The following is a 144179-nucleotide window of genomic DNA, read 5'->3' as shown; positions in this document are numbered from 1 at the left end:
TTTCACAACAAATACCCAATACACACAAATCTAAGTAAGGAATGGAATTTAAGAATATATACATATATGGACAAGCAATGACAGAGCTGCATGGACTAAGATACAGTAGAATATTATAGAATACAGGATATACATATGAGATGAGTAATGCAAGATATGGAAACATTATTAAAGTGACAAGTGTTCCATTTCTTAGTGGCCAGTGATTTCAAATAGGCAGCAGCAGCCTCTAATGTGCTAGTGATGGCTATTTAATAGTCTGATGGCCTTGAGATAGAAGCTGTTTTTCATTCTCTCGGACCCAGCTTTGATTCACCTGTACTGACCTCGCCTTCTGGATGATAGCGGGGTGAACAGGCAGTGGTTCGGGTGGATGATGTCCTTGATGATCTTTTTGGCCTTCCTGTGACATCGGGTGCTGTAGGTGTCCTGGAGGGCAGGCAGTGTGCCCCCGGTAATGCGTTCGACAGACCGCACCACCCTCCGGAGAGCCCTGCGGTTGCAGGCGGTGCAGTTGCCGTACCAGGCGGTGATACAGCCCGACTGGATGCTCTCAATTGTGCATCTGTAAAAGTTTGTGAGATTTTAGGTGCCAAGCCAAATTTCTTCAGCCTCCTGAGGTTGAAGAGGCTCTGTTGCGCCTTCTTCACCACACTGTCTGCGTGGGTGGACCATTTTAAAGTTTGTCAGTGATGTGTATGCCAAGGAACTTGAAGCTTTCCACCTTCTCCACTGCGGGTCCCGTCAATGTGGATAGGGGAGTGCACCCTCTGCTGTTTCCTGAAGTCCACGATCATCTCCTTTGTTTTGTTGACGTTGAGTGAGAGGTTATTTTCCAACAGTAGGGTTGAGTGTTGGTTCCAGACATAACAAGTACAGGAACTCAGCTCTGTGCTCCAAACCCTGGACTGTGAAAGATGAGGAAGAGGGATGTAGCTCAGTTGGTAGAGCATGGCGTTTGCAACACCAGGGTTGTGGGTTCGATTCCCACGGGGGGCCAGTATGAAAAAAAATTAAAAAAATAATAATGTATGCACTCACTAACTGTAAGTCGCTCTGGATAAGAGCGTCTGCTAAATGACTCAAAAAGAAAGAAAAAGAAGCTCCCTGGGAAGTAAATACAGCTTTATTGGTATTTTACAGTACAACTGCTAGCTCCCCACACCCACGTAGCAGCAGAACTACTGCAATCACGGCACTTTACATTCAGCAGGGCGATAAAGTGTGAATCGAGAGTTGAGTGCAGTGCTGAGGTGTTTATTGCATAGAGCGAGGCAGCAGTGTGTTTGATCTCTGTATGTCTGTCTGTCTGTCTGTAGAGGGGAGTGATACTTCTGAATGATTCATATTCAGGCCTGGTGTAGACTCATCTTATGCATACTGATGTCCTACTTCTCATGTAAGTGTGAAGCACTAACACATCTGGAAACAAGAGGTTTACATCCAGACAGACACAAAGGCTGTCACAGCTATATCTACTGTGTAGCTAAGAGTTACCACCATTATTGTTTGGCAAAGACATTAACATTTTGTGTTTGTCATCAACTATGCCACCTCGCCACATTTTGTATTCGCCCACTCATAGACTATCGACTTGTAGAATTCAATGAGAGCATAATTATTATTGAGACTTGACACAAGTGAGCATGCAGATTTGAACCTTCATTGATTTCAGCAGTTGGGACACGACACAGGAAGATTATTGTTAATAACACAAAGACCACCGTGTGTGAAAGAGGAGAGCTGTATTCTGTGAGGCGGTGAGTGATATGGGAAATTTATATAAGAAGCAGCACACTGTCCGCAATCACACTTCCCTGCTTTCTACTGTACATTTGAGCACTTTCTGTAGTGTAGTGGTTATCAAGGTCCCCAGTTTGGAACCGGGTGGAAACAGTGATTTCCCAGGTAGCCTAGCGGTTAGAGCGAAAGGTCGCTGGTTTTAAATCCACGCACCAACAAGGTGAGAAATCTGTCGATGTGCCCTTGAGCAAGGCTTTTAACCCTAATTGCTCCAGGATTGCTGTTGATAATGGCTCTCTCTCTCTCTGAGGGTGTCTCAGGGAGAGTTGGGAAATGCAAAAAAAGTACATTTCTAATTCATGGGTGAAAAAAGGATAAATATAAGTTCCCACCAAAATTATTTATTTTATTATTACCTGCAGAGGCGGTTAATGCGGAGGACAGGTGGAACCAGTTTGTGTCTCATTACCCTGGCTGCCTCCCAACTCTTAGCAGACATGTCACGGATGTTTGCCATATTTCCTCTCACTCTCCCCCCTTGCTTCACGGTCCGAATTATAAGCTTCACCTGCTCGGAAAGGTTTTCTTGTGATGCTTGAAGGCTGGAATTGGGTCATATCTGTAGGACCAGATGGGAGTCTGAAGGGATGGGATTTTATTTAAGCCTACACAGTACAGAAATAATTTAGGGTGGAGGTGCTTAGTTGAACTGAGTGCAAAGCAAGCCAAACGCTGCAAACAAAACTTGAAAGCTAAAGTTGGTATTGATTTAAATATGCAGATAATGTGCTGGAGAAAATGTGTTGTCATGGGAGAGATTTGAGAGAAAGCCAGAGAGAAAAACTAGACTTTCAGTGCCCTGAGATGGACTACAAAGTAGCTAACAGAAAAGAACATACACTTATTGATGTGTAATGATGCCTCTGCTATGTTTTTTCCGGATGAACAAATTTGCATTTTCAAATTTTAATCCTTAGCATCACGATGCAGCCGCTTCCTCTGTGAGACATCCTTAATTTCACAGACATTCAGATGCACACGAGTGAGGAGAGGAGCTGGACAGCTGTCTAGTCTGTGCTGAAAGTACTGGGGTGTAATTTCTCACTATATATATCCATCTTAGGGGGGAGAACATGTATGTGCTGTATGTCTGTGACATCTAGACAAGTTGTGATTGGGGCTCAGGGGAGAGGGTGGATACAGCCTCTAGCCTGAGCCAACTGTTTCTCACACTCCCCCCCCAAATAAAAAAAAGAACGCATGACAATGGGAAAAATTCTAGAACTGTCCACAAGATTCCGGAAATACCAGAGGACAACCTTGACTAGATTCCACAAGCATTCTTCTTCTTTTCTATTACAACACAGCAAACAGAAAATAGCACAAGAGTCTTCTCAACTTTACAACATTTAACTGGAATGAATGGTAAGCATTTATGAGTGATCACATGACAATGATGCTGGTGCCATCAGTTTCCTGTGTGTGTGTGTGTGTGTGTGTGTGTGTGTGTGTGTGTGTGTGAATGTGTGTACTCTGAATACAGTCCCCTATGAAATACTGTAAACAATGATAGGTCAAACTGTTTGATTCTAGGAAATACTTTATAATTTAGATTTTGTTTGTCTCAATGCTGACATCTACAGGTCATGATTTAAACATGAAACCAAAGACAGTACAGTACGAAGAAAGCAGAAACTGCTTCTATAATATAAATCCTTGATCACCATTTGTAGGCGATGTCATGGCGACGTTAGCTAGCTAAGCTTATGCATAGAAGCACATCATCGGGTCTAATGGTCGTCTCGCGCCGAACTGCGCATGTGCAGGCCGTCAAATCAAAGGCACTCCTTCGATATAAAGTTGTTTTTGAGTAAAATGAAACGTGTCAGTTTGTCACTTTAACAAGGTTGGAGTAATAACATGGTCAACGACTTAAGACATTGGCTCAAGACCGATTCAAAACCGAGACTGGGAGGAGGATTAGGGGTCCGAGACCGATTCAAAACCGAGACCGGGAGGAGGATGAGGGGTCTGAGACCGAGTCAAGACCGAGACCGGGAGGAGGATGAGGGGTTCGAGACCGAGTCAAGACTGAGACCGGGAGGAGGATGAGGGGTTCGAGACCGAGTCAAGACTGAGACCGGGAGGAGGATGAGGGGTCCGAGACCGAGTCAAGACCGAGACCGGGAGGAGGATGAGGGGTTCGAGACCGAGTCAAGACTGAGACCGGGAGGAGGATGAGGGGTCAGAGACCGAGTCAAGACCGAGACCGGGAGGAGGATGAGGGGTTCGAGACCGAGTCAAGACCGAGACCGGGAGGAGGATGAGGGGTTCGAGACCGAGTCAAGACTGAGAAAGGGAGGGGGATGAGGGGTTCGAGACCGAGTCAAGACTGAGACGGGTAAAACGCGAGTCCAATTGAAGACCATGATTGTAAGAGTTCAAAATGTCCAGTATTTCTGCGTTCATATTTCTGAAGAACATATGGGTTCTTTAGACATTCAGAAGTGAAAAGAATGCATGCTGAGGGCAAATAGAGCCACTCTACACATTATTACTAACCCAAAGACAATGGGCCTTCTACGCCTTCAGAGAAAGTCTAAAGATATATAAAATAATACAAATTATATAATAATTATATTATTATTTTAAATTATGTTCTGATTTAAGCTCTTCCGTTTTTGTTAGAAAGGAAAGGGTTAACGCTGAAGAGAAAAAAATATCCAATCAGGATTTTTCTTTGGTGGCCTCTAGCTAAATCAGCCATTGACTAGGCCAGTGGTTCCCAAACGTTTTTTTTTTTTTGGGGGGGGGGTTTCAGTCTGGCTTTAAACTTACTCTTGTAAGTTGTAATAGTAGAATGCAGGAGGTGCCATTTTGAAATTGTGTAGTGCCTCATCAGTATTCCTCTTATCATGCTAGTCATTGCATACCTTAAAGAGCTATTTATAACTTGTCAGAATTGTTCAGAACAACTAGCAACAGATGGCAACAAGTTTCCCACGGGGGGCCAGTATGAAAAAATTAATAAAAAATGTATGCACTAACTGTAAGTCGCTCTGGATAAGAGCGTCTGCTAAATGACTAAAATGTAAAAATGTAAAATGTCAGCTAACGTTTTTTAGCCCATAGATTTGGTTGTAGATACTAACTAGTCTCAAGAAGGCCAGTTTTATTGCTTCTTTAATCAGCACAACAGTTTTCAGCTGTGCTAACATAATTGCAAAAGGGTTTTCTAATGATCAATTAGCCTTTTAAAATGATAAACTTGGATTAGCAAACACAACGTGCCATTGGAACACAGGGCTAATGGTTGCTGATAATGGGCCTCTGTACGCCTACGTAGCTATTTACAACATTAACAATATCTACACTGTATTTCTGATCAATTTGATGTTATTTTATTGGACAAAATAATTGCTTTTCTTTAGAAAACAACTAGTTACTGTTAAATAACCTGGACATGTACATCAACGACCCATGATCTGTGGTCTGGGGAATCTGTGCCATTTTAAGAGGTCTGATTATAGCTATGACAATAATTTTGGATTCAGCACATAATGTTTGTGTGTGTGTGTGTGTGTGTGGCTGTTGTTAAAGATCTGTGGCATCCTGTTGTTGTATAACTGACAGATTCATTGTCACAATACACTGTAGTCCCAGACACAAAGAAAATAGATTTGACTGACTTTTAACATTTTCAACATGGCAAAAGATTAAACTACAGTAAAATTCACCCATAAAAAGATTATTGTGAACGAATGAATTAAATTAAAATGGTCAACAAAGCTTAATATGAGGGGCAGCATCCAGCCAGGGTAGTGTGCGTGTGCGTGCGTGCGTGCGTGCATGTGTGTGTGTGACATTTGTGTAAGAGAGGAAGAGAAGTAGAGGGAAAAGCACATTTTAGAACAATGAGATGTTTCACCGGATGCATAAATCAGAAACATGTTTTCTACCCTCTCGTGGCTTTGAGTCTCGTGACTCTTGACTCTGCCCAGTGGCCGGCAGTGGGAGAAGATGGAGCGAGGTAGATTTTGACTGAGTGGACTAAGTTCTGTAGACTTTACCCTTTGCCAAAAGTTTCAAAAAAATTGCATTGTTTAGAAGGAGTGCAAGGCAGTGGCAGTTGGTGCCATTTAAGATGAGGGAGGACGATATTTGTTTTTCCTGAGCGTGGCCTTATTTCTATTACAGCATATTGGATGACTGTCATTCATATTCCATTCACCCAGCTCAATGTAACATCGATAGGTTTAGGCTACTACATGATACTAGAATTTTCCCTATACCCATCATGAGGTTGCTACAACCTAGCCTATGAATGAACATTTACAACGTAGGTGCACTCAGGTCGAGAGAAAAATTTGAGGTGACAGACAGTGACACATGTACAGACAGTAGCTGATATAGGGTGTAATCATTAGGTATGTTTATCCCCGTTTTGTTCCGTTTAAGAAACGTTTTTCAACAGAATCGGCGGAATGAATACACCCCCCTGATCACGCATAAACACAGTTCACTTTCATAGCAGCCACGTTGTATTCCTTCTCGCATCTTTGCGCTCTCCTCCTTTCACCGCTTCCCTTCACTTGTGGACTTCAATGAACAACACATCAGCTGTATGTGACCAGGCAAAAGAAAAAAACAACTTTCCAAGCCAAACCATATAACCTGCTACACAAAGCCTACATCATTGTCCCCATATTAGCGTCATATTCAACGTCATAGTCTACATGGCTACTAGAACTAACGCGTTAGTAAACCCGCTACAATCATGCAATAACGTTACAGTGTACAGTCAGTAAGCAGCTTAGCAGTTACAACGGCAGGCCCAGGTGGCAATAAATTAGTAAAACCAAAAGCTTACCTTGACTTGGAAGAGTTCCAGTGTTGTGTTGGATAGTCATAGCCAGCTACTGTAGCTAACATAGCATCCCTCTGTTTTGAGCAGGGTGTTTGAGTAGGCTAAACTAGCTAGCTGCAATTGCTAGCTACAGTAAGTGAAACTGAAAAAAGACACTCTCTCTCTCTCTCTCTCTTGCTTCTCCTTCATTTTTGAAAGTTTTGTATTGAAAATATACCCAGAGGAGGATGGAAGCTAGCTGTCCTCCGGCTACACCATGTTGCTACCCTACAGAGTGCTGTTGAGGCTACTGTAGACCTTCATTGCAAAACAGTGTGTTTTAATTCAATTATTTGGTGACGTGAATATATTTAGTATAGTTTTATCTAAAACGTATAACATTTTAAATGTTTTAATATTTTTATTTATATAAAAATCACTGAGTAGTACGGTCCTCCCCTTCCTCCTCTGAGGAGCCTCCATTGGGGCAAGGGCGAATTGAGTTATTGCACACTCGCACTTCACAGAGGAGGCGTTCCCTAACAGAAATAAGCAAAAACATTCTAGAACGTGCCAACAGGATCTCGCTAGCTAGTGCTTGCTTGTTCTTCCCACTATGATTAATAGTGGTCTATCTTGGGTTAGTTATAATAATATTGACGGCTAGTGTCCTGCTGTCACTCATCATTCAGTCCACTGGCACTCATAAAATAAGCAACAAGTGTCTTTTGGAACCACCAAGACTCTTCCTAGAGCTGGCCGCCCAGCCAAACTGAGCAATCGGGGGGAGAAGAGCCTTGGTCAGGGAGGTGACCAAGAACCCGATGGTCACTCTGACAGAGCTGCAGAGGTTCCTCTGTGGAGATGGGAGAACCTTCCAGAACGACAACCATCTGTGCAGTGCAGCACCAATCAGGCCTTTCTGGTAGAGTGGCCAGACAGAAGCCACTCCTCATTAAATGGCACATCAGCCCGCTTGGAGTTTGCCAAAAGGCACCTAAAGGACTCTCAGACCATGAGAAACAAGATTCTCTGATGAAACCAAGATTGAATGACAATTATCATATGACAACTTAACCCCTTACAGCTGTTGCTACACCACCAACAGTACTACGCCTATGGAAAGCTGATATACAGTCACTGTTGATAGAGACAGTAGCCAGAGAGAGAGAGAGAGAGAGAGAGAGAGAGAGAGAGAGAGAGAGAGAGAGAGAGAGAGAGAGCGCATTGGCATGAGAAGTCTATTAGCATTTGAAATGGAGGCAGACAGTCAGAATCCTCTAGATAGGAGAAGAGAGGGAGGTGAAGCTATTCAGACCAGAGAGGGAGGTGAAGCTAGACTGACCAGAGAGGGAGGTGAAGCTAGTCAGACCAGAGAGGGAGGTGAAGCTAGTCAGACCAGAGAGGGAGGTGAAGCTAGTCAGACCAGAGAGGGAGGTGAAGCTATTCAGCCCAGAGAGGGAGGTGAAGCTATTCAGCCCAGAGAGGGAGGTGAAGCTATTCAGCCCAGAGAGGGAGGTGAAGCTAGTCAGACCAGAGAGGGAGGTGAAGCTAGACTGACCAGAGAGGGAGGTGAAGCTAGTCAGCCCAGAGAGGGAGGTGAAGCTATTCAGCCCAGAGAGGGAGGTGAAGCTATTCAGCCCAGAGAGGGAGGTGAAGCTAGTCAGACCAGAGAGGGAGGTGAAGCTATTCAGCCCAGAGAGGGAGGTGAAGCTAGTCAGACCAGAGAGGGAGGTGAAGCTAGTCAGACCAGAGAGGAAGAAACTGCAGTGAAAGAAATATGTCTGTTCTCCCAATCTGCCTGCCTGATGTATTATGACAATAATGACGCCCCTGGGAACAGCCTTGTGATGAAGAGATAGCAGAATAATACCCCTGGGAACAGCCATGTAATGAGGAGATAGCAGAATAATACCCCTGAGAACAGCCATGTAATGAGGAGATAGCAGAATGAAGCCCCTGGGAACAGCCATGTGATGAGGAGATAGCAGAATGATGCCCCTGGGAACAGCCATGTGATGAGGAGATAGCAGAATAATACCCCTGGGAACAGCCATGTAATGAGGAGATAGCAGAATAATACCCCTGGGAACAGCCATGTAATGAGGAGATAGCAGAATAAAGCCCCTGGGAACAGTCATGTGATGAGGAGATAGCAGAATGATGCCACTGGGAACAGCCATGTAATGAGGAGATAGCAGAATAATACCCCTGGGAACAGCCATGTAATGAGGAGATAGCAGAATGAAGCCCCTGGGAACAGCCATGTGATGAGGAGATAGCAGAATGAAGCCCCTGGGAACAGCCATGTAATGAGGAGATAGCAGAATAATACCCCTGAGAACAGCCATGTAATGAGGAGATAGCAGAATAATACCCCTGAGAACAGCCATGTAATGAGGAGATAGCAGAATGAAGCCCCTGGGAACAGCCATGTGATGAGGAGATAGCAGAATGATGCCCCTGGGAACAGCCATGTGATGAGGAGATAGCAGAATAATACCCCTGGGAACAGCCATGTAATGAGGAGATAGCAGAATAATACCCCTGGGAACAGCCATGTAATGAGGAGATAGCAGAATAAAGCCCCTGGGAACAGTCATGTGATGAGGAGATAGCAGAATGATGCCACTGGGAACAGCCATGTAATGAGGAGATAGCAGAATAATACCCCTGGGAACAGCCATGTGATGAGGAGATAGCAGAATGAAGCCCCTGGGAACAGCCATGTGATGAGGAGATAGCAGAATGATGCCCCTGGGAACAGCCATGTGATGAGGAGATAGCAGAATAATACCCCTGGGAACAGCCATGTAATGAGGAGATAGCAGAACAATACCCCTGGGAACAGCCATGTAATGAGGAGATAGCAGAATGAAGCCCCTGGGAACAGCCATGTGATGAGGAGATAGCAGAATGATGCTCCTGGGAACAGCCATGTGATGAGGAGATAGCAGAATAATACCCCTGGAAACAGCCATGTAATGAGGAGATAGCAGAATAATACCCCTGGGAACAGCCATGTGATGAGGAGATAGCAGAATGAAGCCCCTGGGAACAGCCATCTGATGAGGAGATAGCAGAATAATACCCCTGGGAACAGCCATGTGATGAGGAGATAGCAGAATAATACCCCTGGGAACAGCCATGTGATGAGGAGATAGCAGAATAATACCCCTGGGAACAGCCATGTGATGAGGAGATAGCAGAATGAAGCCCCTGGGAACAGCCATGTGATGAGGAGATAGCAGAATAATAACCCTGGGAACAGCCATGTGATGAGGAGATAGCAGAATTATGCCCCTGGGAACAGCCATGTATTGAGGAGATAGCAGAATTATGCCCCTGGGAACAGCCATGTATTGAGGAGATAGCAGAATTATGCCCCTGGGAACAGCCATGTGATGAGGAGATAGCAGAATTATGCCCCTGGGAACAGCCATGTATTGAGGAGATAGCAGAATTATGCCCATGGGAACAGCCATGTATTGAGGAGATAGCAGAATTATGCCCCTGGGAACAGCCATGTAATGAGGAGATAGCAGAATAATACCCCTGGGAACAGCCATGTGATGAGGAGATAGCAGAATAATACCCCTGGGAACAGCCATGTGATGAGGAGATAGCAGAATAATACCCCTGGGAACAGCCATGTATTGAGGAGATAGCAGAATTATGCCCCTGGGAACAGCCATGTGATGAGGAGATAGCAGAATTATGCCCCTGGGAACAGCCATGTATTGAGGAGATAGCAGAATTATGCCCCTGGGAACAGCCATGTATTGAGGAGATAGCAGAATAATACCCCTGGGAACAGCCATGTATTGAGGAGATAGCAGAATTATGCCCCTGGGAACAGCCATGTGATGAGGAGATAGCAGAATTATGCCCCTGGGAACAGCCATGTATTGAGGAGATAGCAGAATGATGCCCCTGGGAACAGCCATGTGATGAGGAGATAGCAGAATTATGCCCCTGGGAACAGCCATGTATTGAGGAGATAGCAGAATGATGCCCCTGGGAACAGCCATGTATTGAGGAGATAGCAGAATTATGCCCCTGGGAACAGCCATGTATTGAGGAGATAGCAGAATTATGCCCCTGGGAACAGCCATGTAATGAGGAGATAGCAGAATAATACCCCTGGGAACAGCCATGTGATGAGGAGATAGCAGAATAATACCCCTGGGAACAGCCATGTGATGAGGAGATAGCAGAATTATGCCCCTGGGAACAGCCATGTATTGAGGAGATAGCAGAATTATGCCCATGGGAACAGCCATGTATTGAGGAGATAGCAGAATTATGCCCCTGGGAACAGCCATGTAATGAGGAGATAGCAGAATAATACCCCTGGGAACAGCCATGTGATGAGGAGATAGCAGAATAATACCCCTGGGAACAGCCATGTGATGAGGAGATAGCAGAATAATACCCCTGGGAACAGCCATGTATTGAGGAGATAGCAGAATTATGCCCCTGGGAACAGCCATGTGACGAGGAGATAGCAGAATTATGCCCCTGGGAACAGCCATGTATTGAGGAGATAGCAGAATGATGCCCCTGGGAACAGCCATGTGATGAGGAGATAGCAGAATTATGCCCCTGGGAACAGCCATGTATTGAGGAGATAGCAGAATGATGCCCCTGGGAACAGCCATGTATTGAGGAGATAGCAGAATTATGCCCCTGGGAACAGCCATGTATTGAGGAGATAGCAGAATTATGCCCCTGGGAACAGCCATGTAATGAGGAGATAGCAGAATAATACCCCTGGGAACAGCCATGTGATGAGGAGATAGCAGAATAATACCCCTGGGAACAGCCATGTGATGAGGAGATAGCAGAATTATGCCCCTGGGAACAGCCATGTATTGAGGAGATAGCAGAATTCTAAGTAGGATTAATTATATATTTTTGTATTACCTTATTATGACTATATTCCTTCTTCTTGGGCACACAGTGCCACGGCAATAAAACACCAGCTGTCTGCCTCCCAGTGATATTCTAACACTAGGAAGAAAGGAAATATGAAACAATCTCTCCTCATTCAATTCAAGAGTTTAAATAATGAAGCAATAAAAACTAAAACAGACAACACATTTGAGTAAAACTTTTTTTAAATGATAAATCAGCAGACATAATATAGCACTGACAAGTAGACTCATCATCTCATGATGAGGGCGGCAGGTAGCTTTGTGGTTAAGAGCGCTGTGCCAGTAACCGAAAGGTCGCTGGTTCTAATCCCCGAGCCGACTAGGTGAAAAATCTGTCGATGTGCCCTTGAGCAAGGCACTTAACCCTAATTGCTCCTGTAAGTCGCTCTGGATAAGAGCGTCTGCTAAATGACTAAAATGTAAAAATGTAAATGCTGTGTCAAAGAGACTGCTGACTATGAGACCCCCATGTTGTCTGTCTGTCAGTAGGGTAGGTCTATGTGAGTGGCCCTCTGGCTGTCAGTCACCGGCCCGGGTTTCTCCTGACGTCACCACTCTACATTATAGATGAGAAGGTCCTGTTGCCGCAGCAACATGCTGTTTGAGTGACACAGCCATAGTCACAACACGTCAGAATAATAAAAATGGTGTCTTACTTTCGATAACAAAATCAGGATATTTTTTTGCAGCACACAATGTTGTCATTCACTGATAAGTGAATCGTTTTTTTTCCAAGACTGTTTGGATTTTAAAAAACAATTGCTTGTGCGTTGACGCTTAACAAATTAACACACAGAATGCCACCATAAACCAATTAACCCTGAATTCCATGAGCATTTCTTGAAACAACGTTAAGTTACAAAATATATAAGCTGAAATATCTATGATAAGAATAGGTTATGATGTAAACAATGATAATTGGCTTATCATCATTCTAGACCCCTCACACAGTTCTCACCTTTTTCTCTCTCAACGTCTCCCTCTTTCTCTCTTTGCAAATCACTCCTGGAAGTTGTGTTAGTTTGTTGGCTGTTGCTAGGAGACAGCCAAGCTGACTCCAGTTTCCGAGGGCCAAGTCTCAGAGTCGGCTCTGACACCTGTTCTGTCATTTTTTTTTTTTAATATGTTTGTTTCCTTCACTGGATATGGCTTGATGAGGAAGGTGTAATGGTTCAGATAATGTCGATGAGGAGGACACTTCATCAGGCAATATAACGAGCATGAAACTTTATCATATGACATGCAGGCAAACACATCAAACCTTATTCCCTATATTTAGCCTGGGGACTTGGACTCTGTCTGCCTTGAACTACCGTACAGCTCCATTGCTGCCTTCCAGGTTGGCAAGTTCCCAAGCAACCCTTTATCTAGATTGTAAGAAAGTAATGTTCCGAGTGGAATGTGGAATGCAGAGAGGAATGTTCAGAGTGGAATGTGGAATGCAGAGAGGAATGTTCAGAATGGAATCAGAAGGGGTCAATCTCTCTATGACATCATCAATGTGCTGTGACACCCCCATGGTTCCATCTAATACAGTACCCATTTAGAATCCCCAGGTTCCTAACGGGTAGATCGATCTACCAGAGCTGGTACCAACAGAGCTCCTACTTACCCACATATCCTACTATGGCCCGGAACAACAGCCAACCCAGTATGGCCTGCTCCAGCATAGGTCGTCCATACATATCATTCCTTGATATGGACAAGGCTGATGACATCTGGCAGTGTGTCAAGAACAAGGTGAGAGAGAGAGGCTATACGCTACAGCTATTCACATACGATACGATAAGTTAGCATATCATAGTCATAACATAGCCATAACATAAGACATGCTAAGAATAAGCTAAATTGAAAAGCAGATCCACAGAGCTAGTTTCCATGATATTGACACCAGCTGGCTAATCAATTCATTCCTATGCTGAGTGGAAAACACATATTTTCACATCGGGTAAGGCAACTGGGCAGAATAAATACATGTTGATGAAACTGAACACATTCATGTTGCTCGGCTGTCAGCCAGCCCTGTCTGCTGAGGATAAACCTAAGAGGCGAACTCCAGCACACTTTGACACTTTTAGGTCATTCAGGAAGTGGCCCACTGACCTATATTATTCTAGTCAAATAATTTAAAAAAAATAGCATACAAATGTAATACAATAAATCTATTATTAGTCTCGTGAGATGTGACCACTGATCCCAGATCGGCTGTTGAGCTCAGGTCAGCTACTGATCTCAGGTCAGCTGTTGATCTCGGGTCAGCTACTGATCTCGGGTCAGCTGTTGATCTCAGGTCAGCTGTTGATCTCGGGTCAGCTGTTGATCTCGGGTCAGCTGTTGATCTCAGGTCAGCTGTTGATCTCAGGTCAAAGTGAAGTTTGTGCCCTGCTTGTTTCTGACTGTGAGATACAAGGACATCTCTCTCTTCTCCCAGTTTCTGCACCTCACCACATTCCCCCATTTGTGATGAAACTGTAATTCTACTCAGCAAATCATGACTCTTCCTCTCTTCCCTTTCTTGTCTCTCTCTTCCCTTTCTTGTCTCTCTCTTCCCTTTCTTGTCTCTCTCTTCCCTTTCTTGTCTCTCTCTTCCCTTTCTTGTCTCTCTCTCTCTCCTCTTCTTCGTCAGGTGGCCTCCAGTCTGTGTGGCCCCCATGTGACGGCCATGCCCCACCTGCGTGATGCCCAGATGTTCCGTCCTCTCTGCGTTATCGGGAAGCGTGTGGAGCGTTCGCTGCGTGTGCGTAAGGTCCGCTCCTTGTTCCCCCTGGGGCCCCTGAAGGACCTGTTAGATGACCCGGCCGGCTCCCCAGAGGCCTCCCTGAAGACTGAGGGGCTCGTGCGCTGCGATTTCCTGCACGACGAGTTCCTGGACGGCGTGGGGAGGGTCCGTGTGCAGGTCAGCAACCTGAGGAAAGAGGCAGCGGTTTGTCCCTTGGCCCCACACAGACAGCTGTCCCTCAGGGACAACCTGCCCTGGCTGGACTCTGTTCACCGCCTCTACCTGGTGAGACACAGGAGTTAGATAAACATCAGAATAATGAATAATGATGGTGTGCTGCATTATGTATCGCGTTTCTCAATCTCTGCTATTTTTTTAATGCACTATATCGGGTACCTCGGACCCATTGCCATGTCTGACACAAACAGGGAGTGGGGGAATGGAACTCACATGTGGCTCCCATTGCATATGTGCACCGTAGATGTCTTCTTCCCAAGGAACAATCTTGATATTTATGACATCATCCCTGGGCAAAAACTGGTTGAATCAGAGTTGTTTCCACGTAATTTCAACCAAAATATTCAATGTGATGACGTTGAATCAACGTGAAAAACTTTTTTTTTTTTTTTTAAAGGCATCACGTAAGGGATTTTTTAAAACCTTTTAACCTAAATCCAATGTCATGGTGAATTTAGTTGATTTCATGTTAAATTCACGTGTAACACTCTGGCTCTATGGACGTTTATATTGAGCCAGGGTTGTTCATTTTCTTGTGTTTGGGTGTATTTCATTTGGTGGTGTTGGGGATGGGTGAGTTTCATTTTGTTTGTGTCATGTGGTGATTGGTCGATGACTCCAATCGGAGGTAACGAGTGTCAGCTGTCGGCTCGTTATCTCTGATTGGGAGCCATATATATTCTGTGTGTTTTTCTCCTTTGTTTTGTGGGTTATTGTTTCTGTGTTGCTGTTAGTGTGTTTCAGTATTTGAACTTCACGTTTAGTCATTTGTTGTTTTCTTCGTGGTTGCTTTAATTTAATAAAGTCATCATGTTCACTCTTGCAACGCTGCGCATTGGTCTCCTCCTTCAGACGATCGTGACAGAATAACCCACCACAAGAGGACCAAGCGGCGTAACAAGCGGCAACAGGACCTACCTACGCAGGATTTATGGACGCCTCCCTAAGGATTTTTGGACATGGGAGGAGATTCGGGCTGGAAAGGGTCCTTGGGCACAACCGGAGGAATATCACTGCCCTCGTGAAGAGCTGGGAGGCAGCTGCAGCCGAGAGGAGGTGGTATGAGGAGGAATATCACCGCCCTCGTGAAAGAGCTGGAGGCAGCTGCAGCCGAGAGGAGGTGGTATGAAGAGGATAGTGGAGTCGAGGCTGGAAGCCCGTGGGTTACTCCCCAAAAATTTTTTGGGGGGCACATGGCTTGGGCGCCTGGGCAGCAGGAGGCTGCCACAGGTAGAGCTGGAGAGAAGGCTATCGGATTACGGGAGCCATTGGCGAGTAGAGGGAGGAAGTTGTTGTGGCACGGCATGAGAGACTGAAGTGTGTTCCCAGTCTGGTCCGGTCCGTTCTTGATCCCCAGTTAAGGCCAGTGGTGGGTGTTCCCGGTGACGGACCGGTCTGTTCCTACTCACGCACCAGGTCCACGATGTGCGTCGCCAGCCGGCCAGAGTCTGCCCGTCTGCCCTAGGCGTCTGAACTGCCCGTCTGCCAAGCGCTGCATAAGCCGCCCGTCTGTACTGAGCCTGCAAAGCCGTCCGTCTGCCATGAGCCTTCAGAGCCGTCCGCCAGACAGAATCCTACACCTGCTATGGAATCAGCAGGAGCCGACGCAGCCCATACTAGACTGGAAGCTCGGGTTCGGGACCAGAAAGAGCAGATCCTGCAGATGGGAGCCGCCCTGCTGGAGGTGATGACTGCAATCCGAGGCTGGGGTCCGCTCCACCACCAGCCTCCCAGCCAGCACCATCAGCTAGCCATGAGCAGCCAGATCCGTCAGCCAGCCATGAGCAGCCAGATCCGTCAGCCAGCCATGGGCAGCCAGATCCGTCAGCTAGCCAGAGCAGCCAGATCCGTCAGCCAGCCATGAGCAGCCAGATCCGTCAGCCAGCCATGAGCAGCCAGATCCGTCAGCTAGCCATGAGCAGCCAGATCCGTCAGCCAGCCGCGAGCAGCCAGATCCGTCAGCCAGCCATGCCGCAGCAGATCCGTCAGCCAGCCATGAGCAGCCAGATCCGTCAGCCAGCCATGAGCAGCCAGATCCGTCAGCCAGCCGCGAGCAGCCAGATCCGCCAGCCAGCCATGAGCAGCCGGATCCGTCAGCCCAGCCATGAGCAGCCAGATCCGTCAGCCAGCCCGAGCAGCCAGATCCGTCAGCCAGCCGCGAGCAGCCAGATCCGTCAGCCAGCCATGAGCAGCCAGATCCGTCCAGCCAGCCATGAGCAGCCAGATCCGTCAGCCAGCCACGAGCAGCCAGATCCGTCAGCCAGCCAGAGCAGCCAGATCCGTCATCCAGCCGGGATTCCGCCAGAGCCGTCACAGCCGGGATCCGCCAGAGCCGTCCAGCCGGGATCCGCCAGAGCCTTCCGCCAGACGGGATCAGCCAGAGCCTTCCGCCAGCCGGGATCGGCCAGAGCCTTCCGCCAGACGGGATCCGCCAGAGCCTTCCGCCAGACGGGATCCGCCAGAGCCTTCCCAGCCGGGATCCGCCAGAGCCGTCCAGCCGGGATCCGCCAGAGCCGTCCAGCCGGGATCCGCCAGAGCCGCCCAGCCGGGATCCGCCAGAGCCGTCCAGCCGGGATCCGCCAGAGCCGTCCAGCCGAGGATCCGCCAGAGCCGCCAGCCGGGATCCGCCAGAGCCGTCCAGCCGGGATCCGCCAGTGCGCCCAGCCGGGATCCGCCAGAGCCGCCAGCCGGGATCCGCCAGAGCCGCCAGCCGGGATCCGCCAGAGCCGCCCAGCCGGGATCCGCCAGAGCCGTCCAGCGGGATCCGCCAGAGCCGCCCAGCCGAGATCCGCCAGAGCCGCCCAGCCGGGATCCGCCAGAGCCGTCCAGCCGAGATCCGCCAGAGCCGTCCAGCCGGGATCCCCGCCAGAGCCGTCCAGCCGAGATCCGCCAGAGCCGCCCAGCCGAGATCCGCCGAGCCGTCCAGCCGGATCCGCCAGAGCCCGCCCTGGAGACGCCAGGATCCGCCAGAGGCCCCGCCAGGATCCGCCAGAGCCGCCCCGCCAGGATCCGGCCGGAGCCAGCCAGCCAGGATCCGCCATCTAGTCAGGTGCTGCCCCTTAGCCCGGTGCTGCCCCTTAGTCGGTGCTGCCCGCTAGCCCGGTGCTGCCCCTTAGTCGGTGCTGCCCCTTAGTCCGGTGCTGCCCCTGAGTCCGGTGCCGCCCCTTAGCCCGGTGCTGCCCCGTAGTCCGGTACTGCCCCTTAGCCCGGTGCTGCCCCTTAGTCCTGTACTGCCCTTTAGTCCGGTACTGCCCCGTAGTCCGGTGCTGCCCCCTTAGTCCGGTGCTGTCCCTTAGCCCGGTGCTGCCTCCCTATCCCGGTGCTGCCCCTTATCCCGGTGCTGCCCCTTAGGCCGATGCTGCCCCTTAGTCCGGGGTTGCCCCTTAGTCCAGGTGGGGTTAGGTGGAGGGTGGTCATTGGGAGGAGGCTACCGAAGCAGGTTGTGACTGTGGTGGGGGTGGGGATCACGACGGGGCCAGAGCCGCCACCATGGACAGACGCCCACCCAGACCCTCCCCTAGTCCTGATGTTGGTGCGCCCGGAGTTCGCACCTTTAGGGGGGTACTGTAACACTCTGGCTCTATGGACGTTTATATTGAGCCAGGGTTGTTCATTTTCTTGTGTTTGGGTGTATTTCATTTGGTGGTGTTGGGGATGGGTGAGTTTCATTTTGTTTGTGTCAGTGTGGTGATTGGTCGATGACTCCCAATCGGAGGTAACGAGTGTCAGCTGTCGGCTCGTTATCTCTGATTGGGAGCCATATATATTCTGTGTGTTTTCTCCTTTGTTTTGTGGGTTATTGTTTCTGTGTTGCTGTTAGTGTGTTTCAGTATTTGAACTTCACGTTTCGTCATTTGTTGTTTTCTTCGTGGTTGCTTTAATTTAATAAAGTCATCATGTTCACTCGCAACGCTGCGCATTGGTCTCCTCCTTCAGACGATCGTGACATCACGTTAGTTGACAACTCAACCAAATGTTAATCAAAACTAGACATTGCACTGACGTCTGTACCCAGTGGGCACTGTCTAATCCAGGGCTTTCCAACCCTGTTCCTGGAGAGCTACCCTCCTGTAGGTTTTAGCTCCAACCCGTTGTAATTAACCCGATTCAGCTCATCAACCAGCTAATTATTAGAATCAGGTGCGCTACATTAGTGTCCAAAAACCTACAGGACACTAGCTCTCCAGGAACAGGGTTGGAGAGTAAACCTACAGGACACTAGCTCTCCAGGAACAGGGTTGGAGTGTAAACCTACAGGACACTAGCTCTCCAGGAACAGGGTTGGAGAGTAAACCTACAGGACGGTAGCTCTCCAGGAACAGGGTTGGAGTGTAAACCTACAGGACGGTAGCTCTCCAGGAACAGGGGTTGGAGTGTAAACCTACAGGACGGTAGCTCTCCAGGAACAGGGTTGGAGAGTAAACCTACAGGACAGTAGCTCTCCAGGAACAGGGTTGGAGAGTAAACCTACAGGACGGTAGCTCTCCAGGAACAGGGTTGGAGTGTAAACCTACAGGACGGTAGCTCTCCAGGAACAGGGTTGGAGTGTAAACCTACAGGACGCTAGCTCTCCAGGAACAGGGTTGGAGAGTAAACCTACAGGACACTAGCTCTCCAGGAACAGGGTTGGAGTGTAAACCTACAGGACACTAGCTCTCCAGGAACAGGGTTGGAGAGTAAACCTACAGGACGGTAGCTCTCCAGGAACAGGGTTGGAGTGTAAACCTACAGGACGGTAGCTCTCCAGGAACAGGGTTGGAGTGTAAACCTACAGGACGGTAGCTCTCCAGGAACAGGGTTGGAGTGTAAACCTACAGGACGGTAGCTCTCCAGGAACAGGGTTGGAGTGTAAACCTACAGGACACTAGCTCTCCAGGAACAGGGTTGGAGTGTAAACCTAGAGGACACTAGCTCTCCAGGAACAGGGTTGGAGTGTAAACCTACACAACGGTAGCTCTCCAGGAACAGGGTTGGAGAGCCCTGGTCTAATCCCTTTCCATCTCTTGGTTCCAGGTGAGCGAGGTGTACTGCAGCTCTGACGCCAAGCTGCGTGTGCTGGGGATGGAGAGGAGGACAGAGCTGAGGCTGGGGCCCGACACCCCACTGGCCTTCTCCTGCCTCAGGCTCTCTGTCTCTCCCTCGGGCCTGTTGGAGGTGTGTGACGGCTGGGAGGGCAGCTACCTACACCCCAAGGCCAGGTGGGCCAAGTTCGACTCCCCGGACTATGCCTCTCTGGTAGCAGGGAGACCGGTGTCTGAGCCCAAGATGATGAGCCTGCTCTCCCAGTTTGGTGAGCTAACCTCCACTCTGTTGTCCAATGAAGTGATAATATGAAAGCAATGTGCCTTCTTTACCTCCTGATAATAAACCTCCTCTCCCTTCCTGATCTTCCACCTCCAACGTTCAACTTCTCCCATCCCATTTCATGGCACAAACGCAATGCACACTTACCTTACTTTCTAACTCAGATTCAGATCAATTTATAACCACCTTCCTCCCGTTCCCACTCCAGCGTTCAACATCTCCCACCCCTCCATAATCTCCCTGCCCAACTCGGCCCTCCACCTGCCGGGCCCGTCCCCCAGCAAGGAGCAACACCAGGAGGCGCAGGAGATCTCCAGCGAGGCCCTGCTGCCCCTGGATGAGGAGGAGGAGGAGGGAAGCTGATGAAGAGGGAGGAGGACAGGAAGGCAGAAGGGGGGCTGATAGGGAGAGGTAGAGGGGGTGGAGGAGAGGAGCGTGAGGAGAGGACATTGGTCTCTCGGGGGTAAAAGCCAATTAAATGAAATTGACAGCTGAGCAACGCTGTATTCCATCCACAGTTTATTATTGTACACCACGGACACGGATATTAGTAATCTACGCCAACCCTTCAAGTTATCTAGTCAAACAGAGAAAAAGTTCCTGTTCTGTGATTCCAAGGACAATTCCTTTGAGAGTGAGTCAATGTATTGTTGAACTAGGCAGTTTTATTAATTACAGCGTGTGTGTAAAGTCCTCGATCTTGGGGAGTTACATGTACAGCAGTCCTCGATCTTGGGGAGTTACATGTACAGCAGTCCTCGATCTTGGGGAGTTACATGTACAGCAGTCCTCGATCTTGGGGAGTTACATGTACAGCAGTCCTCGATCTTGGGGAGTTACATGTACAGCAGTCCTCGATCTTGGGGAGTTACATGTACAGCAGCTGGTCCTCATGTCATCTCTTTCTCTGAAAGATTCATCCAACACCCATAGAGAAGGTGGAGGGAGGGAGGAGGAGGGAGTGATAGATGGATAGAGAGAGGGACAGAGATAAAGAGGGACAGAGATAAAGAGGGACAGAGATAAAGCGAGGAATAAAAGAGAAGTATGGGACGATAACAGAGATAACCCACATCACACCAGATAACCCACATCACACCAGATAACCCACATCACACCAGATAACCCACATAACACCAGATAACCCACACCACACCAGATAACCCACACCACACCAGATAACCCACACCACACCAGATAACCCACATCACACCAGATAACCCACATCACACCAGATAACCCACACCACACCAGATAACCCACATCACACCAGATAACCCACATCACACCAGATAACCCACATCACACCAGATAACCCACATCACACCAGATAACCCACATCACACCAGATAACCCACACCACACCAGATAACCCACATCACACCAGATTACCCACATCACACCAGATAACCCACATCACACCATATAACCCACATCACACCATATAACCCACATCACACCAGATAAACCACATCACACCAGATAACCCACATCACACCAGATAACCCACACCAGATAACCCACACCACACCAGATAACCCACATCACACCAGATAACCCACATCACACCAGATAACCCACATCACATCAGATAACCCACATCACACCAGATTACCCACATCACACCAGATAACCCACATCACACCAGATAACCCACATCACACCAGCAGAAACAGGTTTGATGCACATCTCGGTGTACGTCTCAAATGGGACCATATTCTCTACATAGTGCACTACTTTTGACCAGAGCCCATAGTGACCCATAGTGAGCCTATAGTGAGCCCCATAGTGAGCCCCATAGTGACCCATAGTGAGCCCATAGTGAGCCCATAGTGACCCATAGTGAGCCCGATAGTGAACCTATAGTGAGCCCATAGTGAACCTATAGTGAGCCCCATAGTGAGCCCATAGTGAGCCCATGGTGAGCACATGGTGAGCACATGGTGAGCCCATAGTTAGCCCCATAGTGAGCCCATAGGAAGCCCATAGTGAGCCCATAGTGAGCCCAATAGTGAACCCATAGTGAGCCCCATAGGAAGCCCATAGTGAGACCATAGGGAGCCCCATAGGAAGCCCATAGTGAGCCCCATAGTGAGCCCATAGGGAGTCCATAGGGAGCCCCATAGTGAGCCCCATAGTGAGCCCCATAGTGAGCCCCATAGGGAGCCCCATAGTGACCCATAGTGAGCCCCATAGTGAGCCCCATAGTGAGCCCATAGTGAGCCCCATAGTGAACCTATAGTGAGCCCCATAGTGAGCCCATAGTGAGCCCATGGTGAGCACATAGTGACCCATAGTGAGCCCATAGTGACCCATAGTGAGCCCCATAGTGAGCCCATAGTGAGCCCCATAGTGAGCCCATAGTGAGCCCCATAGTGAGCCCCATAGTGAACCCCATAGTGAGCCCCATAGTGAGCCCATAGTGAGCCCCATAGTGAGCCCCATAGTGAGCCCCATAGGGAACCCATAGTGAGCCCCATAGGTAGCCCATAGTGAGCCTATAGTGAGCATATAGTGAGCCCATAGTGAGCCCATAGTGAGCCCCATAGTGAGCCCCATAGTGAGCCCCATAGTGAGCCCCATAGTGAGCCCATAGTGAGCCCCATAGTGAGCCCCATAGGGAACCCATAGTGAGCCCCATAGGTAGCCCATAGTGAGCCTATAGTGAGCCTATAGTGAGCCCCATAATGAGCCCATAGTGAGCCCCATAGTGAGCCCATAGTGAGCCCCATAGGTAGCCCATAGGTAGCCCATAGTGAGCCTATAGTGAGCATATAGTGAGCCTATAGTGAGCCCCATAATGAGCCCATAGTGAGCCCCATAGTGAGCCCATGGTGAGCCCCATAGTGAGCCCCATAGTGAACCTATAGTGAGCCCCATAGTGAGCCCATAGTGAGCCCATGGTGAGCACATAGTGACCCATAGTGAGCCCCATAGTGACCCATAGTGAGCCCCATAGTGAGCCCATAGTGAGCCCCATAGTGAGCCCATAGTGAGCCCCATAGTGAGCCCCATAGTGAGCCCCATAGTGAGCCCCATAGTGAACCCATAGTGAGCCCCATAGGTAGCCCATAGTGAGCCTATAGTGAGCATATAGTGAGCCTATAGTGAGCCCCATAATGAGCCCATAGTGAGCCCCATAGTGAGCCCATAGTGAGCCCATAGTGAGCCCCATAGTGAGCCCCATAGTGAGCCCCATAGTGAGCCCCATAGTGAGCCCCATAGTGAGCCCCATAGTGAGCCCCATAGTGAGCCCCATAGTGAGCCCATAGTGAGCCCCATAGTGAGCCCCATAGGGAACCCATAGTGAGCCCCATAGGTAGCCCATAGTGAGCCTATAGTGAGCATATAGTGAGCCTATAGTGAGCCCCATAATGAGCCCATAGTGAGCCCCATAGGTAGCCCATAGTGAGCCTATAGTGAGCATATAGTGAGCCTATAGTGAGCCCCATAATGAGCCCATAGTGAGCCCCATAGTGAGCCCATGGTGAGCCCCATAGTGAGCCCCATAGTGAACCTATAGTGAGCCCCATAGTGAGCCCATGGTGAGCACATAGTGACCCATAGTGAGCCCCATAGTGAGCCCATAGTGACCCATAGTGAGCCCCATAGTGAGCCCATAGTGAGCCCCATAGTGAGCCCATAGTGAGCCCCATAGTGAGCCCCATAGTGAGCCCCATAGTGAGCCCCATAGGGAACCCATAGTGAGCCCCATAGGTAGCCCATAGTGAGCCTATAGTGAGCATATAGTGAGCCTATAGTGAGCCCCATAATGAGCCCATAGTGAGCCCCATAGTGAGCCCATGGTGAGCCCCATAGGTAGCCCATAGGTAGCCCATAGGTAGCCCATAGTGAGCCTATAGTGAGCATATAGTGAGCCTATAGTGAGCCCCATAATGAGCCCATAGTGAGCCCCATAGTGAGCCCATGGTGAGCCCCATAGGGAGCCCATAGGGAGCCCCATAGTGAGCCCATAGGTAGCCCATAGTGAGCCCATAGGGAGCACATAGTGAGCCCCATTGTGAACCTATAGGGAGCCCATAGTGAGAGCCCATAGTGAGCCCATAGTGAGCCCATGGTGAGCCCCATAGGGAGCGAGCCCATAGTGAGCCCAATATTGAGCCCATAGTGAGCCCCATAGTGAGCCCATAGTGTGCCCGATATTGAGCCCATAGTGAGCCCGATAGTGAGCCCCATAGTGAACCCATAGTGAGCCCCATAGTGAGCCCCATAGTGAGCCCGATAGTGAGCCCATAGTGAGCCCATAGTGAGCCCGATAGTGAGCCCATAGTGAGCCCGATATTGAGCCCATAGTGAGCCCGATATTGAGCCCATAGTGAGCCCATGGTGAGCATATAGTGAGCCCATAGTGAGCCCGATATTGAGCCCATAGTGAGCCCATGGTGAGCATATAGTGAGCCCATAGTGAGCCCGATATTGAGCCCATAGTGAGCCCATGGTGAGCATATAGTGAGCCCATAGTGAGCCTGATATTGAGCCCATAGTGAGCCCCATAGTGACCCATAGGGAGCACTGGTCATAGTATATAGGGAATAGGGTGCCAGCATCTGTTTCAGTTTAATTGGCTTAACAGAAAATGCCAGTCCAGTCCTGTCAGTAGCCTCGGCCGATCACACCCCTTGCTGTCGGTCTCTGCACCCCACTATGAGACGTAGCATCTAGCCTAGAAGACCACCATCCTTGGAAGCAGTCTCCACTTGGCATTCAATGAGTGTGTGGGTGGCTGAGTGGGCAATGAATGTATTGTGCACGATTTTCACATACGTCACTCTTCTGTCCCTGCCTAGTCTATGTCTTAATATAACAATTATAATATATGCCATTTAGCAGACGCTTTTATCCTTAGTGCATTCTCCTAATGTAGTCTCATCACCTTTGGCCTCTGAGATGAATTCTAAAGTGTAATCAACATGGTAGACATTTATATGGATTTAATTAATTAATTAATAAATTAGCAAAACATTCTAAAAAACAGTTTTTGCTTTGTCATTATGGGGTATTGTGTGTAGATTGATGAGGGAATTGATGACAATTGTATCCATTTTAGAATAAGGATGTAACGTAACAAAATGTGGAAAAAGTCAAGGGGTCTGAACACTTTCCGAATCCACTGTGGCACAATAGTCTGCATAAGTGCTCTGAGCTAGGCTAATAAGCAAGAGTTTGAGAGTCAGTTAAGTATATGTAGAACGTTCTGCTGTGGCATGCTGTGAGACAGAGAACAGACGCATCGATTGACGAATTGATTAGTAAAAAGAAGAACAGAGTGAAAAACAGGAAACGCAAAATGTCTGAGTGGCTGAGCTGCTACAAATCTACTTTAGACTGAGGATCTACAGCACCTAGTTGGCGGCAGTTTGCCATAAAATACTGTGTCCTCATCTGTACATAAACTGTTCTGTGTGGTGTGTCAGAATCTCAGAACAACAGAAACTGGAGAGAAAAGCCACAACAACACACAAAAAAATACCACGACACAATCCATATCGATAGGTCAAACATTTATACATTAATAGAAACATTCCGTTTTTTGTTGTGTTTCTTACAATTTTTTATTTTCTTTAACTTTTAATTATAGAAAAATATTTCTTACAACATTCATATCATTTTGCGTGTGATTCATTCAGTCCTGTTGTTAATTAATACGGGCCTGTATTTGTAAAGACCCATTGGTTGGTTTTATACATTATTTTCGAGATTAACTCAGTCCATCTCCCGTTTCAACCTAAGCGTTAGGACACAAGCATGTTTGCATAGATTCCAGGAGAGAGAATATCTCTGGGCAAGTCGATGCTTAGTTTCACAACGTAGAAACAAAACGTCAGAAAGAAGAGAAGACATACATAAAACTAAACTTAAAGCGATAGTAAGAGATTTTGTCAATTCATTTCCTCTACTTCCTCAGAGTCAGATGACTTCATCGATACCATTTTATTATAATAATAATAATAATAATAATAATAATAATATGCCATTTAGCAGACGCTTTTATCCAAAGCCACTTACAGTCATGTGTGCATACAGTTTTACGTATGGGTGGTCCCGGGAATCGAACCCACCACCCTGGCGTTGCAAGCGCCGCGCTCTACCAGCTGAGCTACAGAGGACCAGGTTCATGTCTCTGCGTTCAGTATGAAGGAAGTTAAAAGGTTGTTCCATAAAAACGGCATCCATTTGCTTCTGACTCTGGCTAAGTAGATAAAGGGCTCAATTGCCAAAATCTCGCACTGTCCCTTTAAATCAAAAAAGTATTAAAACGACAACCATAACTCCTTACACATCATAAGATTATTGATTAGATGATCAGTTCATGATGTCATAGTGTGTTGTTCAGCTCTCTCATCAGTTGGAACTGTTGCCACACAGTATGAACACAATGAGTTCAAAATAACAGGAACTCATGACGTTAATATTGAAGATCTTATTAAAATTCTGGGCGGTGTGTAGACAACGTCCTTTATATGGAGTGTCTGGCTGGCAGTTCCAGAGAGATGGCTGTAAAGGGGGGGAGAGAGGTGCACGGCTGAGGAAGACTACTGCTGCCACATACACAAGGTCAATACTAAAGACAGACCTGTGAAGAGCTGAACACACTCACAAAAACATTAAAACAGTCAATACAATTGAAACGGTTGCTTGAATGTCTTAGCGTTTTTCATTTTTCATTTGTAAAAAGTTTACCATGGTATAAACCCACCACATCCAGCCACTGGGCAGTAAGCATCAGCTCTGAGTCAATCAATCAATCAATCAATCAACTAAAGATAGTTTAGTGTTTGTATATGTATCAGTATACATACTTTGCATTACATAACGTATGTTTGCTTATTGTAGATTTGCATTGCTTGTGGATTAGATTTTTTTGTTTCAAGAGAATGGTAATGGTCTGATAAAGCTAAGACCAGTGGGTCGAACTGATACAACTTTTGATAATTTTTTTTCCACCTAAAATTATTCATACGAGTAAGTGTCCTTGTAAAAATGTGTCATTTTCTGCATGCACAAACAATCAATCAGACTAAGATTAATTGACTGATTACAATTAAATTAATAATTTCCACCTTCATTGTGAGAGCACTATTCAGAACATGTTCTATGAAAATCCAACGGCATCTGTAGATGGGACCTGCTTTAAAACTGCATTTGTGACAAATCAAGAAAATAAAAACATGTTAACTTGCACAATGAGATTTTTTTTTTTTTTTAAGGTCCAAATTAAAGGGGATCCTGGGAAAATATCTGACCCATGTATGTCTTCTAAGAGAAAAGTTATTTGATCACATTGGAGGTGGATGCAGCTGTGAGGGGGACTTCAGGAATATATGATATTAATTTGGCATATCCATTTCAGTTCTGACGTAGATTTTCTAACACAATGGCAAAAAACAGTTGTTTCACTGATCGACCAGGGAGAATGTGGAAAAGTATGTGCAAAGCCACTGACAATAGAGAGGCTGGGTTAGAGATGGACTTTCACGTGCACTCATGCAAACACACACACTGACACACAAGCTTAAAAACAACTGCAACATTTTTTAAAAATAAAAACAGAAACTAAAGTGATTAAAGTGTCTTGGCAAAACGTAAAAACACTGTGTGTGGGTACAGCTAGCAGCTTCCCTCAACGCTCAACATGACACATACTAATAAATACAATGAGGGAAAAAAAGTATTTGATCCCCTGCTGATTTTGTATGTTTGCCCACTGATAAAGACATGATCAGTCTATAATTTTAATGGTAGGTTTATTTGAACAGTGAGAGACAGAATAACAACAAAAAAATCCAGAAAAACGCATGTCAAAAATGTTATAAGTTGATTTGCATTTTAATGAGGGAAATAAGTATTTGACCCCTCTGCAAAACATGACTTAGTACTTGGTGGCAAAACCCTTGTTGGCAATCACAGAGGTCAGACGTTTCTTGTCGTTGGCCACCAGGTTTGCGCACATCTCAGGAGGGATTTTGTCCCACTCCTCTTTGCAGATCTTCTCCAAGTCATTAAGGTTTCGAGGCTGACGTTTGGCAACTCAAACCTTCAGCTCCCTCCACAGATGTTCTATGGGATTAAGGTCTGGAGACTGGCTAGGCCACTCCAGGACCTTAATATGCTTCTTCTTGAGCCACTCCTTTGTTGCCTTGGCCGTGTGTTTTGGGTCATTGTCATGCTGGAATACCCATCCACGACCCATTTTCAATGCCCTGGCTGAGGGAAGGAGGTTCTCACCCAAGATTTGACAGTACATGGCCCCGTTCATCGTCCCTTTGATGTGGTGAAGTTGTCCTGTCCCCTTAGCAGAAAAACACCCCCAAAGCATAATGTTTCCACCTCCATGTTTGATTGTGGGGATGGTGTTCTTGGGGTCATAGGCAGCATTCCTCCTCCTCCAAACACGGCGAGTTGAGTTAATGGCAAAGAGCTCAATTTTGGTCTCATCTGACCACAACACTTTCACCCAGTTCTCCTCTGAATCATTCAGATGTTCATTGGCAAACTTCAGACAGGCCTGTATATGTGCTTTCTTGAGCAGGGGGACCTTGCGGGCGCTGCAGGATTTCAGTCCTTCACGGCGTAGTGTGTTACCAATTGTTTTCTTGGTGACTATGGTCCCAGCTGCCTTGAGATCATTGACAAGATCCTCCTGTGTAGTTCTGGGCTGATTCCTCACCGTTCTCATGATCATTGCAACTCCACGAGGTGAGATCTTGCATGGAGCCCCAGGCCGACGGAGATTGACAGTTCTTTTGTGTTTCTTCCATTTGCGAATAATCGCACCAACTGTTGTTACCTTCTCACCAAGCTGCTTGGCGATGGTCTTGTAGCCCATTCCAGCCTTGTGTAGGTCTACAATCTTGTCCCTGACATCCTTGGAGAGCTCTTTGGTCTTGGCCATGGTGGAGAGTTTGGAATCTGATTGATTGATTGCTTCTGTGGACAGGTGTCTTTATATAGGTAAAAGCTGAGATTAGGAGCACTCCCTTTAAGAGTGTGCTCCTAATCTCAGCTCGTTACCTGTATAAAAGACACCTGGGAGCCAGAAATCTTTCTGATTGAGAGCGGGTCAAATACGTATTTCCCTCATTAAAATGCAAATCAATTTCTAACAATTTTTTACATGCGTTTTTCTGGATTTTTTTGTTGTTATTCTGTCTCTCACTGTTCAAATAAACCTACCATTAAAATTATAGACTGATCATTTCTTTGTCAGTGGGCAAACGTACAAAATCAGCTGGGGATCAAATACTTTTTCCCCCTCACTGTATGAGATCTAATGCAACACTGGTAAATACGTCAGGGATCATCAACTAGACTCAGCCGATGTCTCGAGCAGATGGTCGGGGTGCCGGAACAAATTATTCTAAATAATTTGTGGACTGCAGATTGACCACAAGAACCCCAAACAGACATGTTTGACTAAAACATAATTATTTCAAACCTTGCTTATATTTATACACGATCACGTGTCTCCCTATTATGGGAATACTTGGGAACATATTTCTGAAATTAAAATCACTTGGAGCTGATTTACTGGTGTTTTTACAGGCTTTTATGTCCAAAATTGAACATGGTAAAATATTGTGTGTATATAAATACACTGCTCAAAAAAATTAAGGGAACACTTAGACAACACAATGTAACTCCAAGTCAATCACACTTCTGTGAAATCAAACTGTCCACTTAGGATGCAACACTGATTGACAATAAATTTCACATGCTGTTGTGCAAATGGAATAGACAACAGGTGGAAATTATAGGCAATTAGCAAGACACCCCCAAAAAAGGACTGGTTTTGCAGGTGGTGACCACAGACCACTTCTCAGTTCCTATGCTTCCTGGCTGATGTTTTGGTCACTTTTGAATGCTGGCGGTGCTTTCACTCTAGTGGTAGCATGAGACGGAGTCTACAACCCACACAAGTGGCTCAGGTAGTGCAGCTCATCCAGGATGGCACATCAATGCGAGCTGTGGCAAGAAGTTTGCTGTGTCTGTCAGCGTAGTGTCCAGAGCATGGAGGGGCTACCAGGAAACAGGCCAGTACATCAGGAGACGTGGAGGAGGCCGTAGGAGGGCAACAACCCAGCAGCAGGACTGCTACCTCCGCCTTTGTGCAAGGAGGAGCAGGAGGAGCACTGCCAGAGCCCTGCAAAATGACCTCCAGCAGGCCACAAATGTGCATGTGTCTGCTCAAACGGTCAGAAACAGACTCCATGAGGGTGGTATGAGGGCCCGACACCCACAGATGGGGGTTGTGCTTACAGCCCAACACCGTGCAGGACGTTTGGCATTTGCCAGAGAACACCAAGATTGGCAAATTCGCCACTGGCGCCCTGTGCTCTTCACAGATGAAAGCAGGTTCACACTGAGCTCATGTGACAGACGTGACAGAGTCTGGAGACGCCGTGGAGAACGTTCTGCTGCCTGCAACATCCTCCAGCATGACCGGTTTGGCGGTGGGTCAGTCATGGTGTGGGGTGGCATTTCTTTGGGGGCCGCACAGCCCTCCATGTGTTCGGCCAGAGGTAGCCTGACTGCCATTAGGTACCGAGATGAGATCCTCAGACCCCTTGTGAGACCATATGCTGGTGCGGTTGGCCCTGGGTTCCTCCTAATGCAAGACAATGCTAGACCTCATGTGGCTGGAGTGTGTCAGCAGTTCCTGCAAGAGGAAGGCATTGATGCTATGGACTGGCCCGCCCGTTCCCCAGACCTGAATCCAATTGAGCACATCTGGGACATCATGTCTCGCTCCATCCACCAACAGACTGTCTAGGAGTTGGCGGATGCTTTAGTCCAGGTCTGGGAGGAGATCCCTCAGGAGACCATCCGCCACCTCATCAGGAGCATGCCCAGGCGTTGTAGGGAGGTCATACAGGCACGTGGAGGCCACAGACACTACTGAGCCTCATTTTGACTTGTTTTAAGGACATTACATCAAAGTTGGATCAGCCTGTAGTGTGGTTTTTCACTTTAATTTTGAGGGTGACTCCAAATCCAGACCTCCATGGGTTGATAAATTTGATTTCCATTGATAATTTTTGTGTGATTTTGTTGTCAGCACATTCAACTATGTAAAGAAAAAAGTATTTAATAAGATTATTTCATTCATTCAGATCTAGGATGTGTTATTTAAGTGTTCCCTTTATTTTTTTGAGCAGTGTATATACACACAGTACCAGTCAGAAGTTTGGACACACCTACTCATTCAAGGGTTTTTCTTTATTTGTACTATTTTCTACATTGTAGAATAATAGTGAAGACATCAAAACTATGAAATAACACATATTGAATCATGTAGTAACCAAAAAAAGTGTTAAACAAATCAAAATATATTTCATATTTGAGATTCTTCAAAGTAGCCACCCTTTGCCTTGATGACAGCTTTAAACACTATTATTATTATTATTGTATTTTTTTCAGAAAACTTGGGGGGCCAAATAGAACCACCCGCGGGCCAAATAGAACCACCCACGGGCCAAATAGAACCACCCGCGGGCCAAATAGAACCACCCGCGGGCCGCCAGTTGGGGAACCCTGAAATATGTGATCCCACTGCAACAGACACGGTCAAAAGTTTCTACACACTAGGTTTTCCCCTCTTTCTTTACTTAGTACCTCAGAGAGAAAAAAAAAGAACGAGAGTTTTTATCTCTGTATATGAACTAATATGTAAAGTTTAGTATTAGTGTTTAAGCCAGGCTAGTTCCAAGGTCATCAGGGGGTGGGGGGGTCTAGAGATCGATGTTTCAGGGTTGGGGGGGGTTGGGGGAGGGGGGGAGACTATTCCTCCCAGGGTTTTAAGAGACAAAACTGCTTGGTTATTTTAGACTGAGTGTGTCTCACGCACACAACAACAGATTTGATGGACGGAACTTCGGATGAGTTAATGCAAACAAGAACTGACTGTGATAAACGTAAACGTCACATTAAACCAATTACTCCTGTCCTGAGGGAACCATCTAGCCCAACAGAGTTCAGAGAGAAGGGAGGTTTCCTCCCAGTCTCTCTCAGACTACTGTGGGGTGTACTATAAAGCAGGATCATCGAGTTAGCCAGCTAAATCGCCTACATTTTCTGAAATAACGTATTATTTTTTTAGAACGAAAAGCTTGAAATGGGCATGGACTCAACAACCAAAAACACGTAACTCGAATTGCTAGGGGGCTGGCCCACATGGGGGACAATGGCGCAGCACAGCTTCCTATGGCAACACCAGAACAGAAACACACCATTCCTATGGCAACACCACAACAGAAACACACCTTTTCCTATGGCAACACCAGAACAGAAACACACCATTCCTATGGCAACACCACAACAGAAACACACCTTTTCCTATGGCAACACCAGAACAGAAACACACCTTTTCCTATGGCAACACCAGAACAGAAACACACCTTTTCCTATGGCAACACCAGAACAGAAACACACCATTCCTATGGCAACACCAGGTGCAGGCCTGACAACTGACTGGATATTGTTCCTCTGAGAAGGGAGACTCTCTCTCTCACACACACACACGTTGAGATTTTGCCGCTCCCACATGGCATTGATATGTCTTAAAAAGGTTTCATTTATAAAATAAATAATACAATTAAAATAGAATATAGAATAATGATAAAACATGAACGCGTTTGCCCAACATGTTTTCTAGTACAGCTAGAGGGGGTGAGGATCTCTCTCTCCTCGTCTCCTTCCTTTTCCAGACGCCCTCCCCCCTCCCCCCCCTCCCTTTTTGTTACATCTCCAACGCTGAGGTGATGCGTTTAAAAACAAAAAGGTGTGTCTGCTTGAGATGCGCCGAGCCCATTGGCCAGTTTCCTTCCTGTTGCGTCCACTACAGTTGATATGTCCAATAAAGAGTTGAGTTTCAGGAGATTAACTCATCAGTTTCAACGCTCTGCAAACTCTGTACAGAACAGGGGAAATGAAAGTCGTGGGGTTTTTTTTTTGGCCCTGATTTCCTAAAAGACGGAAGCTTTAACCTCGTTCTCCTTTGGGCTGGAACATTCCTGATGAGCATCATTCACTAGAGATTGGAGAGTGGAAAGAGGTGAGTCAGCACCATTTGGGGGCTGCTCCACGCTGCCACCCTGCTATGGCATGGTACGTACACTACAGACCCCTCTCCAAAATCTAGAGATCTACTGAGAGTTAGTGTTTATAGTATATATCCACATAAATATTATATACACGATATGCACAGTATCAGAACATTGAACAGAATTCTGTAGTCTCTCCCCTAATACACTTTTATATATAGCTACTGCAATTCCATTCTTGATTTCTCATTGTCCGAATGAACCATGTTCCCCCTCCCTCTTGTCCCTTCACTGCAGCGCTCAGCCCCGTCAGTGCTCCACTCTGCCCCCTGCAGGCGGGAAGGGGTAAATGGTAGCATGGACCGAGGCAAGAACCCACATCCACAAAGTGTGTCAGAGTAAGAGTGCCGCTCTAGGACCTGTCCATGTGATCGAAAAGTTAAAAACTGATGCTACTCTGAGACGCGTTGTGGATATGGGCCCAGACATTGCCCAGATCACATTCCATCATAGATCACATTCCATCACCAATCCAAGGCTTTTCAATCGATGACGGGGAGTCTGCAAGACCACACATTGGGAGGATGGTGTAGAATTGGGATGCAGATCGAGCACCACTCCTCCGGAAGAGCATGGAGACAGACCCCATCACTCCTCAGTGTCTTGGCTCTGGAGGAAGAGCATGGAGACAGACCCCATCACTCCTCAGTGTCTTGGCTCTGGAGGAAGAGCATGGAGACAGACCCCATCACTCCTCAGTGTCTTGGCTCTGGAGGAAGAGCATGGAGACAGACCACATCACTCCTCAGTGTCTTGGCTCTGGAGGAAGAGCATGGAGCCAGACCACATCACTCCTCAGTGTCTTGGCTCTGGAGGAAGAGCATGGAGACAGACCACATCACTCCTCAGTGTCTTGGCTCTGGAGGAAGAGCATGGAGACAGACCACATCACTCCTCAGTGTCTTGGCTCTGGAGGAAGAGCATGGAGACAGCGTGCTCCTGGGCCAGAGCGGCCAGCTCCTTGAGGAACTCGGAGAAGATGACGGCGCAGTAGACGGCGTTCTTCACCCTCAGAGCCTCCGCCTGCTTCTCCAGTCCCGACACCCCTCCACCAGTCCCACCCCGGAACAGGGCGCTGTGCAGCGATTGGCTGCCATCTCGTACGTGGGCCAGGGCGAGCTGGGCAGCGTGGCGTGCCCGCGTGGGGCTGTTGGTGTGGCGCAGAATCAGGTCGCCTAGCGAAGGTTTCCGGCTCTTCACTGAAAAGGAGACAGCGAAAAACAGCACAGTAAGTGGTTAGCATAGGACAGGTAGACTGACAACAGACAGGACAGGTAGACTGACACAACAGACAGACAGGACAGGTAGACTGGCACAACAGACATACAGGACAGGTAGACTGACAACAGACAGACAGGACAGGTAGACTGACAACAGACATACAGGACAGGTAGACTGACAACAGACAGACAGGACAGGTATACTGACAACAGACAGACAGGACAGGTACACTGACAACAGACATACAGGACAGGTAGACTGACAACAGACAAACAGACAGGACAGGTAGACTGACACAAGACATACAGGACAGGTAGACTGACAACAGACATACAGGACAGGTAGACTGACAACAGACATACAGGACAGGTAGACTGACAACAGACAGACAGGACAGGTAGACTGACAACAGACAGACAGGACAGGTAGACTGACAACAGACAGACAGGACAGGTAGACTGACAACAGACAGACAGGACAGGTAGACTGACAACAGACAGACAGGACAGGTAGACTGACAACAGACAAACAGACAGGACAGGTAGACTGACAACAGACAAACAGACAGGACAGGTAGACTGACAACAGACATACAGGACAGGTAGACTGACAACAGACAGACAGGACAGGTAGACTGACAACAGACATACAGGACAGGTAGATTGACAACAGACATACAGGACAGGTAGACTGACAACAGACAGACAGGACAGGTATACTGACAACAGACAGACAGGACAGGTATACTGACAACAGACATACAGGACAGGTAGACTGACAACAGACAAACAGACAGGACAGGTAGACTGACAACAGACATACAGGACAGGTAGACTGACAACAGACATACAGGACAGGTAGACTGACAACAGACAGACAGGACAGGTAGACTGACAACAGACAGACAGGACAGGTAGACTGACAACAGACATACAGGACAGGTAGACTGACAACAGACAGACAGGACAGGTATACTGACAACAGAGACAGGACAGGTATACTGACAACAGACATACAGGACAGGTAGACTGACAACAGACAAACAGACAGGACAGGTAGACTGACAACAGACAGACAGGACAGGTAGACTGACACAACAGACAGACAGACAGGAAAGGTATGCTGACAACAGACAGACAGACAGGACAGGTAGACTGACAACAGACAGACATACAGGACAGGTAGACTGACAACAGACAGACAGGACAGGTAGACTGACACAACAGACATACAGGACATGTAGACTGACAACAGACATACAGGAGAGGTAGACTGACAACAGACAGACAGGACAGGTAGACTGACACAACAGACATACAGGACATGTAGACTGACAACAGACAGACAGGACAGGTAGACTGACACAACAGACATACAGGACAGGTAGACTGACAACAGACATAAAGGACAGGTAGACTGACAACAGACAGACAGACAGACAGGACAGGTAGACAGACACAACAGACAGACAGGAAAGGTATACTGACAACAGACAGACAGGACAGGTAGACTGACAACAGACTGACAGACAGACAGGACAGGTAGACTGACAACAGACAAACAGACAGGACAGGTAGACTGACAACAGACAGACAGGACAGGTAGACTGACACAACAGACAGACAGACAGGAAAGGTATGCTGACAACAGACAGACAGACAGGACAGGTAGACTGACAACAGACAGACATACAGGACAGGTAGACTGACAACAGACAGACAGGACAGGTATACTGACAACAGACAGACAGGACAGGTATACTGACAACAGACATACAGGACAGGTAGACTGACAACAGACAAACAGACAGGACAGGTAGACTGACAACAGACAGACAGGACAGGTAGACTGACACAACAGACAGACAGACAGGAAAGGTATGCTGACAACAGACAGACAGACAGGACAGGTAGACTGACAACAGACAGACATACAGGACAGGTAGACTGACAACAGACAGACAGGACAGGTAGACTGACACAACAGACATACAGGACATGTAGACTGACAACAGACATACAGGAGAGGTAGACTGACAAAAGACAGACAGGACAGGTAGACTGACACAACAGACATACAGGACATGTAGACTGACAACAGACAGACAGGACAGGTAGACTGACACAACAGACATACAGGACAGGTAGACTGACAACAGACATAAAGGACAGGTAGACTGACACAACAGACATACAGGACATGTAGACTGACAACAGACAGACAGGACAGGTAGACTGACACAACAGACATACAGGACAGGTAGACTGACAACAGACATAAAGGACAGGTAGACTGACAACAGACAGACAGACAGACAGGACAGGTAGACAGACACAACAGACAGACAGGACAGGTAGACTGACAACAGACTGACAGACAGACAGGACAGGTAGACTGACAACAGACAAACAGACAGGACAGGTAGACTGACAACAGACAGACAGGACAGGTAGACTGACACAACAGACAGACAGACAGGAGAGGTATGCTGACAACAGACAGACAGACAGGACAGGTAGACTGACAACAGACAGACATACAGGACAGGTAGACTGACAACAGACAGACAGGACAGGTATACTGACAACAGACAGACAGGACAGGTATACTGACAACAGACATACAGGACAGGTAGACTGACAACAGACAAACAGACAGGACAGGTAGACTGACAACAGACAGAGAGGACAGGTAGACTGACACAACAGACAGACAGACAGGAAAGGTATGCTGACAACAGACAGACAGACAGGACAGGTAGACTGACAACAGACAGACATACAGGACAGGTAGACTGACAACAGACAGACAGGACAGGTAGACTGACACAACAGACATACAGGACATGTAGACTGACAACAGACATACAGGAGAGGTAGACTGACAACAGACAGACAGGACAGGTAGACTGACACAACAGACATACAGGACATGTAGACTGACAACAGACAGACAGGACAGGTAGACTGACACAACAGACATACAGGACAGGTAGACTGACAACAGACATACAGGACAGGTAGACTGACAACAGACAGAAAGACAGACAGGACAGGTAGACGGACAACAGACAGACAGGACAGGTAGACTGACACAACAGACTTATGTCAGTTTAAAACTGGTCCATTATGTCAGTTTAAAACAGGTCCATTATGTCAGTTTAAAACTGGTCCATTATGTCAGTTTAAAACTGGTCCATTATGTCAGTTTAAAACCTGGTCCATTATGCTCAGTTTAAAACTGGTCCATTATGTCAGTTTAAAACGGGTCCATTATGTCAGTTTAAAACTGGTCCATTATGTCAGTTTAAAACTGGTCCATTATGTCAGTTTAAAACTGGTCCATTATGTCAGTTTAAAACTGGTCCATTATGTCAGTTTAAAACTGGTCCATTATGTCAGTTTAAAACGGGTCCATTATGTCAGTTTAAAACTGGTCCATTATGTCAGTTTAAAACTGGCCATTATGTCAGCTTTAAAACTGGTCCATTATGTCAGTTTAAAACTGGTCCATTATGTCAGTTTAAAACTGGTCCATTGTGTCAGTTTAAAACTGGTCCATTATGTCAGTTTAAAACTGGTCCATTATGTCAGTTTAAAACTGGTCCATTATGTCAGTTTAAAACTGGTCCATTATGTCAGTTTAAAACTGGTCCATTATGTCAGTTTAAAACTGGTCCATTATGTCAGTTTAAAACTGGTCCATTATGTCAGTTTAAAACAGGTCCATTATGTCAGTTTAAAACTGGTCCATTATGTCAGTTTAAAACTGGTCCATTATGTCAGTTTAAAACTGGTCCATTATGTCAGTTTAAAACGGGTCCATTATGTCAGTTTAAACCTCTAAAACGTGCCAATATAGACCTGGTTCCTCATCAGCTGCCTTGTCAACGGTGTGTGTGTTTGTTTGTGTGGCCAGAACACAGTTTCAGCCTGGTTCACTCCAGAGACAGTGATGATGTTATAATGCCAGTCAGATGACCAGCCACACCAAACCAGAACTATCCAGACAGTAGCAGCCAAACCAGAACTATCCAGACAGTAGCAGCCAAACCAGAACTATCCAGACAGTAGCAGCCAAACCAGAACAATCCAGACAGTAGCAGCCAAACCAGAACAATCCAGACAGTAGCAGCCAAACCAGAACAATCCAGACAGTAGCAGCCAAACCAGAACTATCCAGACAGTAGCAGCCAAACCAGAACAATCCAGACAGTAGCAGCCAAACCAGAACTATCCAGACAGTAGCAGCCAAACCAGAACTATCCAGACAGTAGCAGCCAAACCAGAACAATCCAGACAGTAGCAGCCAAACCAGAACTATCCAGACAGTAGCAGCCAAACCAGAACTATCCAGACAGTAGCAGCCAAACCAGAACTATCCAGACAGTAGCAGCCAAACCAGAACTATTCGGACAGTAGCAGCCAAACCAGAACTATCCAGACAGTAGCAGCCAAACCAGAACTATCCAGACAGTAGCAGCCAAACCAGAACTATCCAGACAGTAGCAGCCAAACCAGAACTATCCAGACAGTAGCAGCCAAACCAGAACTATCCAGACAGTAGCAGCCAAACCAGAACAATCCAGACAGTAGCAGCCAAACCAGAACAATCCAGACAGTAGCAGCCAAACCAGAACTATCCAGACAGTAGCAGCCAAACCAGAACCATCCAGACAGTAGCAGCCAAACCAGAACTATCCAGACAGTAGCAGCCAAACCAGAACAATCCAGACAGTAGCAGCCAAACCAGAACAATCCAGACAGTAGCAGCCAAACCAGAACTATCCAGACAGTAGCAGCCAAACCAGAACAATCCAGACAGTAGCAGCCAAACCAGAACAATCCAGACAGTAGCAGCCAAACCAGAACAATCCAGACAGTAGCAGCCAAACCAGAACTATCCAGACAGTAGCAGCCAAACCAGAACTATCCAGACAGTAGCAGCCAAACCAGGACAATCCAGACAGTAGCAGCCAAACCAGAACAATCCAGACAGTAGCAGCCAAACCAGAACAATACAGACAGTAGCAGCCAAACCAGAACTATCCAGACAGTAGCAGCCAAACCAGAACTATCCAGACAGTAGCAGCCAAACCAGAACTATCCAGACAGTAGCAGCCAAACCAGAACAATCCAGACAGTAGCAGCCAAACCAGAACTATCCACACAGTAGCAGCCAAACCAGAACTATCCAGACAGTAGCAGCCAAACCAGAACTATCCAGACAGTAGCAGCCAAACCAGAACTATCCAGACAGTAGCAGCCAAACCAGGACAATCCAGACAGTAGCAGCCAAACCAGAACAATCCAGACAGTAGCAGCCAAACCAGAACAATACAGACAGTAGCAGCCAAACCAGAACTATCCCAACTATACCCAATCCCATTCAACCCAGTAACCCTGTGAATAGATTGGCCAATTCCCCCAAATCAACTACAACACAGCCTCTCTGCATTATTAATTCTCTCTAGCATTCCAATGGCCTACTACAGGCTGTGTGTCCCTCTCACCCAGGGAATCAGAGCGTCGCAGGGTGGGTACCCCCATGGGTGAGGAGTTGGCCCAGTCCACCTTGCCCCTGGCAGCCAGGTAGCGCTGGGCTTTCCTCAGCATGGCAGGGAAGTCCTCATGAGACGCTGCAAACACCTCAATGCGGTTCTTCACTGAGCCCAGAACCTGAGGCAGGGGAGAGAGAGGGAGAGGGGGGCGCGAGAGGGGGGAGGTAGGGGAGAGAGAGGAGGTAGGGGAGAGAGAGGAGGTAGGGGAGAGAGAGGAGGTAGGGGATAGAGAGGAGGAAGGGGAGAGAGAGAAGAGAGAGGAGAGAGAGGAGAGAGACGAGGTAGGGGAGAGAGAAGAGAGAGGAGGGAGGGGAGAGAGAGGAGAGAGGAGGGAGGAGGTAGGGGAGAGAGAGAAGAAAGAGGAGGGAGGAGGTAGGGGAGAGAGAGGAGGTAGGGGAGAGAGAAGAGAGGAGGGGGGAGGTAGGGGAGCGAGAGGAGGTAGGGAAGAGAGAGAAGAGAGAGGAGGGAGGAGGTAGGGGAGAGAGAGGAGGTAGGGGAGAGAGAAGAGGTAGGGGAGAGAGAAGAGGTAGGGGAGAGAGAAGAGGTAGGGGAGAGAGAGAAGGTAGGGGAGAGAAAAGAGAGAGGAGGGAGGGGAGAGAGAGAAGAGAGAGGAGGGAGGAGGTAGGGGAGAGAGAGGAGGTAGGGGAGAGAGAAGAGAGAGGAGGGAGGGGAGAGAGAGGAGGTAGGGGAGAGAGAGGAGAGAGAGGAGGTAGGGGAGAGAGAGAAGAAAGAGGAGGGAGGAGGTAGGGGAGAGAGGGAGGTAGGGGAGAGAGAGAAGAAAGAGGAGGGAGGGGAGAGAGAGGAGAGAGGAGGTAGGGGAGAGAGAAGAGAGGAGGGGGGGAGGTAGGGGAGAGAGAGGAGATAGGGGAGAGAGAGAAGAAAGAGGAGGGAGGGGAGAGAGAGGAGAGAGGAGGTAGGGGAGAGAGAAGAGAGGAGGGGGGAGGTAGGGGGGAGAGAGAAGAGAGGAGGGGGGAGGTAGGGGAGAGAGATGAGGTAGGGAAGAAAGAGAAGAGAGAGGAGGGAGGAGGTAGGGGAGAGAGAGGAGGTAGGGGAGAGAGAAGAGGTAGGGGAGAGAGAAGAGGTAGGGGAGAGAGAAGAGGTAGGGGAGAGAGAGAAGGTAGGGGAGAGAGAGAAGGTAGGGGTGAGAGAGAAGGTAGGAGAGAGAGGAGGTAGGGGAGAGAGAGGAGGTAGGGGAGAGAGAAGAGAGGAGGGGAGAGAGAAGAGGAGGGAGAGAGAAGAGGTAGGGGAGAGAGAAGAGGTAGGGGAGAGAGAAGAGGTAGGGGAGAGAGAGAAGGTAGGGGAGAGAGAAGAGGTAGGGGAGAGAGAGAAGGTAGGGGGAGAGAGAGAAGGTAGGGGAGAGAGAGAAGGTAGGAGAGAGAGGAGGTAGGGGAGAGAGAGGAGGTAGGGGAGAGAGAAGAGAGGAGGGGGAGGTAGGGGAGAGGGAGGAGGTAGGGGAGAGAGAGGAGGTAGGGGAGAGAGAAGAGAGGAGGGGGAGGTAGGGGAGAGAGAGGAGGTAGGGGAGAGAGAGAAGAAAGAGGAGGGAGGAGGTAGGGGAGAGAGAGGAGGTAGGGGAGAGAGAGGAGGTAGGGGAGAGAGAAGAGGTAGGGGAGAGAGAGAAGAGAGGAGGGAGGAGGTAGGGGAGAGAGAGAAGGTAGGGGAGAGAGAGGAGGCAGGGGAGAGAGAGGAGGTAGGGGAGAGAGAGGAGGTAGGGGAGAGAGAGAAGAAAGAGGAGGGAGGAGGTAGGGGAGAGAGAGGAGGTAGGGGAGAGAGATGAGGTAGGGAAGAGAGAGAAGAGAGAGGAGGGAGGAGTTAGGGGAGAGAGAGGAGGTAGAGGAGAGAGAGGAGGTAGGGGAGAGAGAAGAGGTAGGGGAGAGAGAGAAGAGAGGAGGGAGGAGGTAGGGGAGAGAGGAGGTAGGGGAGAGAGAGGAGGTAGGGGAGAGAGAGAAGAGAGAGGAGGGAGGAGGTAGGGGAGAGAGATGAGGTAGGGGAGAGAGAAGAGAGAGGAGGGAGGAGGTAGGGGAGATAGAAGAGAGAGGAGGGAGGAGGTAGGGGAGAGAGAAGAGAGAGGAGGGAGGAGGTAGGAGAGAGAGGAGAGAGGAGGGGGGAGGTAGGGGAGAGAGGAGGGGGAGGTAGGGGAGAGAGAGGAGGGAGGTAGGGGAGAGAGAAGAGAGGAGGGGGGAGGTAGGGGAGAGAGAGGAAGTAGGGGAGAGAGAGAAGAGAGAAGAGGAGGAGGTAGGGGAGAGAGAAGAGAGGAGGGGGAGGAGATAGGGGAGAGAGAGGAGGGAGCAGGGAGGGGAGAGAGAGGAGGTAGGGGAGAGAGAGAAGAGAGAGGGGGGAGGTAGGGGAGAGAGAGGAGGTAGGGGAGAGAGAGGAGGTAGGGGAGAGAGAGGAGGTAGGGGAGAGAGAAGAGGTAGGGGAGAGAGAAGAGGTAGGGGAGAGAGAGGAGGTAGTGGAGAGAGGAGGTATGGGGGAGAGAGGAGGGAGGGGAGAGAGAGGAGGTAGGGGAGAGAGGAGGTAGGGAGAGAGAGGAGGTAGGGGAGAGAGAAGAGGTAGGGGAGAGAGAGGAGGTAGGGGAGAGAGAGAAGGTAGGGGGGGAGGTAGGGGGGAGAGAGGAGGTAGGGGAGAGAGGAGGTAGGGGAGAGAGGAGGTAGGGGAGAGAGGAGGTAGGGGAGAGAGGAGGTAGGGGGAGAGAGGAGGTAGGGAGAGAGAGGAGGTAGGAGAGAGAGAGAAGAGAGGAGGGAGGAGGTAGGGGAGAAAGAGAAGGTAGGGGAGAGAGAGGAGGTAGGGGAGAGAGAGGAGGTAGGGGAGAGAGAAGAGAGAGGAGGGAGGAGATAGGGGAGAGAGGAGGTAGGGGAGAGAGAGGAGGTAGGAGGGAGGGGAGAGAGAGGAGGTAGGGGGAGAGAGAGAAGAGAGGAGGGAGGAGGTAGGGGAGAGAGAGAAGGTAGGGAGAGAGAGGAGGTAGGGGAGAGAGAAGAGGTAGGGGAGAGAGAGAAGAGAGAGGAGGTAGGGGAGAGAGAGGAGGTAGGGGAGAGAGAGGAGGTAGGGGGGAGGTAGGGGTGAGAGAGGAGGTAGGGGTGAGAGAGGAGGTAGGGGAGAGAGGATGTAGGGGAGAGAGGAGGTAGGGAGAGAGAGGAGGGAGGAGGGAGGGGAGAGAGAGGAGGTAGGGGAGAGAGAGGAGGTAGGGGGGGAGGTAGGGGTGAGAGAGGAGGTAGGGGAGAGAGGAGGTAGGGGAGAGAGGAGGTAGGGGAGAGAGAAGAGGTAGGGGAGAGAGGAGGTAGGGGAGAGAGGAGGTAGGGAGAGAGGAGGTAGGGGAGAGAGAGGAGGTAGGGGAGAGAGAGGAGGTAGGGGAGAGAGAGAAGAGAGGAGGGAGGAGGTAGGGGAGAGAGAAGGTAGGGGAGAGAGAGGGGGTAGGGAGAGAGAGAGGTAGGGGGAGAGAGAGGAGGTAGGGAGAGAGAAGAGAGGAGATAGGGAGAGAGGAGGTAGGGGAGAGAGAGGAGGTAGGAGGGAGGGAGAGAGAGGAGGTAGGGGGAGAGAGAAGAGAGGAGGGAGGAGGTAGGGGGAGAGAGAGAAGGTAGGGAGATAGAGGAGGTAGGGGGAGAGAGAAGAGGTAGGGAGAGAGAGAAGAGAGAGGAGGTAGGGGAGAGAGAGGAGGTAGGGGAGAGAGAGGAGGTAGGGGGGAGGTAGGGGTGAGAGAGGAGGTAGGGGTGAGAGAGGAGGTAGGGGAGAGAGGAGGTAGGGGAGAGAGGATGTAGGGGAGAGAGGAGGTAGGGAGAGAGAGGAGGTAGGGGAGAGAGAAGAGGTAGGGGAGAGAGAGAAGGTAGGGGAGAGAGAGAAGGTAGGGGGGAGAGAGAAGGTAGGAGAGAGAGGAGGTAGGGGAGAGAGAGGAGGTAGGGGAGAGAGAAGAGAGGAGGGGGAGGTAGGGGAGAGGGAGGAGGTAGGGGAGAGAGAAGAGGTAGGGGAGAGAGAAGAGGTAGGGGAGAGAGAGAAGGTAGGGGAGAGAGAGAAGGTAGGGGTGAGAGAGAAGGTAGGAGAGAGAGGAGGTAGGGGGAGAGAGAGGAGGTAGGGGAGAGAGAAGAGAGGAGGGGGAGGTAGGGAGAGGGAGGAGGTAGGGGAGAGAGAAGAGGAGGGGGAGAGAGAAGAGGTAGGGGAGAGAGAAGAGGTAGGGGAGAGAGAGAAGGTAGGGGAGAGAGAAGAGAGGAGGGGAGGTAGGGGGAGAGGGAGGAGGTAGGGGAGAGAGAGGAGGTAGGGGAGAGAGAAGAGAGGAGGGGGGAGGTGGGAGAGAGAGGAGGTAGGAGAGAGAGAAGGTAGGGGGAGAGAGAGGAGGTAGGGAGAGAGAAGAGGAGGGGAGAGAGAGAAGAGAGGAGGGAGGAGGTAGGGGAGAGAGAGAAGGTAGGGGAGAGAGAGGAGGCAGGGGAGAGAGAGGAGGTAGGGGAGAGAGGAGGTAGAGGGAGAGAGAGGAGGTAGGGGAGAGAGAGAAGAAAGAGGAGGGAGGAGGTAGGGGAGAGAGAGGAGGTAGGGGAGAGAGATGAGGTAGGGAAGAGAGAGAAGAGAGAGGAGGGAGGAGTTAGGGAGAGAGAGGAGGTAGAGAGAGAGAGGAGGTAGGGGAGAGAGAGAAGAGAGGAGGGAGGAGGTAGGGGAGAGAGGAGGTAGGGGAGAGAGAGGAGGTAGGGGAGAGAGAGAAGAGAGAGGAGGGAGGAGGTAGGGAGAGAGATGAGGTAGGGAGAGAGAAGAGAGAGGAGGGAGGAGGTAGGAGAGAGAAGAGAGAGGAGGGAGGAGGTAGGGAGAGAGAGGAGAGAGGAGGGGGAGGTAGGGGAGAGAGGAGGGGGAGGTAGGGGAGAGAGGAGGGGGGAGGTAGGGGGAGAGAGAGGAGGGAGGTAGGGAGAGAGAAGAGAGGAAGGGGAGGTAGGGGAGAGAGAGGAAGTAGGGGAGAGAGAGAAGAGAGAAGAGGAGGAGGTAGGGGAGAGAGAAGAGAGGAGGGGGAGGAGATAGGGAGAGAGAGGAGGTAGGGGAGAGAGAAGAGAGGAGGGGGAGGTAGGGAGAGGGAGGAGGTAGGGGAGAGAGAAGAGGTAGGGGAGAGAGAAGAGGTAGGGGAGAGAGAGAAGGTAGGGGAGAGAGAGAAGGTAGGGGGTGAGAGAGAAGGTAGGAGAGAGAGGAGGTAGGGGAGAGAGAGGAGGTAGGGAGAGAGAAGAGAGGAGGGGAGGTAGGGGAGAGGGAGGAGGTAGGGGAGAGAGAAGAGGTAGGGGAGAGAGAAGAGGTAGGGGGAGAGAGAAGAGGTAGGGGAGAGAGAGAAGGTAGGGAGAGAGAAGAGAGGAGGGAGGTAGGGGAGAGGGAGGAGGTAGGGGAGAGAGAGGAGGTAGGGGAGAGAGAAGAGGGGAGGGGGAGGGGGGAGAGAGAGGAGGTAGGGGAGAGAGAGAAGGTAGGGGAGAGAGGAGGTAGGGGAGAGAGAAGAGGTAGGGGGAGAGAGAAGAGAGGAGGAGGAGGTAGGGGAGAGAGAGAAGGTAGGGGAGAGAGAGGAGGCAGGGAGAGAGAGGAGGTAGGGGGAGAGAGAGGAGGTAGGGGAGAGAGAGGAGGTAGGGGAGAGAGAGAAGAAAGAGGAGGGAGGAGGTAGGGGAGAGAGAGGAGGTAGGGAGAGAGATGAGGTAGGGAAGAGAGAGAAGAGAGAGGAGGGAGGAGTTAGGGAGAGAGAGGAGGTAGAGGAGAGAGAGGAGGTAGGGGAGAGAGAGAAGAGAGGAGGGAGGAGGTAGGGGAGAGAGGAGGTAGGGGAGAGAGAGGAGGTAGGGGAGAGAGAGAAGAGAGAGAGGGAGGAGGTAGGGAGAGAGATGAGGTAGGGGAGAGAGAAGAGAGAGGGAGGGAGGAGGTAGGGGAGAGAGAAGAGAGAGGAGGGAGGAGGTAGGAGAGAGAGAGGAGAGAGGAGGGGGAGGTAGGGGGAGAGAGGAGGGGGAGGTAGGGGGAGAGAGGAGGGGGAGGTAGGGGAGAGAGAGAGGGAGGTAGGGGGAGAGAGAGAGAGAGGGAGGGAGGAGGGAGAGAGAGAGGAAGAGGAGAGAGAGAAGAGAGAAGAGGAGGAGGTAGGGGAGAGAGAAGAGAGGAGGGGGAGGAGATAGGGGAGAGAGAGGAGGGAGCAGGAGGGAGAGAGAGGAGGTAGGGGAGAGAGAGAAGAGAGAGGGGGAGGTAGGGGAGAGAGAGGAGGTAGGGGGAGAGAGAGGAGGAGGGGAGAGAGAAGAGGTAGGGGAGAGAGAAGAGGTAGGGAGAGAGAGGAGGTAGTGGAGAGAGGAGGTATGGGGGAGAGAGGAGGGAGGGGAGAGAGAGGAGGTAGGGGAGAGAGAGGAGATAGGGGGGAGGTAGGGGTGAGAGAGGAGGTAGGGGAGAGAGAGGAGGTAGGGGAGAGAGGAGGTAGGGAGAGAGAGGAGGTAGGGGTGAGAGGAGGTAGGGGAGAGAGAGGAGGTAGGGGAGAGAGGAGGAGGGAGAGAGGAGGTAGGGGAGAGAGAGGAGGTAGGGGAGAGAGGAGGTAGGGAGAGAGAGGAGGAGGGGGGAGAGGAGGTAGGGGAGAGAGAGAGGTAGGGGAGAGAGGAGGTAGGGAGAGAGAGGAGGTAGGGGAGAGAGAGAAGGTAGGGGGAGGTAGGGGTGAGAGAGGAGGTAGGGGAGAGAGGAGGTAGGGGAGAGAGGAGGTAGGGAGAGAGAGGAGGTAGGAGAGAGAGAGAAGAGAGGAGGGAGGAGGTAGGGGAGAGAGAGAAGGTAGGGGAGAGAGAGGAGGAGGGGGAGAGAGAGGAGGTAGGGGAGAGAGAAGAGAGAGGAGGGAGGAGATAGGGGAGAGAGGAGGTAGGGGAGAGAGAGGAGGTAGGAGGGAGGGGAGAGAGAGGAGGTAGGGGAGAGAGAGAAGAGAGGAGGGAGGAGGTAGGGGAGAGAGAGAAGGTAGGGAGAGAGAGGAGGTAGGGGAGAGAGAAGAGGTAGGGGAGAGAGAGAAGAGAGAGGAGGTAGGGGAGAGAGAGGAGGTAGGGGAGAGAGAGGAGGTAGGGGGGAGGTAGGGGAGAGAGAGGAGGTAGGGGGAGAGAGGAGGTAGGGGGAGAGAGGAGGTAGGGGAGAGAGAAGAGGTAGGGGGAGAGAGGAGGTAGGGGGAGAGAGGAGGTAGGGAGAGAGGAGGTAGGGGAGAGAGAGGAGGTAGGGGAGAGAGAGGAGGTAGGGAGAGAGAGAAGAGAGGAGGGAGGAGGTAGGGGAGAGAGAAGGTAGGGGAGAGAGAGGGGGTAGGGGAGAGAGAGGAGGTAGGGGAGAGAGAAGAGAGGAGATAGGGGAGAGAGGAGGTAGGGGAGAGAGAGGAGGTAGGAGGGAGGGGAGAGAGAGGAGGTAGGGGGGAGAGAGAGAAGAGAGGAGGTAGGGGAGAGAGAGAAGGTAGGGAGAGAGAGGAGGTAGGGGAGAGAGAAGAGGTAGGGGAGAGAGAGAGAAGAGAGGAGAGAGGAGGTAGGAGAGAGAGAGGAGGTAGGGGAGAGAGAAGAGGTAGGGGAGAGAGAAGAGGTAGGGGAGAGAGAGGAGGTAGGGGAGAGAGAGGAGATAGGGGAGAGAGAGGAGGTAGTGGAGAGAGGAGGTAGGGAGAGAGAGAGAGAGGAGGTAGGAGAGAGAGGAGGTAGGGGAGAGAGAGGAGGTAGGGGAGAGAGAAGAGGTAGGGGAGAGAGAGGAGGTAGGGGAGAGAGAGGAGGTAGGGGAGAGAGAGAAGAGAGGAGGGATGAGGTAGGGGAGAGAGAGAAGGTAGGGGAGAGAGAGAAGGTAGGGGAGAGAGAGGAGTTAGGGGAGAGAGAGGAGGGAGGAGGTAGGAGGGAGGGGAGAGAGAGGTAGGGGGAGAGAAGAAGAGAGAGGAGGGGGGAGGTAAGGAAGAGAGAGAAGAGAGAGGAGGAGGGGGAGAGAGAGAAGAGAGGAGGGAGGAGGGAGGGGAGAGAGAGGAGGTAGGGGAGAGAGATGAAAGAGAGAGGAGACAGGGGAATGAGGAGACAGGGGAGGGTGGAGACCGGGGAATGAGGAGACAGGGGAATGAGGAGACAGGGGAATGAGGAGACAGGGGAATGAGGAGACAGGGGAATGAGGAGACCGGGGAGGGGGGAGACCGGGGAATGAGGAGACAGGGGAGGGGGGAGAGAGTAAGTCATCTGATCGTAAAAAAATATATACAGCCATCTGGCTTCAAGCTATTCTGACATACAGTGCATTCGGAAAGTATTCAGACCCCTTGACTTTGCCCACATTTTGTTATGTTACTTCCTTATTCTAAAATGGATTAATTTAAATGTTTTCCTCATCAATCTACACACAATCCCCAATAATTGTTTTGCAAATTTATATATATATATATCAAAAAAAAAAAAAAATATATATATATATACACTAGGGGTGTAACGATCCATCTACTACATCGATGTATCGATTTATATTCATATGACCCAACTACATCGATCTGTGCTCGGCGAGTTGGCCTTTTGGACAACATATATCGATCTAACATCGTTTTAAAATGTAATAAATCGATTGTATCGATACTAGGAAATAACCCATTGGATTTAAGCACGTCAGACTTTATATACAGGGGTGCACATAACTGGTACGCAGATACGCAAGCGCGACAAAAATCAGGAATGCGTAATGCCACCTGTGTTACTACGCGCCTTTGCGTACTGACCGATCTTCTCATCTAACCTTACACATGACATGTTGCTTGTCAACTACTGTCAGGGATGTCCAAAAAGCAACAGACATTAAGCAGCTTCTTTGGCGTTTCGCCACCTACAAAGAAACGCCAACTGGAGCCAGAGCCGAAGAAAATACTTTTTTCGGAAAAAGTGGCTCCAAGATGTGCAGTGGCTTGAAGCTAACGATGAGCGCACTGAAATGTGGTGCAAGATTTGCCGCTCAAATCCACATCTAGCAGACAAAACAGGTGCATTTTATAAAGGCTCAAAGAATTTCAACCATCCTTTATTTGACAAACATGAAAAGAGCAAGGAGCACACGAATGTGGCGCAAGCCATTGCTAAAAGCTAGCCGAGAATAAATGTCCAGTCGCCCACTTGCCAGATGGCGAGACAAGCTGAATGAAGAACAGCGGCAAGCTCTGTTTAATATTTTTCTCTTTCCATAAAGATAAACATCAGATCCATCAAAAAGCAGCCCCCAAAATTCAGCAGACTGCAACTTGGCTCGTAACTCCCGCTGATGGTGTGAGCGATGCTAGAGCAAAAAAACTGCTGCACTGAATAAAGCTATGTGAAGAAAATGGGATCTCCTTTGTGGAACTGGGTAAGTTTCATAATACCAGATGGTCTGCATGGAGGCATGAAACACTGTTAAAAATATAAAGACTATTGCCAGCCATTAAAATGCAACTGGTTACCAGGTATTTATTTCAGTCACACTGGTTGAATTTTTGGCTAAAAGGTTACTGAATCGATTTCAAGTCACTGAATCGTTTCGGATCGTATCGTTCTAAATGAACCAATATCGTCCTTGAATCGTATCGACAACCACGAATCGTGATACAAATCGAATCGTTGTTAAAACGAATCGTTACACCCCTAATATATACATATACACTGCTCAAAAAAATAAAGGGGAACACTTAAACAACACATCCTAGATATGAATGAATGAAATAATCTTATTAAATACTTTTTTCTTTACATAGTTGAATGTGCTGACAACAAAATCACACAAAAAGTATCAATGGAAATCAAATTGATCAACCCATGGAGGTCTGGATTTGGAGTCACCCTCAAAATTAAAGTGGAAAACCACACTACAGGCTGATCCAACTTTGATGTAATGTCCTTAAAACAAGTCAAAATGAGGCTCAGTAGTGTGTGTGGCCTCCACGTGCCTTTATGACCTCCCTACAACGCCTGGGCATGCTCCTGATGAGGTGGCGGATGGTCTCCTGAGGGATCTCCTCCCAGACCTGGACTAAAGCATCCGCCAACTCCTGGACAGTCTGTGGTGCAACGTGGCGTTGGTGGATGGAGCGAGACATGATGTCCCAGATGTGCTCAATTGGATTCAGGTCTGGGAAACGGGCGGGCCAGTCCATAGCATCAATGCCTTCCTCTTGCAGGAACTGCTGACACAGCCACATGAGGTCTAGCATTGTCTTGCATTAGGAGGAACCCAGGGCCAACCGCACCAGCATATGGTCTCACAAGGGGTCTGAGGATCTCATCTCGGTACCTAATGGCAGTCAGGCTACCTCTGGCGAGCACATGGAGGGCTGTGTGGCCCCAAAAAGAAATGCCACCCCACACCATGACTGACCCACCGCCAAACCGGTCATGCTGGAGGATGTTGCAGGCAGCAGAACGTTCTCCACGGCGTCTCCAGACTCTGTCACGTCTGTCACATGTGCTCAGTGTGAACCTGCTTTCATCTGTGAAGAGCACAGGGCCCAGTGGCGAATTTGCCAATCTTGGTGTTCTCTGGCAAATGCCAAACGTCCTGCACGGTGTTGGGCTGTAAGCTACAACCCCATCTGTGGACGTCGGGCCTCATACCACCCTCATGGAGTCTGTTTCTGACCGTTTGAGCAGACACATTCACATTTGTGGCCTGCTGGAGGTCATTTTGCAGGGCTCTGGCAGTGCTCCTCCTGCTCCTCCCTTGCACAAAGGCGGAGGTAGCGGTCCTGCTGCTGGGTAGTTGCCCTCCCACGGCCTCCTCCACGTCTCCTGATGTACTGGCCTGTCTCCTGGTAGCGCCTCCATGCTCTGGACACTACGCTGACAGACACAGCAAACCTTCTTGCCACAGCTCGCATTGATGTGCCATCCTGGATGAGCTGCACTACCTGAGCCACTTGTGTGGGTTGTAGACTCCGTCTCATGCTACCACTAGAGTGAAAGCACCGCCAGCATTCAAAAGTGACCAAAACATCAGCCAGGAAGCATAGGAACTGAGAAGTGGTCTGTGGTCACCACCTGCAGAACCACTTCTTTATTTGGGGTGTCTTGCTAATTGCCTATACTTTTCACCTGTTGTCTATTCCATTTGCACAACAGCATGTGAAATGTATTGTCAATCAGTGTTGCATCCTAAGTGGACAGTTTGATTTCACAGAAGTGTGATTGACATGGCGTTACATTGTGTTGTTTAATTGTTCCCTTTATTTTTTTGAGCAGTGTATATACACACACCTTATTTACATAAGTATTCAGACCCTTTGCTATGAAATTGAGCTCAGGTGCATCCTGTTTCCATTGATCATCCTTGAGATGTTTCTACAACTTGATTGGAGTCCACCTGTGGTAAATTCAATTGATTGGACATGATTTGGAAAGGCACACACCTATATAAGGTCCCACAGTTGACCGTGCATGTCAGAGCAAAAACCAAGTCATGAGGTCGAAGGAATTGTCCGTAGAGCTCCGAGACAGGATTGTGTCGAGGCACAGATCTGGGGAACGGTAGCAAAACAATTCTGCAGCATTGAAGGTCCCCAAGAACACAGTGGCCTCCATCATTCTTAAATGGAAGACGTTTGGAACCACCAAGACTCTTCCTAGAGCTGGCCGCCCGGCCAAACTGAGCAATCGGGGGAGAAGGGCCTTGGTCAGGGAGGTGACCAAGAACCCGATGGTCACTCTGACAGAGCTCCAGAGTTCCTTTGTGGAGATGGGAGAACCTTCCAGAAGGACAACCATCTCTGCAGCACTACACCAATCAGGCCTTTATGGTCGAATGGCCAGACGGAAGCCACTCCTCAGTAAAAAGCACATGACAGCTCCCTTGAATTTGCAAAATGGCACCTAAAGGACTCAGATCATGAGAAACAAGATTCTCTGGTCTGATGAAACCAAGTTTAAACTCTTTGCCCTGAATGCCAAGCGTCACGTCTGCAGGAAACCTGGCACCATCCCTATGGTGAAGCATGGTGGTGGCAGCATCATACTGTGGGGATGTTTTTCAGTGTCAGGGACTGGGTGACTAGTCAGGATCGAGGGAAAGATGAATGGAGCAAAGTACAGAGAGATCCTTGATGAAAACCTGCTCCAGAGCGCTCAGGACCTCAGACTCACCTTCCAACAGGCAACGACCCTAAGCACACAGCCAAGACAATGCAGGAGTGGTTTCGGGACAAGTCTCTGAATGTCCTTGAGTGGCCCACCCAGAGCCCGGACTTGAACCCGATCAAACATCTCTGGAGAGACCTGAGAATAGCTGTGCTGCAACTCTCCCCATCCAACCTGACAGAGCTTGAGAGGATCTGCTGAGAAGAATGGGAGAAACTCCCCAAATACAGGTGTGCCAAGCTTGTAGCGTCATACCCAAGAAGACTTGAGGCTGTAATCACTGCCAAAGGTGCTTCAACAAAGTACTGCACAGCCAGAAGAGGACTGGCCACCCCTCATAGCCTGGTTCCTCTCTAGGTTTCTTCCTAGGTTTTGCCTTTCTAGGGAGTTTTTCCTAGCCACCGTGCTTCTACACCTGCATTACTAGCTGTTTGGGGTTTTAGGCTGGGTTTCTGTACAGCACTTCGAGATATTAGCTGATGTAAGAAGGGCTATATAAAATAAAATTGATTGATTGATTACTGAGTAAAGGGTCTGAATACTTAAGTGATATTACATTTTTTTTTAAATATACATTTGCAAACATTTCTAAAAACCTGTTTTGCTTTGTCATTACGGGGTATTGTGTGTAGATTGATGAGGGAAAAAAACAATTTAATCAATTTTAGAATAAGGCTGTAACGTAACAAAATGTGGAAAAAGTCAAGGGGTCTGAATACTTTCTGAATGCACTGTATAAATGGGTTGAGGTCAGAGGAGAGAGCCTGGTCAGTAGAGAAGATGAGTGATGGGGGACAGCGGAGGACAGTCGGGTGATGTTAGGGCAAGAGATTAGAAGAGATGGGCAACAGACTGTACAGTCGTGGTCAAAGGTTTTGAGAATGACACAAATGCTAATTTTCACAAAGTCTGCTGCCTCAGTTTTGATGATGGCAATTTGCATATACTCCAGAATGTCATGAAGAGTGATCAGATGATTTGCAATTAATTGCAAAGTCCCTCTTTGCCATGAGAATAAACATTTCCACTGCATTTCAGCCCTGCCACAAAAGGACCAGCTGCCATCATGTCAGTGATTATTTCGTTAACACAGGTTAGAGTGTTGACGAGGACAAGGCTGGAGATCACTCTGTCATACTGATTGAGTTAGAATAACAGACTGGAAGCTATAAAAGGAGGGTGGTGCTTGAAATCATTGTTCTTCCTCTGTTAACCATGGTTACCTGCAAGGAAACACGTGCAGTCATCATTGCTTTGCACAAAAAGGGCTTCACAGGCAAGGATATTGCTGCTAGTAAGATTGCACCTAAATCAACCATTTATCGGATCATCAAGAACTTCAAGGAGAGAGGTTCAATTGTTGTGAAGAAGGCGTCAGGGCACCCAAGGAAGTCCAGCAAGTGCCAGGACCTAAAGTTGATTCAGCTGCGGGATCGGGGCACCACCAGTGCAGAGCTTGCTCAGGAATGGCAGCAGGCAGGTGTGAGTGCATCTGCACGCACAGTGAGGCGAAGACTTTTGGAGGATGGCCTGGTGTCAAGAAGGGCAGCAAAGAAGTGTATGTATATATCTATATGTATCTATGTGTATATATATATATATATATATATATATATATATATGTTACAATCTATCTGCAATATTAAGCTGATCCACCCCCTAAAAAAACACTAATGAAAAAGAAAGATTAAAAAGAGAAAATAATATTTTGAAAAAATAATGTTACAAAAATAGAAGAAAAAAAAGTAGCCACTTCTCTCCAGGAAAAACATCAGGGACAGACTGATATTCTGCAAAAGGTACAGGGATTGGACTGCGGAAAACACCTTGTCCGGAAAAGACAAGGTGAGCGCTACCATCAGTCCTGTCATGCCAACAGTAAAGCATCCTGAGACCATTCATGTGTGGGGTTGCTTCTCAGCCAAGGGAGTGGGCTCACTCACAATTTTGCCTAAGAACACAGCCATGAATAAAGAATGGTACCAACACATCCTCCGAGATCAACTTCTCCCAACCATCCAAGAACAGTTTGGTGACGACCAATGCCTTTTCCAGCATGATGGAGCACCTTGCCATAAGGCAAAAGTGATAACTAAGTGGCTCGGGGAACAAAACATCGACATTTTGGGTCCATGGCCAGGAAACTCCCCAGACCTTAATCCCATTGAGAACTTGTGGTCGATCCTCAAGAGGCGGGTGGACAAACAAAAACCCACAAATTCTGACAAACTCCAAGCATTGATTATGCAAGAATGGGCTGCCATCATTCAGGATGTGGCCCAGAAGTTAATTGACAGCATGCCAGGGCGGATTGCAGAGGTCTTGAAAAAGGAGGGTCAACACTGCAAATATTGACTCTTTGCATAAACTTAATGTAATTGTCAATAAAAGCCTTTACACTTATGGAACGCTTGTAATTATACTTCAGTATACCATAGTAACATCTGACAAAAATATCTCATAACACTGAAGCAGCGAACTTTGTGAAGACCAATACTAGTGTCATTCTCAAAACTTTTGACCACGACTGTAGTGGCAGAATGTAGTCGTTTACAACATGACAGCCTCTTAGTAAACATCACACAACCCCCCCACCCCCGCCTGGAAAACACTTTCTACCAGACCAAGAACATAGTGATCCGTCCTACCTGTATGAGAGACTTGACGCTGGGCTGGAACACCATGTTGGTGTTGAGGAGGAAGGATCGGAGCAGGGGCTGAGGGTAGCAGGCAAGCTGGCCCAGAATCCCTGTCAGCAGGATGTTCACATACAGAGAGTTCTGGAGCATGTTCTCCAGCTTGGCAAACAGAACCACCATAAACGGACCTGACGGGGGAGGGAGAGAGAGAGATAGGGAGGGAGAGAACGTGAGAATGGAGGGAGGGAGGGAGAGGGTGCACCTGCACACCAGCGGAAGGCTAGATCCAACATGAAAAAACAGGCAACACTAAATATCAAAGGAAGCAACTGTCAGTATTAATTTACTGTGTCACATCACCAAACATCAATTATAAAACTGTCAGTATTAATTTACTGTGCCACACCAAACATCAAGCATAAAACAGTGAACAAAAAGAAAACCTAAAGCCATCATCAAAAGTAAAACAATTCATCCAACATCAATCAATATCCTCCAACATCAATCAATATCCTCCAACATCAATCAATATCCTCCAACATCAATCAATATCCTCCAACATCAATCAATATCCTCCAACATCAATCAATATCCTCCAACATCAAACACCAAATCAATATTTGGCAACTGACATCATCCACACAAACAACTTTAGAGAAGACAATATCAACAGTCTGATACACATTACACAGACACACAGCACTGTACTGTGGTGGTCCTTCTCACCTGTGTAGGGCTGAGAGGATGACTGTCCTAGAGGCCTGGCAGGGCTGAACACCCCCACAGCTGACCCCACTCCCTTGAGCTCCACTCCAGCCCCAGTCCCCATCAGGTCAGTGTCCAGGGGCGAGGGGGGCGGTGGTTCCTCTGGGAGGGGGTCTCTGGTGGTCTCCTCCAGCTGTCTGAGCAGCCCGGCCCCCCTGCTCCTCTCCATCACCCTCTCCTCCAGCTCCCGGAGTTCCTGGGTGAAGGCCTCGATGCTGATGCCCTGGCTGTTGGAGTCCCCAGGCCCCGGCTGCCCCTCCTCCCCCGGCCCAGCCCCATCCAGGAGCTCAGAGATCAGCCGCTCCACTGCTTCTGACTGGTTAGAGAGCGTTGCCTCTGGACGTCCCGATCCCGATCCAGGGCCGGGTGCAGGGATGTGGACCTGAGGGGTCAGGCTGACGTTGGAGGAGTTGGTACGGGTTGCTGAGGGCCGTGGAGTAGGCTGATGCTGGGTGTGACTCTGTATGTGTGGTGGAAGACCTCTGGAGCTTTCCCCAGCCACACTGCAGTTCCCTTCACTGTGCAAGCCCTGTAGGGCCCCACAGGACTGGGCCGGGGTAGGGCAGGCACCAACCACAACGTTCCGACTAGAGTCACCCCCCGCAGGTTGCCGCTGCTCACCCAAATCTCTCTTCACCTTCTTAACCTCCATCCCTCCATCCTGGCTGTCCCCATTGAAGACGGCCTGGTGAGGGCCTGTGGTGAGGGCGGAGGGATCAGGAACGGAGGCAGAGGTAGAGTCGGGAAGGAGATGAAGAGGTTTGGGGAGGGTGACCTCCTCTCTCTGCAGGCAGCGTTTCTTGGTGCGAGGCGTGAGGCTGATAGAACAGTTGTTCTTACAGATGGTGACGTCCCACTCTCCACTGTCCCTCTCTGTACTGGTCCACTCTGACCGCGCTGCTGCCACCACCGCTGCCCTCTGCTGGCCGGGAGAGTTACTACCTCCTCCTCCACCACCACCACCTCCTCCTCCTCCCTGCTGGAAGGAGAAGTGTTCTGGGAACATGGCCAGGGAGGGGTTGGAGGTGGGGATTGGGGGCGGTAGGGGGGCCATGTTGGGCGAGGGGTCCTCTCCATCATAGGGGGCTGACCAGTTCCGGCAGGCCCAGGAGCACAACTCTACCCCCCTACGGGCGTCCCTGAGGTACTCCAGGTACCCCGACTCCCAGTCCAGCCCCTCTGGGACGGGGTGCATGGGGCTGTCGGGGGACAGGGGGGTGCTGGGGCCCCCGCGGGGGGACGAGGGGTCCGTCTTAGTGGGGGAGGGGGTGGAGGGCAGTGCAGTGCTCTGCTGGCGCATGAAGAGGGCCAGGCGGGACGGAGTGCTGGGTTTGGGGTGTACGGGAGACTCTGAGCTGGGACTATTCAGTACTACAGACAGAAGGACAGGCAGAGACAGAGAAACGGATGGACGGATAGGGGGAGACAGACAGAGACAGACAGAGAGATATATAGGGAGAGACAGACAGACAGGGGGAGACAGAAACAGACAGACAGACAGACAGACAGACAGACAGACAGACAGACAGAGGGAGACAGAAGTCGGGAGACAGACAGACAGATGGGGGAGACAGACAGACAGACAGACGGGGGAGACAGACAGACAGACGGGCAGGGGGAGACAGACGGACGGACAGAGAGGGGGAGACAGACGGACAGAGACAGACGGGCAGAGAAAGACAGACGGGCAGAGAAAGACAGACGGGGGGAGAGAGACAGACGGGGGGAGAGAGACAGACGGGGGGAGAGAGACAGACGGGGGGAGAGAGACAGACGGGGGGAGAGAGACAGACGGGGGGAGAGAGACAGACGGGGGGAGAGAGACAGACGGGGGGAGAGAGACAGACGGGGGGAGAGAGACAGACAGACAGAGAGATAGGGGGAGACAGACAGGGGGAGACAGACAGACAGACAGACAGACAGAGAGCACATAACAGGGAGGAACGTCAGTCATGGTTATCCAGTAACATGTACACTTATAGTTCAACTCTGTCCAACTCTAACACAACAACATGGTTTACCTGCTCCTATTGTTTATGTCTTATTTCTTATTAATAAGGTACATTGTAGGATGCTCTGGATAAGAGACATGTGTCACAACCCCCCACAGGAGACCAGGGATCAACCCCCCACAGGAGACCAGGGATCAACCCCCCACAGGAGACCAGGGATCAAACCCCCACAGGAGACCAGGGATCAACCCCCCACAGGAGACCAGGGATCAACCCCCTACAGGAGACCAGGGATCAACCCCCCACAGGACACCAGGGATCAACCCCCCACAGGACACCAGGGATCAACCCCCCCACAGGAGACCAGGGATCAACCCCCCACAGAACATCAGGGATCAACCCCCCACAGGAGACCAGGGATCAACCCCCCACAGGTGACCAGGGATCAACCCCCCACAGGTGACCAGGGATCAACCCCCACAGGAGACCAGGGATCAACCCCCCACAGGAGACCAGGGATCAACCCCCCACAGGAGACCAGGGATCAAACCCCCACAGGAGACCAGGGATCAACCCCCCACAGGAGACCAGGGATCAACCCCCCACAGGAGATCAGGGATCAACCCCCCACAGGAGATCAGGGATCAACCCCCCACAGGAGATCAGGGATCAACCCCCCACAGGAGACCAGGGATCAACCCCCCACAGGAGATCAGGGATAAACCCCCCACAGGAGACTAGGGATCAACACCCCACAGGACACCAGGGATCAACACCCCACAGGACACCAGGGATCAACCCCCCACAGGAGATCAGAATCAACCCCCCACAGAAGATCAGGGATCAACCCCCCACAGGAGACCAGGGAACAACCCCCCACAGGAGACCAGGGATCAACCCCCCACAGGAGACCAGGGATCAACCCCCACAGAACACCAGGGATCAAACCCCCACAGGACACCAGGGATCAACCCCCCACAGGACACCAGGGATCAACCCCCCACAGAAGACCAGGGATCAAACCCCCACAGGAGACCATGGATCAACCCCCCACATGAGACCAGGGATCAACCCCCCACAGCAGACCAGAGATCAACCCCCCACAGGAGACCAGGGATCAACCCCCCACAGGAGACCAGGGATCAACACCCCACAGGACACCAGGGATCAACCCCCCACATGAGACCAGGGACCAACCCTCCACAGGAGACTAGGGGTCAAACCCCACAGGAGAGCAGGGATTAACCCCCACAGGAGACCAGGGATCAACCCCCAACAGGAGACCAGGGATCAACCCCCCACAGGAGACCAGGGATGAAACCCCCACAGGAGACCAGGGATCAACCCCCCACAGGACACCAGGGATCAAACACCAGGGATCAACCCCCCACAGGACACCAGGGATCAACCCCCCACAGGACACCAGGGATCAACCCCCACAGGAGACCAGGGATCAACCCCCCACATGAGACCAGGGATAAACACCCAACAGGAGACCAAGGATCAACACCCCACAGGACACCAGGGATCAACACCCCACAGGAGACCAGGGATCAACCCCACACAGGAGACCAGGGATCAACCCCCCACAGGACACCAGGGATCAACCCCCCACAGGACACCAGGGATCAACCCCCCACAGGAGACCAGGGATCAACCCCACACAGGAGACCAGGGATCAACCCCCCAAGGGAGATCCGGGATCAACCCCCACAGGAGACCAGGGATCAACCCCCCACATGAGACCAGGGATCAACCCCCCACATGAGACCAGGGATCAACACCCAACAGGAGACCAAGGATCAACACCCCACAGGACACCAGGGATCAATAACCCACAGGAGTCCAGGGATCAAACCCCCACAAGAGACCAGGGACCAACCCCCCACAGGAGTCCAGGGATCAACCCCCCACAGGAGACCAGGGATCAAACCCCCACAGGAGACCAGAGATCAACCCCCCACAGAAGAACAGGGATCATACCCCCACAGGAGACCAGGGATCAACCCCCCCACAGGAGACCAGGGATCAACCCCCCACAGGAGACCAGGGATCAACCCCCCCACAGGAGACCAGGGATCAACCCCCCACAGGAGACCAGGGATCAAACCCCACAGGAGACCAGGGATCAACCCCCACAGGAGACCAGGGATCAACCCCCACAGGAGATCAGGGATCAACCCCCACAGGAGATCAGGGATCAACCCCCACAGGAGATCAGGGATCAACCCCCACAGGAGACCAGGGATCAACCCCCACAGGAGATCAGGGATAAACCCCCCACAGGAGACTAGGGATCAACACCCCACAGGACACCAGGGATCAACACCCCACAGGACACCAGGGATCAACCCCCCACAGGAGATCAGAATCAACCCCCCCACAGAAGATCAGGGATCAACCCCCCACAGGAGACCAGGGAACAACCCCCCACAGGAGACCAGGGATCAACCCCCCACAGGAGACCAGGGATCAACCCCCACAGAACACCAGGGATCAAACCCCCACAGGACACCAGGGATCAACCCCCACAGGACACCAGGGATCAACCCCCACAGAAGACCAGGGATCAAACCCCCACAGGAGACCATGGATCAACCCCCCACATGAGACCAGGGATCAACCCCCCACAGCAGACCAGAGATCAACCCCCCACAGGAGACCAGGGATCAACCCCCCACAGGAGACCAGGGATCAACACCCCACAGGACACCAGGGATCAACCCCCCACATGAGACCAGGGACCAACCCTCCACAGGAGACTAGGGGTCAAACCCCCACAGGAGAGCAGGGATTAACCCCCCACAGGAGACCAGGGATCAACCCCCAACAGGAGACCAGGGATCAACCCCCCACAGGAGACCAGGGATGAAACCCCCACAGGAGACCAGGGATCAACCCCCCACAGGACACCAGGGATCAAACACCAGGGATCAACCCCCCACAGGACACCAGGGATCAACCCCCCACAGGACACCAGGGATCAACCCCCCACAGGAGACCAGGGATCAACCCCCCACATGAGACCAGGGATAAACACCCAACAGGAGACCAAGGATCAACACCCCACAGGACACCAGGGATCAACACCCCACAGGAGACCAGGGATCAACCCCACACAGGAGACCAGGGATCAACCCCCCCACAGGACACCAGGGATCAACCCCCCACAGGACACCAGGGATCAACCCCCACAGGAGACCAGGGATCAACCCCACACAGGAGACCAGGGATCAACCCCCAAGGGAGATCCGGGATCAACCCCACAGGAGACCAGGGATCAACCCCCCACATGAGACCAGGGATCAACCCCCCCACATGAGACCAGGGATCAACACCCAACAGGAGACCAAGGATCAACACCCCACAGGACACCAGGGATCAATAACCCACAGGAGTCCAGGGATCAAACCCCCACAAGAGACCAGGGACCAACCCCCCACAGGAGTCCAGGGATCAACCCCCCACAGGAGACCAGGGATCAAACCCCCACAGGAGACCAGAGATCAACCCCCCACAGAAGAACAGGGATCATACCCCCACAGGAGACCAGGGATCAACCCCCCACAGGAGACCAGGGATCAACCCCCCACAGGAGACCAGGGATCAACCCCCCACAAGAGATCAGGGATCAACCCCCCACAGGAGACCAGGGATCAACCCCCCACAGGAGACCAGGAATCAACCCCACACAGGAGACCAGGGATCAACCCCCCACAAGAGATCAGGGATCAACCCCACACAGGAGTCCAGGGATCAAATCCCCACAGGAGATCAGGGATCAACCCCACACAGGAGTCCAGGGATCAACCCCACACATGAGACCAGGGATCAACCCCCCACAAGAGACCAGGGATCAACACCCCACAGGAGACCAGGGATCAACCCCCCCACAGGAGACCAGGGATCAACCCCCACAGGACACCAGGGATCAACCCCCACAGGACACCAGGGATCAACCCCCCACAGGAGACCAGGGATCAACTCCCCACAGGAGATCAGGGATCAACCCCACACAGAAGACCATGGATCAACCCCCCCACAGGACACCAGGGATCAACCCCCCACAGGAGACCAAGGGTCATTCCCTGCGTCCAACCTTCCCACTGTTTCTCCCATTTGCCGGTCTCCCCATCTAATTTCCTTACTGTCTGAATAAAGTGTAAATAAAACTTTAAAAAAGGTGCCCAGTTGGTTACCTTTCCCACAGAGAGCAGGTTCTTCCTCCCGCTCAGCAGGGGGCAGTGTGCTAAGGCGGCAGCACTCTGGGATGAGGGACAGGAACTTGTCAGCTGATTTACCATAGAGATCCGTCTCCCTGACAGCACGCCTCTGACTCAACATCACATGGGTACAGGGCACAAGATACCTGCACGACAACAATACACTTTGACTACACATGCATTTCATATAGACTACACATGTATTTCATATAGACTACACATGTATTTCATATAGACTACACATGTATTTCATATAGACTACACATGTATTTCATATAGACTACACATGCATTTCATATAGACTACACATGTATTTCACATAGACTACACATGTATTTCATATAGACTACACATGCATTTCATATAGACTACGCATGCATTTCATATAGACTACACATGTATTTCATATAGACTACACATAATATAATAATAATAATATGACATTTAGCAGACGCTTTTATCCAAAGCGACTTATTGACTACACATGTATTTCATATAGACTACAAATGTATTTCATATAGACTACACATGTATTTCATATAGACTACACATGTATTTCATATAGACTACACATGTATTTCATATAGACTACACATGTATTTCATATAGACTACACATGTAGTTCATATATGGTCAACCAGCTTAATAATAAACAGTGAGTGACACACACACAGACACACACAACACACACACACACACACAGTTTCTACCTGAGAACCAACTGCAACATGAGGTCTTCACAGTTGAGAGAGAGCAGAGTCCTGAATAGGCTCAAAGACACCATACACAGCTGCAGGAGAGAGACACCAGAGCATTAGCCACAGGTAGAGACACCAGAGCATTAGCCACAGGTAGAGACACCAGAACATTAGCCACAGGTAGAGACACCAGAACATTAGCCACAGGTAGAGACACCAGAACATTAGCCACAGGTAGAGACACCAGAACATTAGCCACAGGTAGAGACACCAGAACATTAGCCACAGGTAGAGACACCAGAACATTAGCCACAGGTAGAGACACCAGAACATTAGCCACAGGTAGAGACACCAGAACATTAGCCACAGGTAGAGACACCAGAACATTAGCCACAGGTAGAGACACCAGAACATTAGCCACAGGTAGAGACACCAGAACATTAGCCACAGGTAGAGAAGCACCAGAACATTAGCCACAGGTAGAGACACCAGAGCATTAGCCACAGGTAGAGACACCAGAACATTAGCCACAGGTAGAGACACCAGAGCATTAGCCACAGGTAGAAACACCAGAACATTAGCCACAGGTAGAGACACCAGAACATTAGCCACAGGTAGAGACACCAGAACATTAGCCACAGGTAGAGACACCAGAACATTAGCCACAGGTAGAGACACCAGAACATTAGCCACAGGTAGAGACACCAGAGCATTAGCCACAGGTAGAGACACCAGAACATTAGCCACAGGTAGAAACACCAGAACATTAGCCACAGGTAGAGACACCAGAACATTAGCCACAGGTAGAGACACCAGAGCATTAGCCACAGGTAGAGACACCAGAACATTAGCCACAGGTAGAGAAGCACCAGAGCATTAGCCACAGGTAGAGACACCAGAACATTAGCCACAGGTAGAGAAGCACCAGAGCATTAGCCACAGGTAGAGACACCAGAACATTAGCCACAGGTAGAGACACCAGAACATTAGCCACAGGTAGAGACACCAGAGCATTAGCCACAGGTAGAGAAGCACCAGAACATTAGCCACAGGTAGAGACACCAGAGCATTAGCCACAGGTAGAGACACCAGAACATTAGCCACAGGTAGAGAAGCACCAGAGCATTAGCCACAGGTAGAGACACCAGAACATTAGCCACAGGTAGAGACACCAGAACATTAGCCACAGGTAGAGACACCAGAACATTAGCCACAGGTAGAGAAGCACCAGAGCATTAGCCACAGGTAGAGACACCAGAACATTAGCCACAGGTAGAGAAGCACCAGAGCATTAGCCACAGGTAGAGACACCAGAGCATTAGCCACAGGTAGAGACACCAGAACATTAGCCACAGGTAGAGACACCAGAACATTAGCCACAGGTAGAGACACCAGAACATTAGCCACAGGTAGAGACACCAGAACATTAGCCACAGGTAGAGACACCAGAACATTAGCCACAGGTAGAGACACCAGAACATTAGCCACAGGTAGAGACACCAGAACATTAGCCACAGGTAGAGACACCAGAACATTAGCCACAGGTAGAGACACCAGAACATTAGCCACAGGTAGAGACACCAGAGCATTAGCCACAGGTAGAGACACCAGAACATTAGCCACAGGTAGAGAAGCACCAGAGCATTAGCCACAGGTAGAGACACCAGAACATTAGCCACAGGTAGAGACACCCAGAACATTAGCCACAGGTAGAGACACCAGAGCATTAGCCACAGGTAGAGACACCAGAACATTAGCCACAGGTAGAGAAGCACCAGAACATTAGCCACAGGTAGAGACACCAGAGCATTAGCCACAGGTAGAGAAGCACCAGAGCATTAGCCACAGGTAGAGACACCAGAACATTAGCCACAGGTAGAGAAGCACCAGAGCATTAGCCACAGGTAGAGACACCAGAGCATTAGCCACAGGTAGAGACACCAGAACATTAGCCACAGGTAGAGACACCAGAACATTAGCCACAGGTAGAGACACCAGAACATTAGCCACAGGTAGAGACACCAGAACATTAGCCACAGGTAGAGACACCAGAACATTAGCCACAGGTAGAGACACCAGAACATTAGCCACAGGTAGAGACACCAGAACATTAGCCACAGGTAGAGACACCAGAACATTAGCCACAGGTAGAGACACCAGAACATTAGCCACAGGTAGAGACACCAGAACATTAGCCACAGGTAGAGACACCAGAACATTAGCCACAGGTAGAGACACCAGAGCATTAGCCACAGGTAGAGACACCAGAACATTAGCCACAGGTAGAGACACCAGAACATTAGCCACAGGTAGAGACACCAGAACATTAGCCACAGGTAGAGACACCAGAACATTAGCCACAGGAAGAGACACCAGAACATTAGCCACAGGTAGAGACACCAGAACATTAGCCACAGGTAGAGACACCAGAACATTAGCCACAGGTAGAGACACCAGAACATTAGCCACAGGTAGAGACACCAGAACATTAGCCACAGGTAGAGAAGCACCAGAGCATTAGCCACAGGTAGAGACACCAGAACATTAGCCACAGGTAGAGAAGCACCAGAGCATTAGCCACAGGTAGAGACACCAGAACATTAGCCACAGGTAGAGACACCAGAACATTAGCCACAGGTAGAGACACCAGAACATTAGCCACAGGTAGAGACACCAGAACATTAGCCACAGGTAGAGACACCAGAACATTAGCCACAGGTAGAGACACCAGAACATTAGCCACAGGTAGAAACACCAGAACATTAGCCACAGGTAGAGACACCAGAACATTAGCCACAGGTAGAGACACCAGAACATTAGCCACAGGTAGAAACACCAGAACATTAGCCACAGGTAGAGACACCAGAACATTAGCCACAGGTAGAGACACCAGAACATTAGCCACAGGTAGAGACACCAGAACATTAGCCACAGGTAGAGACACCAGAACATTAGCCACAGGTAGAGACACCAGAACATTAGCCACAGGTAGAGACACCAGAACATTAGCCACAGGTAGAGACACCAGAACATTAGCCACAGGTAGAGAAGCACCAGAACATTAGCCACAGGTAGAGACACCAGAGCATTAGCCACAGGTAGAGACACCAGAACATTAGCCACAGGTAGAGACACCAGAACATTAGCCACAGGTAGAGACACCAGAACATTAGCCACAGGTAGAAACAGGTAGAAACACATGATGGAAGCAGAATACCTTTGCAATGCATATTTGTGTTTGGGTTAGAGCCCATTTCCTAGATGAATTACTTGTTTAATTCATTTAACTTACTATGACTGTGATATGTGGTTGTCTCAACTAGCTACCTTAAGATATATTCACTAACCGTAAGTCTGGACAAGAGACTCTGTTAAATGACTTAAATGTAAAATGTAAAGGTTATTAATTAAGGATGTGCATCTCTCCTTTCATGAACGATTCGGGGGGTCTGAAATCACCATCACCGACTGATTAACTGGTCATTTGATCTGAAATCACCATCACCCACTGATTAACTGGTCTAGACCGTTTGGAATTTGGAATGCAAAATTATTGCTGTCCTTTATGAGATTAGGGTCCTACCCTGTTCATGTAAAAACTACCTGGTACACAGACTGTTTAAACCAAAACTATTTCTGATGGTGAACCTGGACAATCTAAATAAAATCGGAATCATTAAAAACCCCAATCAGCAGTTGGATATGAGTTGCGTCCACTCCGGCAGGCTTCACAACTCCGGTAAAACAAAATTTTCTACAACGCATTTGGTAACAATGACCCAGCAAATTACATTGGTTGTCACCCAACTAATAAACCCTAGGATTTGACATTGCGAAAGCCATTTTACAAGCATTTGAATGCTGAAGGTGCCAGGTGTAAGCATAGCCTATCAGAAGAACAGGGGTAGGCCTAAATCTTGCTGACGCGATCAGCTGTGTCTCCCCCGCACTGTGCATACTTATCTGACAGTCAAACGCTGTCACACGCATTCAAGTTTGATAGGTTACTGAACTGAAGGAGAGGACGCATCAATTCAGTCACAACATATAAGAAATATTAGTGAACCGGCGATTCGAAACATTTGTATCGGTTTTCTGACCAACGCATTAAATCAGTTTGGGCTCCCGCGGACCTGATCCACTGGTATCTGAAACATTTGAACCGAGGACCGATGCGTGTCGGTGAGTCGTTACATCCCTACTATTAACCGTGTCATCTCGTTCCACCACACAATGTTCTGTTAATACTGACTCTTGAATTGCTGCTGATGCGAGTCAGCAAGGTGTCCAGGATGGTGTCGTTGTCATGGCGATGCATGAGGATGAAGCGCAGGAAGGTTTTGAGGAGAGCTGTTTCCGTGACGCTGCGCAGGAACAGATCCAGGTAGGCTGTACTGGCTATCATCTCATCTACAGATGACTGGAGGGAGGGAGAGAGAGAGGGAGATGGGGAGAAGGGGGGAGAGAGTGGGAGAGCGAGAGAGAGAGAGAGAGAGAGAGAGGGGGAGAGAGAGAGGGGGGAGAGAGAGAGAGGGGGAGAGAGAGAGAGAGGGGGGAGAGAGAGAGAGTGGGGGAGAGAGGTGGAGGGAGAGAAATAGAGGGGGAGAGAGAGAAAGACAGGATGATCAATAAATGAACATTTACATTTTAGTCATTTAGCAGATGCTCTTATCCAGAGCGACTTACAGTAGTGAGTGCATACATTTTCATACTTTTTATATATATATATATATATATATATATATACACACACAGTGGGGAAAAAAAGTATTTAGTCAGCCACCAATTGTGCAAGTTCTCCCACTTAAAAAGATGAGAGAGGCCTGTAATTTTCATCATAGGTACACGTCAACTATGACAGACAAAATGTTTTTTTTTTAAAGAAAATCACATTGTAGGATTTTTTATGACTTTATTTGCAAATTATGGTGGAAAATAAGTATTCGGTCAATAACAAAAGTTTCTCAATACTTTGTTATATACCCTTTGTTGGCAATGACACAGGTCAAACGTTTTCTGTAAGTCTTCACAAGGTTTTCACACACTGTTGCTGGTATTTTGGCCCATTCCTCCATGCAGATCTCCTCTAGAGCAGTGCTGTTTTGGGGCTGTCGCTGAGCAACACAGACTTTCAACTCCCTCCAAAGATTTTCTATGGGGTTGAGATCTGGAGAATGGCTAGGCCACTCCAGGACCTTGAAATGCTTCTTACGAAGCCACCCTTCGTTGCCCGGGCGGTGTGTTTGGGATCATTGTCATGCTGAAAGACCCAGCCACGTTTCATCTTCAATGCCCTTGCTGATGGAAGGAGGTTTTCACTCGAAATCTCACGATACATGGCCCCATTCATTCTTTCCTTTACACGGATCAGTCGTCCTGGTCCCTTTGCAGAAAAACAGCCCCAAAGCATGATGTTTCCACCCCCATGCTTCACAGTAGGTATGGTGTTCTTTGGATGCAACTCAGCATTCTTTGTCCTCCAAACACGACGAGTTGAGTTTTTACCAAAAAGTTATATTTTGGTTTCATCTGACCATATGACATTCTCCCAATCCTCTTCTGGATCATCCAAATGCACTCCAGCAAACTTCAGACGGGCCTGGACATGTACTGGCTTAAGCAGGGGGACACGTCTTGCACTGCAGGATTTGAGTCCCTGGCGGCGTAGTGTGTTACTGATGGTAGGCTTTGTTACTTTGGTTCCAGCTCTCTGCAGGTCATTCACTAGGTCCCCCTGTGTGGTTCTGGGATTTTTCCTCACCGTTCTTGTGATCATTTTGACCCCACAGGGTGAGATCTTGCGTGGAGCCCCAGATCGAGGGAGATTATCAGTGGTCTTGTATGTCTTCCATTTCCTAATAATTGCTCCCACAGTTGATTTCTTCAAACCAAGCTGCTTACCTATTGCAGATTCAGTCTTCCCAGCCTGGTGCAGGACTACAATTTTGTTTCTGGTGTACTTTGACAGCTCTTTGGTCTTGGCCATAGTGGAGTTTGGAGTGTGACTGTTTGAGGTTGTGGACAGGTGTCTTTATACTGATAACAAGTTCAAACAGGTGCCATTAATACAGGTAACGAGTGGAGGACAGAGGAGCCTCTTAAAGAAGAAGTTACAGGTCTGTGAGAGCCAGAAATCTTGCTTGTTTGTAGGTGACCAAATACTTATTTTCCACCATAATTTGCAAATAAATTCCTTAAAAATCCTACAATGTGTTTTTCATGAAAAAAAAATCTCATTTTGTCTGGCATAGTTGATGTGTACCTATGATGAAAATTACAGGCCTCTCATCTTTTTAAGTAGGAGAACATGCACAATTGGTGGCTGACTAAATACTTTTTTTCCCCACTGTATATACACACTTCCAGTCAAAGGTTTGGACACACCTACTCACACCTACTAATTTTTACTATTTTCTACATTGTAGAATAATAGTGAAGACATCAAAACTATGAAATAACACATATGGAATCATGTAGTAACCAAAAAAAGTGTTCAACAAATCAAAATATATTTTAGATTTTAGATTCTTCAAAGTAGCCACCCTTTGCCTTGATGACAGCTTTGCATACTCTTGGCATTCTCTCAACCAGCTTCACCTGGAATGCTTTTCCAACAGTCTTGAAGGAGTTCCCACATATGCTGAGCACTTGTTGGCTGCTTTCTTTCACTCTGCCGTCTAACTCATCCTAAACCATCTCAATTGGGTTGAGGTCGGGGGATTGTGGAGGCCAGGTCATCTGATGCAGCACTCCATCACTCTCCTTCTTGGTAAATTAGCCCTTACACAGCCTGAAGGTGTGTTGGGTCATTGTCCTGTTGAAAAACAAATGATAGTCCCACTAAGCGCAAACCAGATGGGATGGCGTATCGCTGCAGAATGTTGTGGTAGCCATGCTGGTTAAGTGTGCTTTGAATTCTAAATAAATCACTGACAGTGTCACCAGCAAAGCCCCCCCCCCCACACACCATCGCACCTCCTCCTCCATGCTTCACGGTGGGAACCAAACATGCAGAGATCTTCCATTCACCTACTCTGCGTCTCACAAAGACATGGCGGTTGGAACCAAAGATCTCAAATTTGGACTCATCAGACCAAAGGACATATTTCCACTGGTCTAATGTCCATTGCTCATGTTTCTTAGCCCAAGCAAGTCTCTTCTTGTTATTGGTGTCCTTTAGTAGTGGTTTCTTTGCAGCAATTTGACCATGAAGGCCGTATTCACACAGTCCCCTCTGAACAGTTGATGTTGAGATGTGTCTGTTACTTGAACTCTGTGAAGCATTTATTTGGGCTGCAATTTCTGAGGCTGGTAACTCTAATGAATTTATCCTCTGCAGCAGAGGTAACTCTGGGTCTTCCTTTCCTGTGGTGGTCATCATGAGAGCCAGTTTCATCTTAGCGCTTGATGGTTTTTGCGACTGCACTTTAAGAAACGTTCAAAGTTCTTGACATTTTCCGGATTGGCTGACCTTCATCTCTTAAAGTAATGATGGACTGTCGTTTCTCTTTGCATATTTGAGCTGTTCTTGCCATAATATGGCTTGGTCTTTTACCAAATAGGGCTATCTTCTGTATACCTCCCCTACCTTGTCACAACACAACTGATTGGCTCAAACGCATTAAGAAGGAAAGAAATTCCACAAATTAACTTTTAACAAGGCACACCTGTTAATTGAAATGCATTCCAGGTGACTACCTCATGAAGCTGGTTGAGAGAATGCCAAGAGTGTGTAAAGCTGTCATCAAGGCGAAGGGTTGCTACTTTGAAGAATCTCAAATATAAAATATATTTTGATTTGTTTAACACTTTTTAGGTTACTATATGATTCCATATGTGTTATTTCATAGTTTTGATGTCTTCAATATTATTCTAGAATGTAGATAATAGTAAAAATAAAGAAAAACCCTTGAATGAGTAGGTGTGTCCAAACTTTGGACTGGTACTGTATATTTTCCATACATACTAAGATATTAAGATATAATTCTGATGAAAGGTTGTTGGCAGAATGGTAAAAATACTATAATAATAAATGTTTTAAACATTTATAATACTGAGGACTGAATACTACTTTTAATAATCAACCAATCAGCGAGAATCTCAGGCTAGATGACAACGTCCCCCTACCTTGTGTAGGGCGGGTCCCATGACGGGAACCAGGAAGCCGTTGTGAACGTAATCAACCAGCTGCCTGCGGACCAGGGGGTGTGCCACCTGGATGACAGCGTTGCAGAACTCCAGAGAGTTCATAAAGAGCATCAGGGAGGACACGCCCATCCAGTCCTCCCTCCGCAGAGCGTGCCAGTCATCCCCCCGTACCTCTATCTTCCTAGGCAGAGAGGAGTAGAGAGCACTGAGTCCTGTGGCCAGCACCTGGAGGTGGGAGGAGAGGAAGAGGGGAGGAGGTTGTTAGTGGGTGTTTAGGACTGAATTAAAGAGGAAAAGGGTAGACACTATTTAACTGTAACTCCACCTGTAACTGATATTTTCAAAAAAAATGGCCTTAAATGATAAAGTAATTCTGATGTATTTTTTTACATAGTGGTGAAGCCAGTCCACAAGGTGGCGCAGCGCCCCTCTTAATTTTTTTGGGGAGAACCCTGTGTAGTGCGAGCTAGCCTCTGAGATAAAGCCCCATCTACAGCCTGACATTACCATGGGAATCAACTGGACAAGCCCTTTTCTGACCGGGGTCATGAATCATGATCTCACACTCACTCACACAGCTCAGAGAAGTCAGCTCAGACAGATCCAGCTAATTTCTATTGACATAGTACTAGCTCAAAACATTTTCATTCTTAAAAAATGACCAGTTAATCAGTGGGTGATGGTGAGTTCAGATAAAATGTGTGTGTGTGGGGGGACATTGGGGTGGTAGATGCTCAGTCTGCCCAATGTCTCAGCTCAGGGGCCTACTCACACCATTGGCATTAACACACACACACTTCTTCCTCTTATGAGAGCTCATCCGTGAGTCCATTGGCACAGAGTTGGGGAGGGCAGCCAATAGGGTCGGGTCACAGCATCCAGCCAGCCCAGAGGAGGAGGAGAGGAGGAGGAGGAGGAGGAGGAGGAGGAGGAGGAGGATAGGTACAGGGAGGAGAGGAGGAGGAGGAAGGGAGGAGGAGGAGGAGGATAGGTACAGGGAGGAGAGAGAGGAGGAGGAGGGAGGAGAGAGGAGGAGGAGGGAGGAGGAGGAGGAGGGAGGAGGAGGAGGAGGAGGAGAGGAGAGGTACAGGGAGGAGGAGGAGGAGGAGGAGGAGAGGTACAGGGAGGAGGAGGAGGAGGAGGAGGAGAGGTACGAGGGAGGAGGAGGAGGAGGGAGGAGGGAGGAGGAGGAGGAGGAGGAGGAGGAGGAGGAGAGGAGAGGAGGAGGAGGAGGAGGGAGGAGAGGAGGAGGAGGGGAGGGAGGAGGGAGAGGAGGAGGAGGAGGAGGAGGAGGAGGATAGGTACAGGGAGGAGAGGAGGAGGAGGAGGAGGAGGAGGAGAGGTACAGGGAGGAGAGGAGGAGGAGGAGGAGAGGGAAGGAGGAGAGGAGGAGGAGGGAGGAGGAGGAGGAGGAGGAGGAGAGGTACAGGAGAGGAGGAGGAGGAGGAGGAGGAGGAGAGGTACAGGGAGGAGAGGAGGAGGAGGAGAGGTACAGGGAGGAGAGGAGGAGGAGGAGGAGGAGGAGGAGGAGGAGGGACAGGAGAGGAGGAGGAGGAGGAGGATAGGTACAGGAGAGGAGGAGGAGGAGGAGAGGAGGAGGAGGAGGAGGAGGAGGAGAGGTACAGGAGAGGAGGAGAGGAGGAGGAGGAGGAGAGGTACAGGGAGGAGAGGAGGAGGAGGAGGAGAGGTACAGGGAGGAGAGGAGGAGGGAGGAGGAGGAGAGGGAGGAGGAGGAGAGGAGGAGGAGGAGGGAGGAGAGGAGGAGGAGGAGGAGGAGGAGGAGGAGAGGGAGGAGGAGGAGGAGGAGGAGGAGGAGGGACGGAGGAGAGGAGGAGGAGGAGGATAGGTACAGGGAGGAGAGGAGGAGGAGGAGGAGGAGAGGTACAGGGAGGAGAGGAGAGGAGGAGGAGGAGGAGGGAGGAGGGAGGAGGAGGAGAGGAGGAAGGAGAGGAGGAGGAGGAGGAGGAGGGAGGAGGAGGAGGAGGAGGAGGGGAGGAGAGGAGGAGGAGGAGGATAGGTACAGGGAGGAGAGGAGGAGGAGGAGGAGGAGGAGGAGGAGAGGTACAGGAGAGGAGGAGGAGGAGGAGAGGAGGAGGAGGAGGAGAGGAGGAGAGGTACAGGAGAGGAGGAGGAGGAGGAGGAGGAGGAGGAGGAGGAGGAGAGGTACGGAGGAGGAGGAGGGAGAGGAGAGGTACAGGAGGAGGAGGAGGAGGAGGAGGAGAGGAGGAGGATAGGTACAGGAGAGGAGGAGACGGAGGAGGAGGAGGAGGAGGGAGGAGGAGGAGAGGTAGAGGAGAGGAGGAGGAGGAGGAGAGGAGGAGGAGGAGGAGGAGGAGGAGAGGAGGAGGATAGGTACAGGGAGGAGAGGAGGAGGAGGAGGAGGAGAGGTACAGGAGAGGAGGAGGAGGAGGAGATACAGGGAGGAGAGGAAGAGGAGGAGGAGAGGAGGAGAGGAGGAGGAGGAGGAGGAGAGGTACAGGAGAGGAGGAGGAGGAGATACAGGGAGGAGAGGAAGAGGAGGAGGAGGAGGAGGAGGAGGAGGAGGAGGAGGAGGAGGAGGAGGAGGAGGAGGAGGAGAGGAGGAGGAGAGAGGTACAGGAGAGTTGGAGTGCTAACCACATACAGCACAGAGACAGACAGAGCAGTAACAGACAGACAGACAGACAGACAGACAGACAGAGCAGTAACATAGTTAGGCTGAAACCCACACACACACACACACGGCAAGCAGAGCAGACGTAAACATCAGTAAAACAAACAGTGAATACACCTCAGTAATCTAAATCTAATATAGTCTTTAATCTGATCCAAACAGATATTAGCGGTTCCACGTGTTCTGAGGCAGGCAGCATGTCACAAAAAACATGGCTGTGTAAACTGCTTTCACATGCAGTAGGCTACTCTGACTGTAGAATAGAGTGAGAAAACACACACACACACACACACACACACACACACACACACACAATGTTTAGCATGAAAAGGAGTGGAATGTTATCTTAACAGACTGATCCTACCCAGGCTACCACCACATACCAGCCAGGTCATGCTATGTGTCACATCAAATGGAGCATCATGTGCTGCTGCTTCTGATACAAATGTTATGGTACATTATATGACAGCCTACATCTGCTTATATCATATGGCCTAACCCTCAACATATGGCCTAACCCTCAACCTATGGCCTAACCCTCAACCTATGGCCTAACCCTCAACCTATGGCCTAACCCTCAACCTATGGCCTAACCCTCAACATATGGCCTAACCCTCAACATATGGCCTAACCCTCAACCTATGGCCTAACCCTCAACCTATGGCCTAACCCTCAACCTATGGCCTAACCCTCAACATATGGCCTAACCCTCAACCTATGGCCTAACCCTCAACCTATGGCCTAACCCTCAACCTATGGCCTAACCCTCAACCTATGGCCTAACCCTCAACCTATGGCCTAACCCTCAACCTATGGGCAACATATGGCCTAACCCTAACCCTTACATAGTCCTGTGTAGCTCAGTTGGTAGAGCATGGCGCTTGCAACGCCAGGGTTGTGGGTTCGATTCCCACGGGGGACTAGTATGGAAAAAAAGTATGCAAATGTATGTAAGTCTCTCTGGATAAGAGCGTCTGCTAAATGACGTGAATGTAATGTAAATAACCCTCAACATATGCATGAATACTAGTGCTACAGAACAGTAGCAGTCTAACTGTACGGTATGCAGCAGGGAGTCAAGCAAAACTGTCAGCCAAAGGGGAAGCTCCAACTGGTCCAGTAACTGACTCAGGCTCAAAAAGGTACACATCAGAGTGACAGGACCAATATGAAACTATCTGACGGTTTAGCAAGAGAAGTGTTGATAAGACGTGCTATCTATCGGTTAGAGGGCTGGCTGAAGGAAGAGGAAGCTGCACCACAGACTTCTCTGTCCTCTTATCTCACACACACAGTTATCATCATCAGCATGTGCCTGTCAGTCGGAAGGAAGGAAGGAAGGAAACAGTGGTTCCAGATCCTCAGTGAGATACAATCAGCCCACAGACAAAGTTAGTGAAGGAAATATTGAATTAATCATGGGTTTAGAAAAACATGTAGCGCTTTGTCATGCTGTTTATTCAAGCTCTGGGTTTTCCTCATAATCCTTTCAAATGATGGCACAGAATCCAGATAATCCACAAAGATTTGTAAAGGTCTCCTGTAGCCAACTTGATTTTCTAAGATTTTCTTCACACCACCAGTGAAAGTACAGAATGAACGGTCAGTGAAAGAGGTAACATACACTACCGTTCAAAAGTTTGGGGTCACTTAGAAATGTCCTTGTTTTCGAAAGAAAAGCAATTTTTTTGTCCATTAAATTAACATCAAATTGATCAGAAATACAGTGTAGACCTTGTTAATGTTGTAAATGGCTATTGTAGCTGGAAACTGCAGATTTTTTATGCAATATTTACATAGGCGTACACAGGCCTGGCCTTCTTGAGACTAGTTGAGTATCTGGAGCATCAGCAATTGTGGGTTCGATTACAGGCTCAAAATGGCCAGAAACAAATAACTTTGTTCTGAAACTCGTCAGTCTATTCTTGTTCTGACAAATGAAGGCTATTCCATGTGAGAAATTGCCAAGAAACTGAAGATCTCGTACAACGCTGTGTACTACTCCCTTCACAGAACAGCCCAAACTGGCTCTAACCAGAATAGAAAGAGGAGTGGGAGGCCCCGGTGCACAACTGAGCAAGAGGACAAATACATTTGAGTGTCTAGTTTGAGAAACAGACGCCTCACAGGTCCTCAACTGGCAGCTTCATTAAATAGTACCCGCAAAACAACAGTCTCAACGTCAACAGTGAAGAGGCGACTCCGGGATGCTGACCTTCTAGGCAGAGTTGCAAAGAAAAAGCCATATCTCAGACTGCCCAACTAAATCTTTTATTTTTATTGGCCAGTCTGAGATATGGCTGTATAGCACTTTGTGACAACTGCTGATGTAAAAAGGGCTTTATAAAATACATTTGATCAATTGATTGATCACTCACCGGGCAGAAGTAGGAGTTCTCTGCGATGTAGCATGCCACGCCCTGGTTGCTGGCGGAGGTTGCCATGACGAGGAGCAGGGCGTCGCGGGCCTGCTGTCCGATGGCCCCGTCACGGTGGAGGAAGGGGATCAGCAGGGAGAAGATGAGCAGGTTGGTTGGACCCTGTTGGGCTGGCGCCGTCCTGAACAACAGCTCCAACACCGCAGGAGCACGCGCCATCGACACACAGATCTGGTGATGGGGACCAGAATATCTTGTTCAGTTCATGAAAACACATAAAAACAACACAATGCCCACCACCTAAGCCCCTTTACAAGCCAGGAGAAACCTTTAGACATTATATGGATTAGAAAAGGTTAAAACAGCAGAAAACGTTAGTCCATGTTACTTTTTCAGATGAGATCAAATCAGTAACGTCAGAAGATAGCCTGATGCCATCCATGCCTCCATGATCAACGCTCCTTTCAAATCAATCAAAAGTATTTTATGAAGCCCCCTTTTTTCCGATCAGCAGTTGTCAAAGTGCTTTACAGATACCCAGCCTGAAACCCCAAAGAGCAAGCAATGCAGAAGCAGAAGCTCAGTGGAAAAAACTCTCTAGAAATGGCAGGAACATTGAGAGGATTTGATGTAACGATTCACCAAAATGCATCGATCCATGGTTCAAATGTTTAAGATGCGAGTGCAACGGTGGCACAGGAGCCCAAACAGATCCAAATGAAGCATGCATCGGTAAGAAAACGGATTGAAACGTTACACGAATCGCCGGTACAATGAACGTTATTTAATCATTATTATTTTTATTTTTTTGGGGGGGGGGCCTTATTTCCGAAAATACCTCTAATCTGTTGTGACTGAATTGATGAGTCCATGTACCTGCGTATTACATGAATCTACAAGTCAGAGAACTGTGCGCACAGTGTGGGAGACACAGCTGCTGGCGCCAACCAGAGTGGCTTTCGCAATGTCAAATCATAGGCTTTATTCGTTGAGTGACAACCAATGTAATTTGCTGGGTCATTGTTACGAAATGCGCTGTAGAAAATGGGTGTTTTACCGGCGGAGCTGTGAAGGGCTACCGGAGTGGACTCACATCTAACTGCTGATTGGGGCTTTTCCATTACCAGGTTCACCGTACTAAATATTTTTGGTAGTTCTGCTTTAAACAGTCAGTGCATTTGGTCATTTTTACATCAACATGGTAAAGGTTTAATTTCATAACAAGGACAGCGAGCCGCACTGGTCAGAATGGGAAAAGAGAGCAGCTCTCCTCCGTAAAGTTCAAAATGGTCAAAACCATTCGCTTTGAGACGGGTGAAATCCAAAGCTGCGTTATATTAATTGGCTATGTACAAAACATTATGAACACCTGTTCTTTCCATGACATAGATTGACCAGTTGAATCCAGTGAAAGCTGGATGTCACTTGTTAAATCCACTTCAAATCAGTGTAGATGAAAGAAGGATTTTTAAGCCTTGAGATATTTGAGATATGGATTGTGTATGTGCGCCATTCAGAGGGTGAATGGGAAAGACAAAATATTTAAGTGCCTTTGAACGAGGTATGGTAGTAGGTGCCAGGCACACTGGTTTGTGTCAAGAACTGCAACGCTGCTGGGTTTTTCACGCTCAACAGTTTCCCGTGTGTATCAAGAACGGTCCACCACCTAAAGGACATCCAGCCAACTTGACACAACAGTGTGAAGCATTGGAGTCAACATGGAGCCAGCATCCCTGTGGAACGCTTTCGACACCTTGTAGAGTCGTTGCTCCGGACGAACTGAGGCTGTTTGCAGGGAAAAGGGGGGATGTGCAACTCAATATTAGGAAGGTGTTCTTAATGTTTTGTACACTCAGTGTATGTCATAGCTAATTTCTAAAGATAAATATTTACATATTACTAGCTCAAAACATTTTTATCCGCTAAATGACAAGTTAATCTGTGGGTGATGAGGATTTCAGATAAAAAGTGGGGGAACAAAAACATAAATTGCCCCTCCCCCTCCAATCTGATAGTGGTAGATGCTGTCTGGCTTATGGTCAGCTTACACACACACACACACACACACACACACACACACACACACACACACACACACACACACACACACACACACACACACACACACACACACACACACACACACACACACACACACACACAGCTCAGCTTCTGATCTCCATCAGTATCAGATATTAATTTAGAATGGAAAATAAATGTGTTCATGCAACAATTGCTAGTGCATCGAATCGTATCGAACAGTTTCAAAACTAGAAGTATCATTCCTGTATCGTATCAGAGCCCATTTAACTAGACAGGCATTGAATCGTGCTTGTGAGGAGAGATGAATATCCTTACTAGAGAGGAAGCTCTTTTCCACTGTTCCACCCACCTGGTTGAGCAGCAGCACCAGGCTGTTCTCCAGAGAGGGAGGACAGCCCAGCTGGGGATCAGTACAGGCCCCCAGCAGGCCCAGCAGAGGCTGCAGCACCGCCTTGTGTTGGAGCAGGGGCTGCTGAGAATGGCCTATCAGCATCTCAAACAGCTTGAGTAGCGCCCCCTGGCTGTCGGGGTCCAATCCACGACGCAGGTGCCACTGCACCACACGCTCCAGGACGTTCTCAGTCACCACCAGGTCCAGGATGGGGCCCATGGGGGGGACGTTACCGGACGTTACCGCCCCGGAGGGGCCCTCGCCCCCCTCCCCCGGTCGCTCCTCAGCCAGGAGGCACAGCATCTGATCGGTGTGGTTCCGCACCGCGGTGAGGTCATCACTAGAACCTGATGGGTCCTGTTGCTCCAGCACCCAGGACAACTATAGCAGAGGGAGAGAGGAGGAGGGAGAGAGGAGGAGGGAGAGAGGAGGAGGGAGAGAGGAGGAGGGAGAGAGGAGTAGAGGTGGAGGGAGAGAGGTGGATGGAGAGAGGTGGAGGGAGAGAGGAGGAGGGAGAGAGGAGGAGGGAGAGAGGAGGGAGGAGAGAGGAGGAGGGAGAGAGGAGGAGGGAGAGAGGAGGAGAGGTGGAGGGAGAGAGGTGGAGGGAGAGAGGAGGAGAGGTGGAGGGAGAGAGGTGGAGGGAGAGAGGAGGAGAGGTGGAGGGAGAGAGGTGGAGGGAGAGAAGAGGAGGGAGAGAGGAGGAGGGAGAGAGGAGGAGGGAGAGAGGAGGAGGGAGAGAGGTGGATGGAGAGAGGAGGGAGGAGAGAGGAGGAGAGGTGGAGGGAGAGAGGAGGAGAGGTGGAGGGAGAGAGGTGGATGGAGAGAGGTGGATGGAGAGAGGTGGATGGAGAGAGGAGGGAGGAGAGAGGAGGAGAGGTGGAGGGAGAGAGGAGGAGGGAGAGAGGAGGGAGGAGAGAGGAGGAGAGGTGGAGGGAGAGAGGAGGAGAGGTGGCGGGAGAGAGGAGGGAGGAGAGAGGAGGAGAGGTGGAGGGAGAGAGGAGGAGGGAGAGAGGTGGAGGGAGAGAGGAGGAGAGGTGGAGGGAGAGAGGTGGAGGGAGAGAGGAGGGAGGAGGAGGGAGAGAGGTGGGAGGGAGGAGAGAGGAGGAGAGGTGGAGGGAGAGAGGTGGAGGGAGAGAGGTGGATGGAGAGAGGAGGAGAAGTGGAGGGAGAGAGGAGGGAGGAGGAGGGAGAGAGGTGGAGGGAGAGAGGAGGAGGGAGAGAGGAGGGAGGAGAGAGGAGGAGAGGTGGAGGGAGAGAGGAGGGAGGAGAGAGGAGGAGAGGTGGAGGGAGAGAGGAGGAGGGAGAGAGGTGGAGGGAGGGAGGAGGAGGGAGAGGGGTAGAGGGAGGGAGGAGGAGGGAGAGAGGAGGAGGGAGGAGAGGAGGAGAAGTGGAGGGAGAGAGATGGACTGGATTTCATTACTAAATACTAACTGCATTGTTCCATCAACCATTCAGTCTTAACATTGTTCACATAGTTAAAAAACACAGTGTTGTTGTGATACCCGAAGTGTGTGTGTGTGTGTGTGTGTGTGTGTGTGTGTGGTTGTGTTAACATGTCTGTTGTTGACGCCTAACAGCCAGAGAAAGCCTGCAGAATGACCAGTGAACAAGCAGCCCAGAGATGAACGTGCTGCTTAGCAGGAAGCCTGTTTCTAGACTGAGAGAGGTCTGCTTGTGTCATGTCATGTTGTGGTGTGTTGTGGTGTGTCGTGTCATGTCATGTTGTGGTGTGTTGTGGTGTGTTGTGTCATGTTGTGGTGTGTTGTGTCATATTGTGGTGTGTTGTGTCATATTGTGGTGTGTTGTGTCATGTTGTGGTGTGTTGTGTCATATTGTGGTGTGTTGTGTCATATTGTGTTGTGTTGTGTCATGTTGTGGTGTGTCATGTCATGGTGTGTTGTGGTGTGTTGTGTCATGTTGTGTCATGTCATGTTGTGGTGTGTTGTGGTGTGTTGTGTCATGTTGTGGTGTGTTGTGTCATGTTGTGGTGTGGTGTGTTGTGGTGTGTTGTGTCATGTTGTGTTGTGGTGTGTTGTGGTGTGTTGTGTCATATTGTGGTGTGTTGTGGTGTGTTGTGGTGTGTTGTGTCATGTTGTGTCATGTCATGTTGTGGTGTGTTGTGTCATGTTGTGTTGTGGTGTGTTGTGGTGTGTTGTGTCATATTGTGGTGTGTTGTGGTGTGTTGTGGTGTGTTGTGGTGTGGTGTGTTGTGTCATATTGTGGTGTGTTGTGTCATATTGTGTCATGTCATGTTGTGGTGTGTTGTGGTGTGTTGTGTCATGTTGTGGTGTGTTGTGGTGTGTTGTGTCATATTGTGGTGTGTTGTGTCATGTTGTGTCATGTCATGTTGTGGTGTGTTGTGGTGTGTTGTGTCATGTTGTGTTGTGGTGTGTCATGTTGTGGTGTGTTGTGGTGTGTTGTGGTGTGTTGTGGTGTGTTGTGGTGTGTTGTGTTGTGGTGTGTCATGTTGTGGTGTGTTGTGTCATATTGTGGTGTGTCGTGTCATGTCATGTTGTGGTGTGTTGTGTCATGTTGTGGTGTGTTGTGTCATGTTGTGGTGTGTTGTGGTGTGTTGTGTCATATTGTGGTGTGTTGTGTCATGTTGTGGTGTGTTGTGTCATGTTGTGGTGTGTTGTGGTGTGTTGTGTCATGTTGTGGTGTGTCGTGTCATGTCATGTTGTGGTGTGTTGTGGTGTGTTGTGTCATATTGTGGTGTGTTGTATCATGTTGTGGTGTGTTGTGTCATGTTGTGGTGTGTTGTATCATGTTGTGGTGTGTTGTGTCATGTTGTGGTGTGTTGTATCATGTTGTGGTGTGTTGTGTCATGTTGTGGTGTGTTGTATCATGTTGTGGTGTGTTGTGTCATGTTGTGGTGTGTTGTGTCATATTGTGGTGTGTTGTGTCATATTGTGGTGTGTTGTGTCATATTGTGGTGTGTTGTGTCATGTTGTGGTGTGTTGTGTCATATTGTGGTGTGTTGTGTCATATTGTGGTGTGTTGTGTCATATTGTGGTGTGTTGTGTCATGTTGTGGTGTGTTGTGGTGTGTTGTGTCATATTGTGGTGTGTTGTGTCATGTTGTGGTGTGTTGTGTCATGTTGTGGTGTGTTGTGTCATGTTGTGGTGTGTTGTGTCATGTTGTGGTGTGTTGTATCATGTTGTGGTGTGTTGTGTTGTGGTGTGTTGTGTCATATTGTGGTGTGTTGTGGTGTGTTGTGTCATGTTGTGGTGTTTGCTCTGCTCTCCAGAGGCCCACAGGGTTCTATAGGCCCTGGTCAAAAGTAGTGCGCTACATAGTGAATAGGGTGCCATTTCAGACGCATCCAGTGTGCTGTCTTCAGTGATTCCAGAACCCTGGCAGTAGAACATCCTGCTGTCTTCAGTGATTCCAGAACCCTGGCAGTAGAACATCCTGCTGTCTTCAGTGATTCCAGAACCCTGGCAGTAGAACATCCTGCTGCCTTCAGTGATTCCAGAACCCTGGCAGTAGAACATCCTGCTGTCTTCAGTGATTCCAGAACCCTGGCAGTAGAACACCCTGCTGCCTTCAGTGATTCCAGAACCCTGGCAGTAGAGCACCCTGCTGCCTTCAGTGATTCCAGAACCCTGGCAGTAGAACACCCTGCTGCCTTCAGTGATTCCAGAACCCTGGCAGTAGAACATCCTGCTGCCTTCAGTGATTCCAGAACCCTGGCAGTAGAACACCCTGCTGCCTTCAGTGATTCCAGAACCCTGGCAGTAGAACACCCTGCTGCCTTCAGTGATTCCAGAACCCTGGCAGTAGAACACCCTGCTGTCTTCAGTGATTCCAGAACCCTGGCAGTAGAACATCCTGCTGCCTTCAGTGATTCCAGAGCCCTGGCAGTAGAACATACTGCTGCCTTCAGTGATTCCAGAACCCTGGCAGTAGAACACCCTGCTGCCTTCAGTGATTCCAGAACCCTGGCAGTAGAACACCCTGCTGCCTTCAGTGATTCCAGAACCCTGGCAGTAGAACACCCTGCTGTCTTCAGTGATTCCAGAGCCCTGGCAGTAGAACATCCTGCTGTCTTCAGTGATTCCAGAACCCTGGCAGTAGAACACCCTGCTGTCTTCAGTGATTCCAGAACCCTGGCAGTAGAACACCCTGCTGTCTTCAGTGATTCCAGAACCCTGGCAGTAGAACATCCTGCTGCCTTCAGTGATTCCAGAACCCTGGCAGTAGAACATCCTGCTGTCTGCAGTGGAAAACCACTCTGCTAATACTGCTGTTGCACACAGAGCGAGGGTGCCTTCCATGGAGTCTTTCTCTGGCCGTTTTTAACATGGTCTAACCACAGTCATATGATGCAGACTAGGCCCGGAAAACCTCTGAGATACACAGCAAACAAGCCAAGCTGGAACGCCACCAGAGACTTGTGGGGGAAACACAGCTCCATGCAGTGCTAGGTCAGTAGAGGCCTTGATATGCTGCTTCTGCTGGTGACAAAATGGCCTCTCTTGGCATGATGTGACCGGCTGTTCAAGAAACTCTCTAAAAGGGACAATCAATAATCTACTGATGGGAGCTGGCAATGGTTCAAAGGCTAGTCCATCCTTCTTCACAGCCAGGCACACCCCCGTGTACACACCATGCAGGCACTTCACACATGCATTTCAACCTCCCACATACCAGTATACAATAAGGCTGAAAGACATGGAAAGTGCCTCCACTCTCCATACACATTTCTAAATGGTTTGATATACATGTAGACATGATTTTCTTGCAGCTTCACATGTGTAGTTACAGGAATAAAAGTTTAGATAGGCACAATGAGACCATTAGTCCACCTAGCAACAACACAATGAGACCATTAGTCCACCTAGCAACAACACAATGAGACCATTAGTCCACCTAGCAACAACACAATGAGACCATTAGTCCACCTAGCAACAACACAATGAGACCATTAGTCCACCTAGCAACAACACAATGAGACCATTAGTACACCTAGCAACAACACAATGAGACCATTAGTCCACCTAGCAACAACACAATGAGACCATTAGTCCACCTAGCAACAACACAATGAGACCATTAGTCCACCTAGCAACAACACAATGAGACCATTAGTCCACCTAGCAACAACGAGACCATTAGTCCACCTAGCAACAAAACAATGAGACCATTAGTCCACCTAGCAACAACACAATGAGACCATTAGTCCACCTAGCAACAACACAATGAGACCATTAGTCCACCTAGCAACAACACAATGAGACCATTAGTCCACCTAGCAACAACACAATGAGACCATTAGTCCACCTAGCAACAACACAATGAGACTATTAGTCCACCTAGCAACAACACAATGAGACCATTAGTCCACCTAGCAACAACACAATGATACCATAAGTCCACCTAGCAACAACAAAACACCTATGTCATTCAAAATGTCACATGAAACCGTATGTTTCTTTGTCATGGCTAGTTGTGCTTTAGTCAACTTCTCTATTATTTATAGCCATCTTAAACCTTCCTGAAGAATGACAAAGATAAACAGCAGCATGTCTTTATGTTTTAATCGTTGACATAATAATATAATACAATAGGTTCTGCCAACAAAATCATAGACAATAATAAACAATGAAATCATTATAATCAGTAAACTCGTCAAGCATTGAGTGTGTAAGTGCATTGGCGCCTGAGAGACAACAGAGTGAAGAGAGGGGGAGAGAGAGCCAGCTGCAGCAGTATTGATTCATGTGCAGGCTGCCTGGCAGGCTGCAGCATTGTGATCCAAGAGCTTTTTACTGCCTGCAGAGTGTAACTGTGTGTATTCGTGCTGGGAATAGCCAGGGACCTCACAATAAAAATATTATCACGACACTTTGGTTCCGATACAATATGTACTGCGATTCTCACCATTACGGCTGTGGCGGTCATGACATTTTGTCAGCTGCCAGTCTCACGGTAATTGACCATTAATTAACAAACACATTTAGGATCTCCTCCATGCATAGCCTACAAGCTGCTGATACGTGATTTTGGAACATCTGCATTATAAACGTCTAATAAATCAATGTAATATATTCAAGCCATTATTTATTTTAGTCAGGTCTAAAGAAACATTATGATATGAAGAAAATGTATTTCAGAAGAACAGAATACGAGTTGGCCTACTGTATGTTATCTGGCTGTGCTCCATGCCATAGGCTGTAGGCTAGTTCATTTAGCTGACAAGATATGCTTATAAATCCGGTGCCATTATTTTTATATGATTTTATAGTAATTTAACTTAGCTGAATAAAATAGAAAGAATATATTTCCGCATATGAAGTGGCTATGTTGAGCGTAAAAGTGATCATTTGAAACAAGTCCTATATGATTTAGAGTTATTTGGCAACTTCAATTGTGAAAGATAGAAAACCTTATATGTTTTGTTTTCTAAGACATTCTAATGGGCTGCATGATGCAACTATTGGCTATTGATGATTTGAGAAAGTCTCAAACAAAGCTTGCACTCTGATCCTTGTCTCAGGTCACACATGCTGTTCTCTCATCAAGTGATCATATACTGAACAAAAAATAAACACAACAAAACTGCACATTTTAGTGGCCTTTTATTGTCCCCAGCACAAGGTGCACCTGTGTAATGATCATGCTGTTTAATCAGCTTCTTGATATGCCACGCCTGTCAGGTGGATGGATTATCTTGGCAAAGGAAAAATGCTCACTAACAGGGATGTAAACAAATTTGTGTACAACAGTTTAGAAAAATAAGCTTTTTGTGCGTATGGAAGATTCCTGGATCTTTTATTTCAACTCATGAAACATGGGACCAACACTTGTTGTGTTTATATTTGAGTTCAGTGTATAATATTACAATACAGAGGGTTGGGTTGTAATCAATTTTACCTCAAATTTTTGGGGGCACTGAGCAAATGTTTTGTCTTGTGAGCAGAAACAATTTTGTGCAACTTCTGGCGCGCATTTACAGTGAACACTGAGGCTGTACCCTGACAGTTTTAGACAGTAGCCAATAGGCTGTACCCTGACAGTTTTAGACAGTAGCCAATAGGCTGTACCCTTACAGTTTTAGACAGTAGCCAATAGGCTGTACCCTGACAGTTTTAGACAGTAGCCAATAGGCTGTACCCTCAGAGTTTTAGACAGTAGCCAATAGGCTGTACCTTTACAGTTTTAGACAGTAGCCAATAGGCTGTACCTTTACAGTTGTAGACAGTAGCCAATAGGCTGTACCCTGACAGTTTTAGACAGTAGCCAACAGGTTATTGTGGCTATCTGAGCATAATGTAGGCCTACCAACAAAATCAATGGAGAAAATCACATAACATTTACACATGGAAATGGCTTTTGATTTCTATGATATAGCCTACAGTAGCCTGTACAGTGGGGGAAAAAAGTATTTAGTCAGCCACCAATTGTGCAAGTTCTCCCACTTAAAAAGATGAGAGAGGCCTGTAATTTTCATCATAGGTACACGTCAACTATGACAGACAAAATGAGAAAAAAAATCCAGAAAATCACATTGTAGGATTTTAATGAATTTATTTGCAAATTACGGTTATTATTTGGTCCAATAACAAAAGTTTCTCAATACTTTGTTATATACCCTTTGTTGGCAATGACACAGGTCAAACGTTTTCTGTAAGTCTTCACAAGGTTTTCACACACTGTTGCTGGTATTTTGGCCCATTCCTCCATGCAGATCTCCTCTAGAGCAGTGATGTTTTGGGGGCTGTCGCTGAGCAACACAGACTTTCAACTCCCTCCAAAGATTTTCTATGGGGTTGAGATCTGGAGACTGGCTAGGCCACTCCAGGACCTTGAAATGCTTCTTACGAAGCCACTCCTTCGTTGCCCGGGCGGTGTGTTTGGGATCATTGTCATGCTGAAAGACCCAGCCACGTTTCATCTTCAATACCCTTGCTGATAGAAGGAGGTTTTCACTCAAAATCTCACGATACATGGCCCCATTCATTCTTTCCTTTACACGGATCAGTCGTCCTGGTCCCTTTGCAGAAAAACAGCCCCAAAGCATGATGTTTCCACCCCCATGCTTCACAGTAGGTATGGTGTTCTTTGGATGCAACTCAGCATTCTTTGTCCTCCAAACACGACGAGTTGAGTTTTTACCAAAAAGTTATATTTTGGTTTCATCTGACCATATGACATTCTCCCAATCCTCTTCTGGTGTCACGATCGTCGTATGAGTGAGTAGACCAAGGCGCAGCGTGTGAAACAAACATGACTTTAATTAGTTAAAGTATACCAAACAAAACACGACTCGTGAAGTCCACGGTAAACAATACCGACACGGAACAAAAACCCACAAACACAAGGTGAAACACAGACAGTTAAATATGGCTCCCAATCAGAGACAACCAGCCGACAGCTGACACTCGTTGCCTCTGATTGGGAGTCACACAGGCAAACATAGAAATAACCAACCTAGAACACCCAAACAAAGAAACAGAACACATAGAATAAACACACCCTGGCTCAACATATAGAGTCCCAGAGCCAGGGTGTGACAGTACCCTCTAAAGGCGCGGACTGCGACCGCGCCTAAATACGAGCAAAAACAGGGGAGGGCTGGGTGGGCATACCTCCTCGGCGGCGGTTCTGGCTCCGGCCTTGCCCACCACCCTCCAACAAACCCCCATAGCGCCCCCTGGTCCGGTCTGGCCCCGCTGGCTGGAGCTGGACTGGACGTAGCAGGGGCGGTAGGCTTCAGCTCCTTAGTGGAGCAGTTGAGCGGTACCTGAATGGCACCGATGACCCAGGCACGGGTTGTGCCGGACTGACGACTCGCACCCCTGGCTTGGTGCGAGTGGCAGGAACGGGCCGGGCCGGGCTGGCGACGCCGCACCGTAGACTTGGTGCGAGTGGCAGGAACAGGCCGGACCGGGCTGGCGACGCGCACCGTAGACTTGGTGCGTGGAGCAGGGACAGGCCGGGCCGGGCTGGCGACACACCCCGTAGGCTTGGTGCGTGGAGCAGGGACAGGCCGGGCTGGGCTGACGACGCACACCGTAGGCTTGGTGCGTGGAGCAGGAACAGGCCGGGCTGGCGACGCACACCGTAGGTTTGGTGCGTGGAGCAGGGACAGGCCGGGCTGGGCTGTCGACGCACACCGTAGGCTTGGTGCGTGGAGCAGGAACAGGCCGGGCTGGCGACGCACACCGTAGGCTTGGTGCGTGGAGCAGGGACAGGCCGGGCCGGGCTGGCGACGCACCCCGTAGGCTTGGTGCGTGGAGCAGGGACAGGCCGGGCTGGGCTGACGACGCACACCGTAGGCTTGGTGCGTGGAGCAGGAACAGGCCGGGCTGGGCTGGCGACGCACACCGTAGGTTTGGTGCGTGGAGCAGGGACAGGCCGGGCTGGGCTGTCGACGCACACCGTAGGCTTGGTGCGTGGAGCAGGAACAGGCCGGACCGTACTGGGAACACACACCACTGGCCTTAAACGGGGATCAGGAACGGGCCGGACCGGACTGGCAATACACCTCAGTACCTCTCGCCGTGCCTCTACAACTTCCTTCCCCCTTCTCACCAATGGCTCCCGTAACCTGGTGGCCCTCTGAACTCGCCCCTTGTCTGCCTCCGTCAGCCCCGTCGTCCATGCCGTGTGCCCCCCCCTAAAAATGTCTTGGGGTTGCCTCTCGCCTGTCCGACGTTGACCCGTTGGGCGCCGCTGCTCCTCTCCTGCCTGGGTCTCCCCCTTTATCGCCTTCCCGGTACCGGACGGCCTCCTCCTCAGTAATCTGCCCCCAACCGAGGAGGACATCCACAAGAGTCACCTCCTGCGTGTGTTCCTGGACACGCTGCTTGGTCCTGGTATGGTGGGTTTTTCTGTCACGATCGTCGTATGAGTGAGTAGACCAAGGCGCAGCGTGTGAAACAAACATGACTTTAATTAGTTAAAGTATACCAAACAAAACACGACTCGTGAAGTCCACGGTAAACAATACCGACACGGAACAAAAACCCACAAACACAAGGTGAAACACAGACAGTTAAATATGGCTCCCAATCAGAGACAACCAGCCGACAGCTGACACTCGTTGCCTCTGATTGGGAGTAACACAGGCAAACATAGAAATAACCAACCTAGAACACCCAAACAAAGAAACAGAACACATAGAATAAACACACCCTGGCTCAACATATAGAGTCCCAGAGCCAGGGTGTGACATCTGGATCATCCAAATGCACTCTAGCAAACTTCAGACGGGCCTGGACATGTACTGGCTTAAGCAGGGGGACACGCCTTGCACTGCAGGATTTGAGTCCCTGGCGGCGTAGTGTGTTACTGATGGTAGGCTTTGTTACTTTGGTCCCAGCTCTCTGCAGGTCATTCACTAGGTCCCCCCGTGTGGTTCTGGGATTTTTGCTCACCGTTCTTGTGATCATTTTAACCCCACGGGGTGAGATCTTGCGTGGAGCCCCAGATCGAGGGAGATTATCAGTGGTCTTGTATGTCTTCCATTTCCTAATAATTGCTCCCAGAGTTGATTTTCTTCTATTGCAGATTCAGTCTTTCCAGCCTGGTGCAGGTCTACAATTTTGTTTCTGGTGTCCTTTGACAGCTCTTTGGTCTTGGCCATAGTGGAGTTTGGAGTGTGACTGTTTGAGGTTGTGGACAGGTGTATTTTATACTGATAACAAGTTCAAACAGGTGCCATTAATACAGGTAACGAGTGGAAGACAGAGGAGCCTCTTAAAGAAGAAGTTACAGGTCTGTGAGAGCCAGAAATCTTGCTTGTTTGTAGGTGACCAAATACTTATTTTCCACCATAATTTGCAAATAAATTCATTAAAAATCCTACAATGTGATTTTATGGATTTTGTTTTCTCAATTTGTCTGTCATAGTTGACGTGTACCTATGATGAAAATTACAGTCCTCTCTCATCTTTTTAAGTGGGAGAACTTGCACAATTGGTGGCTGACTAAATACTGTTTTCCCCCACTGTATGTGGTGTTCAATGCAGGCCTACATTGCAACTGACTTTTAAAAACGTTTTCACATTATGAAGGGCTTGATATTAATTAAGTGGTGTTGGTGTCGTGCTTGGCCACACAGTCATGGGTGAAAAGGGAGTACAGGAAGGGGCTAAGCACACACCCCTGAGGGGCCCCCGTGTTGAGGATCAACATGGCAGATGTGTTGTTCTCAGTCATTGTTATCATGGATTCACATACAGATTGCTGTCATCTTTCGGTTCTCCTGTTTAAACTCATTAAGCTGACCATAGGAGTACAGCAAACTGTTCTTCAGGTCCTGGACCTCTCTGGTCAGGTCATCCATTATTTTATTAGTTGACTCCAACAGTATTTGGATAAAACACTTGAAGCGATTTTCTTGTTGTTGTAACAACTGCTTGTAGAATTATTTTTGTTTGTTTAAAAGATCCTTCACCTGTGATAGAGAGACACCACTGTCCCCAACGGTACTCCCACCGGCTTTGGTCTTTGTCATGGTAACAACGTAGGTTACGCTGTTACTCCTCGCAGTTACAGACAGGGCATGTCGCAGGGAAGCTGGAAACAGCAAAGAAACAGCAGCGATCTAGACAGTCACAAGCCCAGGACAATCCGCGGTGCCAGCCACAAGGGCTAACCGTGTCGCGGGCCGCATTCAAGACCTCAAGGATACTCTGCTAGCTTGATAGGCAGCTAACAGTGGCTAGGCTAGCTGCTACGACCCTCGGTCGGCAGGATCCCTGGACAGACAGATAGCAGCGGTCCCAGCAACGGATACCAACCACGTTGCGCGATCCAAACGCAAAAAGGTAGATAAGCTAGTAACAAAACTGTTTTCATAGAACACTTTTTCCAGAGACTTTCAAAAACAACAATCTGAGTTCTCCCTTGTTCCGAGATCAACCGGAAGTGAGGGGGATAGAGAGAGTGAGAGGAGAGCGAGAGAGAAAGAGAGTTTCCTCACCTGTCTCCAGTGGTTCTCAAACACCATGAGGCAGGTCTCTGGGTCAGCAGTACAGGGACTGGAGGGAGCCACCTTCCTACTGGACTTGCTCCCCGGACCCCGAGGGGTCAGCCGGCTCAACCAGCTCATCCTGACCTCCAGAGGGATCAAAGGTCAGAGGTCAATGTTCAGGGTTCAGAGGGTAGGAGAGAAGGAAGACAGTGGGAGAGGGAAGAGGAGGGGGGGAGAGGGAAGGGAGAGAGGGGGCAGTAGAGGAGGAGAGGAGACCAAGAGAGAGAGAGTCCAGATAGAGGGGGATGAGAAAGAGGCGGATTCAGCTGTGGTCGCCGGGGTGAGGATGTCTCTCAGTTGTCAGTGTTCCCGTAAAGTAACGGATCAGCGGTGTTCAATTAGGGGGGTGAGGTGTCTCTGCGGTGGGAGACACGTGTCATCCAGTCTGCAGCCGACACCACTCCATGCCCATGCAGAGGACCAGCACTGGAGGGAAACAACCACAACACAAACAAAGGTTAGAGTTAGGGTTGTAATATATTTTAGAGTTGCCTTTTATTGTCCCCAGCACAAGGTGCACCTGTGTAATGATCATGTTGTTTAATCAGCTTCTTGATATGCAACACCTGTCAGGTGGATGGATTATCTTGGCAAAGGATAAATGCTCACTAACAGGGATGTTAACAAGTTTGTGTACAAAATGAGAGAAATAAGCTTTTTGTGAGTATGTAAGATTTTCTGGGATCTTTTATTTCAGCTCATGAAACATGGGAACAGCACTTTACATGTTGTGTTTATATTTTTGTTCAGTGTATAATATTACAATACAGAGGGTAAGGTTGTAATTTATAATATTACAATACAGAGAGGTTAGTGTTAAATGCTGACCAAACCGCCCAGGTTTCGCTTGCGAGCGTTGCAAAAATAAATGTACACATACATGTTATTCAATCATTTCACCCAAACTGCTCGCGCGCTTCAACGAGTGTCTGCGTAGCCAGTCGCTAAAATAGAACTTGGTTCCATTTTTTGACCTCATTGGTTTTTAGGAGCATATACACTCCAGTCGGTGGTAGAAGAAGAAGACGAAGAAGACGATGAAGAATAAATAATTACTAGAAATTAAAGTTTACCCTTTTATCTGTGGATTAATTGTCGGAGTATGTCACGGTTCAGACAGACGACCAGAGGACCACAATTGCGTCACACCAGAAAGTTTATTAAACTTAAGGGGAAAGGGATGTAGGGAGTGAGTGAAGGCTCCAGGGGTTATCCCGTCCGATGTGCTGGGTCTGTGCCTCCCCCCAGTGGCAGCGATGCGTCCGATGACGCCGATGGTTGGTGGTCCAGAAGTCCTGGGGGAGGAAACACAGACACAACGGGGCGGAATGAAACCAGGCAGCAGTACAGTTCAAGGGAAATCCACAAAACGTAGTAGCAAGGCAGAAGGCTGGTCAGAGTTACCGGGATTGAAGAGTAGTCAGGAGTCGTAATGGCAGAAGCAGGTCTGGATCTCCTGAGGCAGAAGAGTATCCAAAAACCAGGCAGGTCGGGGTCACAAAACCAGGGTGAGCCAGAAGCGCGAGCAAACAGGTTCGGGTGTGAGCTTTGCAGACGATCTGACACAGGAGAGCTGAAAGACAGGGCTATAAATACTGGGAGAGGTTAGTGGGTAATGCAGCGCAGCTGGCAGAGTAATTAGAGCCGAGCAGAGCAGGGACAGGTGGAGCTAGTTAGGCTGAGTAGAGAGAGAGTGGTGAGCAGAGTGGAAACAACTTAAGGTGGTAACCCAGTGGAGTGAGAGGGCTCATGACAGAACCCCCCGAGGGGCGGCCCCAGAAGTCCCAAGAGCAACACCACGCCGGGCGGGAGGAGGGGAGCCGGAGGAGGGCTAGAACTCCTCCCGAACGGTCCCAGCGAAACGTCCTCATCCTCGGAGGAAGCCGGAGGGCCGTGGTCGGGGAGATGGGACAGGTCCCGAGACAGGATCAGGCACAGGACAGGAAGCCGAGCGGGCAGGACGGTTAGAGACCCCTCTGGGGGCGGCCCCTACGGATTGCAGGTTGATCAGGATGCCGTTGGTGGAAAGCGGTGATGGAGTCCTATCCACAATCCGACTAGCTGGCACCCAGGTCCTTTCCTCAGGTCCATAGCCCTCCCAGTCAATGAGGTACTGGAGACCCCCTACCCCTCCGTCTGGACCGAAGCAGGCGGCGGACGGTGTAAACCAGACCACCATCGACGAGCCGTGGAGGAGGAGGACAAGGCGCAGCAGGGACCAGCGGACTCCTGGGCACAGGCAGGGGCTGCAGCAATCCGGCTGGGGGCTAGCAGGACGACTTGTGTTGGTTGCAGATGGGGCAGGCTTGGACGAATTCCCGTACATCCTTCCTCAGAGAGGGCCACCAGAACCTCTGGGCGAGCAGGTTGTAAGTGCGGGTGGAGCCAGGGTGACAAGCTAGGCGGGAGTCATGTCCCCACTGAACGACCTGGGACCTCAGGTCTTCGGGGACAAAAAGGCGGTCAGCTGGGCAAGTGCTGGGACCTGGCTGGTTACGGAGAGCCTCCAGCACCTGTTCCTCAACAGCCCAGGTCAGAGCTGCAACGATGCAGGGACTTGGCAGAATCGACACAGGGTCCTTGGAGGGGTCAGGAGCGGAGTTAGTAGGTACTGGCCGAGGGGGTAGTGCGGCGGCAAGCAGGCAGGTTCGGTGGCAGTCCTCTCCCCACTCCCTGATCACCCCGGTCACCCAGTCGAGCTGAGGGTTGTGCCGGGGCGGAGCCATGGGTAACCCAGGATGAGGGGTTGGCCTGGAGAGGGGAGCAGGTGAAACTGGATAGTTTCTTGATGGTTTCCGGACAGACCCATCGAGACCGGGGCCGTGACATGAGTGACCGATCCGAGGTAAGTGTCCGTCCAGTGCCCGGGCAGGAATAGGAGGTGTCAAACGGAGGTTCTCCAGTCCCAGTTGGCGTGCCAGCTTGATGTCCATTATGTTGGCTTCGGCGCCAGAATCCACCAGAGCAGCCAGGGTGTGAGTTGAGTCAGGGAGGCGGAGGTGAACTTGCAGCAGGGGGTTGCGGTCGGAGGACTGGATGGTCATTGAACTCAAGCCGGACTCCCCCTATGCCCGGTGAGCTTCGGCCCTTTAAAGGGCAGGTTACCACCACGATGTCCATCACCTCCACAATAGAGGCAGAGGTTTGAGGTGAAGCGTCGCTAGCGCTCTGCAGGAGTGAGAGAGGCTCGCCCAATCTCCATAGGCTCAGACCGATCCAAGCTGAACTGGGTGAGTGGCAGTAGATGACAGGAGCCCAGTCGGATCTCTCCGAATGCCGGTAGTAGGTGGACCTTGGCGCCCCCTCTCACGGCGAGCCGGGTCTGTATCCCTCTGTCGATCCTGACAGTCAGTGCGATGGCTTCATCAAGAGTGGAAGGCAGTTCATGGGAACCAACTCGTCCTTGATATAGTCAGCCAAACTATGGAAAAGCGCGTCCACCAACGATGGTGTGTTCCAAAACTTACGTCTAGCCAGGGTTCGGAAGTCGATGGAATGGTCTGCGGCTGTACGTCTGCCTTGTCGAATACTGAACAGTTCACGAGACGCCTCTGCGGTTGGTGAATCCAGGTCAAACACCTTCAGCATCTCCTCGGCAAACCCGGTCGAGGTTGCACATGCGGGGGGTTTGGCGTTCGAACTCTGCTGTTCCCCAGAGTCGAGCTCGGCCCGTCAGGTGAGTGATGGCATACCCAACCTTAGCCCCCTCCGTGGCGGAGGTCCTTGGCTGCAAGGAGAACTGATCGGCAGCTAGTCAGGAATGGCCGGACCTGGGTAGAATCGCCGTTGACCGCTCGGGGTTTCAATCTTAGGTTCGAGCAGGCGGCTGCAATGCCGGGCAGTAACTCGGGGGGCAGGGCTGGTGGCAGACTGGCTGGGGTCAGGTTGGTGAGAGTTGAATGATCATGGCGAGTTGTTGTTGCTGCTGCTGGGACTGCTGCTGGTGCTGCTGGAACTGCTGATGCTGTTGGTGCCGGCTAGAAGCAGAGAGGTGATGTCGCCGCTCATGCGGCTAGCTCTCTCTCGGTGTGTTCCAGGCGTGCTGGCGGTGGAGTTGCTCAGGTTCTTCGGTTTCATTCGGGGGAAGTGTGCGCTGAGTCCATAATGGTCAATCGTGCTGTCGCGGTTCAGACAGACGACCAGAGGACCACAATTGCGTCACACCAGAAAGTTTATTAAACTTAAGGGAAGGGATGTAGGGAGTGAGTGAAGGCTCCGGGGTTATCCCGTCCGATGTGCTGGGTCTGTGCCTCCCCCAGTGGCAGCGGTGCGTCGATGGCGCCGATGGTTGGTGGTCCAGAAGTCCTGGGGGGGAGGAAACACAGACACAACGGGGCGGAATAAACCAGGCAGCCAGTACAGTTCAAGGAAATCCACAAAGCGTAGTAGCAAGGCAGAAGGCTGGTCAGAGTTACCGAGACTGAAGAGTAGTCAGGAGTCGTAATGGCAGAAGCAGGTCTGGATCTCCTGAGGCAGAAGAGTATCCAAAAACCCAGGCAGGTCGGGGTCACAAAACCAGGAGTGAGCCAAAGCGCCGAGCAAACAGGTTCGGGTGTGGGGCTTTGCAGGCGATCTGACACAGGAGAGCTGAAGACAGGGCTATAAATACTGGGAGAGGTTAGTGGGTAATGCACGCGCAGCTGGCAAGTAAGTAGAGCCGAGCAGAGCAGGGACAGGTGGAGCTAGTTAGGCTGAGTAGAGAGAGAGTGGTGAGCAGAGTGGAAACAACTTAAGGTGGTAACCCAGTGGAGTGAGAGGGCTCATGACAGAGTAGAGAACACACAATTTTATGTGACTCAGAACGGGTAAAAACTCTACAAAGATCCATGAAAAAAAGGACCTTGCACATTTCAGGTAAAATAACAACCCAATGTTTATAAAGTGCCTTGCAAAAGTATTCATCCCCCTTGGCGTTTTTCCTATTTTGTTGCATTACAACCTGTAATTTAAATGGATTTTTATTTGGATTTCATGTAATGGACATACACAAAATAGTCCAAATTGGTGAAGTGAAATGAAAAAAATAACTTGTTTCAAAAAACATTTAACAATAAATAACGGAAAAGTGGTGCGTGCATATGTATTCACCCCCTTTGCTATGAAGCCCCTAAATAAGATCTGGTGCAACCAGTTACCTTCAGAAGTCACATAATTAGTTAAATAAAGTCCACCTGTGTGCAATCTAAGTGTCACATGATCTCAGTATATTTACACCTGTTCTGAAAGGCCCCAGAGTCTGCAACACCACTAAGCAAGGGGCACCACCAAGCAAGCGGCACCATGAAGACCAAGGAGCTCTCCAAACAGGTCAGGGACAAAGATGTGGACAAGTGCAGATCAGGGTTGGGTTATAAAAAAATATCCGAAACTTTGAGCAACATTAAATCCATTATTAAAAAAATGAAAGAATATGGCACCACAACAAACCCGCCAAGGAGGCCCGCCCACCAAAACTCACGGACCAGGCAAGGAGGGCATTATTCAAAGAGGCAACAAAGAGACCAAAGATAACCCTGAAGGAGCTGCAAAGCTCTACAGCGGAGATTGGAGTATCTGTCCATAGGACCACTTTAAGCCGTACACTCCACAGAGCTGGGCTTTACGGAAGAGTGGTCAGAAAAAAGCCATTACTTAAAGAAAAAAATAAGCAAACATGTTTGGTGTTCGCCAAAAGGCATGTGGGAGACTCCCCAAACATATGGAAGAAGGTATTCTGGTCATATTAGACTAAAACAGAGCTTTTTGGCCATCAAGGAAAATGCTATGTCTGGCGCAAACCCAACACCTCTCATCATCCCCGAGAACACCATCCCCACAGCGAAGCATGGTGGTGGCAGCATCATGCTGTGGGATGTTTTTCATCGGCAGGGACTGGGAAACTGGTCAAAATTGAAGGAATGATGGATGGCGCTAAATACAAGGAAATTCTTGAGGGAAACCTGTTTCAGACTTCCAGAGATTTGAGACTGGGATGGAGGTTCACCTTCCAGCAGGACAATGACCTTAGGCATACAGCTAAAGCAACACTCGAGTGGTTTAAGGGGAAACATTTAAATGTCTTTGACCTAGTCAAAGCCCAGACCTCAATCCAATTGAGAATCTGTGGTATGACTTAAAGATTGCTGTACACCAGCGGAACCCATCCAACTTGAAGGAGCTGGAGCAGTTTTGCCTTGAAGAATGGGCAAAAATCCCAGTGGCTAGATGTGCCAAGCTTATAGAGACATACCCCAAGGGACTTGAGCTGTAATCGCTGCAAAAGGTGGCTCTACAAAGTATTGACTTTGGGGGGGTGAATAGTTATGCACGCTCAAGTTCTGTTTTTGTCTTATTTCTTGTTTGTTTCATAAAAAATTTAAATAAATGCATCTTCAAAGTGGTAGGCATGTTGTGTAAATCAAATGATACAAACCCCCCCAAAATCCATTTTAATTCCAGGTTGTAAGGCAACAAAATAGGAAAAATGCCAAGGGGGGGTGAATACTTTTGCAAGCCACTGTATCCCACAACAAATTAGCTAGCAACAGCAAGCTAGCTAGCTAAATGTCTACCCACATGTACATATTACCTCAATTACCTCAACTAACCGGTGTCCCCGCACATTGACTCTGTACCGGTACCCCCTGTATATAGCCTCCCTACTGTTATTTTATTTTACTTAACACTTTTTTTCTTAAAACTGCATTGTTGGTTAAGGGCTTGTAAGTAAGCATTTCACTGTTGTATTCGGCGCATGTGGCAAATAACATTTGATTTTATATTTCCATGAATGTTTCACGTGTTTCGACCTGTCCCCAAATTAATATAGTTAGTTCAGAGTTCGTTTTGATATTTCAACCTGCGTGTCCTGATCGCGTCTGGTGTAGATGGACAAAATCTAAATTGCGGGCGCGTGTGCGGCGTAGTCAGATTGTAAATTACTGTTTTATATCTTCACTGTTTGAAATCATTATATCCTAATCAAAAGAGGACCAGAAGCTTGGCTGGTGCGTAAATAACACGCCAGCTCAGACAAACTAAGAGGTGGAATGGGTTCGCGCTCCAAAAAGACGTCGCATAAAGCTTACTTCATTATTCAATGTTTTTTTTAAATTATTTTCACTGCATCAGGGATAGCGTACACAGACGTTTCACTGCATCAGGGATAGCGTACACAGACGTTTCGGCTTTACAGCCTTCTTCAGTGGGTAGGTACAATTTAATTTTAATTCAAAACAGCACTTGTAAAGAACAACCAATGAGCAGCAGGTGCTTCTAATCAGGGTTGCAGCTCATCAGCCAATCAGGGATGAGGCTTTTCTGGTCTACCTGGTTGTATTTCCTGTATACAAATTAGAGAGGCAACAAAGAGACCGAAGATAACCCTGAAGGAGCTGCAAAGCTCTACAGCGGAGATTGGAGTATCTGTCCATAGGACCACTTTAAGCCGTACACTCCACAGAGCTGGGCTTTACGGAAGAGTGGTCAGAAAAAAGCCATTACTTAAAGAAAAAAACAAGCAAACATGTTTGGTGTTCGCCAAAAGGCATGTGGGAGACTCCCCAAACATATGGAAGAAGGTACTCTGGTCATATTAGACTAAAACAGAGCTTTTTGGCCATCAAGGAAAACGCTATGTCTGGCGCAAACCCAACACCTATCATCACCCCGAGAACACCATCCCCACAGTGAAGCATGGTGGTGGCAGCATCATGCTGTGGGGATGTTTTTCCATCGGCAGGGACTGGGAAACTGGTCAGAATTGAAGGAATGATGGATGGCGCTAAATACAAGGAAATTCTTGAGGGAAACCTGTTTCAGACTGCTTTCCACAAGACACTGGGAGATGAATTCACCTTTCAGCAGGACAACAACCTAAAACACAAGGCCAAATCTACACTGGAGTTTCTTACCAAGAAGACAGGGAATGTTACTGAGTGGCCGAGTTACAATGTTGACTTAAATCTGCTTGAAAATCTACGGCAAGACTTGAAGATGGTTGTCTGGCAATGATCAACAACCAATTTGACAGAGCTTGAAGAATGCTGAAAAGAATAATGGGCAAATGTTGCACAGTCCAGGTATGGAAAGCTCATAGAGACTTACCCAGAAAGACACACAGCTGTAATCGCTGCCAAAGTTGATTCTAACATGTATTGAACCCAGGGATGTGAATACTTTATTGTAAATGAAATATTTCTGTATTTAAGTTTCAATACATTTGCAAAAAAATTTTTTAACATGTTTTCACTTTGTCATTATTGGGCGTTGTGTAGATGGGTGAGGAAAATATATATTTAATCCATTTTGAATTCAGGCTGTAACAACAAATGTAGGAATAAGTCAAGGGGTATGAATACTTTCTGAAAGCACTGTATGTGAAGGTTCCCAAACGATCTATAAAAATCGGCTATTTGGCACAGGTGGTGTAAACGAGCCTATATTATAGGTCCCCACATAAAACATGTAGGCAGTGTTTTTGGCATGTGCCATTTTGGATGGGGTTTAGGACTTAACATCGTATGGTTCTGGGGTGGGAATTGCATCTAACACAGATTCCCACCAGAGGAGAAAATATGAAATACAAAATATTCCTAAATAAATTAAGGAATCCTGCAGATGATGATGATCAAAGTATTATCAAAGGACACTATAAAAGCAGCACAATATTACTCACAATTTGGAATTACAGTAGTTTTAGGAGTCTGAAAAAATTTATGAATATGATGGGAACGAGAGTGTAGATGTGGTGACTATATATTCAGTTCATCAAACCTATAACATTCAACCATGGAGAGGTAGATTTAGTAAAAAGATAGGTTGAGTCAAGGACAGAGCTTTGTGTCTCTTCCTGCCTCCCAATCCACCGACCGACCGAACGGTGGGCACAAACAGTGAAGCAATTGTGTGAGCAAGCAGAAGAGGAGTTTAAAAGTGTTTATAAAGGTTGTCACGGTAAGTTTCCGGCGTTTCCAGATAAAGGACATAAAAAAGATGGTGGGATGTTATGCTCCTAAAACACACAGCAAAAGGTGGATCTATTAATGCTATTATGTAAATGGTTCAATCTGAAATAACATTCCTCAATTCAAAAACACACCCACGTCAATCAAGAGTTAAAAGAGACTAAAACAAAACTGGAAACAAACGCAGAAAGCAGTAAGGAGTAGTTGAATCGATACAGTACGTTTTAATTTGGTAAACACTGGTATATGGCTGATGTATTTCATAATTTGTGAGCACTGCATATGAATCAAAAAATAATAAATATTAATGAGTGTGAAGCAACTAATGAATATCCAAAGGAGATATAATAAATATATATAATATATAATACAATATAATAAATATATCCAGTAAAACATTAAGAGTAGATTAAAACACCCAGTAAGGTGAAGGTAAAGGGGGGGAGTAGCCTCCCTGTGAACAGAAGTTAGCATGTTTTGTTTTGTCTGTAATTAAAACCTTTTTGTCCACCTGGTAAAGTAATGTTAGAGGGAAAGTTGTCTGTGTTAGGGTCACTCATCTGTTTCAGAGTGTGAGACTAGGAAACATGTGACTCAGAGTTTTGTCCTTGACACTCTCGCAACGCCACTGCTCTCTCTTCCTTTGTAAACATCCGACATACCTCCCCTGTCAGGGGACCGAGCAAAGGTAAAAGGAAATTGTCCGAGTTGCTAAACATGAACCATTAGGCCCTAAAGCCTATAGTGTTCCTAAGATGTTCTCTAAGGGGTGGGGTGGAGATGGTTGTGGACTACAGGAAAAAGAGGACCGAGCACGCCCCCATTCTCATCGACGGGGCTGTAGCGGAGCAGGTTGAGAGCTTCAAGTTCCTTGGCGTCCACATCACCAACAAACTATCATGGTCCAAACACACCAAGACAGTGGTGAAGAGGGCACGACAAAGCCCATTTCCCCTCAGGAGAATGAAAAGATTTGGCATGGGTCCTCAGATCCTCAAAAAGTTATACAGCTACACCATCGAGAGCATCCTGACTGGTTGCATCACCGCCTGGTATGGCAACTGCTCGGCCTCCGACCGCAAGGCACTACAGAGGGTAGTGCATACGGCCCAGTATATCACTGGGGCCAAGCTTCCTGCCACCCAGGACCTCGATACCAGGCGGTGTCAGAAGAAGGCCCTAAAAATTCTCAAAGACTCCAGCCATCCTAGTCATAGACTGTTCTCTCTGCTACCGAACGGCAAGCGGTACCGGAGCACCAAGTCTACGTCCAAAAGGCTTCTCAACAGCTTCTACCCCCAAGCCATAAGACTCCTGAACAGCTAATCAAATGGCTATCCGGACTATTTGCATTGCCCCCCCCATCCCCTCTTTTACACTGCTGCTACTCTGTTTATTATCTATGCATAGTCACTTTAACTCTACCTACATGTACATATTACCTCAACTAACCTGTGCCCCAGCACATTGACTCTGTACCGGTACCCCCTGTATAATAATAAATAAAATATATATACAAAATAAAAATAAATGTATTTGTCACATGCGCCAAATACAACCGGTGTAGACCTTACAGTGAAATGCTTACTTACAAGCATTTTACTGCTGCTCTTTAAATATTTGTTTTTTTGATTAACACTTATTTTTCTTAAAACTGCATTGTTGGTTAAGGGCTTGTAAGTAAGCATTTCACTGTAAGGTCTACACCTGTTGCATTTGGCGCATGTGACAAATACAATTGTATTTTATTTATTTGGGATGAGAGGGGCTTTCTAGGGGGTGGGATGGAGATAGGCCTCAGTATGACCTGAGGGCTGATAAATACTACCCACAAATACCAACCGTAGCTCAACACAAGGGATTGATAGAGGCTTTAGCTGGTAGAGATTGGCATGAGGTGAAACTGATTGAGGCCACAGCTGGAGTGTACCAAGTAGCTATAGGAGGGGGAATATAATGAAGTGAGGAGGACATGGCGTGGGAACACCTTCTGTACACCTGATGCCTGTGGGGGAAGACTGAAGGGTAGACTGATGAGGTGTATAGATCCTTTATTCCACAGGCATAGAGCCTGGTCAGTCAGGAGGTGGGAAGTGGATTTCTACTGGTGTGGGAGTTTAATGAGGCACTCCATGTTTCTCCGGCCCTTAGAACTCTCATAGAAACTAGGTCAGAATGGAAGGAGTTGGCAAAAAACAGAGCACATTTTAGAGTGTAGGCTAGTCCTAGTCCTGAGTCAGAGTACTGTTGTTCTTCCCTAGCAGGCTGGCAGGCAGGTAAGATGGGTTGTTCTTCCCTAGCAGGCTGGCAGGCAGGTAAGATGGGTTGTTCTTCCCTAGCAGGCAGGTAAGATGGGTTGTTCTTCCCTAGCAGGCTGGCAGGCAGGTAAGATGGGTTGTTCTTCTCTAGCAGGCTGGCAGGCAGGTAAGATGGGTTGTTCTTCTCTAGCAGGCTGGCAGGCAGGTAAGATGGGTTGTTCTTCTCTAGCAGGTTGGCAGGCAGGTAAGATGGGTTGTTCTTCCCTAGCAGGCTGGCAGGCAGGTAAGATGGGTTGTTCTTCTCTAGCAGGCTGGCAGGCAGGTAAGATGGGTTGTTCTTCTCTAGCAGGCTGGCAGGCAGGTAAGATGGGTTGTTCTTCTCTAGCAGGTTGGCAGGCAGGTAAGATGGGTTGTTCTTCCCTAGCAGGCTGGCAGGCAGGTAAGATGGGTTGTTCTTCTCTAGCAGGCTGGCAGGCAGGTAAGATGGGTTGTTCTTCCCTAGCAGGTTGGCAGGCAGGTAAGATGGGTTGTTCTTCCCTAGCAGGCTGGCAGGCAGGTAAGATGGGTTGTTCTTCCCTAGCAGGCTGGCAGGCAGGTAAGATGGGTTGTTCTTCCCTAGCAGGCTGGCAGGCAGGTAAGATGGGTTGTTCTTCCCTAGCAGGCTGGCAGGCAGGTAAGATGGGTTGTTCTTCCCTAGCAGGCTGGCAGGCAGGTAAGATGGGTTGTTCTTCCCTAGCAGGCTGGCAGGAAGGTAAGATGGGTTGTTCTTCCCTAGCAGGCTGGTAAGATGGGTTGTTCTTCCCTAGCAGGCTGGCAGGCAGGTAAGATGGGTTGTTCTTCTCTGGCAGGCAGGTAAGATGGGTTGTTCTTCTCTGGCAGGCAGGTAAGATGGGTTGTTCTTCTCTGGCAGGCAGGTAAGATGGGTTGTTCTTCTCTGGCAGGCAGGTAAGATGGGTTGTTCTTCTCTGGCAGGCAGGTAAGATGGGTTGTTCTTCTCTGGCAGGCAGGTAAGATGGGTTGTTCTTCCCTAGCAGGCTGGCAGGCAGGTAAGATGGGTTGTTCTTCCCTAGCAGGCTGGTAAGATGGGTTGTTCTTCCCTAGCAGGCAGGTAAGATGGGTTGGTCTTCCCTAGCAGGTTGGCAGGCAGGTAAGATGGGTTGTTCTTCCCTAGCAGGCAGGTAAGATGGGTTGGTCTGCCCTAGCAGGTTGGCAGGCATGTAAGATGGGTTGTTCTTCCCTAGCAGGTTGGCAGGCAGGTAAGATGGGTTGTTCTTCCCTAGCAGGCAGGTAAGATGGGTTGGTCTTCCCTAGCAGGTTGGCAGGCAGGTAAGATGGGTTGTTCTTCCCTAGCAGGCTGGCAGGAAGGTAAGATGGGTTGGTCTTCTCTAGCAGGCTGGCAGGCAGGTAAGATGGGTTGTTCTTCCCTAGCAGGCTGGCAGGAAGGTAAGATGGGTTGTTCTTCCCTAGCAGGCTGGCAGGCAGGTAAGATGGGTTGGTTTTCTCTAGCAGGCTGGCAGGCAGGTAAGATGGGTTGGTCTTCTCTAGCAGGCTGACAGGAAGGTAAGATGGGTTGTTCTTCCCTAGCAGGCAGGTAAGATGGGTTGTTCTTCCCTAGTGAGTTTCTCTGATTACTTTCTGTCCTCATTACGAGACTGTTCTGTTTGTTTCTACACACAGCAAATTCTATACAGTCTACACTCTGGCCGTCTACAGCACCTAACAACAGTAAGTGAGTGAGTGAGTGAGTGAGTGAGTGAGTGAGTGAGTGAGTGAGTGAGTGAGTGAGTGAGTGAGTGAGTGAGTGAGTGAGTGAGTGAGTGAGTGAGAGAGAGTGAGTGAGTGAGTGAGTGAGAAGGAGAGAGAGAGAGAGAGAGAGAGAGAGAAAGAGGAGGAGGATAAAGAGGAGGAGGGAGAGAGGGAGGGACAGCAGGAGAGAGAGAGAGAGAGAGAGAGAGAGAGAAAGAGGAGGAGGAGAAAGAGGAGGAGGGAGAGAGGGAGGGACAGCAGGAGAGAGAAAGAGAGAGACAGCAGGAGAGCGAAAGCGAGAGAGACAGCAGGAGAGTGGGAAAAGAGAACTGAAGCATGTGAGAAGGTGAGCAAGAGAAGGAGTGAATACATGTGAACGAGTAAAGGAGAGAAAGATTGAGTGGGAGGATGATGCACCACTTAGGAGCAGAATATCTAAATTAACCTAGCGTTGGAACAACAATTATTTTCCAATCGTTTTGTTCTGAACAGCAAAATAAAGTTCAGAACCGGTTTGAACAAAGTTTATATTGTTCCTTTCTGTTCCTTTTTAAACCTCTGAAATCTAAAGTTTTTACGAAGCACCGCATTAAATGACTTAACCAATGGATGGAGGAGATTGCTATGGAGCGGGCAAGCTGTAGTGTAGGGTGCCACATGCGACAATGGAGAGCGCTTAGCATGAAGCGCTGGACACCTTGTTGTTATGACATGCATTATCTGAATTAGGCCCACATAATTATACCTACGGAGGAGCGGCTTCTATGAAGGAACTTTGAATGTCTTTGAACTCCAGAGAGTTGGCATAACTAACGTTGGCCCAGAGCTTGCCCTTGATCATGACTCTCAGTTCGATTACATTCCACACAATGTCGCCTAGAGTTTTCAAGAGCTAGGCCAGAGCTAACGGCACCAGAATTAAAACAAAAACACGTCTTACCTTTTTTTTGTAGTTAATAAATCCGATGTGAAACATGATAACTGTGGTATCCTTAACTAGCACTGAAAAAGTTAATAATTGTTCTCTAATTAAACATCTCTCTCCCTAGTTTCTGTATCACTCCTGTAACGACAGTAGCTACTGTAGACTATGCATGCTTCGGGGGGGAGGGTCATGTAGCCCAAACACACATAAAGATGTTGAGCAGGCAGACAGGCAGACACTGGAATACGTTTCTGAGTGACAGCGAGGGCTTTGCATAGGCGCTTTGTTCCGGTTTTGTTTTGTTTTTGTGGGACTGGAAAGAAAATTGCCCAGAACGTAAAAAACATAATATTCAAAATCAGTAAGTTAGACTAAATATTAGCATTTCATATATTCGCAGTTAATAAAATTCAATCTGGATAATAACACAAAAAAACAGATCACAAGGCTAGAGAAATATATCGACAAATATTACAACAACACGCAACACCCAAACATGGCGTAAGATAAACTGAGGAGAACAAATCTCCAAGAAAAAACGTGACTCGTCGACTGATACAGATGATTTATGCTTTTCACCACTGTGTCTGGTAAGTGTGGAAAGCGACCTGTTGAAGTCGATAAATGACAAACTGGGCATACTGGAGTTGGTCAGTAAGGATGTAAAGGAGTTGAAAGATAGTCTTGAAATGAGTGACGAAAAAGCTGTGATAATAGAGAAAGATACCAAATAATTAAAAGGTGACAGTAACTATGGAAACGGACGTTAGGGAACTAAACAAGGAGAACAACCTTCTGGGAGAAGCCTTACTAGACATCCAAACTAGATCGATGAGAGAAAATCTAGTAGTTACGGGTATTCATGAAAAAGAGGGAGAAGTAACTGAGAATATTGTGTAGGACGTGTACACCGTTTCGGACAAAAAGGACAGAAATATGATCACCCAATCATTGCCAAATTTGCATTTAAGGATAAAGCAATGGTTAAAAGCCTAGGAAAAAGACTTGCTGGCACGAAAATAGGCATGAATGATCAGTTCCCGAGGGAGATTGCAGAAAGGCGCAAAGTTCTGTATCCAATCTTCAAGGAAAATAGATTAAAAGGGAAGCGTGTTGCTCTCGTGGTCGATAAACTGTATATTGACAACGAACGTTATTAACCGGTTCAAATGCTTTTAAAAGAACGGTTCTGTTCCAATGTTGTTCTTTGTAGACTAAGATCACAGTAGAGGAGGGGGCGATATTACGATAGCGTCGTCTGTCGACAATGATTGACAGGCATCGTCGACGGCGACGACATTGTGATATGACACGACGATGGTTTAGCCTATTTGAACTTGACTGGCACCGTGCAGTAAAAAAACGTAGTCTTGCAGTACAAAGCAGGACAGTACACAGCAGGACAGTACACAGCAGGACAGCACACAGCAGGACAGCAGGACAGTACACAGCAGGACAGCAGGACAGTACACAGCAGGACAGCAGGACAGTACACAGCAGGACAGTACACAGCAGGACAGCAGGACAGTACACAGCAGGACAGCAGGACAGTACACAGCAGGACAGTACACAGCAGGACAGTACACAGCAGGACAGCAGGACAGTACACAGCAGGACAGCACACAGCAGGACAGCACACAGCAGGACAGGACACAGCAGGACAGCACACAGCAGGACAGCACACAGCAGGACAGGACACAGCAGGACAGGACACAGCAGGACAGCACACAGCAGGACAGCACACAGCAGGACAGCAGGACAGCAGGACAGTACACAGCAGGACAGCACACAGCAGGACAGCACACAGCAGGACAGTACACAGCAGGACAGCACACAGCAGGACAGCACACAGCAGGACAGTACACAGCAGGACAGTACACAGCAGGACAGCAGGACAGTACACAGCAGGACAGTACACAGCAGGACAGTACACAGCAGGACAGTACACAGCAGGACAGCAGGACAGTACACAGCAGGACAGTACACAGCAGGACAGCAGGACAGTACACAGCAGGACAGCACACAGCAGGACAGCACACAGCAGGACAGGACACAGCAGGACAGCACACAGCAGGACAGCACACAGCAGGACAGGACACAGCAGGACAGGACACAGCAGGACAGTACACAGCAGGACAGTACACAGCAGGACAGGACACAGCAGGACAGTACACAGCAGGACAGGACACAGCAGGACAGTACACAGCAGGACAGCAGGACAGTACACAGCAGGACAGGACACAGCAGGACAGCACACAGCAGGACAGCAGGACAGCACACAGCAGGACAGCACACAGCAGGACAGGACACAGCAGGACAGGACACAGCACACAGCAGGACAGTACACAGCAGGACAGCACACAGCAGGACAGCACACAGCAGGACAGGACACAGCAGGACAGCACACAGCAGGACAGTACACAGCAGGACAGTACACAGCAGGACAGGACACAGCAGGACAGGACACAGCAGGACAGCACACAGCAGGACAGTACACAGCAGGACAGCACACAGCAGGACAGTACACAGCAGGACAGCACACAGCAGGACAGTACACAGCAGGACAGTACACAGCAGGACAGGACACAGCAGGACAGTACACAGCAGGACAGTACACAGCAGGACAGCACACAGCAGGACAGCACACAGCAGGACAGGACACAGCAGGACAGCACACAGCAGGACAGTACACAGCAGGACAGCACACAGCAGGACAGCACACAGCAGGACAGTACACAGCAGGACAGCACACAGCAGGACAGCACACAGCAGGACAGTACACAGCAGGACAGTACACAGCAGGACAGCACACAGCAGGACAGCAGGACAGTACACAGCAGGACAGGACACAGCAGGACAGTACACAGCAGGACAGTACACAGCAGGACAGCACACAGCAGGACAGCAGGACAGCAGGACAGGACACAGCAGGACAGCACACAGTAGGACAGCACGCAGGTGATTTGCCTATTCCAATTTTCTAAAGCCTAGTTCAATAAATATGTTATATACACCGTTAAAAACTTCAATTAAAAGTCAGTCTCAAATAGCCACCTGTCCCTTTTAATAGCTGGGACACGGCACACATTTCAGCAAATAAACGCCCGTTTCAAATAAACACTGGGTCTAAACTAGTTGTTTACGAGGTTTAAATGTTTGATTTGTTCGTTTTTCTAGTCATTACTGAATTATTTAATCCATGTCAAACATCCGTTTTTAACGGCAGTAAGAAACTGCTTGCCATTGGCTGCTAAGAGCTGAGAACTGCTAGCTAACTGGCAAGGACAAAAACAGTCAATAACTTCAGAAGTACAGACCCCTAGAAATCGCCCGATCACCCTCTAGTGGCGAAAGTAAGAACTGCCAAAGATGCAGTCATTTTGCAGTCAAAGCGGACAATAGGAAATCTCTCACTCTCTGCTACGCGGCTGAGATGTTGTTTCTCCTAGACGTTTCCACTTCACATATAACAGCACTTACAGTTGACCGGGGCAGCTCTAGCAGGGCAGAAATTTGACGAACTGACTTGTTGGAAAGGTGGCATCCTGTGACGGTGCCACGTTGAAAAAGTCACTGAGCTCTTCAGTAAAGTTTATACACCTGTCAGCAACGGGTGTGGCTGAAATAGCCGAATCCACTCATTTGAAGGGGTGTCCACATACTTTTGGTGATCTAGGTGTAGATTTGTTTTTCTTGGCACGTGAGACACCTGTCCGATTCGCACCTGTCTGATTCGCACCTGTCTCAGTGGACTAATCCATTGAGGCGGCCCCCAGGATGCATCTCTCTCCAGAATAGAATAGTAGGACTGACCGACCCCATTTAGTCGACTGCTCGATAGGCTGTTGGTCGACCACTGCTCGATAGGCTGTTGGTCGACCACTGCTCGATAGGCTGTTGGTCGACCACTGCTCGATAGGCTGTTGGTCGACCACTGCTCGATAGGCTGTTGGTCGACCACTGCTCGATAGGCTGTTGGTCGACCACTGCTCGATAGGCTGTTGGTCGACCACTGCTCGATAGGCTGTTGGTCGACCACTGCTCGATAGGCTGTTGGTCGACCACTGCTCGATAGGCTGTTGGTTGAGCGATATTTTTTTAGTTGAGCAGTCTAAAATATATACACTGCCAGTCAAAAGTTTGGACACACCTACTCATTCAAGGGTTTTTTCTTTATTTTTACTATTTTCTACATTGTAGAATAATAGTGAAGACATCAAAAACTATGAAATAACACATATGGAATCATATGTTCAACTTGAAGAAGTTGAACTCCTTCAAGACCGTTGGAATAGCATTCCAGGTGACTACCTCATGAAGCTGGTTGAGAGAAGAGTGTGCAAAGCTGTCATCAAGGCTACTTTGAAGAATCTAAAATATATTTTGATTTGTTTAACACTTTTTTGGTTACTACATGATTCCATGTGTTATTTTATAGTTTATGTCTTCACTATTATTCTAGAATGTTGAAAATTTATGGCACGAGACACCTGTGTGATTTACAGTTAATTCCTATAATTTCTCATCTACAATGTTTGTTAAGTTATGGTCATTTTTATTAATGCATTCAATATATTATTACTACAGTCTTTTACCATTATTTTGATCTGCTAGTATTTCTGATTGTCATAACTCACCACCACTGTATAACTCAAAGTAATTGTTTCTTCACCTCAAACAGCAAACAAAGTCCTTATTTTTTTTTTTTACATCCATTGAGAATGACAACAGTTCCTCAACCTATTTGAACAATCTTTCCAGCACTCTATTGATAAGGGGGGGATGTAATGATCTGATCCGGTGGAAACTTCATAAAATATCTACTTAATTACTTCTTATTCCTTATATAAATATATATATAGGCTACAGCTATGTCTGCCTGGAGTTCACTGGCGCAGGAAACTGAGGATATTTTCTACATGCAGGCTGCAATCTTTTTATTTGTTGGCTTTATGTAGGCTATTTTTACATAGTTGGCAACGGCAAAAAAAAAAAAAAAAAAACGTTTAGAATGTTTATTAACCACATGATAATGATTTTGAGATACAAAGACTTTATTATAAATGAAACTGTTCCACGAAAATGTGCATATAAAATCATAACTGGCACGCAGATGGGTAGAAATGGTAAGATAAATTGGCACTCCAAATGGAAAAGGTTGCCGACGCCTGGTGTAGCCTATTTGGAGCGTAACAGCAAGATGTGAAGGCCAGCAGCAGCGGGAAGAGGGGGGTTGGGAACAATTTGGTTTAGACTATCTTGATCTCTGGCACCTTCAAGTTATTTGTGTGTCTTAAATGATTTAATCACAGTGTGCTTAAAAACATCAGACAAACTCAGTACATATAGTTGCTTTTATTACATTGTATTATTTTTGCTCAGAAAACTTGCGGGGCCAAATAAAACCACTCGCGCGCGGGCAGCCAGTTGGGGAACACTGACAGACTGAGTGTCTATAAAGGAAAAAAATACAAAGAAAAAAAAAAAGATATATGGTCAAAAATGTTGACCATAGACATACACACACACACACTTACACACGCATCACATACGCTGCTACTACTGTCTATTATCTATCCCGTAGTCACTTTACCCCTACGAACATATCTACCTCAATTACCTCGTACCCCTGCACATCGACTCGGTACTGGTACCCCATGTGTATAGCCAAGCTACAGTGCCTTGCAAAAGTATTCATCCCCCTTGGCGTTTTTCCCTATTTTGTTGAATTACAACCTGTAACTTAAATTGGGATTTTTATTTGGAATTCATGTTATGGACATTAACAAAATAGTCCAAATTGGTGAAGTGAAATGAAAAAAATAACTTGTTAAAAAAATAATAATAACGGAAAAGTGGTATGTATTCACCCCCATTGCTATGAAGCCCCTAAATAAGATCTGGTGCAACCAATTACCTTCAGAAGTCACATAATTAGTTAAATAAAGTCCACCTGTGTGCAATCTAAGTGTCACATGATCTGTCACATGATCTCAGTATATATATATATATATATATATATATATATATATTGTGACGTCACGAGAGGCTACACAGCTTTCAGCGGGATTGCTCAAGTAGTGCAAGGAGACAAGGTTCAAACAAAACAAGGATTTTATTATAGGTCTTGGGAAATTAACTAAAATATAACAAAATTCTGTTCTCTTGTGGCTCTTTAAGGGTTAACAGTTCAGGGATGTCTCTTCCACATCCAAAATCATAATTCTCCCTCGCTCAGATAACTTTTCCCCAGCCTTACTGTAGTCCACGTTGCAGCTAGTGGCCAACCCAGCAAAAAGTCCTTCCAAATGTCTCTCACGTATTTCCACAGGTGCATATATCCAAAGGTGAGTATTTCCCAAAGGTAAGTATCTCCAAATCCTTATATTCCTCATGGAAGTGGACGTGCAGCACTCTTGTCCTCCAGAGAGCCCAGGTTGGAGACTGTGTCTCTTCACCCCCACACACTCCCTCAGTGTCTCTTCCCTTCCCAAACCTTCAGCTCATCAGCTCCTCATTTGTTTCAGCTGCGTGGGAAGATTGGCCATAGAGGGGTGGAGTTCCCGACCATACCAGCAGATGGAGCCATAGCTGTCTGGGTTTGCAGCCATCTCAGGGGGATGTAACGTCCCTCCAGGACACAGCCTCTCGTGACATCACACATCCCCCCTCCTCGGGACCGACGTCTCGTGGTAAAGGCAGCGAAGAAGGCATCACGCCGGGAGAGGGCGTCCGCATTGCCGTGGTGCTTGCCAGCCTGCTCTCTTCAACTCCTCCACCTCTAGGACCAGGGACTCAGCCTCCTGTTGTCTCTCCTTGAGTTTCTTACTGAACGCATCCGCCTTGGTTTTAGCAGAGTTTAGCTTCTGTTGAGCAGCTTTCAGTTCCTTCTCTCTCTGCCTCCGCATTCTTCATCTTGTTCTCCAACACCTTGTACTTCTCCTCTGCCTTCTTCTGGACCTCCTTACTACTGCGCAGGGTCTCCTCACACTCCTCGATGGTCCTGCGCAGCCTCTCCAGCTCCTCCTGTTGCTTAGGGAAGGAGCTCTGTTGGAGTTTAGCCTGGAGGATATCTAACTCTTCTGTCTTCATGTCTAACTGTTGCTTTAACAACCGATACCTCTCAGCGGTCCCCTTCAGACCAGACAGTTCTTTGTCCAGATTCTGTAGCTCCGTTTCTGTGTCGGTCTGGGCACCTGCCATCCCTATCAGAGCCCGGGCGGGAGTGAGTAACTCGGAGGATTGCACCGGAGCCTTCCCAGGATGAGTCTTGCCTCTCCGTTTCCGAGGTACTCGGGTTATCCTCTCCTGAGACTCTCTCCAGAGTGGGTAAAAGGCTGGGCAGTCTCGTCCAATTAGGACAGGGACGGGAGGGAATCAACCACCCCGCCGTCGTGTGTATGGTTCCCGTGTGCTGGTCATTGTAAGTTCAGTAATGGGGTATTCTCTGGTGTCCCCATGGACACAGGAAACTGGGAGGACTTTCCCGGGGTCAGACACGTTGGGCCCACCAAATCCTTACGCACCAGGGTGGCCCGGCTACCAGAATCCAGTAAGGCCTCCACATCATGGTGATTCACAGTTACCGGGCAGGTGGGGGTCGATCTGGGCCGCCATCTACGACTCCCAAGAGCGAGGCAAACGGTGTGTGGGTGCTGAGCTGGAGGACTCCGCAGTGGGCATAGGTTCATCGGCTGGTTTCCCACACTGCCAGGAGATATGTCCCATCTCCCCACACGGTAACACTGTCGAGTTTCCCCCTCCTGGTGTACTCTTCTTGGACCCGCCTGGTTTCTGGCTCCCCTGGGCGGGATAAGTCCTGACGTGGCTGGGTTCGAGACCTTGGGGGTCCTTTGGACGGGTTCTTCCCATTTGTGGTGGGGCCGCCTCCTGGGGTCTTTTCGGGAAGCATTCAGCATCTCCGCTGTGGCCTGGTACTTTTCCACAGCTTCCACGGTCAGATCAGCCGTGGTCAAGGCCTGTTGACTGATGAACCGTTTTGCCTCATAAGGCAGGGCGCGTAGGTAACGATCCACCACAACGGCCTCCACCACCGCCGCTGCTGTATTCCTCTGCGGATCCAGCCATTTCCCTTGCGATTCGGACAAGTTCATGCATCTGCGCCCGAGGAGGTTGGTCTGGTTGGAAGGTCCAGCTGTGAAAGCGCTGGGCCATACCAAACTTTGTGAGTCCATATCTGCTGAGGATCTCAGACTTCAGGGCATCATAGTCAGTAACCTGGTCAGGGCCCAGGTCCCGGACAGCATTCAGCGATTCCCCGGTTAGAAAGGGGGCTAACAGACCAACCCACTGTTGCTTGGGCCAGGCTTCCCTAGTGGCCGTGGCCTCAAATGCATGCAGGTATGCCTCAATGTCATCGGTAGCTCCCATCTTAGATATAAAGTCACTTGCCTTTATTGGGCGGGTATTTTGGACCACCCTCTGTCTCTGCAACTGCAATTCCTCTGCCTTCAGAAGGTTGGCTTTCTTTTGCTCCTCCAAGAGAGCCACGTTTGCTTGCATCTGGGCTTGCTGGCCAGCAACAAGGGCTTTCAATATGTCCTCCATTTCAGTCGGCGGGGAGCCTACGGCCAACTTGGAAAACTGGGTGATCAAACCTTCGGTATCCTCCTCTGACATGCACTATTAACGCTTGAGCATGCCCGTATTCTCCACCATCTGTGACGTCACGAGAGGCTACACAGCTTTCAGCGGGATTGCTCAAGTAGTGCAAGGAGACAAGGTTCAAACAAAACAAGGATTTTATTATAGGTCTTGGGAAATTAACTAAAATATAACAAAATTCTGTTCTCTTGTGGCTCTTTAAGGGTTAACAGTTCAGGGATGTCTCTTCCACATCCAAAATCATAATTCTCCCTCGCTCAGATAACTTTTCCCCAGCCTTACTGTAGTCCACGTTGCAGCTAGTGGCCAACCCAGCAAAAAAGTCCTTCCAAATGTCTCTCACGTATTTCCACAGGTGCATATATCCAAAGGTGAGTATTTCCCAAAGGTAAGTATCTCCAAATCCTTATATTCCTCATGGAAGTGGACGTGCAGCACTCTTGTCCTCCAGAGAGCCCAGGTTGGAGACTGTGTCTCTTCACCCCCCACACACTCCCTCAGTGTCTCTTCCCTTCCCAAACCTTCAGCTCATCAGCTCCTCATTTGTTTCAGCTGCGTGGGAAGATTGGCCATAGAGGGGTGGAGTTCCCGACCATACCAGCAGATGGAGCCATAGCTGTCTGGGTTTGCAGCCATCTCAGGGGGATGTAACGTCCCTCCAGGACACAGCCTCTCGTGACATCACAATATATATATACACACCTGTTCTGAAAGGACCCAGAGTCTGCAACACCACTAAGCAAGGGGCACCACCAAACAAGCGGCACCATGAAGCTCTCCAAACAGGTCAGGGACAAAGTTGTGGAGAAACACAGATCAGGATTGGGTTATAAAAAAAAATCTGAAACTTTGAACATCCCACGGAGCACCATTAAATCCATTATTTAAAAAATAGAAATAATATGGCACCACAACAAACCTGCAAAGAGAGGGCCGCCCACCAAAACTCATGGACCAGGCAAGGAGGGCATTAATCAGAGAGGCAACAAAGAGACCAAAGATAACCCTGAAGGAGCTGCAAAGCTCCACAGCGGAGATTGGAGTATCTGTCCATAGGACCACTTTAAGCCGTACACTCCACAGAGCTGGGCTTTACGGAAGAGTGGCCAGAAAAAAGCCATTGCAAAAAAAAAAGAAGATAAGCAAACATGTTTGGTGTTCGCCAAAAACCATGTGGGAGACTCCCCAAATATATGGAAGAAGGTACTCTGGTCAGAAAATTTGAGCTTTTTGGCCATCAAGGAAAACGCTATGTCTGGCGTGAACCCAACACCTCTCATCACCCCGAGAACACCATCCTCACAGTGAAACATGGTGGTGGCAGCATCAATGTTTTTCATAGGCAGGGACATCGTCGGATGTGGCAGGGCTTGAAAACTATTACAGACTACAAAGGGAAGCACAGCCGCGAGCTGCCCAGTGACACAAGCCTACCAGACGAGCTAAACCACTTCTATGCTCGCTTCGAGGCAAGCAACACTGAAGCATGCATGAGAGCACCAGCTGTTCCGGACGACTATGTGATCACGCTCTCCGTAGCCGATGTGAGTAAGACTTTTAAGCAGGTCAACATTCACAAGGCCGCAGGGCCAGACGGATTACCAGGACGTGTACTCCGAGCATGTGCTGACCAACTGGCAAGTGTCTTCACTGACATTTTCAACATGTCCCTGACTGAGTCTGTAATACCAACATGTTTCAAGCAGACCACCATAGTCCCCGTGCCCAAGAACTCTAAGATAACCTGCCTAAATGACTACCGACCCGTGGCACTGACGTCTGTAGCCATGAAGTGCTTTGAAAGACTGGTCATGGCTCACATCAACAGCATAATCCCAGAAACCCTAGACCCACTCCAATTTGCATACCGCCCCCAACAGATCCACAGATGATGCAATCTCTATCGCACTCCACACTGCCCTTTCCCACCTGGACAAGAGGAACACCTACGTGAGAATGCTATTCATTGACTACAGCTCAGCATTCAACACCATAGTGCCCTCAAAGCTCATCACTAAGCTAAGGATCCTGGGACTAAACACCTCCCTCTGCAACTGGATCCTGGACTTCCTGACGGGCCGCCCCAGGTGGTAAGGGTAGGTAACAACACATCTGCCACACTGATCCTCAACACGGGGCCCTCAGGGGTGCGTGCTCAGTCCCCTCCTGTACTCTCTGTTCACCCATGACTGCATGGCCAGGCACGACTCCAACACCATCATTAAGTTTGCCGACGACACAACAGTGGTAGGCCTGATCACCGACAACGATGAGACAGCCTATAGGGAGGAGGTCAGAGATCTGGCCGTGTGGTGCCAGGACAACAACCTCTCCCTCAACGTGACCAAGACAAAGGAGATGATTGTGGACTACAGGAAAAAAAAGAGGACTGAGCACGCCCCCATTCTCATCGACGGGGCTGTAGTGGAACAGGTTGAGAGCTTCAAGTTCCTTGGTGTCCACATCACCAACGAACTATCATGGTCCAAACACACCAAGACAGTCGTGAAGAGGGCACGACAAAGCCTATTCCCCCTCAGGAGACTAAAAAGATTTGGCATGGGTCCTCAGATCCTCAAAAAATTCTACAGCTGCACCATCGAGAGCATCCTGACTGGTTGCATCACCGCCTGGTATGGCAACTGCTTGGCCTCTGACCGCAAGGCACTACAGAGGGTAGTGCGTACGGCCCAGTACATCACAGGGGCAAAGCTCCCTGCCATCCAGGACCTCTATACCAGGCGGTGTCAGAGGAAGGCCCTCAAAATTGTCAAAGACTCCAGTCACCCTAGTCATAGACTGTTCTCTCTGCTACCGCACGGCAAGCGGTACCGGAGTGCCAAGTCTAGGTCCAAAAGACTTCTCAACAGCTTCTACCCCCAAGCCATAAGACTCCTGAACAGCTAATCATGGCTACCCGGACTATTTGCACTGCCCCCCCACCCCATACTTTTACGCTGCTGCTACTCTGTTAAGTATTTATGCATAGTCACTTTAACTCTACCCACATGTACATATTACCTCAACTACCTCAACTAGCCGGTGCCCCCGCACATTGACTATGCAACGGTACCCCCCTGTATATATAGCCTCCCTACTGTCACTTTATTCTATTGTATATATAGCCTCCCTACTGTCACTTTATTTTTACTTCTGCTCTTTTTTTCTCAACACTTTTTTGTTGTTGTTTTATTCTTACTTTTTTGTTTAAAATAAATGCACTGTTGGTTAAGGGCTGTAAGTAAGCATTTCACTGTAATGTCTGCACCTGTTGTATTCGGCGCATGTGACCAATAAAATTTGATTTGATTTGATTTGATTTGAAACTGGTCAGAATTGAAGGAATGATGGATGGCGCTAAATACAGGGACATTCTTGAGGGAAACCTGTTTCAGTCCTCCAGAGATTTGAGACTGGGATGGAGGTTCACCAGCAGGACAATGACCTTAAGCATACAGCTAAAGCAACACTTGAGTGGTTTAAGGGGAAACATTTAAATGTCTTGGAATGGCCTAGTCAAAGCCCAGACCTCAATCCAATTGAGAATCTGTGGTATGACTTAAAGATTGCAGTACACCAGCGGAACCCATCCAACTTGAAGGAGCTGGAGCAGTTTTGCCTTGAAGAATGGGGAAAAATCCCAGTGGCTAGATGTGCCAAGCTTATAGAGACATACCCCAAGAGACTTGCAGCTGTAATTGCTGCAAAAGGTGGCTCTACACAGTATTGACTTTGGGTGGGGAGGGTGAATAATTATGCACGCTCAAATTTTCTGATTTTTTTTGTCTTATTTCTTGTTTGTTTCACCCTGAAAAATATTTTGCATCTTGAAAGTGGTAGGCATGTTGTGTAAATCAAATGATACAAACCCGATGTTTATTTATTTTTTATTCCAGGTTGTAAGCCAACAAAATAGGAAAAATGCCAAGGGGGATGAATACTTTCGCAAGCCACTGTATCATTGCTCATTGTGCATTTATTCCTTGCGTTATAACTTCTCTATAATTATTATTTATTTATTTTATTGTATTCTGCATTGTTGGGAAGGGCTCGCAAGTAAGCATTTCACTGTTAATCTACACCAGCTGTTTATGAAGCCTGCGACAATTAAAATGTCATTTGACATGCACACACAAACACAGAGGTCCAGGTCACGAGCTCCATCAGGAGCAGGTTTTAACTTAAAATGGAAAATGAATGTGTTTATGCAACTAATGTTAATGCATCGAACCGAAGCGCACCGATTCGTTCTCTAATCAAACGGAATCGCATCAAACTAAAACGTATAATTCCTATATGATATCGGAGTCCATGTATCTACGCATCCACGCCTCCCGAGTGGCCTAAGGCACTGCATCGCAGTACTAGCTGTGCCACTGGAGATCCTGGTTCGAATCCAGGCTCTGTCGTAGCCGGCCGCGACCGGGAGACCCATGGGGCGGCGCACAATTGGCCCAGCGTCATCCAGGGTAGGGGAGGGAATGGCCGGCAGCGATGTAATCTAACATCTCTGGAGAGACCTGAAAATAGCTGTGCAGCAACGCTCCCCATCCAACCGGGCCTAGCTTGAGAGGATCTGCTGAGAAGAATGGGAGAAACTCCCCAAATACAGGTATGCAAAGCTTGTAGCGTCATACCCAAGAAGACGCAAGGCTGTAATCGCTGCCAAAGGTGCTTCAACAAAGTACTGAGTAAAGGGTCTAAATACCTATGTAAATGTGATATTTCAGGGTTTAAAAAAAATATAAATTCAAAAACATTTCTAAAAACCTGTTTTTGCTTTGTAATTATGGGGTATTGTGTGTAGACTGATGAGGGAATAACAAAATGTGGAAAAAGTAAAGGGCTCTGAATTCTTTCCGAAGGTACTGTATGTATCGAATCATCTTGAAAAGGAAAAGGGAAAATTCGTTCGGAAGGTAATGCAGTCAGCATTTGATGGTGACGTATTCCAGATCGGGAGAACAAAAGGACTTGAGTTCCTGTAAGTTACCACAATCACACCATGAGTTGTTAATCATGAGACATACCCCTCCACCTTTGTTTTTCCCGGAGAGTTCCTGGTTCCTGTCCCTGCGATGAACGGAGAACCCTGCTGGCTTTACGGACGGGGACAATATATCTGGAGAGAGCCATGATTCCGTAAACAGTCTGTTACAGTCCCTGTTACAGTCTATCTGACAGGAGAGCCTCGCCCATCTACTTTATTGTCCAGGGACTGAACGTTAGCAAGTAAAATACTCGTAAGTTGTGTCAACGTTTTGGTGTAGCACCCAGGATGAATGGGGCTGCCTCGGGAAGTTCAAACAAAGGATCCAGGTCAGGGAAGTCTAATTTCTGGTGAGTGACTACCGGCTGTAGGAAATAATCCTACAAACGTTATGAGCAAATAATCGAATAAATAACACACAAAAAAAATAAGCAAAATACTGCTACGTTTCCTAGGAGCTAGAAACAGGGTGACCATGTCTGGTGGCACCGTCTTGTCATGTAGGCCTATAACCTAGCTCACTACATTAGGACAGCCTGTCACTCAGACAGTCAGTACGTCATCCTGTGTGTGCCATATAGACAAACATGTTCTGGTCCTCCACCAATAGCTTGGTATATATGGCAATGGCATATGGCAATATGACAAAGGCTGACTTTGCCCAACCCTAGATGACAGCAATGTTTCCCCCACATTCGAGGCAACAACCTTTCCACAGGCTTTGTGTTTTATCCCAGTATGTTCAGCTGCATATCAATCTCTTTCATGGATCTCACTGCACATTACATCAGCCAGCTCTGTCCATTAGGCACAAAAACACAAGGTTACAACGCTGCTAAGATGGGAAACACTCATTTCAGAACACTTGGAATCAGAACATGGAATAGCACTTGAGAACATGAACCTTCTGCATCCACTCCACAATTTAGCAACACATTTTTTTTTCTCTAACTTTGTTCATCAATTCAAAAGAAAGACAGACCACAAAGCAGAAGTTACATGTCTTAGTCTTAGTAGGACAAAACGTATGAAGTGGTCAGTCAAAGAGCGAACAGCAGACAGACTCATACAACCAAAACAGAACCGGTAAATCCTTCTGCCCCACCCTGGCCTGCCTTTCCCACCATTTTCCCTGGAACATCCTGTGACAGTTTCCTTCCAAGAGCAAGGTGGTCCCGGCCTGGTCCGAAGTTCCAATGGCATCATCTGTCGCTGGGTGGGGTGGGTCCCTTCAAAAGGAGCTCTGACCGAACGCAACACTTCCCGCCAACCGCCCCCACCAACCACTGTCTGTCTAACGACTTAAAGCTGTTAAAAAAATGTCAGTTTGTGTCCCTGCTAAGAGGAAGGAGTAGTAGAGGGAGAGCACAGCTTGAGAAAGAGAGAGTAGGAGACGTATCTCCTGCCTTTCCAGCTCTGTTCCCCAGCCCAGATTAACTGAAACAGTAGCGGTGGTGCCAAGAGTGATGCATACATTCCCACTCACCTCAGAGTGAGATAGAAAAGTTTCAATTGCCAATACTGCTCTCCTAAAAACGATTAGGCTACAGTTCAGAGGCATACGGGATGCTCCTCCCCACTGTGAAAAGGCCACTATTTATTTGCCTATCTAAGACACACATAGAACTCCAAAGGCATACCTACCTACCTGGCACTACGCTTCCATTCCCCTCTACAACACACAAACACGGAAGCAGCGAGCAGAAAAGTTGTTTGTGGTGAACAGACTCCTATCCACCATGACCTTTGAGCTAGCACCATGTCGCGTGAGGCTCTCGTGTGTAGAGGGAAGGGTTGGAGTCAATTCGAATTGAAGTCAGTTAAACTTTTCACATAGCTTCTCCTTTTCAGTTTATTGAGAAGTCATTGAAAATCGAAGCCATTTTTTTAAACTATTGAATTGGAATTTAAGTTTACTTCCTGAATTGACCGCCTTCAATTTGAATTGACCCCAACCCTGGTAGAGGGCCCCCTGGCCCCACCCCGCCCCTCCCCTCCCCTCCCCCTGTTTCTAATGGGTTGTACGTGGTGCAGTGAGTCAGATAGGGAGATGAGCAGCCTACGACCCTGGTAACCTCCATCCTAACACAGAACAGTACTGGTAACCTCCATCCTAACACAGAACAGTACTGGTAACCTCCATCCTAACACAGAACAGTAGCACAGGCCCCTGGTAACCTCCATCCTAACACAGAACAGTACTGGTAACCTCCATCCTAACACAGAACAGTACTGGTAACCTCCATCCTAACACAGAACAGTACTGGTAACCTCCATCCTAACACAGAACAGTACTGGTAACCTCCATCCTAACACAGAACAGTACTGGTAACCCCCATCCTAACACAGAACAGTACTGGTAACCCCCATCCTAACACAGAACAGTACGGGTAACCTCCATCCTAACACAGAACAGTACGGGTAACCTCCATCCTAACACAGAACAGTACTGGTAACCTCCATCCTAACACAGAACAGTACTGGTAACCTCCATCCTAACACAGAACAGTACTGGTAACCCCTCTCCTCACACAGAACAGTAGCACAGGCCCCTGGTAACCCCCATCCTAACACAGAACAGTACTGGTAACCCCCATCCTAACACAGAACAGTACTGGTAACCTCCATCCTAACACAGAACAGTACTGGTAACCCCCCTCCTCACACAGAACAGTAGCACAGGCCCCTGGTAACCTCCATCCTAACACAGAACAGTACTGGTAACCTCCATCCTAACACAGAACAGTACTGGTAACCCCCCCTCCTCACACAGAACAGTAGCACAGGCCCCTGGTAACCTCCATCCTAACACAGAACAGTACTGGTAACCTCCATCCTAACACAGAACAGTACTGGTAACCCCCCCTCCTCACACAGAACAGTAGCACAGGCCCCTGGTAACCTCCATCCTAACACAGAACAGTACTGGTAACCTCCATCCTAACACAGAACAGTACTGGTAACCCCCCTCCTCACACAGAACAGTAGCACAGGCCCCTGGTAACCTCCATCCTAACACAGAACAGTACTGGTAACCCCCATCCTAACACAGAACAGTACTGGTAACCTCCATCCTAACACAGAACAGTACTGGTAACCCCCCTCCTCACACAGAACAGTAGCACAGGCCCCTGGTAACCTCCATCCTAACACAGAACAGTACTGGTAACCCCCATCCTAACACAGAACAGTACTGGTAACCTCCATCCTAACACAGAACAGTACTGGTAACCCCCCTCCTCACACAGAACAGTAGCACAGGCCCCTGGTAACCTCCATCCTAACACAGAACAGTACTGGTAACCTCCATCCTAACACAGAACAGTACTGGTAACCCCCCTCCTCACACAGAACAGTAGCACAGGCCCCTGGTAACCTCCATCCTAACACAGAACAGTACTGGTAACCTCCATCCTAACACAGAACAGTACTGGTAACCCCCCTCCTCACACAGAACAGTAGCACAGGCCCCTGGTAACCTCCATCCTAACACAGAACAGTACTGGTAACCCCCATCCTAACACAGAACAGTACTGGTAACCTCCATCCTAACACAGAACAGTACTGGTAACCCCCCTCCTCACACAGAACAGTAGCACAGGCCCCTGGTAACCTCCATCCTAACACAGAACAGTACTGGTAACCCCCATCCTAACACAGAACAGTACTGGTAACCTCCATCCTAACACAGAACAGTACTGGTAACCCCCCTCCTCACACAGAACAGTAGCACAGGCCCCTGGTAACCTCCATCCTAACACAGAACAGTACTGGTAACCTCCATCCTAACACAGAACAGTACTGGTAACCCCCCTCCTCACACAGAACAGTAGCACAGGCCCCTGGTAACCTCCATCCTAACACAGAACAGTACTGGTAACCTCCATCCTAACACAGAACAGTACTGGTAACCCCCCTCCTCACACAGAACAGTAGCACAGGCCCCTGGTAACCTCCATCCTAACACAGAACAGTACTGGTAACCCCCATCCTAACACAGAACAGTACTGGTAACCTCCATCCTAACACAGAATAGTACTGGTAACCTCCATCCTAACACAGAACAGTACTGGTAACCCCCCTCCTCACACAGAACAGTAGCACAGGCCCCTGGTAACCTCCATCCTAACACAGAACAGTACTGGTAACCTCCATCCTAACACAGAACAGTACTGGTAACCCCCCTCCTCACACAGAACAGTAGCACAGGCCCCTGGTAACCTCCATCCTAACACAGAACAGTACTGGTAACCTCCATCCTAACACAGAACAGTACTGGTAACCCCCCTCCTCACACAGAACAGTACTGGTAACCTCCATCCTAACACAGAACAGTACTGGTAACCCCCCTCCTCACACAGAACAGTACTGGTAACCCCCCTCCTCACACAGAACAGTACTGGTAACCCCCATCCTAACACAGAACAGTAGCACAGGCCCCTGGTAACCTCCATCCTAACACAGAACAGTACTGGTAACCTCCATCCTAACACAGAACAGTACTGGTAACCCCCCTCCTCACACAGAACAGTAGCACAGGCCCCTGGTAACCTCCATCCTAACACAGAACAGTACTGGTAACCCCCCCTCCTCACACAGAACAGTACTGGTAACCCCCCTCCTCACACAGAACAGTAGCACAGGCCCCTGGTAACCTCCATCCTAACACAGAACAGTACTGGTAACCCCCCCTCCTCACACAGAACAGTACTGGTAACCCCCATCCTAACACAGAACAGTACTGGTAACCCCCATCCTAACACAGAACAGTACTGGTAACCTCCATCCTAACACAGAACAGTACTGGTAACCTCCATCCTAACACAGAACAGTACTGGTAACCCCCATCCTAACACAGAACAGTACTGGTAACCTCCATCCTAACACAGAACAGTACTGGTAACCCCCATCCTAACACAGCCCCTGGCCCAGACAGAGGAAAAGTAAAGGTGGCCGTTCCTTTCAGCGGGTGAGGGCATTCAGTAGGGATGGGCACGGTAAACCGAATATCTGGATATCTTAACTGATGTTTGTATTCAAACATTTGTTAGAGTCTTCACTGTTACACACAAGGATATAAAATAAACGTAAGAATATAGTGTTTATGTACGGTGCATTGAGCCAACGCTGCTTCAGACGTGACGTGGCTTTGACAGTACATCGTTTAGAGTTGTGCACTTAAATTTAGCCGTCAAGTCTAAGGATGCACAAAGTGATTGTTTTATTTTCAAGCTCATTTTTTTCTCTCATGGGCTATGGGGTTGTGTTTTACATGAAAAGACCTTGTCCTATTATAGCATGAGCATTTAGCCCTCCGGTCAGCCCTGACAACGATATGCTGTCTTCCCCACCTCTAATAGCAATCAGACTACAGGCGCACACCAACGGAGGGTCCACAAGACATGGAACAAGACCAAATCTGGTTGGTCCGGACCAGACCAAATCTGGACCAAATCTGAACCAATCATAGACGTCTATGTTTCACAAGTTTGGACATCAAAGTACAGCACAGTATAGCTCAGAGTACAGTACAGCACAGTACAGTTTAGTAGAGTAAAGTACATTTACATTTTAGTCATTTAGCAGACGCTCTTATCCAGAGCGACTTACAGGAGCAATTAGGGTTAAGTGCCTTGCTTAAGGGCACATCGATAGATTTTTCACCTAGTCGGCTCGGGGATTAGAACCAGCGACCTTTCGGTTACTGGCACAACGCTCCTACCCACTAAGCTACCTGCCGCCCTGTAGAGTAGAGTAAAGTACAGTAGAGTAAAGTACAGTAGAGTAAAGTAAAGTACAGTAGAGTAAAGTAAAGTACAGTAGAGTACAGTTTAGTACAGTAGAGTAAAGTAGAGTACAGTAGAGTACAGTTTAGTATAGTAAAGTACAGTAGAGTACAGTAGAGTACAGTAGAGTACAGTAGAGTACAGTACAATAGAGTACAGTTTAGTATAGTAAAGTACAGTATAGTACAGTACAGCTTAGTACAGTAGAGTACAGTAGAGTACAGTAGAATAGAGTACAGTTTAGTATAGTAAAGTACAGTATAGTACAGTACAGCACAGTACAGTTTAGTATAGTAAAGTACAGTAGAGTACAGTAGAGTACAGTACAGTAGAGTACAGTACAGTAGAGTATAGTACAGTACAGTAGAGTATAGTACAGTAGAGTACAGGACAGTATACTCTAGTGCGCTCTACTGTGTACTGAACTCTATACTATTTTACTCTCCAGTAGAAGACTGTAGGCAACTTCTTTTCAAACTTTACTGTACTCTACTGCAGTGTAGGCTTGGTCGGTATGCAGATTGGCATACCTTCATACCGACCTTGTGCCATACCAGGATATTCGGTAACACCGGCACTGAACACAAGGGGTGCTGTTTTCAAACCCCACTGATACTCTGTACTCCTAAGGTTAGCAATGTAAAATCCCATAGAGAATGCGAACTAAATGCTAACAAGCGTATTGCGAACATTTTTGTACCGTTTCTGACCTAAACTATACAAGTATCTAAAAAAAATGCTACTCACAGTTTGCTGCACGCACAAAACTAATATTAGCCAGCAAGGCTCTTGATCCAGGAGGGGATTCTCTGCTGTTACCAAGGCTCTTGATCCAGGAGGGAATTCTCTGCTGTTACCAAGGCTCTTGATCCAGGAGGGGATTTCTCTGCTGTTAGCAAGTGAATGCTTGATTTCGGGAGAAACTAACCACTTAGCTAACTAGCTACTAATTAGCTAACCAAATCCACAACTGCAGAGCATTTAACACATTTTAGACAGTTAACTTAATAGTTATAAGATATCTAGCTGGCAAACATTTAGTTGTGAATTCCATCCTGTAATTAGATCACCTGGTGCATGCTGCACGACAGAGAGTGACTCACAAGACTCCGGTCTCTTCGTTGTGCTTGTAAACAAACATCACGTGACACGGGACTGGGGACTACCGGTAAGCTTCATAATAATGTGACAGGTGAAAAGAAGAACGCGATGTTCTTTATCTGCTAACGTAATGCAAAAGTTCACTGCAGTTATTTACTTAAAAAAGTATCTACAAATATTCAAATTATTAAAAAAAAAACTTCAAATAAATAGTTTCAACGGTACTGACGGTATTGAAAAGCTTTTTCCAAATACCCCGGTATATGGTATATCGCCCAAGCCTACTCCAGTCCTCCCAACAACACACATTTTTGTTGTAGCCCCCAAGCACACCTTATTCAACTTGTCAACTAATCATCAAGCCATCAATTAGTTGAATCAGATTAGTTTGTCCAGGGCAACAACACAAATGTGAGGGGGTACACTGCAGTTGGGGGTATAATGCTCTACTGTTGGGGAAATCTACTGTACTATACTCTACACCATTTTTACTGTCCTCGACTGTGCTCTACACCCACATGTGAAACATAGACATCTATGATTGGTTCAGGTTTGGTTCGGTGTGGATTGGATTGGCCCAAATCTGAACCAATCATGGACATCTATGTTTGGGTCAAATCAAGACCGGTCCGGACCAAAAAGCAACATCTGTGGACGTTGAAATTAAAGCCGGTCCCGGTCATATAAAAAAATATAAAAAATAAACAACGTCTGTGTAAGTTGAAATCAAGGCAGGGCGGACTGACCCAATTTCAACGACTTTTCAAAGTCCATGTACGTCTGGTGTTGATCGGTGCTCAGTGAGTAAGGATGCTGGTTACAGTAAATGGAAAGAGAGGGGGATCATGGGTAGGTGTCAAAAAGTGAGAGAGAGCGAGAGACAGGTTGTCCAGAAATGTTTTCACACATTTGCTTTGACCACCAGACGACAGAAAAAGAAAGAAAACAGTTATGAGTTGAACGCAACAGTACACCAGTGGAACGGAGGAATGTAGCAGGTGACCCAACTGTGATTTTTAACTACTATGATTGCCCATTGTAGTCAATTCAATTGCAGTAATTCCGTTACAGATTTGGTAACAGAATTGGGTTTGAATCACTTAATTCATAAACCAAATAGATATCAGTAAAAAGTAACTAATTTTACTTGTTACTCTGTGAAATGTCATTATCCTCCCTCCTCATGAGGGAGAGAAATTAGAAAATATCTTAAAGATATTTGGGTTTTTGGTGGCGTAATTTCAAGGCACAGGGAAATATTTCTTAAACTTACACAAGGCAATAATTTTTCCAAAACGAAATATGTGTTGATATTAGTTGGCAGGGGTCTTTACTTCAACATTGTGTTTTGATGCATTTCTAATTAATTTAAAGACTTTTTCTGGTAGATGGGGAGTTTAGAGCCATATAGACTGTAGTTACGGGGAGATGGGGAGTTTAGAGCCATATAGACGGTAGTTATGGGGAGTTTAGAGCCATATAGACGGTAGTTATGGGGAGATGGGGAGTTTAGAGCCATATAGACGGTAGTTATGGGGAGATGGGGAGTTTAGAGCCATATAGACGGTAGTTATGGGGAGTTTAGAGCCATATAGACGGTAGTTATGGGGAGATGGGGAGTTTAGAGCCATATAGACTGTAGTTATGGGGAGATGGGGAGTTTAGAGCCATATAGACGGTAGTTATGGGGAGATGGGGAGTTTAGAGCCATATAGACTGTAGTTATGGGGAGATGGGGAGTTTAGAGCCATATAGACTGTAGTTATGGGGAGATGGGGAGTTTAGAGCCATATAGACGGTAGTTATGGGGAGATGGGGAGTTTAGAGAAATATAGACTGTAGTTACGGGGAGATGGGGAGTTTAGAGCCATATAGACGGTAGTTATGGGGAGATGGGGAGTTTAGAGCCATATAGACTGTAGTTATGGGGAGTTTAGAGCCATATGGACGGTAGTTACGGGGAGATGGGGAGTTTAGAGCCATATAGACTGTAGTTATGGGGAGATGGGGAGTTTAGAGCCATATAGACTGTAGTTATGGGGAGTTTAGAGCCATATAGACGGTAGTTATGGGGAGTTTAGAGCCATATGGACGGTAGTTATGGGGAGTTTAGAGCCATATAGACGGTAGTTACGGGGAGATGGGGAGTTTAGAGCCATATAGACTGTAGTTATGGGGAGATGGGGAGTTTAGAGCCATATGGACGGTAGTTACGGGGAGATGGGGAGTTTAGAGCCATATAGACGGTAGTTACGGGGAGATGGGGAGTTTAGAGCCATATAGACTGTAGTTATGGGGAGATGGGGAGTTTAGAGCCATATAGACGGTAGTTATGGGGAGATGGGGAGTTTAGAGCCATATAGACGGTAGTTATGGGGAGATGGGGAGTTTAGAGCCATATAGACGGTAGTTATGGGGAGATGGGGAGTTTAGAGCCATATAGACTGTAGTTATGGGGAGATGGGGAGTTTAGAGCCATATAGACGGTAGTTATGGGGAGATGGGGAGTTTAGAGCCATATAGACGGTAGTTATGGGGAGTTTAGAGCCATATAGACTGTAGTTACGGGGAGATGGGGAGTTTAGAGCCATATAGACTGTAGTTATGGGGAGATGGGGAGTTTAGAGCCATATAGACTGTAGTTATGGGGAGTTTAGAGCCATATGGACGGTAGTTATGGGGAGTTTAGAGCCATATAGACGGTAGTTACGGGGAGATGGGGAGTTTAGAGCCATATAGACGGTAGTTATGGGGAGATGGGGAGTTTAGAGCCATATAGACTGTAGTTATGGGGAGATGGGGAGTTTAGAGCCATATAGACGGTAGTTACGGGGAGATGGGGAGTTTAGAGCCATATGGACGGTAGTTATGGGGAGTTTAGAGCCATATAGATGGTAGTTATGGGGAGATGGGGAGTTTAGAGCCATATAGACGGTAGTTATGGGGAGATGGGGAGTTTAGAGCCATATAGACTGTAGTTACGGGGAGATGGGGAGTTTAGAGCCATATAGACGGTAGTTATGGGGAGTTTAGAGCCATATAGACGGTAGTTATGGGGAGTTTAGCGCCATATAGACGGTAGTTATGGGGAGATGGGGAGTTTAGAGCCATATAGACGGTAGTTATGGGGAGATGGGGAGTTTAGAGCCATATAGACGGTAGTTATGGGGAGTTTAGAGCCATATAGACGGTAGTTATGGGGAGATGGGGAGTTTAGAGCCATATAGACGGTAGTTATGGGGAGATGGGGAGTTTAGAGCCATATAGACTGTAGTTATGGGGAGATGGGGAGTTTAGAGCCATATAGACGGTAGTTATGGGGAGATGGGGAGTTTAGAGCCATATAGACGGTAGTTACGGGGAGATGGGGAGTTTAGAGCCATATAGACGGTAGTTACGGGGAGATGGGGAGTTTAGAGCCATATAGACTGTAGTTAGAAGAATGTACAGGCCACTCCGTCTCTCTTGGTTGATCTCTCACTCGTGACTGACGTAAAAGTAGAGAGCTTGGATAAAGACAGAGCTAGAGTGAGGAATGTCTTGTTGGCTAAGACAGGCCACATTTCACAGGAATTAAAGAGACTGAAAGTGAACATAGGAGTGATGTCTTTAATATCAGGGATGGGTTACCACAAATAACATGATCTGCTCCACCATAATCTCCATGCCCATATCATCATTCTACATTCTTTACCAGCCACTATCATTCTTCACAGAAGCAGTGTCTTGAACATTTCCTCAAACAACTCAATTTTCCAAATCACAACAACACACTGCTATACTTGGCTCAGGACGAGAGCAGAGGCTGCTGGGAGATAAAGTAGGTTTCATAGCGCCTCAGAGAGAGAGAGAGGTCCTATAAATAAAACATCATCTTACCTGAACACTCGCTCAGCGTCTGTCTGGGCTAAACCTCCATGTTGGCTCTGATCCACAGAGGGAGGAGGAGCGTCCCCTGGCTCATGGCCATAGCTGGCTGCTCCAGTCCAACACCAGCTTCTCAGGGAAGTCACCAGCGATCAGCTTAGCTCCCAACTGCTCTCCCGGGACTGAATATCAACTGGATGGATAGATAAGATAGATAGAATAGAGAGAATAGAGAGAGAGATAGAGAGATAGAGAGATAGATAAAGAGTGAGAGCGAGCGGTTATAAGCTGTGGCAAACCATTGTATTGTACTGAACTACAGGTCTAGTCTGGTGAGAAAGACAGACAGACAGCAGTGACACTGAAGGTGTACTCTGAAGGTGTACTCTGAAGGTGTACTCTGAAGGTGTACTCTGAAGGTGTACTCTTACAGCACTCTGTCTCCTTATGCTGGGCTACGACGGGCAGTGTTCGGTTTCTTCCCACTGGCGCTCCGTCCTCTGGGAGCCCCAGCCATTACCCAACAGCCTAGAGAACAACCATAGGCCCTGCTGTTCCACACAGGCTGTTTCCAAACGCAATACAAGAGGTCAGAGGTCTTCCAGCTTAATGACTGTAGGTCTGAGTAGAACAGAAGCCTCGTGTTCTGTTTTGTTCACGGTTGTTTCTTGAGCACAGGAGAGTACCTGGCGCTGACGAGGATGGCGGCCTCGCCACTAGCTCTTAGGAAACTTTGCGGTATTTTGTTTTTTTATGTATTATTTTTTTACATGATTAGCTCAGAAAGTGTTTTGTATCATTACATACAGCCGGGAAAAACTATTGGATATCAGAGCGGCGGTAACTCACCAGAACTACCAGCATTACGACCAGGAATATGACTTTACAGAAGCAGATGACTTTACGGCTCAGACACGAGACGTATGTGGCAGGGTCTACAAACAATCACGGACTACAAAAGGAAAACCAGCCACGTCGCCGACGTCTCACTTCCAGACAAGCTAAACACCTTCTTCACCCGCTTTGAGGATAACACAGTGCCACCGACGAGGCCCACTACCAAGGAATGTGGACTCTCCTACTCCGTGGTTGATGTGAGTAAGACATTTAAGCATGTTAACCCCCGCAAGGCTGCCGGCCCAGACGGCATCCCTAGCCGCGTCCTCAGAGCATGCGCAGACCAGCTGGCTCGTGTGTTTATAGACATATTCAATCTCTCCCTTTCCCAGTCTGCTGTTCCCACATGCTTCAAGATGGCCACCATTGTTCCTGTCCCCAAGAAGACAAAGGTAACTGAACTAAATGACTATCGCCCCGTAGCACTCACCTCTGTCATCATGAAGTGCTTTGAGAGACTAGTCAAGGATCATATCACCTCCACCTTACCTGACACCCTAGACCCACTTCAATTTGCTTACCGCGCCAATAGATCCACAGACGATGCAATCGCCATCACACTGCCCTATCCCATCTGGACAAGAGGAATACCTATGTAAGAATGCTGTTAATTGACTATAGCTCAGCATGCAACATCATAGTACCCTCCAAGCTCTTCATTAAGCTTGAGGCCCTGGGTCTGAACCGCGCCCTGTGCAACTGGGTCCTGGACTTCTTGACGGGCCGCCCCCAGGTGGTGAAGGTAGGAAACAACATATCAACATCTCCACTTCGCTGATCCTCAACACTGGGGCCCCACAAGGATGCGTGCTCAGCCCCCTCCTGTACTCCCTGTTCACCCATGACTGCGTGGCCAAGCACGCCTCCAACTCAAATCATCAAGTTTGCAGATGATACAACAGTAGTAGGCTTGATTATCAACAATGACGAGACCGCCTACAGGGAGGAGGTGAGGGCTCTGGGAGTGTGGTGCCGGGAAAATAACCTCTTACTCAATGTCAACAAAACAAAGGAGATAATCGTGGACTTCAGGAAACAGCAGAGGGTGCACCCCCCTATCCACATCGACGGGACCGCAGTGAGGAAGGTGGAAAGCTTCAAGTTCCTTGGCGTAAACATTACTCACAAACTGAAATGGTCCACCCACACAGACAGTGTGGTGAAGAAGGCTGAATAAATTTGGCTTGGCACCTAAAACCCTCACAAACTTTTACAGATGCACAATTGAGAGCATCCTGTCGGGCTGTATCACCGCCTGGTACGGCAACTGCACCGCCCGCAACCGCAGGGCTCTCCAGAGGGTGGTGCGGTCTGCCGAACCCATTACCGGGGGCAAACTACCCGCCCTCCAAGACACCTACAGCACCCGATGTCACAGGAAGGCCAAAAAGATCATCAAGGACACAACCACCCGAGCCACTGCCGGTTCACCCCGCTATCATCCAGAAGGCGAGGTCATTACAGGTGCATCAAAGCTGGGACCAAGAGAATGAAAAACAGCTTCTATCTCAAGGCCATCAGACTGTTAAATAGCCATCACTAGCACACTAGAGGCTGCTGCTGCCTATTGAAATCACTGGCCACTTTAAGAAATGGAACACTAGTCACTTTAATAATGTTTACATATCTTGCACTACTCATCTCATATGTATATACTGTATTCTATACTATAATATTCTACTGTATCTTAGTCCATGCTGCTCTGTCATTGCTTGTCCATATATGTATATATTCTTAAATTCCATTCCTTACTAGATGTGTGTGTATTGGGTATATGTTGTGAAATGGTTAGATATTACTTGTTAGATATTACTGCACTGTTGGAGCTAGAAGCACAAGCATTTCGCTACACCCGCAATAACATCTGCTAAACACGTGTATGTGACAAATAAAATTTGATTTGATTTAAAACCACAGCTCAGGTCAAGTCAGAGACGATGTGGGAGTGGCGTACCGTATCATTTACATTACATTTACGTAATTTAGCAGACACTCTTATCCAGAGCGACTTACAGTTAGTGAGTGCATACATTATTGTTACATTTATTTTTTATTTTTTTTTCATACCCCCCCCTTGGGAATCGAACCCACAACCCTGGCGTTGCAAACGCCATGCTCTACCAACTGAGCTACATCCCCTGCCGGCCATTGACTCCCCTACCCTAGACGACGCTGGGCCAATTGTGCGCCACCCCATGGGTCTCCCGGTCGCGGCCGGCTACGACAGAGCCTGGATTCGAACCAGGATCTCTAGTGGCACAGCTAGCACTGCGATGCAGTGCCTTAGACCACTGCGCCACTCAGTCTCTCAGTCTCTCAGTCTCTCAGTCGCTCAATATCACTTTGCCATGAACACGCACGTGCACACACAGGGAAACAAGGACATGTGTAGAGCTGGACAAAAAATCCATATCGTGATCAATTGCAAATTTTTACAATAAATTGCGATAAATTATTTTGGGGGGAGGTGCACAGTTACTCTCCATTAGCGCCCTTTTTACATCAAAGACATTGCCATAATATATCAGCCTAAGTTATTTCCAGCATATGATTTATAAGATGATATAACACAGCTACAGAAAGAGACCTGTATTTTAAACATTCATTTATTTCTGATTTCAAATGTAGTAGCATTTAAAAGCATGTTCAAGTCCATCAGTATATTGGTGTTTGGTAATTGCAGCATATTTTTTTGCTCCAAACGCAAATCAAAATGTAGGTCTATATATTTAACTTTATTACAATACAGACCGATCAAAGTATGTGAGCGGAGTTGAGCGGTTGGAAATCCAGCATCCTTTCCAACCACTCCGCTAAAAACCGCTCCACGCTCACAAAAAAATAAAAATAAAAAATCCAGCTCAAAATTCACTCCATTCATTAAGATCACAATTTAACCAACACCCATCTATTTTTGTGACTACCTGGACCTACCATTTGGTTTTTGAAGTATTGAAATCAAACCATATGATTTGAATGAAAAGTATTTTAATAAACATGAAAAAGGTGACTGAGAAGCGCTCATCATTTCAGATACAGATACATTTCAGGTTACATGTCGTATTAAACAGAATATAAACACTCTACATAGGTCAGGAGCCAGACAGGGAGCCTAAGAAGGAACGAATATTCATTATTTAGCCTATATTATTTCAAGGCTATAGCCTACAAAGAAATACAATGTGAAGCATTTGCGAGAGCGACACTAGTCTGGCAGGGACATAAAGGGCTAAGCATTTAAACAACATTTTGTTGTATTAAATTATTATAGTCTATAAATTGCACATATAGGCTGTGACTTACTTAAGAGTAACCATCGTGCATTCGTGATACATGTCTTTTCAGATTTCACAATGATTCGTTAGTTGTGGACACTACATCACCACACTCCCTCGCTTGCTCTTGGTCCTCATCTTTGTAAGTCACCTTGATTTAGCACCTGTGTGTTTTTATTCGTTTCTTTATGAAAATATTTAGCGAACTCCATGACGCTAGCTAAAGCAAAGGGCTATTAGCAGCACACAAGTAGACTACAAATGCATGCTGGGCCGGGCACGCCCTGAGCTCCTGAAGTGAGCGCTACTGGAGTGAAATCGGAGCAGGCGATAAGGCCGACTCTCCAGCCTTTGGGAAACTCGCTCCACGATCCAGTCAAATTGGGCACGCTCCACTCCTTGCTCCACTCCTCGCTCCACTCCGCTCACATACTCTAATACCGATGGCAAGGTGAAGTCGATGGCCAAAACACTGCAACCTCGTCCATCGATTTAGGTTGGTGGCTTTTGCAACGTTTGCCCCACTGTCCTTTGTGACGCACACCTGCTTCTCTTCTGGCTGATGCCTGGCCGCTAGCGAGTCCTGCAGCCCCCCGGGCCTGGGCTATTATCTCCCCGGTGGGGTCCTCTGGAAAGCAAGCAGTCTGCAAGCACCTGCCGCGCAGCTTCCATTCGGCATGGATGTAGTGCAGTGTCAATGACATTTAGGGCTCCAGATGTTGTCGTGAAATAGTGATCCTGTTTCAGCTCCCATGCTATTTTGGCATGGCGTTTCTTGTACATGGCATTTTGTATTTCTTGTCCAGAGTGTGAACCACCATCTTGGACCCACTTTGTTCCAACTGTTGAATTTTGTGCCACGTCTTTTGCGATGTGGTACGTTATGGCATCTGTTACTTCATTCCATAAGTGAGTGTGTTGCGTTGGGAGTTGTGTGTGCAGACCATTCCGTAATGGATTGAGCAACTGGGCTTTGTCCTTGTCATGATGCTTGTTGGCCTCTGCCTCATTCACAATCGCCATGCTTTATTACATGCCTGTGTTTCAAATGAATAAGTTGCTTGTGTTTCCTCGAGTGGTTCCTCTAGTTGTGCGACAGTTCAAGCAAACTGTCCAACTCTGCTCCATGTCACTAGGTTTATAACACACTGCTCCATGTCACTAGGTTTATAACACTCTGCTCCATGTCACTAGGTTTATAACACTCTGCTCCATGTCACTAGGTTTATAACACTCTGCTCCATGTCACTAGGTTTATAACACACTGCTCCACGTCACTAGGTTTATAACACTCTGCTCCACGTCACTAGGTTTATAACACTCTGCTCCACGTCACTAGGTTTATAACACTCTGCTCCACGTCACTAGGTTTATAACACACTGCTCCACGTCACTAGGTTTATAACACTCTGCTCCATGTCACTAGGTTTATAACACTCTGCTCCATGTCACTAGGTTTATAACACTCTGCTCCATGTCACTAGGTTTATAACACTCTGCTCTATGTCACTAGGTTTATAACACTCTGCTCCATGTCATTAGGTTTATAACACTCTGCTCCATGTCACTAGGTTTATAACACTCTGCTCCATGTCACTAGGTTTATAACACTCTGCTCCATGTCACTAGGTTTATAACACTCTGCTCCATGTCACTAGGTTTATAACACTCTGCTCCATGTCACTAGGTTTATAACACTCTGCTCCATGTCACTAGGTTTATAACACACTGCTCCATGTCACTAGGTTTATAACACTCTGCTCCACGTCACTAGGTTTATAACACTCTGCTCCACGTCACTAGGTTTATAACACTCTGCTCCATGTCACTAGGTTTATAACACTCTGCTCCATGTCACTAGGTTTATAACACTCTGCTCCACGTCACTAGGTTTATAACACTCTGCTCCATGTCACTAGGTTTATAACACTCTGCTCCATGTCACTAGGTTTATAACACTCTTCTCCATGTCACTAGGTTTATAACACTCTGTCTCACTCTGCTCCATGTCACTAGGTTTATAACACTCTGCTCCATGTCACTAGGTTTATAACACTCTGCTCCACGTCACTAGGTTTATAACACTCTGCTCCATGTCACTAGGTTTATAACACTCTGCTCCATGTCACTAGGTTTATACCACACTGCTCCACGTCACTAGGTTTATAACACTCTGCTCCATGTCACTAGGTTTATAACACTCTGCTCCACGTCACTAGGTTTATAACACTCTGCTCCATGTCACTAGGTTTATAACACTCTGCTCCATGTCACTAGGTTTATAACACTCTGCTCCATGTCACTAGGTTTATAACACTCTGCTCCATGTCACTAGGTTTATAACACTCTGCTCCATGTCACTAGGTTTATAACACTCTGCTCCATGTCACTAGGTTTATAACACACTGCTCCACGTCACTAGGTTTATAACACACTGCTCCACGTCACTAGGTTTATAACACTCTGCTCCACGTCACTAGGTTTATAACACTCTGCTCCATGTCACTAGGTTTATAACACTCTGCTCCATGTCACTAGGTTTATAACACTCTGCTCCATGTCACTAGGTTTATAACACTCTGCTCCATGTCACTAGGTTTATAACACTCTGCTCCATGTCACTAGGTTTATAACACTCTGCGCCATGTCACTAGGTTTATAACACTCTGCTCCACGTCACTAGGTTTATAACACTCTGCTCCACGTCACTAGGTTTATAACACTCTGCTCCACGTCACTAGGTTTATAACACTCTGCTCCACGTCACTAGGTTTATAACACTCTGCTCCATGTCACTAGGTTTATAACACTCTGCTCCATGTCACTAGGTTTATAACACTCTGCTCCATGTCACTAGGTTTATAACACTCTGCTCCATGTCACTAGGTTTATAACACTCTGCTCCATGTCACTAGGTTTATAACACTCTGCTCCATGTCACTAGGTTTATAACACTCTGCTCCATGTCACTAGGTTTATAACACTCTGCTCCATGTCACTAGGTTTATAACACTCTGCTCCATGTCACTAGGTTTATAACACTCTGCTCCATGTCACTAGGTTTATAACACTCTGCTCCATGTCACTAGGTTTATAACACACTGCTCCATGTCACTAGGTTTATAACACTCTGCTCCATGTCACTAGGTTTATAACACTCTGCTCCATGTCACTAGGTTTATAACACACTGCTCCATGTCACTAGGTTTATAACCAATATAACCCGAACAACCGACACAGCATCCTTCTTTGGCAGTAATTGTTCTTGAATTTCTGGGACTGCATTTTCTTAGTCTCTTTTCAATTTCCCCCACTAATGAACGAGGCAGCATAACGCAATATGAGCTGGAGGCAGCATAACGCAATGTGAGCTGGAGGCAGCATAACGCAATTTGAGCTGGAGGCAACATAACGCAATATGAGCTGGAGGCAGCATAACGCAATGTGAGCTGGAGGCAGCATAACGCAATGTGAGCTGGAGGCAGCATAACGCAATGTGAGCTGGAGGCAGCATAACGCAATGTGAGCTGGAGGCAGCATAACGCAATGTGAGCGTGAGGCAGCATAATTGTTTGAAACCTGAATGTTTTACTTTACTTAAAATAATGAGGCATGTCTTACCTTGCTTCAAAGTAGCCTAGCCAAAATCCATCCGTAGAAACGTGGAGGCAATTATTTTATAAAGACTTCCATTTACATTGTACATTTTAGTCATTTAGCAGACGCTCTTATCCAGAGCAATTTACAGTTAGTGAGTGCATACATTTTCATACTGGCCCCCCGTGGGAAACGAACCCACAACCCTGGCATTGCAAGCGCCATGCTCTACCAACTGAGCTACAGGGGACCTTCCTCATGCCATTAACCAGCATTTCTCTCCTGTTCTATTGGTTTTCATATCAACTTTATTTCCTTGTCCAGAAGCCAAAGGCACAATCCCAGTCATATTAGCAACCCAATCCTAGTTGTTGCATCTTTAGATTCCCCCTCTTTCTAAGTTTCTAACTGAGATTTCTCTCTGTCAAAACTGCTCGCATTAGGTTTAGAACGGTGTTTTCCACAAATTGCATTTTGCAAATGTTTGAAATTGACGTTTTATTAGCTGCTTCATTACAGGAGTTGCATGTTCAATAACAGGAAACATGCAACAATATCAAGCCTATCATCTTACAGTTCAAAGGGCCACTAAGCTCTTAATGAAAAAGGTCTGGTCCTTGTATGCATGCATAGTACCAGAGAGGAAGAGGCAAAGCTAGAGGTTTCACGCTCACCAAAATCTGTCCAAAATAAGCCCAATATGTTTCCAATGTTGGGACGGAAACATAAGCATCTTGTCATTATATACAGATCTCTAATAGTGTTTTCTGTTGGTCACGTCATTTTACTGTTTGGAAAAAATGTACCCGATTGTTGACCGGTTAATGAGGGTCCGTTAGTCGGCAGCAAAATATACCGCAATTAGCATGCCTAATAACAAGGTCTTTCATTTCCTTCCCAGCACCTTATGCATCAATTAGCATGTTTACATGCACACTATTAATTTGATATTAAACTGAATATGGCAGTAGGCAGAGTATCGATTTAGTCATGTAAACACCATCTGCCTATCTTAATGGGTGTAAGGTTATAATCAGAGTAAGCAATAGCATACGCCGATTAAAACACCTGGTTTTCTGAGCAATCTTTTGAATGATTAGGACACGTAAACCCTTTAATTCACCGGGCATTGCAATGTGTGTCTGTCATTGAGGAACTAGCCTATACAAAAACACAACATTACACTGATTCTTCACTAGGCTGAGGCAGTCAGTGAGAGTAGATGGAAGGAAATCAAGGCCGGTCCGAACTCAAACTGTACAAAAACCTTCCTGAACGGCTAACAATCTACAGTCGTTGAATCCAGGCGCGTTTCAGAGATCGTTCCTCCTGTTGTATTTTTTCTTGCTTGGTTGTACAACATGACATAATCAACTCATAGCCAGAGCTCCCACAGAGCACCTTATAACCAGGGGCCGACTGTAGCCCTGTCCCATGGCATAACGTATGTTCCCTGTTCTTTATAAAGCTGACGAGTAGCTAAACTAAGCTTAAGGCTCAACATTTCTGACAAAACAATAAAAAGTCAACTTTTCAATCCCCGGGCTAATGTCGGTAAATACCAATAAGCTTGGAGGTCTGCCATGGCAGAACTATGTAACCGGTTAAAGACAATTACTCCACCTTATATGTAACCGGGGGGGTATTTTCAGGTCACATTCTTCAGTGCCATAAAAGTCTAAGTTGAGCTCAAAGTCCACCTGCTAAGATCCCAACACTGGAACACAGGAGATAACGCTGCACATACACAATAAGGTGTAGCCAATAAAGACAAAGGTCAGTTATGAGTAAAAATAACTAAATCTTTAAACCGTTCTGTGGACATAGACAGAGCAGAAATTAGACGTTAGCCTGCCTGACCCACAGTGAGAGGCCTTTATAGGATCTCTAGTTAGGTTGGGCTCTACTGTTGCTCTTTATAGGATCTCTAGTTAGGTCGGGCTCTACTGTTGCTCTTTATAGGATCTCTAGTTAGGTCGGGCTCTACTGTTGCTCTTTATAGGATCTCTAGTTAGGTCGGGCTCTACTGTTGATCTTTATAGGATCTCTAGTTAGGTCGGGCTCTACTGTTGCTCTTTATAGGATCTCTAGTTAGGTCGGGCTCTACTGTTGATCTTTATGGGATCTCTAGTTAGGTCGGGCTCTACTGTTGATCTTTATAGGATCTCTAGTTAGGTTGGGCTCTACTGTTGCTCTTTATGGGATCTCTAGTTAGGTCGGGCTCTACTGTTACTCTTTATGGGATCTCTAAGAGCGTCTATATTCTGTCAAGAGAATGAGAGAGAATATGAGAGAGAGAGAGAATGAGAAAGGAAGAGAGAATGAGAAAGCAAGAGAGAGAGAATGAGAGCGAGAGAGAGAATGAGAATGAGAGCGAGAGAGAGAATGAGAGGGAGAGAGAGAATGAGAGCGAGAGAGAGAATGAGAGCGAGAGAGAGAATGAGAGCGAGAGAGAGAATGAGAGAGAGAGAGAGAGAGAGAGAGAGAGAGAGAGAGAGAGAGAGAGAGAGAGACTGGGTGAAGAGGCTAGATATGATTCTGCTACGATCCAGCAGGCCTCAGGCAGTGTCAGGTCCCAGAGAGGGAGTCTATCTATGACGTTCTCAGACATCCCACACACACACCAGTCCTATAGACTCAGTGAAAGCTATGTAATGCTCACAAATGGCCAGATAGCATGTGGGGGTAGGGAAGAGATTCTCATGAGAGGCTAACTGACCAGTCATGTTTGTTGAACTCCGTGCCTGCATCTGAAATGGCACCCTATATAGTGCACTCCTTTTGACCAGGGCCCATAAGGTTCTGGTCAAAAGTAGTGCACTACATAACTTAGGGAATAGTGTGCCATTTCAGTCGCAACCTGTGTCTCTCTCCCTCTGCCAGCTGGTCTGGCCACAGGAAGATGTGTATCCGTAATAAATTATTGAGTGGCAAGCCAGCCACCATTGCTCAGCCTGTCATGTCAAGTCCATCTCAAGAAAGAACCCCCTGACCTGGACGGCTTAGCCATGGTTCAAATGTTCTCAATACCAACTTAAAATTTGCTGACTAATTATAAATCAGATCCAGAATAATTTCGGGGTCTGTGCCAGTGGTGGCGTTTATTAAAGTAGACACAGGAACGTAATGCAAGCTGCTACACTCTGAAAACGATGAAGGCTAGCTAGAAAGGCTAGCACCGGGTCGTGCTGCTGCGTGCGGCTAGGGAACGCTGACCTGTTCACCGGACGTGCTACCTTGTCCCGGACCTGCTGTCTCGACCTCTGAATGCCCGGCTATGAAAAGCCAACTGACATTTACTCCTGAGGTGCTGACCTGTTGAACCCTCTACAACCACTGTGATTATTATTTGACCCTGCTGGTCATCTGTGAACGTTTGATCATCTTGAAGAACAATCTGGCCTTAAATGGCCATGTACTGTTATAATCTCCATCCGGCACAGCCAGAAGGGGACCAGAGACTGGTTCCTCTCTGGGTTTCTTCCTAGGGTTCCTGTCTTTCTATGGAGTTTTTCCTAGCCACCGTGCTTCTACATTTTGACATTTTAGTCATTTAGCAGACGCTCTTATCCAGAGCGACCTCAGTTAGTGAGTGCATACATACATCTGTATTGCTTGCTGTTTGGGGTTTCAGGCTGGGTTTCTGTATAGCACTTTGTGACATCTGCTGATGTAAAAAGTGCTTTATAAATACATTTGATTGATTGATTGAATAGAGCATACACTCAAAAGTGTAGATCGTGTAAGCTACAACATCCTCAACCAACCTTCACATGATGCAGGTCGCAGATTAATAAATTAGATTAGACATTTGATCGATATGCGTTTAGAATCCTTAAAAAAAAAGATTTTTTATACAATTCATCCCAATCCTAAAATAACCATCAACAACCTACCTTACTAGCTAGTTAACTAGCCAATAATTGGCTAAGCTAACTAACCAGCTAGCTCGTTTCAGCATTGCTGACGTTAGCAATTACAATAATTGGTCAATTGTGATAGCTACACATTTCAAAACTAGATAAACTCCCAACGTTAATATAAGCAACAGTAACATTTAAGGCAATATTTTAGAAACTAGTGTCATGCCTGCTGGTCGTTTGCATAACATCTGTCACGTAATGCATTCATATTGGTGATGTGTGTTAGTGGTGTATATCTACAAAAATATATAAATACAATGTGTAGTTAACGTTAGCAAGCGAAATGACAGTCAAAGTATTTCATCTGACCAGCCAAATACTCACCGGGTAGGTTTGCAGTATTTTCCCCCAAAAAACGCTAAACTGCTGTGCTGTGGAGCAGTGATTTCCACAGAATAACTTCGCTAGCTAGCTAGCCAAAATGCTAATTTAACAATTTCCTATTCAGGAAAATTCCAGTCATTCGACCAGGAGTGTACAGTAAGAATTGAGACAACCCTATAAAAAAACGTAGCTTAGCTACTCACGGACGCAAAGAAGATCGCCTATGAATTTGTATAATTTGTCGCATAGGTTATTCCTGTGGACAACAACAAACCATTTTCTGATTTCACAATCACTCTTTCTGTTCGCTACCTACTTGAATTCCTCTCACACTCCCTGTGTGAAGCTGGCTACAATAAGGATCAGATAGCTACAATAGGGGAATTTGCTCTTCGCCTTCAAAATAAAACGCCACAATTGAAAGTGATTCAAACGGATACAAATAATGGAATCACACCATATTTGGACTAGACAAGGTCTGAACGTTGTTATATAAATTCAACAAAAAACACGATAATTAGTTAATTTGAAAAGAAAAAATCAGTTGAAATTGCACTGTGGATGTATTAGACTGCGTAATTGAATTGGGGGCATACTTATACACACTGTTCAGCCAAACCTATGGATTGTGCACCCATGAAATGGGATATCAGCCTACTCAGAGACATTCACAGAACACATGTGTAGAGTTGACCTCTTATTGCAGGACTTTGACTGTGGGAACTCACCTTTCCAGTCAGTATATTGTGTGTATTGGACATTCATATTGCACTGCGCACTTGTTTAATTGTCCTCATTACATGTAGTGAAACAAAACCACTCATGGTCTGGAAAGTTCTCTACTGTTGACAGATTTAAACAAACAGTATTGGAATCACCATGGTCACAACCATAAACTCCATCTGTCTGAAAGATTATGTTTATTTTTGTTTTTTTTGTTGTTGTTTTTTTTGGGGGGTAGATCAGCTTAATATTGCAGATAGATTGTAACTTCCATCAATGTAATTGTCTGCATCACTTCCAATCCCCCATGTTTTTTTATATATATATATTCCCCTTTATTACTTTCCAACCCCGCCACCCTTTCCCTACTTGGGGTAAATTAGTGAACAACAATGCCCAGGCCTCTACTTCCAGCTTATACTTACTATCTACATTTTATGGACACAGTCAATTTTACAATAATTCTATTTTGTTTGTTTTTTTCTCCTGAACTTCTTGTACTCTCAACCTCTCCGATCATTTTCATGATGTCCATCCGGTTTGCTTCTATATGCCATATCTTTCTAACTGTGCTCTTTCCCAAAAGCTCCCAACATACAACCTATATACTTATTATGGACACAGTATGCTTACATTATTAGTTATCTTGTTATTATTTGTTGTTAGTTGTTATTAGTCCCATCATTCAACTCCATTCAACACCTCCCATCTATCTCTTAACACCATCCATATTGGATTTCTATTTGCCATATATTTTTCAACTGTACTGTGATGTTTTACAAAAGTTCTGAACCTTTCTATTCTCATTGTTTCTACAGATTGTGAATTAAAAATAAACATTTTTGCTAAAAGCATTATTATATTATTGATCGATTGACTATGACTTTTCAGATCACCCAGTAATGCTATCTGCAAGGTTAGCTCCAGGTAAATATTGCAATCCTTTAGCCATTCCTGGACCTGTGTCCAAAAACAAGCTACAAATGGACAGAACCAAAACAAATGATCTAATGATTCTGTCTCTTCGCAGCAAATCTGCAGAGCTGGGAAGATTGTATCCCCCATATAAATAACATTCTATTGGTAGCAAGAATTTTATATAATAATTTAAATTGAAAGATTCTAATTTTTTGAATCCGGTGTCGTTTTGCGTATCAGTTCATAAACACTATGCCATGGGATCGGTACGTCAAAAATCTCTTCCCAACTATTTTGCAATCTATATGGACGGCTGTCAATCCTTTGGTCCTTAAGTGAAACTGATATACTTTTTTATTTATCACAGTTTTCCTTAACCAATTATGTTCTTTAATGCAAGGCCGACAGACAAGTTCCTTACTTTCTCCCCCTTCCACTTTCCTCTTCCATTCTTGCGGTAAGGCTGCAATTATTTTGTTGTAATTTTGGGTAGAGCAGACATTTCCATATTTTTTTGTTAGCTGCATGTGCGACATAACTCCACCAGTCCTACCGATGATATCATTTACGAAGATAATACCTTTTTTAAACATTTTGTCAAAAAATAAAGTTTTTTTGTCAACGAGTATATTTGAATTTAACCACAATATTTGTTGCATTATTTGTTCTGTCGTTTCTGGAGGATTACATTGAAATTGCAACCAACTTTCTATGGCTTGTTTTAGAAATAGTGATATTTGGGAGATGATTTACATTTACATTTACATTTTAGTCATTTAGCAGACGCTCTTATCCAGAGTGCATACATTATTTTATTTTTTCATACCCCCTGTGGGAATGGAACCCACATCCCTGGCATTGCAAACGCCATGCTCTATCAACTGAGCTACATCCCTTTTCAAATAACTGAAAGTGAGAGGTTGTAATCTGAATAAAGGGAAAAAGGCCATTCTTGAACATTGGGTGAGACAATCTTACTAATTTGCTTGAGAACCAGTTCAGATTTAAGCATAACTTTTGTATGACTGAAGCTTTTAGTGATAGGTCTAATTCTTTAATATTTAATCATTTCTGTCCTCCGAATTCATATTCATTATATAAATAGGTCCGTTTAATTTTGTCTGGCTTGCCGTTCCAAATAAAATGGAATATTTTGATTTGTTTAACACTTTTTTGGTTACTACATGTGTGAGATACAAGTATTTGATACTCTGCCGATTAGGTTCCTACAATGTTAGTAAAATAGAAAAGCATGATAGAGGTCTGTAAAATTTTGACATGGTACTGTACGCTTAACAACTGAAGAGCGCTAGATCTAAGGACAAAATTGGATAAATCATGTTTTGTGATCTTCTAATAAAGTAATTAAGGATTTGCATTTTATTTGATAGTGCTATAAAACAAAACAAAAATGTGTTTTACATATTTGAAAAATCTAGTGTTAAAGTTAAACAATCAAGGCCTTTAAACACTTGCTTGTAAAAAATGAAATGTCTTTCATGTTGGCATCAATCCAGTTAGTCGCACTTTATGAAAACAAATGGAGGTTGAGATGGGGGGGATGTCAGCCTATTCACAGAACACAACTGTGTAGAGTTTACACAAATATTAGCGTCTTAGCTTTTATTGCAGGAATTCAAATGAATTTACTGTTGTTGTGTTGAATATCAGTTGGAAAAACAAAACATTATAACACTTTTTTTTTTTTTTGCTTACCCTGTTTGCTTCCAGTTTCAAATAAAATGCCTTTCCCTACTTTACTTTAGTTGAGAAGCCAACTGCTTCAAAGACACAATGTAAACAATGATGGACTTGCATAGCTGTTAACGACCTAAATTATCCTAATGATGATGTGCCTTTACACATTTAAATCAGCCCTAGGCCCGCCTTGACATGTGCCCCAAAAATCTGGCAGCTAGTGAACTTTGTAAATTACAGTGCAGCGGTTAAGGAAGAAAGGTACAATTTCAGTTTAATGTTGAACTTTTCCAATCTAGATGACATTAAATCCATGTTGTATGATATTTGCATAGTTCTTGGTAGCAGAAATATCTCACTGTTGGTGAAGATCAGCTCAGTCAGATTAGAGGCAAATGGAGAAATTGAACACTATCCAGAGGGAAAACAATACAACGTGGTTGTTCTGGAGTTTGATAAACCTGAGGAGGACTTTGGAAGAAGCACTTAGGGAAAAATATAAAATGTCCATTCAGTGAATGTTTTGAAAAAATCAGGAAGCAGGCCATCGAAGACATTGGACGCTTCCCATGCACTGATAAAAACCAATACTTTGGACAAAAGCTTCTTAACTGTCACGAATTCAGCCGAGGCTGCTCCTCCTCCTTGCTCGGGCAGGCTTCGGCATTCGTCATCACCGGAGTACTAGCTGCCACCGATCTATGTTTTCTGTGTTCTACTTGTTTTGTCTATATTGCACACACCTGGTTCCAATTACGATAATTTGTTTCCCTATTTTTACCCTCTGGTTCCCTCATGGTGTTGTGCGTGATTGTTCGTTGTTTTGTTGTCATTGCGTGGAAGATATGTTTATTTACTTTTGACAAGTAAAGTACGTCGTTCTGTGTCCTGCGCCTGACTCCGTCCTACCGCTACACACTGACGCATGACATTAACCAAATCTTTAACAATTTCCTTCCTGTAATTCCAATCTGGTCTGATTTTATGA

The 144179-nt window shown here is 47.7% G+C and overlaps 2 protein-coding genes across 3 annotated transcripts; one reads left to right on the top strand and one right to left on the bottom strand.

Annotated features, from left to right (window-relative positions):
- Positions 1-1050: 1050 nt before the first annotated feature.
- On the top strand, positions 1051-20909 carry LOC121536432 (uncharacterized protein C11orf42). Of its 2 annotated transcripts, XM_041843690.2 has the most exons (5): positions 1051-3168; positions 13074-13266; positions 14153-14530; positions 19496-19772; positions 19995-20909. In XM_041843690.2, exons 2-5 carry the CDS (start codon positions 13153-13155, stop codon positions 20147-20149), a joined length of 924 nt encoding a protein of 307 aa, XP_041699624.1. In that variant the 5' UTR covers positions 1051-3168; positions 13074-13152; the 3' UTR covers positions 20150-20909. The 2 variants fall into 2 exon arrangements, with proteins under 2 accessions (XP_041699624.1, XP_041699625.1); XM_041843691.2 differs by lacking the exon at positions 1051-3168 and having other exon boundaries at positions 12014-13266.
- A 10255-nt stretch (positions 20910-31164) lies between these two features.
- On the bottom strand, positions 31165-140213 carry LOC121536357 (FHF complex subunit HOOK interacting protein 1B-like). Its single transcript, XM_045206767.1, has 13 exons — positions 139853-140213; positions 127849-128029; positions 89543-90019; positions 77569-77991; positions 75177-75407; positions 70125-70370; positions 66250-66417; positions 62010-62089; positions 61276-61445; positions 55086-56495; positions 54369-54547; positions 39641-39806; positions 31165-34106 (listed from the first exon to the last, which is right to left on the bottom strand). Exons 3-13 carry the CDS (start codon positions 89669-89671, stop codon positions 33796-33798), a joined length of 3513 nt encoding a protein of 1170 aa, XP_045062702.1. The 5' UTR covers positions 89672-90019; positions 127849-128029; positions 139853-140213; the 3' UTR covers positions 31165-33795.
- Positions 140214-144179: the final 3966 nt, after the last annotated feature.

This window comes from Coregonus clupeaformis, chromosome 23, assembly GCF_020615455.1.
Source record: "Coregonus clupeaformis isolate EN_2021a chromosome 23, ASM2061545v1, whole genome shotgun sequence".
Lineage (NCBI taxonomy): Eukaryota > Metazoa > Chordata > Actinopteri > Salmoniformes > Salmonidae > Coregonus > Coregonus clupeaformis.
The sequence above is the reverse complement of the archived record's forward strand: the minus strand, read 5'-3'. Positions and strand labels throughout refer to the sequence as shown.

What these genes read in the sequence shown, in the direction of transcription:
- LOC121536432 (XM_041843690.2), top strand. Translation starts at nt 13,153, where the DNA reads ATGGCCCGGAACAACAGCCAACCCAGTATGGCCTGCTCCAGCATAGGT. An exon ending in CTGTTCACCGCCTCTACCTG is followed by an intron (nt 14,531 to 19,495) that starts GTGAGACACAGG and finishes TCTTGGTTCCAG; the next exon opens with GTGAGCGAGGTGTACTGCAG. An exon ending in GAGCCTGCTCTCCCAGTTTG is followed by an intron (nt 19,773 to 19,994) that starts GTGAGCTAACCT and finishes TTCCCACTCCAG; the next exon opens with CGTTCAACATCTCCCACCCC.
- LOC121536357 (XM_045206767.1), bottom strand. Translation starts at nt 89,671, where the DNA reads ATGAGCTGGTTGAGCCGGCTGACCCCTCGGGGTCCGGGGAGCAAGTCC. An exon ending in TGGTGCTGCTGCTCAACCAG is followed by an intron (nt 75,408 to 77,568) that starts GTGGGTGGAACA and finishes CCCCATCACCAG; the next exon opens with ATCTGTGTGTCGATGGCGCG. An exon ending in AGAACTCCTACTTCTGCCCG is followed by an intron (nt 70,371 to 75,176) that starts GTGAGTGATCAA and finishes TCCCACCTCCAG; the next exon opens with GTGCTGGCCACAGGACTCAG.